We start from the raw sequence: 123,254 nt of genomic DNA on the forward strand, positions 1-123,254 counted from the left end.
GTCTGACTCACACCGCAGGTTTAACAAGGGCTAATTTCAATAGGCCCTTATTTCAGTTTCGGTGTTAAAGAGCAAATTAAATAAACACCTAAGTTTAGAGGATGTCTTTCAAAATTCTGCAACCAAGACTAAATAAACTCCTGTTTGACAGATGATGTCTGGCTTATAACTAAATGACAAGACTAACAGAAGTGTGGAAAATCGAGAGAGAGTTCATTAGAAAGAGTGTCAAATGGAACCTCACCAAGCTGTATGATGAACCCTTACCCATTTAACTATAGAAAGAGTACGAAAAAGACTCGGCTCGTTCATTGTACATGATCGACTTGCCCAAAAGTTCTTGTAATAACTTACTTTTTGTAGAGATGCTTGCAGGTACACAAAAAAGTATGTTCTTCTCCAGCCTTTATGTTAAAGCCATCCAGCAGATGGGGCCATAGAGTTACACAAAATGCAAAAGAGAGTGAAATGAGTTTATCCTAGGAAGAACTCTCATAATCAGTGCAAATACAGCTTTGTTAATTCATGAGATTCTAATGTCAGGCAAATAATTTATTTGGTTATATCCTGTTCTGACTGTATGACTGATTAAGCTGTACTCTTTGCTAGTTAATATGATTCCATATGTTTGATACTGAAATAATTACAACAGTCAACAAAAATTACAGCTGAGGCTTTAATTTTCATTCATGCCGCATTCGTTCCCGAGTATTATAGAGGTCTGAGATACAGTCAGACTTGTGATGAAGTGACACAATGGAAGTCACTGATAGTAACTGTAGCAAGAAAGTCCCACACGCGGAAACGTGTATGTGGCAAGAGGAACGTGTTAGTGATTCCTACATAACATGAAGGACGACTTTATGAATTTAACTTACAGGCACCGTGGTTTTTTTCCCCTGCTTCTCTGAGATCTGCGCATCTGTTCCTGCTAAATCTCTGCAACAGAAAAGAACATACGGGTTTGAGAAAACCTGTATGAATGTTGCAGGAGCAGTGGTCAGTCCCGGTGATTTCACAGCGGTGGATGCTGAAGGTTGAAATGTGTCTGCACATAGTGTGCGGTATGGTGTGGCAGAAGTTGTCACTCTCGCTGCATTTACAGTGTTTTAAAATAAATGAATTGCGTGTAATCAATTTAACAAGCAAATTGCATCACACAGCAGTTTAATCATAGAATGCTTTGGGTTGGAAGCACATTCTGTCTTGATGCATTTGCAAAGCCTGCTTTTCTGTGGTCTCGTACCTGGAGTGAAGGTCTAAACACTTGTATCGTAAAGCTGATCCTTTAAAGTCAGTTCTGCTATAAAAAGGTCTTCAAAATACCCGAAAGGACAAAATTACCATTGGTCTTCTGTGCCACTGAACAGATCCATGGGGGTGAGTGCTGCAAGGCAGGTATTTTTTTCCCCTTTCCGCTGAAGTTAGCGTAGGTTTCCAAGCCGCAAGTGGCAGCAGGCCGGCTGGAGCGCCGGGGTGGGTGCGACCCGGGGGTTTCTGAGCTCTGCCTTTCCAGATGCCAAGTTTCTCGTGGTTTCAGCCATTCAGTCCCATTTAGGAGCTGGCTGAGGGAGCTCCGAGTTTGCCGCGAGCCGGGGGGTGTCCGTCACGCGCTCAGCACCGCCCGAGGAGCGGGAGGAGGAGGACGCGGCCACGCGATCCCGCCTGGAAGCCAGCGGGGTGCTTGGTCCGGCCAGAGGTGCCGGCGCTGCGCGGGGCTGCCGCAGCCCCCGGGCGGGCAGCGCTCCGGCAGGGCCGCACCTCCAGGCGCGACCCCGGCCCGCGGCCGACGGGGGCTGCTCCCGTCGCCGCCTGAGCGCTCGCCCCGCCGCTCGGCGGGGACCTGCAGGTGCCGCGGGGAGACCCTGCCCCGCGGGGGCGGCGCCGCCCGGCCCGGCCCGGCCCGGCCCGCACGTGATCCGCGGCGAGGAGCCGCGACGGCACCTGGAGGCGGCTCCGCCCCGGGCCCAGGAAGGGAGCGACCAGCGGGGCGGGAGGGGAGCGGCCGGATCCGGCGGGACGGGACGGGACGGGACGGGGCTGCCCTGCCCCTCAGAGGCGGCGCGACCCTGCCGGCAGCGGCCATGGCTTTCGGGAAGGCCCCGAAGGACCCGTTCGGTACCGCCGTGGGCAGCCTGGTCGGTGAGTAACGAGGGGGCGCCGCGGCCCGCCCTGCTCCGCGGCCCGCCTGAGGGGAGCCGGGAGGCGCCGTTTCCCGCCCCGCCGCCCGGGCCCTGACGGGCGCGGTGGGACGGTGCCCGCCCGCTCCTCCCGCCCGGGCCGGCGGGGCTCGGGGTCCCCGGGGTGCGCGGGGTCCCCGGCCGGCTGTACGGCGGCTCCCCTTGGCCTTTCAGACCGGGCGACGTTTGGAGCGCTGCAGACGGAGGAGTGGGGACAGTTCATGCACATCTGCGACGTGATCAACGCGACGGAGGAGGGGTGAGCGGCGCAGGGGGCTGCGGGCCCGGGGGGGGGTCCCGGTGTCAGGGGGACCGGCAGTGCCGTGACCTGCCCCCTGCTCCTGTGGGAAGCGAGAACAGCCGGTTTGTCATCGCAGAGGTTGCACCAGCATTGCCTGAGGGCAGGGCAAAATCGAGCAGTCGGTATACGATGTAAAGTTGCCCAAAATGAAGTAGCGGCGGGGAGCAAGTATCTTTAGTTCCTAGGGAAGAGTTGTGCCTGTCTCAGTACCTCCTGCTTAGCCGTCAGGACTTGTAGGGATTAGGCTTGTCCGCTCTTCCCCGTGGACGTGTGTTGGAGAAAGGTGATAAGATAGGTTTCTCACCTGAGTCTGATGGATTTCGTGTAACCTGTGCTGCTTGTCAGGCTGAACGTGTACCCTTGTGCTCTGCAAAACCCAGCCTGGAAAAACACCTTGAGTGTTTGCTTGCCTACAACGCTATTTAAAACTCTGTGCTTTTAACTTAATCGGAGTTCCCCACAATGCAATTTCTCAGCCAACCTACATCACAGCAGGAGAGTGAAGCGCTGGCTGGGTTTCTGTTCAGTGGGATCCATCCTGTTGATGTGTGTACCTGGGGCTCCCGGGACAGAGGTGGCCTCTTGCAACTAATGGCCAGATTCTGGTTTGCTCAGCCACTTGCTGCTTTGTGCTTCCCTGTTCCCACCTGTAAAAGGGGGAGAAGGAAATTTGTTCCCGTGTGAGACCTGCTTCAGCATTGCATTGCAAGAGCTCGCTGCTAGCAGTGCCATATTTTAACACCGAATGGAGAACTTTTCCCAGGGGGATGAGGTATGCCTTAGTTTCTGCACAAGTGTCTTCTTTTATATCAGCTTATTCTTCTTTTCAATTTTTTCGGATCCTACACTCTCACCTATGGCTCTTAGAGCTTGGAAGGTCAGTAATGACTCCCTTCTGGTCATTGCCATAAGCAACAGCACGCTTTGACCCTCAGTGCGTTTGTTTTTCTGTGGAGCTTCTATGCAACAGAGCTTTTTTTTAATAAACTTCTTTCTCTTGTGCACAGCTTATGCTTACAGAGGAACTCCTTATAACTTCCTCCTAGGCAACTACTACTAGTCACAGTCTGTAACAGGATACTAGGAACAGCAGAACTGCTGTATCTAATTAGGTGGATGGTTATTTTAAAGCAATAAAATGCTCCTGACCAGAGCATTTCCAGATGCTTCAGAGGAAGCCAGAAGCAGGAGTGGAATAGTAGTATAGCTTTCTGCAAGGGAAACTTTTCCTCTCCTGTCTGGTACTCCCATCCATCACTTCTGTTTTGACTTGATGCTTTACTGGTATGACTGGTTATGGCAACTGTGTTGCCATAGGATAAGAAAAAATAGAATAATGTTTTCTTTTTTTCTGATGAAATACAACAACATTTCAAACTGAAAAATGTGGTAATGGTAAATACCCATTTAATTTTGTTGACTTTGAAATATTTTCAACAAAGATTTCTTTTTTTCTTATTGAAATCATAGAATCATAGAATGCTTTGGGTTGGAAGGGAGCTTTAGAGGTCATCTAGCCCAGCCCCCCTGCAGTGAGCAGGGACAGCTTTAACCAGATCAGGGTGCTCAGAGCCCCGTCCAGCCTGACCTTGAAGGTTTCTAGGGATGGGGCCTCCACTGCCTCTCTGGGCAACCTGTTCCAGTGCTTGACCACCCTCATTGTAAAAAATTTCTTTCTTATGTCTAGTCTAAATCTATTCTTCTTTAGTTTAAATCTGTTATTCCTTGTCCTGTCACAACAGGCCTTGCTAAAAAGATTTGCCCCCATCCTTCCTATAGGCCCCCTTTAAGTACTAAAAGGCCACAATAAGGTCTCCCTGCAGCCTTCTCTTCTCCAGGCTGAACAACCCCAACTCTCTCAGCCTGTCCTTGTAGGAGAGGTGCTCCAGCCCTCGGATCATTTTGGTGGCCCTCCTCTGGACCTCCTCCAGCAGGTCCATGTCCTTCTTGTGCTGAGGGCTCCAGAGCTGGACGCAGTGCTCCAGGTGAGGTCTCACCAGAGCAGAGCAAAGGGGCAGAATCACCTCTGTCAACCTGCTGGCCACGCTTCTTTTGATGCAGCCCAGGATTTGGTTGGCTTTCTGGGCTGCAAGTGCACATTGCCGGCTCATGCCCAGCTTTTCATCCACCAGTACCCTCAAGCCCTTCTCCGCAGGGCTGCTCTCAATCCCTTCATCCCGCAGCCTGTGCTGATATCGGGGGTTGCCCCAACCCAGGTGCAGGACCTTGCACTTGGCCTTGTTGAACCTCATGAGGTTCACACAGGCCCACCTCTCCAGCTTGCCCAGGTCCCTTTGGATGACATCTCGTGCTCCTGGCGTGTCAGCTGCACCACTCAGCTTGGTGTCGTCTGCAAACTTGCTGAGGGTGCACTCGATTCCCCTGTCTATGTCATTGATGACGATGTTAAACAGCACTGGTCACAGTATGGACCGCTGAGGGACTCCACTTGTCACTGGTCTCCATGTGAACATTGAGCCATTGACCACTACCCTTTGGATGCGACCATCCAGCCAATTCCTTATCCACTGAACAGTCCACCTATCAAATCCATATCTCCTCAATTTAGAGAGAAGGATGTTGTGGGGGACCATGTCGAAGGCTTTACAGAAGTCCAAATAGATGACACGTCATATAGATGAAATGTTCTATTGCCCTATCTTACATTCTAGAGAGATCCTAAAGAGACTTTAGGACATCCTGTTTTTGTTGATCACGAGCATTGAGTGGGCCCTAATAATTGAATACTATAGATAGCCCATATTAACCAGCCACAACTGTTTCCTGTGTGCGATAGGCTAGATACCATCATCTACCCTCCTACATAGATAGTTAAAAGATATGGGGTGTATATATAGAAATCAAAATGTCTAGACTAGAAATGCCACTATCTCTGGGATGGAATGGGTTGTCCATCCCTGCATGGTAATTACTCAGATGAGTTAAAAGCATCCTGCAATTATAAGATTGGAAGTTGACCAAGACACCCCTACTCCTGACAGCACTCCCAGGAGAGTATTTTTTTAATTGCACCATACATGAAAAATAGGTACCAGTCAATTCTTGATACAGCTGGCAATTGTTATTCCCTTCCATAGCAGTAAAAGCTAAATAAGTAAATGTATTGTACAACCGTGAAATAACATAATTTTGGAGGGGACTCTGCAGAGGAGAATAACTTTATTTCTCTGCACAAGTCTCTGGAGTACTGCACAGTCTGCAGTAGCAAACGTGATTGCGCTGCTTGGTTACTCTAGCTCAGTGCTGAAGTGATTTTGATGAAATCAACGGGGTAATTGCTCTAGTTTTATGTGGGTGTAAATACAGGGATGAATTTGGTCCCATATCTCAGGCCGGTATTTTTGGCTCTTGCATGAAGTCACGAACTAGAAAAACAGTCTAACTTCAATGGTAACTTTTTCTACTTAATTTCTTGTCACAGGCCTAAAGATGCAGTTAAAGCGCTAAAGAAAAAGCTTTCAAAAAACTGTAACCATAAGGAAATCAGGCTTACCCTGTCTGTAAGTACAGCTATATTTATATTAATTAGACACTAAGAAGGAAAACATTTTAAACGATAAGATGGCATGCAAATTATCACTGACACAACTCTCTGGGATGTTTTCTGTCTTTGTTGTTTGTGTGTACAGCACTACCACAGTGCAGATCAGATGGTTTACTGGCGTTCCATAGAGTCTTAAATTTATTGTTGCTTTCTTTTTTTTAAACCCGTACTACGTAAAAGTAGTATAGTTCATATTTACTCAAGTGACTGTGCCTCTGTGAGTGCCCCACCTGTTTGTGAAAGATACGGAGGTTGGGATATTACATAAAAGCTAAATTTGACCATTCTATTACTCACTTTGTGGTACTGATCTTAGTTAAACGAAGCATGGTATGCAGTGTGGTGGAATGTGCAACACCTGTTTTGTAAAGGTAAGTGTTACTGTGTATAAATGAGAAACTTGAATGAAAGGGTAACAGTGGTGAGTTAAGCAAGGGAGCAAGATGCAGGGTAAGCCACATAAGGTTCAGATGTTATAAGTAAAGGTTGGAGTGTCTGGGAATATCCTCATTTGAGATAACCTGGCCTCCAGAGTTTGACAGTGTTTCTGAACTATCCCAGAGTTTGGAGAAGTGCTGTGATTTCAGTCAGTTTAAGATTTACTGGAGTATGTTAACATAGTTCTGTTTTCTACTACACTGATAATGTAGGCAGTAGCAGGGAGTTCCTAACACTGTCATAAGTCCAGAGTTCCCCACTTGAACTACTCTTGACTAACAATAGTATAACTGTGAGAAGAATCTCAGAAGAAGTTTGTGTTTTCAGTTGGTCAGTATTTGTGTCTTTCATTATTTGTCTAGAAGTATTTTCTTCACCATTTCCTTTTTTGAGGTTGCAGAGGCCTGTCTGCATTACGCTCTGAGTACTATTACTCATGGGTTTGGTATTTGTTGTGCAAAATCATTATATCAATATGTGCTGAGAAGTCATTAAGGAATATAGGCAATTGATAGTGTTCAATTGTAGGTCACTTAACAATTGCCCAAGTGTCTCCTGACAAGTTAGAGATGCAGATAAGTGTGTTAAACATACCGATGTATACCTTCAGCTCATTCCATTTCCACACTTCTTTCCTGGCTTCCTCCTCCACTGTCTCATGAGTCACCTCTCTGTGTGTGCTGTGTGTTTGCATAACAGAAACACTTGGTTTCCGCTGTAATTGCAATCCCTCTATCAGATCTGCTTTCTTTCTCCTACAGTCTTTGTGCACCTAGGTCCTTTTCTGAGTATCTGACACAGTCAGCTGGAGTTAGGATAACCCACTGCTTAGATTTAGGAGCCTTTCTTTGGATATTTACTCTGCAGATACACCCAAGGTGATGTTATAGTTTATGATTTAAGAACGTGAAAGTGGGAGAAGGATCTTGTTTCAGGCATACCCAAGGAAGAGCTTTATCATGTTGACCTGGAAGCTCATTGTATTTGCTCATAGATGGAGTGTGGACGAGGTTTCAGTTGTGCTTGTAGTTCAGCACATTCTCACAGTCTCTTTTCCATTCGAGGCCCCTTCTCCATGTCTGTTCTCACCGACTCACATGTACACATGTAACTGTGCCTGCCAGGCAATCACATCCTTTTGGCCGAGTTTCTACTTTCTGACTGCAGGTTTCTTCTCCCTGAATTCTTTAATCTTTTTTTTTCTTTTTTTTTTTTTTTTTTTTTTAAAGTGCCAACCTTTCCTCCAGCTCTCTTCCTGCTTTTGTTCTTATGTAAGATCTTCCATCCTTTGCCTCTCCTTTTGCCCCTGGCTCCTTTCCTTTGTCTGGTTTTCTACCAGTACTGCCATCAGTTTAGCATGTGTAAAATCTTAGCAATGACCTCATTGCTGACCATGTATGACTTCTGACTCCTTTGTTCCCAAATCGGTCTTTCTATGTGCTATGTCTTCTGTTTTGGGGTCTTGATTGCCTTAATGAGATTGGAACAGTAAATCATTGCAAATAGAAAAACAGAAATAATTTTCAATTCCTAAAACACAAGCCCCCCCCCCGCAACTCTTACCTCTTAAAAATTGTTTTTCTCCCAGATTTCTACAAAAAATCATCTTTTTTGATGAACTGTAAGTTATTGCCTGTGTTTCCTACAGTAAATGTCATCCTCCAGCTTTTGAGGTTCTACATCAAATTGTCTCTCCTACCTACATTAGATACAACTAAGAAGGTAACAGATCTGAAAATCAGTTTTCTTTTGAAACATACTTTGATCCACTTTTATTTACTCAACCTTGAAATTCTGGAATTTAATCTTTCTAATGAAACTGCTTAGGGAGTGTATTCCTAGAGAATACACGCAGAGCAAAATGTGAAAGTCTTCATCTGAAGTAGCACAACTGAACGTGTTAGCCTCGATTCTGTCATCGAGGTGTGTTAAATCTCAACAGTGCCTTCCTCCTCCTGGCTCACAGATGCTTATTTATTTACTTGGAGGAAGAAGGGTGAGTGCCAGCTGTATCATGTGTTGGCTATGGCTTGACTTCATGTACTCTGATGTACTGAAGTTACCTGGTGCTTGTGAAGTCACGTGGATCGAGGTGTATGTGTGTCAGACCATGAAGTTGCTTCACGCACAGTCTTTGATAAAGCCAAGAGATCCGGCTTGGCAGTGGTGATTTTGCAATCAGGGTGAAGATGATGAGAACTTTTAGGCTGGAATCCAACAAAGCGTGTGTTATTTGACTTCTTATTACTAATAGACTTTGGATACGTAAACTCTGTTTACGTAGTGAATGCTGAGGCACCTGTTCAGTTGTCTCTGTAGATCTCCCTTGCTTTTGTAAAGCATTTGCTGCAGTGTCCCAGTCCTGATGCCTGTAAGGTCTTAGGAACTGAACATCACATGGGGAAGTAGTTTATTGAATGTCTCCCTCTCTGTACCTGCGTCCACACACACACTCTTACATACAAAGCAGTGGGCAGAAATTTAAGGTGGAATTATTGTTTCATTTCTGCATTACATTGTTTGAAAATATTTTAAAGGAAGTCATTGGTTAGATTTAAATTTTGGAGGTTTTTTTTTGCCTTAGGCTTTTTTCTGTTTTTCCTTTTAATATTCTGTAAGTTTTCAGATGTAAAAAAAAAATTAGCATGGCAAATGTGGCCTTCAGATTTCCTTTGTTAACATTTCACAAAGCAGAGGGTCTAAAAAACAAAAACATGAGGGAGCCCTCCAGCTCCTCAATCGAAAAAGTCTTAGTCAATTTTATTACACTTTATATATGGGTAAAGAGGAAAAGAAAAAGGACATTGAGTGGGAGCAAAAGAAATCCATATTTCAATGGTTTTTTTATATATATAAAAAATCTGAAAAATTCAAGACTTCTGAAAAATTAGTACTTTTGAAATGTAGAATCTTGGTAAAGTCTATATAGCCTCTACACTGTAATTGATGAATTGCAGCTGAAAAAGCTGCTCGTACAGGTTTTTTTTAAATCCTGGCATTTGGAAATAGCGTCTTTCTGTTCAAAAACTACTGTCTAGACATCAGTATATGTTTCATAGAGTGTAATCCTGGAGATGGATTAATGACTCTTTCCCTTTGAGTCAGAAACACAAAGCAGCAAACTGTTCATCTGTGTTTTCTTGCATTCACCTTGGGTCTGAGAAGTATCCATCACAAACTACATCCATTCATTACAACTCTATGGCCCATACCTGGCTGCTTTAGATGAGCAGACAGTCCTACTGAATTCCGAGCGAGGTCTCTGTTTATAAAGGAATGTAGTTGACTTTCTGTTATCCCCACCAACTTCTCCCTTTTTACTTTCTGCCCTACAGTTTCTCTTCGCCTCTGTTCAGATGTCTTTTATCATTTTAGTTCTGTGTTGCAGAGAGCTTTGTGCAATTCACCCTCCTTTTTCCTCAGTGCAGATCTCTTCTCAGCTGAATGTCTGGTATCAGCTAGCCTGGAACATAGCAGCTCTGTCAGTTCCAACAGTTCTCAGGTCCTGACGGTCATTTAGAGGAAGTTTAATGGTTTGGTTGAAGTTAATTTGCCCGTTCTGTTATTAAAACATGTTTCTATTGAGATTCCAATGTGCTATGTGGAGCAGTGGTTGACTTGGCCACCTTGGATCTATTCATTCCAAAGGAACTGCTTGGGAAGGTGAAGTCCTATTTGCAAGGATAAATACCATATTGAAGTTCTAATGAAAGGTGTTATTAGCATGAAAGTGGTTTGTTCATGAATGGTCCAGTTAAAAATAATTGAGTCAAACTCTTCTTTTTCTTACACCAGCTTAGTTTCAGTCTAAGTGAGTGGGCTGTATTGGCATAATTGAGTGGAGGGTCTAGCCCATTAGTTCGGTATTTTTATTCAGAGAGTAAATACTCGGTCCCTTAAGTAGGGAATTAATAATAGGGAGTAGCATACTAAATTTCCCATGCACTGGGTTGAAAATGTTTTACACAGACCATCTTTGAAGTACTGCACAGGCAAATGATTTGGCTTATTAGCATAAGTTTCATGTACTCTTTCAAATGAAAAATAATGGTACGAGCCAAGATTTTTTTGTAATTATCTCTCAGTTAGTTTTTCGCACAGCAGTCTGCCAGTGTCTCTTTGTTCTACCCTGTTTTCATTTCAGCAATATATTTTCTTCTGGTTTTAAGCCTCTTCTCCCATAAGTTCCCGATCACACTGGGAGAAAAATCCCCAAGTCCTGAGGCTAGAAAATGAGTTACTAAAATGATTTCAACTTAGTCAAATATAGTCTGTTCTGAATAGGAAAGTATATTTAATCTACTTTTATCAAGCTTACAATAGCATCCTTAAAATCTGTGTATTGTTTTGAGAATATATCTTGTCTGTTGCATGATTTGGGGGAAGTTTTGTCTCAAACCATGAAATTTTGCAAACTTTTGTTAATTGCTGCCCTTTGCATTCCGCTTTCCATCTTCCCTCTTAAATTGGGAGCGAAAGTAAAGATATGGTTGACGAGCAAAAAGCATAAGAGTGACTGTTTTCCTCTACATGGGGTATCGTAGTCCTGTGGTCGATCTCCAGATTTGAGCCAGGCAAGATGATTTCTGTTCCTGATTCTGCACCTGGTCTGACTGACCCCAGTTTCCTATCAAGACTTGTACTGGTCTGATTTCAGGTGACTGGGACGAAGTGACAGCTTTTGATATCTCTTCTGTAAAATGGGAATTGTAATCAGCCACCTCCAGGTGTACAAGGGAAGTACTGTGTCATTATCACACACTGCTATATTTGATAGGGCAGACGTGTTGCTTACAAGGATCTTACTCTGAGCATTGCAAGCAGAGTTTTGGAAGTAGACTTCTTCCGTGAAGATGAATGTGACAATTGGAACAATTCAGCTACTCTGTTTCAAATCAGTGTGACCTTTAAAACATGTGGAGAAATTGTACTCCAAGTTGTTGAATTTGTTCTTTTCTATTTTTTCATTAGTCTCTCACTTACAGGGCAGATTAGAAGAGAGGCGTTTAGTAATCTTATTTTCCTCTTTCGTAGAGCTCTTCAGAATCTGTCAGACCAGGGTACCTATGTGCTAGGCAGTGAATTAATTCTCTTAACTGAATCTGTACAAGTCAGTTTTTAAGCTATGGACAGATTTCATGCTGTTAAGGTACCATACGTTCAGTAACCACTGTGACATGGAAACAAGTGTAACTATACTTCTCTGTTAAAAATAGTATGACTCTGGCTAACACATCTCATTTTGTATTGCGTAGGTATAACAGTGCACACACTGAGCTACTGTTTCCCTGTAGTAACCTCATCAGACATTCTAGTGAGATAGCTGGCAATAATCTGTTCATACTCATTTGTACTCTTCCCCATAACACCTTGGAACAAATTAAACAAAAGGAAACAAAAGCAGTCAAGTTGGGTTTTTTTCCTAGTATCTGTGTAACAGAAGCTTTTTGTGTGTGCAGCTGCTTGACATGTGTATAGAGAACTGTGGCCCAAGGTTCCAGTCTTTAGTTGTGAAGAAAGATTTCTGTAAAGACAAGCTGGTGAAACTACTGAATCCAAGATACAATCTGCCGATTGACATGCAGGAGAAAATCTTGACCTATATCATGGTAAGTCTGGAGTAAACAGTAAGCGTTTGTGTGTCTGCTATATGGTAAACGTTTAATGATGCAGCCCATTTCTGTACTGTAACATACTCATGGGAACCTCTTCCTAAAGCAGACTTTATTCTTGCTGCTCCTGCTTCATGCAGCAGTAGCACAGACTGGAAGACCAAGGGAGAGAACTGGAAAACTGGCAGCCTCCACGTTTTGTATTCCCCTCCCAGTCTGTGTGTGTGCTCCCTCTGTGGTTGCACCTAGCAAGCAGGATGAGAGGTAACTTCGGAGCTTTCGTGGTTCCTGCTGCTTTGATGGAGTTAGCTGGAGTGGGTGGAGGGAATGAACTGCCTTTAGGACCACATGTTTTAGAAGCGCTTGTCTGACCTGCTGACTGTCCATTTTTCTGACTGTTAATGTTCCTGTTATTTCAAAACTAGACGTGGGCCCGAGGTTTCCAAGGAATGGTGGATGTGAGCGAAGTAAAAGAAGTTTATCTAGAATTGCGGAAGAAAGGAGTGGAGTTTCCATCTTCTGACACCAGCAGAGGGGGACCTAAGGTGGGGATACACAAGGATAACTGTTGTGAATCAGAAACAGGATGTGTTAATTGTATGAGCTCTGTGGACAAAGAAGGTGTGTTTGTTTGGGGGTTTATTTATTTAAATGCTCCAGGGGCGAATATGACCAACCTACTTAAGCACTTGAGCAGGAATCAGTTTCAATTATAGCAGCTAAGATAACAACAAAGAAACCTGGCCCATATAATAGTTTATTTTATTTCAAACCACAGAATTTACTTGTAAACCCATTTAAAAGATACCCGAATTCCAAGCCTCATTTCATTACAAAATAGCCATTAGATTTATTCTTGTAAATAGACCTTGCTCAACAAGTTCCCTGGGAGTGTTGATTATGAGAAAGCTAATGCCCAGTTGTCTAGTCTGACAAAGGTGTTTTGTAGCACTCTCATCTAGATTTCTGCTTCAGTTCTTTTGTTAAACCCAAGCTCTGCTCTTTTGTCTTCCCGCAGGCTTCATCTCAGCCTTCTACAAAGTCATTGCCATCTTCTGCTAATCCTGCAAAACGTTCTTTGCTGCCTCTTCCCACAGGCCCAACGTTATTGTTGATTCCTGAGCAGGTGCAGTACTACAGGTTTAGAGGCAGGGCGGGTCCACTTGAAATGTACTGGTAACATGTGATTTCGACAACCTGGGTGCATAGACCACTAGAAAGGACCATCAGTTCCAGTGGCGTAGTTCTATATTCGTGCTTTTTAGGTTCGTTCTCCTGAAGATGTTTTATATGGTGGTGTGCCAAAGCAAAGTAGGCAGAAGTGAGTTCAATAAATGCCAGGCTGTACCTCAGCCAGAAAGTGGAATCATTTTCTCAAGCATGAGAATATCTAACGATCTTTTACGATTCTGTTACGCAAATTGATAAAAGTGGCTTTCTCGCTTACCTTTGAAGTAAAACTTACTTTTGCATAAGGCTTGTGTGAAGAGATATTCTAAAAAGCAGAAAGGAAAGGACAGTTCACTTCTGGTCCTGCTTGGCCTGCAGGTAACTAAAAAGAGTAACAGTAACATTAGTGAGAGGGCTTAACTGTAAGGAGAAGGAGTAGTGCTATCAGACTTGGATCTTAGTTTAATTGCACATATAAAAGCTGAGCTAATTCCGTTCATTTTCATGGCATGTCACCGGAGTAAAATAATGCTAATTAGGCCCATATTATACCTAATGGGGAAGAAAGTACGTCTCAGAGGTAAGAATTATTCTGCTCACTCTGTTCACCTACACAATATTCTGTTCTGTTGAACTCAACAGATTGCAAAACTGTACAGTGAACTGGATATGGCAAAAATGAATGTGCGAGTCATGTCCTCAATATTAAAAGAAAATGTTCCTGGCTCTGAAAATCCGGATGATATGAATCTTTTACAGGTATGCGATAATTCATTGGTAGGGGCTATTGATTTGGTTTGGCCAAAGTTGATTTTTAAAATATGTTGTATCTTTTCTTGTAACATCTGGATTCAGATTGCCAAATGGAATCCAACAACAAGTTTCTGTCTTGGGTTTTGCTCAGCTTTCTCCTCTTGCCTTCACCTCCCCCTGATATCTAGATAGTCAGAAAAGGGGAATACAGCTTGCAATGCAAATTTAAGCTCTAGGGAATTCCAAGGGCAAAGGAATTTCATAATAGAGTGTTCTCTGTTAAGCATGTTCTGTCAAACAGCCCTGAGAACATTCCAGTTGAATGCAGTTGCCTTGTGGGGAAAACAGATGATGACACAGTCTCTCTCTCGTATCCGTCCTGGAGCTTTCAGTGTTCTCTTTATTATTACCAGTACCTTAAAGGCAGACTGAAGGCCAGTGAAGAATATGAAGCATTGGTTTTATGTGCGTGACCTCAAAGATTGGAAGCCTGCTGTGCTATAGGTGAATCCACGTGCTCTTAAAGTGTAGCCTGAAGGAAGTGTATTGCACTAGTCCAGTTTAGATTTGACAGTGAACATGCAGACATTCTTCCTTCTGTGATGTCATTTCTTCTGCTTGCTCGTGCTGTATTTTCTATTTTAGAAATTGTCGTGGTTTAGCCCCAGCCAGCAACTAAGCATCACACAGCCACTCGCTCACTTCCCCTACCCCGATGGGATGGGGGAGAGAATTGGAGGAGTAAGAGTGAGAAACACTCCTGGGTTGAGATAAGAACAGTTTAATAATTGAAATAAGGTAAAATAGTAATGATAATAATAACAATATAATAATGATAATAATAACAATAATAATATACAAAGCAAGTGATGCACAATGCAATTGCTCACCGCCCGCTGACCTATACCCAGACAGTTCCTGAGCAGCGGTTGCTGCTCCCCGGCCAACCCCCCCCAGTTTCTATACTGTTCATGACATCATATGGTATGGAATAGCCCTTTGGGCAGTTTGGATCAACTATTCTGGCTGTGCCCCCTCCCAGTTTCTTGTGCACCTGGCAGAGCATGGGAAGCTGAAAAGTCCTTGACTAGCATAAGCAGTACTCAGCAACAACTAAAACATCAGCGTGTTATCAACATTCTTCTCCTACTAAATCCAAAACACAGCACTGTGCCTGCTACTAGGAAGAAAATTAACTCTATCCCAGCTGAAACCAGGACAGAAATTAAAAATGCAGTATTACTTTAGCATTTCAGTAGTGACCTATGTCAATGGACATTTTTCTGTTTCATATTTCTGCAAGAATTTAAAAAGCTTTTATCTCATCCTTCCATTTCTAAACTGGCCTCTGAACTTCTATGATGAGGAAGCATTTTGGTAATTTGTCAGCATTAAATGTGTTGGAGAACTTACCTAATTTTTGCAAGCCTTTGGTGTGCTTCTCTTGCTCAGTGGAGAATTTTTCCTTTGCAAGGAACCCTTATTGGGTGCTCTTGGTTTGCCTCCAAGGTCGTGCTGTTCAGCTGTGTCCATTTATGGATTGGCTCACAAGTGGAGGTGAGATATGGAGAGACAGCAGCAGTTTGCCAGTGTCTCTCATCTTTAATGACAGGCAGTGCTTGCTGGTCTGGGGGAACCAGATAGGAGACAGATGCAAGCTTTCAGTGGTTTTTGCTCCCCTGGAAATGCCTCGCATCTCCAACACTGATTTTTTTGCAGAGATCTGTGGAGCTCTAAGTCCAAGGAGGAAGGGCCTGTAAAGCAAGGATCTGAGCAGAGTGGACTTTAAACACAGGCAAGGCAAACAGCTGTTGCAATAGATTGCGGAGGGCTTGCTTTGCCTGCACTAAAGGATTGAGCATAGGTTGTTCCAGCAGTGGACGCTACCAGCTAATCTGTGGCTGTTCTATGGACAATGCTTTACTTCTGTAGTGGGACTGCCACCAGGGAGGTTGCCAAGGTGCAGACTGCCTTGATGATTTAACCAACCAGTGAAAGATACCCCAGGTAGGAGAATACACTGGTCTAATCTACTTGGCCATCTCTGTCCAGTCCATGATAAGGTGAGTGTCTTTGGTTGCAAAACAGGAAAAGTATGTCTTTCATTTCCTGTCCCCTACTATGGCCCTTCTGCATGTGAGTGCGCGGATTAGGTTGCCCACAGTAAACCGGTGGATTCTTATTGACGCTCCCAGTAATAAAATTGTTGGCAGAAGTTTGAGGACAGGGTGTGGAGTTCCCATTTGTGGGAGAGTGACTGAAAACTCATTCCTGCTATGTTAATTTTGCTGCTGTTCTTTCTGTTCTTTTTCCCTGTGCACTGAGTGGTATAAAGCATCAAGCATGGCTAGCCTGTTCCTTTAACAATGTTTCATGTTCTCTTTTGTTTGTAGCTCTACCTGGATTGCTTGAATTAGGCTTTTGTTGTCAGAGAACAAAGTCCTTTATTGTAAAGAGCTGCTTGTTTAGGCTTTGAGTGAGTTGGAGACGTTAATTTCAGTCCTTGTGGTTATCTGGCATTCTCAATTAAAACTGTAACAGGGTAAACTTTATCAGTGCAACATATTTTTAGTTCTGTAGCTCCATTAGTGGCTAGGCTACTCCCTTTCTCCACCCTGTTTTGGACAAGGCTTAAGATAGCAGATCTCACTTGAAATACTGTGCTGACCCGTAACAGTAGTTAAAGAATAGCTAAAGCTCAGTGTCAGCCAAGAACAGTAGAAAACTTTTGTACTGCACAGTGAATAGAGATACTTGATGGGCATGCAGGAATTTGGGTCCAGATCATCAGCTGGTAAAAATTAGCACGAATTCATTGGAATTACTGATGACTGTTATACCAGCTGGTAGCCTATCATTGTAAAACTCCAGTTTTCAAAACCTATGAGTGCATGCATCATTGTGGGTGGGAGCATAGCCTAGCAAATCCATGCTTGAAACAAGTGTCTCAGTTTGCTTCTCTATTGAATATTGACGTTTACAAAGGAGCTAGTCTGCCTGTATAACGGAGCCATAAGAAATACACATTTTTTTAAATGCGGATCAGGCAGTAATGTGTGGAGTTGGAGAGGTTTAAATTTAATTACAGATGTGAAATGGAATACGTTTTTGTGTGTTTTATCCTGGGCTATGAAGATACAGTACTGAAAGGTACAGTACTCTGTAATCCTTATGCAGATTTGGCAAACGGGTGCAAAATTTCTTTTTACATAAATAAAATAATTTATTTACATTAGGTATGGGTTTTTTGTGGAAAAATCAGATCACTTTGAAAATAATACCAGAGCGATTTCTGAATAGCAGTGTGCAAATAGAGTAATTTTCCCCCTTTTGATTTTTTTTCCTTAAGCGGAGCCAGCCAGCATTTGCAAATGCACTGTGGGGGAAAAAAAATGTTGGCTGAGTTGAAGTTCCTGTTGCTAAAGAATTTGTGTCTTTGAACATGCAAAATCTGCAGAGGAGAGGAATATAAATAAACTATCTTCCATTTCAACTGGCAATAATGCCAAATTCTGCTCAGTAAACTCTCAGAATTCTCCTGTCAGCTGATTCTGCTAGGTTTGTGTTACTTTCTCAAAAAGGGCATAGATTAATTCATCCAAACTTCCCCACTTAGAGGAATAGTTAGAGCTACAGACTTGCGTCACAGAGCTCTTCTGTCCTTTAGACTACTGTTGTCTTGTCTTCAAGCAGATGTTGAACAGGGTCGCATCCGTTACATTCATGCAAAGCATCCTGCTGAGTTTAATCCGCTTCAAACAGGATCAAATCAAATTTGCTCTGCATCACCCAGAGGGGTCTTCATTATTTTTCAATTTGTAATTTAGACTTGAGACACAGATATATCTTTAGAAATTAAGGTGGGTCAAAAGGTCGGGATTGGGTAGGGGTAGAATTGCTGGCTGTGATGATAGGAGTTGTCAACCTGCCTTGTGGAGATCAAAGATGTGAAAATTACACTATCTGCAATGTTTGGTATGCATGTGGTTTGTATAAATTAAGGAATGTTACGTGTGAGTCTGCAGCACTCAAGTGTCTTATCATTCTTCTCCAGAACTCACAAACTGGGAGACCGCAGTTACGATTTTTTGGGTTTTTTTCTTCCCCTCCCTTGGGCAGAAACTGTATAAGACCTGTCGGATGATGCAGGAGAGGATCATGGAATTGTTGGTGACAGTGGAGAATGAAGATGTGATAGCTGAGTTAATACAAGTAAATGAAGATCTGAATAATGTCCTCCTGGGACATGAAAGGTAAGTACAGGGCCTCTTTCCTCACATTTGGTATCTTAACCGAATAAGCACACTTAATGGATACAGACGGTCCCTACACCTAATGTTGATCCTCCACAAGGAGACAGATTTTAACTGTAAATCCAGAAAAGAAACATGATTTCAAAAAGAGAAAATTATGTATTTGCCTTCCCCTAAACACTTCAGAAGCGGTCCATAAAGGTGGTTAGAAAACCATTAGAATGGGATAAAACAAGTTAACAGTATAGACAGGAAACCAGATGGAGGCACGTAAACAAAAATCACTTTGGAATTTGACATTCCTTTTTGGTACTGCACAGTGAATTTGTCATCAGTCTGCTACAAACCCTTTGGTACTGGTGATGGTCCTTATCTCTGTTAAGTGTATATGCTTCCAGGAAAGAATACTTGTTCTCTTTTCTAAACAACTTTGACAGCTTTACTGCAGAAATTGGCCATGGAATAGCATTCTGCTTCTTTGCATGCTTAAGAGAGTTGCTTGGTTTTCTCAGCTGGATTGAAACACGCTGTTCTACTTGTCTAACAGCAGAAAATATTTATTTCTTTCACACATGGAAGCACCACAGTGCTTGCATTGACATCCTGTGCGTTCATATGTTATGTCATTGGTAGCATGACTAGGTGCTAGCAAAACGGAAATTAATTTTGAACTCAAAATTCCAGTATTATCCCCCAAAATACCACAGTGAGTATACTCATGGAGAGTATTGTGGTTTAACAGGAACTAGCCTTCCATGTTAAGTAGTTTATCTCCTCTGTGGCTAAAAAATGTTCTAGAAATCATTATGCATCAAGTGCAATGGTTCATGATTAGACTTAAAAGATTTAGAGAGTTATCTTTTCTTTTTAAACCTCTTCCGAATGCTGCACTGAAAATATCGCTAATTCTTCTAAGTGTCATGGCACAAACTTTGGGCCTAACCTTGACAACATTTAGTTTTCATTTATCCTTAAATCTTGTGTCTACAGCAGTGTTAGCATATTTTACAGCAACTGCCTTGAAATAATTGCATACTCACATCTTACTTTAGGAAGTTTTTCATTTTAGTAAAGCAAAAATAGAATTCTGTTCAGCTTCTGTAAATCCACTGAAGCCAGATGTGGGCTTACATTTTTGTTATGACTGATGAGTACTGGCAAGGTCAAGAACTTCTTGAACTACAAATAGTAGCTTGTGGGTATAATTCAATAAATTCCTTATGAAAGACTCACCTGGTGATCGAAGGAGCAATTAATTGGCCATTGTGAAACTGGACAGAAAACTACTGTGTTTTAGTACTATCATGTTATGGTTTTTATCTAATGAGTCTTCTGGGGTGCGGATGCATTGCACTTCAGAGTTGATAAGTATTAAAATGTATTTGGTTAATGTTTGTTGCAGAAGATTTGTTTTTTGGAACTCCCTCTGAACAATGAGATGTATAAAGGACAAACTGATCGTAACTAGCTGTGTCCATTTTGTACTACGTGTATTGTTTGAAGACAAGTCACGCTGCATTCTCTGTTTCTGATTATTAACATAGAGTCCAAATTAAATCCGGAGCAATTGCCATTGTGCAATAAACTGGCCTCATGTATGTAATGACAACTCCCTCTAGTGGCTCTAGCAACTTTTCAGTTCTTCCTGTATTTCAGATAAACATTTATATTCTGCAGTTGGAAAGGGTTTTTTTTCTTCTGTTCCTCCCTGCATATGCTCTCTTTGTGGGTCTCACCAGTATGGTAACCCTGAATAGCAAATGCAGTTCTGTAGACAGTCTCATGTCTGTACCACTTAGGGCTTGCTCTTCTGGAACAGGTTGACCTTATGGATGCTGAATATCACTTGACTGGGTCTCCTCTGGACCCAGTGTAGCACTGTTATGCCTCGCAGTACATAAATATTTGTGCAGGTGGATTTTCTGGTTTCCTTTTTTTTTAAAAAAATTATTTCAAATGCCTGAACTAATGAGAGGGCTGTGTTCAAGAATAGGCACGGGGTTTGTCCTGAGACGGCATGAGGGAATGTGCGGGACCTCTGAGGACAGAAGGCTTCCTGGGACTCAGCTGGAAGAGTGTTCTGGTCGGAAGGAGCCACATTTGGCACAGTGCGTGTTCATAGTCACCCACCTGGCATGAACAGAGGCAAACTTTATTGTCGGCTGTGCCTTGGTTTTGTTTTGGAAGAAACAAATGGCTGTCTCCAGAAGTGAGCCCAAGAACAAATTGACTGGTGTTAGTATAGGCGATCAGGACCACAGCCCTGGGGAAGAGCAAGTCAAATTGCTAGTGCAGAGACCAGTGCCCCAGCGAAAAGCCCCTGTAGTGCTTGTGTGGCACTTCTGGAGTCTTTTGATAATCAAACTTGAATTAGAACTGGTTTCATATTCTTGTGGATGACATCACAGAAATGCCAGAATGAACATTTAACTCTGCATCTTCAACAGGTTCTCTCGAAACAGAGTTCGTTTTTTGGAGAATCAGAGAATACAACGTGAACGCACAGAGGTGAGTAATTATAGATGAACTGTAGGACTATAAACATTCCTTTCTCTGTTCATTGTGAAAAATACACTTGATATACGCGGAATTTTCTTCTCTAGTTAAGAGGCACAGGAGACAACAGGCTGATCCTACTCTAATTGATTTTTTTTGAAGTCTCACTTGCAGAATTTCATGCGAATTCATGTAACTAAAGTAGCAAATAATGTCAAATCTAAGATGGAAGCTTGATCAGAAAAAATGAGAGAGATCGATCTATTCAAATGCTGGTTTGTTACCTCTACAGCTAAGCGCTATTATCTGCCATACAAAATGAGGAACCATAGAGTTTCTTTTCATTTGTTCTCTGTTAAGCATTTATAGACTGAAATACTGTTACGCTATCGGAATTCACTATTACTGATGTTTTTTTCTGAATTGTGAATAATGGCTTGTAGCAAATCTTTAACGACTATCCTTTATTGATTGATAATTATGGTTGTTAATTATATTGCCCAAAGCAGTTTTGCACATGTTTCAGCTTCTGCTAAGCCATAATTGTGTAGTCATCTAGGACTCAAAATGAAAATGACTGCATTGTGAATGCAGAAAAACAGCTGACAATTATTAAAAAAAGGTAGAAGACGATCTTGTTTTCCTTGAAAAGCCACTACGTAGGTGGATATTTTTGCTTGATGAATGCACTGTTGGATTAGTTAATAGTCCAAATGGTGCAGTCTGTGCATTTTTATATTATTCAGGAGTCTCCAAGCTTAAATGCATCGTCTTTTTTTTTTTTTTTTTTTTTTAAATCTGGTGTGACCAAACCTGTATGATTCAAGCCTGCGGTTTTATTAAAATCTTTGGCTACATTTTTAATTCTAACACATTCACAGGAGAAACAAAGGGAACCCTTTGTCCTAGGAAACAACATTGTGATTTTGAACTTCGACTTTTTCAGTCCTGTTTTGGACAGGAAATCTTCTAAGTATGTATCAAATCCCAGTAACACAAATAAGTAGCATGAAAATAATTGTGCAGGATCAATCAGAAGATCGATAACAAAACCCGTATCTAAACAAGCTCACGACTTGCTTTTTAGAATTCAGTCCATTCTATTTCCTACTTCAGAATGCTTTTCCTTAATTTTTTGAAATAGCAAGCTTGCTGAAAGTGATCTTATCTGGAAAGCGCTTTTTGTTTCATTAGCTATCTTTCACACACACACACACACACAAAAATCCTGGTCTTCTCTCATACTTGCCAATTTTTAGTATTATTATTTTAAAGGTTTCTATTCTGTGAAAATAGCAAGTTGTTTAAAGCTATACAAGTTCCTTTTTAAAAAACAAAACAAACACCAAAAAAACCCCAAACAACTTTATTCCTTTTCAAATGTTAAGCTGTACAGGAAACAGCCATCTGCTCCCTCAAGTGATCTACTTGACCTGTCCATAGACTCTCCATCTCCTGCGTCAGCAGTGGTGCAAACTGACTCTGCAGTGTCTCCTTCAGACCTCAGTAAGTGATGAATGCACGTTTCCCTTGTGGTCTCATTTCCTAAAGCAAACCAACAAGAGCTTAGTGGAGGAATCAAGAAGTTCCTTGTAAGAAAGAAAACAAAGATACTCCTTAACTTCAAGGATGTTCCTTAAATCTCCTTACAGGAGAATTGTTGTCTACGTAGGGGGAAAAAAAAAAGTAAGATAGTACAAGGTTCCCTGTAATTTGTTTACAGTGGAAGCAATAATCTTTTTTCCCGTTACTTAAGCTTGAACAGTAGAACGTGCTCTGTTTTCTATTACAGTGAGCTGGTAAAATGTTGTGGTAGTTGCCTGTTCTGTAGGCTTGTGAGAAAGAAACAAAGATACACTTTTCTCATACCCTCTTGATTTCCTAAGTTTTTTTCAGGAGGCACTTGGTGTTAGGAACAGTTCACTTTAAGAAAGGTACTCATCTCCTCTAACTTTAGACTTCTTTAATAGACAGAGCAGTGAGTAAAGCTCCTAACTTCGGTACCCTGAATTACTGTTTGCAGAAGCCCCTCCTTTACCCACTCTAGGCGAGTCTGTATACTGAAGTTAAAGGTATGAATGTCTCCCCCCTACAGGAATAAATGCCTGTAATTCCATTTTAATCTTTTAGAAATAGTGAAAGGAGTGTTAAGTGGTGTCTACCACATATAGCACTACTGATGATGTTCTGACATTTTAAGGAGCTAAATATATTGCATCTAAAAACTTCTCAGAGTTATTAAAATTTTGCCTTTCATGTGATAAACACCAATTTGTTTCAGATTCTTTATATGCCTTCCAAACAAAACTTTACCCTTTCAATGTTCATAGTAAAAGTAACTAACATTTGCTTAATAATGTTTAAATGATCATTAATTAATTGCTTTCAATTTCAGATTGCATATCTGCACACCCTGGAGATAAAAACAGGCATCATCCATCAATTTATCCACAGCTGGATTTAGCAACTACTACAAAAGCTCAACAAATTCCGTGAGTAATCACTTGTCAAGAAATGATAACAGATAACAGATCTTCAGAGGTATTAGTACTCTGTAATTCATCTAATGAGTTTATAGAAAGCTCTGAGAACACAGATTTACTGCTTTTACACATTAGTCCAGTAAAACAAGAGAAAACTACCTGTGTGCTAGACATTGCTGAACATGCTTAAAAATACACTACTCCTGCAGCACTCATTAGCCATAGACACAAATTTATCTCAACACTCAAAACATATATATGACTTTCTGCTTGAGTGTTGCCAATGCTGCAGTGAAAGGGAGAAACAGATGAATTGTACAGGTCAGTAAGAAAAGTTTAAGATAGGAGAGGTGTCCTTGTAGTTCCCTGCCTTTTATGTGAACGGGACACTGGCCCACGTGCCCATGCTGCTCTCAGTTGTGACATAAGGTAAAGACAGACCAGCAAAAAATAATGTAGCAATCAGAATATACAGTTTTGATAGTTTCTCAGTTACTTTCAATGTATTACTCTCTCCTAGACTTGCAACTGAAGCACAAAACAATAGCGTAAGCAACCCAGCTGGACATTCATATAGCAATGTGAGTAACGCTCATGTTCAGAATAATCGTTCTTTGCTGGCAACTGTCAAAAAGAGAACTGTTTGGATTTACCCAACTACTGTCCAAATGTGCTACCAAGATCTATTCTGCGGCCCTTCCCCATACATCAGGGAACGCTCTGTATTTGGTGACCAGGCCAACTTCCCTTTCCTCTTTTGATACCACAGATGCTAATATGAAAGCATATTTTCTTGGGTCCAGCACAATGGCAGGGGAGTTTGCAGAAAGCAGTTGCTGTATTATTTGTGTTTAATCTGTTGCTGTGTGAAGCAAGCTCAGATCTCCTGCTGCTGCTGTTATGTTACTCTGGTGTATTTCCTATCTGAAATTAAAAAAAAATAAAAATCAACACCCTCCTCCCTCCCAAAACAACCCACCAAAAAGCCCAAACATTTAAAAATCAAGTAGAGTGTAGGACAAATGTCACATGCTGCAGACAAAACACCCATGACAGAAGGAATGGAAAGAATATAAAGGGGCTGTGAGTTAATGTTATGAATTTGAATGCTATTCTGTGGTAGGCAATATGAAATAAAAACAGATGAGAGCAGCCCCCAAACACACCTGCACATTCCCTGTTGTAAACCTCAAGTAAAAGCAGACACTTGTATTGTGAATACTGTGGTCTTTGAGTCTGTGTAATGTAACAAATTACACAGAAGTAAATTATACTAATGTGCTATAGATAACCCTAAAAGATGTTTCGAACTTTTTGTGGAGAATGGAGATTAATTAGATTGATAACTGTTGACCTTAGAATTTACCTGTTACAGTCTGAGAGTCAAAAGATAAGTCAGCAGTTATGTAAGTTTCTAGGGGGGATGGGGCCTCCACTACCTCTCTCTAAGTCAAACCAGTTCTCATACAACAATCTCTTTATGCGCTGTTTTGCTTGATGTCCGTAGTTGGCGACTATTTTAAGCCCAGTGCCTCTGAATCCAGTAAATCTGCAGACTGGACATACTACATCATTAAATGGACCATCACCAGCAGGTAATAAATACTGCAGACCGCTTAACTATCATGGAGATATATTTTTCTTGTTAGAACTTAAGGGCTTTACATAATGGCTGTTAAAGACTAGGAGCAGCCACAAACATTGACAGAATCTCATATTGCTCATGGCTTCTCTTAGACATGTTTGTCCATTTTAGCATTTAAAGCAACTACGTAAGTAGGAGATAATCTGCTACTTTCAGGAAGATACAAAAAAGTAACGTGCAGTAAGCAAGGTTTTCATTTACATTTAAATCTGGATTTATCTGCCTGTCTTTATTCTTCAGCTGCATCAAAGAATAAGTCACAGTCACCTCATTACTACGAGATAATGGAGTTTGATCCCTTGGCTCCTACTGAGTAAGTAACTTTTAAAATAAAGTTTTCTTAGGTGCCAAAGGCAAGAAGGTTCTGAGATGGCTTTTTCTTCTGAGTGAGAAAACGGACCACACTATTTAGACTGAGTTAGCTGATCAGCTGGATTGCTAATGTAAATGAGAGTGGCTGTGTTTTGTACATTTTCTTCCAATATTTCCAGCATAACCAATTAAGGAATAAACTCCTATAGTGTGTTCATTGAACAGCATCTGTAAAAATGGTGGAGTAATGCTGTGTCAAAAACAGTCTACTAAAATCCTATTCAGTGATATGAAAAGGTGAATAAAACATGCTAAAGGTCCTGGTGGGAGAAGCCGATTGACATTTCAACACAGGTAGTTCTGGAGCAAGGTAACCAAAATAATTCCTGTTTGCAGCAATCATGACTTTTAGGAATGTTGTTCTACTGCATATCAAGAAAATCCTCAATTTAAATATAAGATACAAAAGCAAATGGATGCCGGGGCTCTCCAGAGGGCCAAATAGTCAGAAAACTAATATGAAACTAAATGGATAGCAGAACTCTCCTTTCTACCAGTAAATTGCAAAAAATGTGAGCCATCTACACAAAACTGATTTCTGACGAACCATCGAATTCTGAGGTAGAAAAATCTCAACAAAGCTTTTTTTTTTTTTTTTAATTAGTGCAGTAATTGCATGCCATGTGCTATGCTTGCCATTTGCGTTTTGCAGTCCTGTTCGCAAACTTACTTCATCAAAAGTGACAATGTCCAGAGGTATCTCATTAAATGTATAATCACTGACCCACCACAGGATTGGCTCTTGGTTGCCATGGAAACCTGGGCATCCTGCAACTGATGCTACTCTGTTAGGTAACCACTATAAACTCTTGGCAGTTCATGCTTGGGCAGGATTTCATTGGTGCATTTTGTCAAAATGAAACGACTGTGATGCAGGAGTCACCCTGTTCTTCTTTCAGAGCTGTTTATGAAGAAATTGATGTCATGCTGAAGACAGAAGCTAAAAAGAATACAGAATGCTGAAGGTGGAGGTGAAATCTTTTACTGAACACACATTATTCTCTGATGTTGGTCCTCTGCAGTGCCTCCTATAACATACAAGTGAATAATAGAACAGGTTTTGTATTTTGACACAACAAACAATAAGTATTGGAATACTAAGCTGTGTGGAAGTTGAAGAGTTACTTGGATCTACACCTTGATAATTTGTCCGAAATGTTCAACTGTGTATTCTTCAAGGTGACTTGCATGATCATTTTCAAAGTATTTTTGGGGTCTTTAAAATATGATTTCCAAATTCACCTGCGCATGAAGTTAACGCTTGACACCTGACACGAGTAAACAAAAAGGACTCTTGCAACTATAGAAGAAAGCTTTTCTTCCAAGTTAACTGTTCTTTTGTATTGCTTTACCCCTTTATGCAGCAAACAAAACAGAATGTTATCTTTACAGAAACTGCAGAATCCAGTTTCTATTTTGGCCTCATTGCTGTCTGCGTTAATCTCCCTAGAAATTTGTAAGGGGGTTTTAATATGTAGGACTTTTCTAAAAGTGGGTCTCAATAGATGTCTGAAGACATGCAGTGTCTTCATATTCTTCATATATTCATATTCTGTATACAGATTTTGTTTTCTTCCTAAAAGCCCGCAATATAGTTGGATTTTTGTCTTGATAAGAACCTGAGCTGGGACATGAGGTGCTGTCTTCCATGCTTAACAGAACAGAAAAAACCCTGCTTGTTCCTATGTTGTTGTTGTTGCTTTTATTTACTCAGTAAATATTGGAGGGGGATCAATCGTTTCTTTCAGTGTTCCTGCCCTGCAGAGATTGCTGTTCTGGTGAAGGAAAAAATAATCATCTACAATGCAGATGAGCAATAGTTATCCATTTATTTTAATCGAGTTGTTTAACCCTGTTAATAACAGTTTTATCTTTTAATAATTAAAGTGCCTTACCTATTTTAATGCTGAATGTAAAATGTGCACTTTAACACGTATAGTTCTCTGAATTTATAATTGATATAAAATTTGAGAACTTAGTTCATGTTCATAGCTGATAAGCTAATTTTTTTGTGAAATACTGCATTTTAAGTGTTCATTATGTTAACTGGTTAAATGATAAGATCTTCTCAGTCTGCTATGCAATTTTTGTAGCATAAAATTCCAAATAAAAGCAAACACTGAGAAGTTTAACGCCCACCACTTCTGAGTTTTTACCAGACGACATGCGTATTCCATGAAATACCAAATGCAGATAGTATTGGATGTATTTGAGTGTGAATCCATGGCGTTTCGCTGCATGGGTAGCAATTTTGCTGCTGTAGGGCCATTAGAACACCTTACTTCTATCAAAAGACAACCTTGAAGTTTGGGGGTTTTTGTAAGGGGAGGTGAAAAGCTAAGTTGCTTTCTTATTTTTTTCTTGTATTATTTGCGATGGTCTGGACAGCAGCCTGAGAAAACTGCTGAAAACAGGATTGGAGGTGGATTGATTTTTCCCTACAGCTTAGTTGCATTGTTAAAACCCTAGCACACTGAAGTGTAACAAATTAAATAGGCTATTTCTACATGGTAATCCATAATGGACAATTGCTAACTGAACTTTTCCATATTTAGAGAAACAAAATGGTCACAGATAGATGAAAGCTGTGAAGGCAACTGGCTAATTACTGAGGTTGGAGAGCTTGCTTTATTGGTTGGAATGTGCTCAGCATCTGTGCAAACTTGGGCTTTCAAACTCAGGGGAAAACCCGTATTTTCATGAAACTGGCACTTGGCAGGCTGGTATTTCTTTTTCTTCTGAAGCATGTGGCTGAATAATAAAGCAATGTGTGGAAAACTCTCATAATCAGTTCAACTTTCAAAAAGACAATGGACTAAAGACAACCCAGGTAAGAATTTCGCCCCCCCCCCCCCCCCCCCCCAGCCTGGATTCAAAGATTTATCTTTTTTCTTTTTTTTCCCCTCCCCTGAAGCATAACTGGAATTAGAGATTATAAAGCTTGCTGCTATCTTCATACAGATGTATTTCACTCATGCGGGCTCCACATGTTCTGCTAGATAAAATGCATTAGCGAGATGAAAGAATGAAGAGTTTTAAACCTTTATTAAATACACAGTGAAGACCTGACGTGAACGTCATCCAGAACCTATGTAAACAACGCATATAATTGGCACAATAATGCACTTTAAAGGTAGCATCCATTTATTTTCAAAAAAGCACTTTTTAAATTATGGTATGCAAACGTAATCTTAATACCTTTTTAGAGTCCAAACAAACCAACATTAGTTTCATTTTGTTAGATCTCATCTGCTGAAAGGGGTAGAACTGGCTTAGCAGATGAGATACTGGGCTGCGATTAATTTCCGTCTGAAAATGAGTAGGTCACTTAAACTTGCTCTGCAACTCGCTCCTCATTTGCAAAGCTATCATAAAGTGTTATTATCCCTACCTCACAGATAATGACCAAAAGTTACATAAATACAGGCTTATGTGTTCTGATGGTAAACAGAGTACCTCCTGAACAACTGATACGCTTCTGGGCAGGCTTTGTTGGACTTCATCTCGGAATGACGTTGGTTTCCTTTTGGTTTTTCAGGAGACTCCTACGCTATTAATTTAGCCTGCAGTTTCGAGCAGTTGTTGATGTATTGCCTTTCCCCTCAGAGCATTTCATACATAAGCTGAGCTTGCCTCTGTGTAGAGGTGCCCAGTGTACAGCCCTCTGCGGCATGAAAGAGCAGTCATTAGCAGTACACATACTTAAAATGAGTTGAACACAACATCAAAATTCGAAGATGGTGTTTGGAAACCATACCACAGATTTGATGTGCTTACACTTAAATTACTGTTCCTCATTCAAATGATAACAGTTTGAGAGCAGTCTGCTCTTACCAGATGAACTACTGATTCAGTAAATAATTCGAGAGGGTGCATCAGCTTCTGAATCATATCCTCCTGTGCCATGGGAGCATTACATAGCAATACAGTCTAACTTTGTTGAGTTTTGAGATTTCATGAACTGATTACCTGTGTTTACCTTTTTATAAAGTAACTTACATAGAAGTTATTCTTCAGAGCCAACAATGCAATTTTAGATGCTTAAAAAAACTGATTTGTTCCCTGTATTTAAATGAAGATCTCAATTTACACTTGGGTTTAAAAATATGCCTCGCAGTATTCAGATAACATGTATCATCTTATAAAAAGATGGCTTGAGAAAACCCTCTCTCTTGCAGGGACAGTGTGTTCCCTTCCACTGTCTGATGAAGAAATGCTATCCCGAAGAAATAATATTCCAACTACTTAAGGGTTTGGGTTGTGGGTTTGTTTTTTTTTTTTTTTTTTAAAACAGAAATACATCCTTTCATAACGGCAGCATGTGCCCATGGTGGTTTAATAATGTAATTTCATATTGCACAGTATTCCTACAGTTTCTCCCTCCTTTGAAAAATGGTTTCAAAACTGGTAGTCAGGTAGCAGAAGTCAAATTGTGTAGAGATTGCCCATTACTGATATCCAGGAAGTGGTAACTTCTGTCCTTCCTTTGCTTCAAAAAAGGTGTAGGAGAGGGTGATCAAATCAACTTTAGCCATTTTAGGGTCCTCTACAAATTCTGGATCAATGTAGAAAAAGACGGGCATGTCCACTTCCTCTTGAGGATTTAGCCGCTGTTCTTCGAAACAAAAACACTGCATGGGGGAGGAAAAAACTAATTAGACAATAGCAGCTATGGTAAACTTTACCTCTGCCAACATGAGAGAAAGCTTCATCTTTTAAAATCCATTCTCATTCCTTGTACATCCCTACAGTCCTGGGAAGGATCAACCATATGAGCAACAAGACAGCAATTCTGTTCCTCTTGTGTTACAGGGGAAAAAAAAAAAAAGCTTTTAATGAAGTGTGCAAATGTGCAAATTGGCCAGGTTAGCTCCCATCGTTACCACCTGCCCTCAAAGTCAGTGGTGCTAAATATCATGTATTTGGGAGCCACTCTGACTGGCCATGTACTGCAGCTTGTTATGAAGACAGTAAGGTTAAGAATGAACTCATGCACTGTCATTTGAAAAAATCAAGGTATTTTCTTAAAATGTTGGCATACAAAGATGGTATCCAGGACTAAAATTAGAAAAGTTAATTTATGGATAACGCTTCTCATTCACATAAAGGAAAATGTAATCTTTGCTTTGTTCGCACTTACTTGTATTTTATTGAAATACTGTCCTGCTTCAAAGGGTATTACATTGTAGGTAGAGATTCCAATGACTGGTTTGTCAGTAGGATTTTTCGCTTTATAAAATGCCAGCGCCGTCTCTCCTGGTACAACCTGTATAAAGTAATTGCACGGTGATTTTTAAGCCACTGCAGCCCTCCACCCCTCAAAGAGAGTTTGAGTTAGTTCATTTTCTCGAATTAGTTCCTTAGCTAGAATTAGTTCATTTTCTCTTTTGCTGTTGGTTACTTCACTGCTTTGGAAATATTTTTGCTTATAGACAATTCAATTAAAAGCACTAATAATGTTACATGTGTACATTTTTAATTTCACCCAGTTTGCCAATAAGACTTTAATTATTCTCAGCAGTTTAGCAGCAGACAGAGCTTTTTTACTATGCAGATTTATATATGGTGTGCACTTAATTTTTGAGGTTATAATTCTTCCAGTACTGATTCAGAAACCAATTAAGCAGCATGACTCCTCTTGAGTTTTTATTAACTAATTTTGAACAGTAAAGTTAGATTAAAATATCCTTTTTTTTTTTTAAATATAAAACCAGTCCTAAAAGTATAGGGGCAAGAAGAGGAAGTACGAGGGGGAAAGTCTGGCGAAACCCCACAGGATTAGATATACAGCTACACCATATATATTTTTAATATATATACACACACACATGCTTTATGGTGTATATAAAATTCGTAACTGGAGGCACTGCGGAAGCGCCCTGGCCTATGCGCCCCCGGCTGTGGGTTTTTCCAGATCAGGGCCCGGCTCTGCAGCCCGTGGATCTGCACGGTCAGGGTGCCAGCTGACTGAAGCGTCCGAGGCAAGGCCCGACGCTTTCGCCTCCCGGTGTAAGCGTTCTGCGTGAGGGAAGGCGAAGTCACTCACGTAGATTTCGCTCTGCTGGGGTTTGAAGTTCCACTGGATGCTGGAATGCACGTCCGCGTTGAAGGTGACCCTGATGACCCGGTCCCTCACCGGCTGCATGCTCTCCACCTGCTCCGAGCCGTGGCCTGCGCCCGTCGTTCCGCCCAGGCCCGTGGCCTGACAGAGAGAAAAGGCAGTGAGCGACCCGCGCCGGGCCCCCGCGCCTCCGCCGTCCTTCGCGGGCGGGACGCGGCCGGCAGCGGCGCCGGGCCGCGGGGCCCCCCGGTACCTGGCAGTAGAGGCGGTAGAGCGGCACGGCCGCGTAGGACATGCCCACCATGCCCACGGCGGCGGCGGCGATGTAGGCCAGCGCCGACCGGTTCCGGCGCCGCCATTCCTCCTCCTGCCTGCGGGCGAAGGGGTTGGAGCTCCGCAGCCCGCGGGCCCCCCGCGGGGCCGGCGCCCGCCCGCCCGCCGCCGCCCAGAGGCCGTACCGAGCCTTCCCCTCCGGCCGCGGGGGCGCCCACCCGCCGACACGGCAGGGCCGGGGAAGGGCCCGGGCCAGCGCCAGGGCCCAGAGGGGGCCCGGCCCCCCGGGGAGCCCCAGGGCCCCGCAGCGCGCCCAGCCCCGCCCGCACAGCCCCATGCCGGCCGCGGCTGCCGGCGCCGGGCGGGGCGCAGCTCTTCTCGCGAGACGCAGCTCTTCTCGCGAGAGCGGCGGCGGGGCCAGTCCGCGCTCCCGCCGCCCCGCCCCGCCCCGCCCCGCCCCGCCCCGCCCCGCCCCTCGGCGCTGGGCGGCTGCCGGGCCTCGCCCGCCCCCGCGCCCGTCCGGCGGCCTGAGGGGCGGCCGCCGTGCGCCGCCTGCCCGAGGAGGCGGTGGGGCTTGCGCCGCGGGGCGGGCGGGGCGGGGCGGGGCGGGGCGGGGCGGGCCGCCATCGCGCCGCTGAGGGGAGGGAGCGGCGCCGCTGAGGGGTCGCCCGTGGCTCGCCCCGCTGAGGCGCGGGGGGTTCCCGCCAGACCCCGCCGCTTGTCTCTCCCTCCCCGGCGGCACCGCTCGGGCGGTGGTGTGCGTACCGAGGTAACTGGCGCAGCCCCGAAGGTCGGCGGGTTTTCGCACTCCCGCGCTCTCCCGGGGCCGCGGCCGCCCCCGCAGCGCCGTGCACCCAGCCGGCTTTGTCCGAGCCGTGCCGGCGCCGGTGCCGGACGGCGGCGGGGCCACCGCAAAGCCTGCCAGAGCGCGTTAACCTCGCGGAGCGGGGCGAGAGGGAGCGGCCGTCCTCCCCACGTCCCTCAGCGGGGCGAACGCGGCGGGGGAGCGCGCTGGCGGGCAGCAGGAGGGGCGGTGGAACAGGACCTTTCCGGCCGGTTCCTCGGGGCTGTGCGCGCCCGACCCAGCGCTGCTGAAGGCGCCTTCGTGCCCGCGTTCCTCACCCCGGGCCCTGCGGGCGTGTGGGCAGCAGCGGGCGCTGGGCGCTGCCGGCTGCGAGGGCGCCTTCGGCAGAGGAGGCTTCACCCCTTGGTCTTCCTGCAGCAATCCCTGCTTTGTGGGCACTGGCACCCATTGGTATTTTTTGCTTGGGTTCGTGTTTAGTTTCCTCTCTTTGTGCACGGATTTGTTGTTGTTTAGGCACAAATATTGGCGTGTCGCAAAGCGGTGGAGCGATAACTTCGGGACAGGCAAGGTCAGACAAACTCGCAAATGCGATCTTTCTTCCCACGCACTGTAACAAACTTTACTGTAGCAGCGCTTGAATTTACTGCTTTGGAGAACTGTTGCTCTTTTGTGCTTGCTCCAGTAATGTGAATCATGCAAGGACTTCGGCAGCTCCTGATGCTGCTTCATTTTTGCCTTTAGTTGCACAGAATAAGAGAATGATAAAGTCCAGAGTGAAGCAGTTTTGTGGCCTTTCCTCTGTATTTAGATGGTGTTATTTTTGATCCTTTAGCGAGAGATCTGAACACATTCACTGCAGGAAAATTTGTGATATTCCAGAGTGAACTTAATTTTTTTTTTCGTGCAGAAATAAAAACCTGATGAATTGGTCAGTGTGTTTTTGTGGAGGCTGACACTGTGCACCTAGGGAGCCTACTTTGTTTTAGACCAGATTTGTAGCGTGTCACCGGTACCGCTAATGCCCGTTGCCATCTTTTGCCTGTGCGTTATTCGGAGAGTTCCTTGTACCGTCTTGGGAGTAATATCTTTCCTGGTTCGTGGCCATGTGTGAGAGTTTAGCCGTACAGCTCATGAGGTCAGGAGGATTTGCTACTGATAGAAACGGGTATTTTTGTATTAGGGCTTTTGCAGTAATTTTTCAAATGATTGTAGCTCAATACATTTAGGATTGTATTGTCGACCTGTCGTATGCACTAATAAAAATGTGAATTAATGTTTTTTGCTACATTAGTGGTACGTAACCCCATTTTGCGTGCGTGCGTTTTGGCCTATGTCTTACATACTTCATGTGAGAATTCTATAGGCACTGAATACTAGGCAGTAAGTTAAAAAAATGTGAGAAAACAAGACACACACAAAACACCATATCGTGTTCAAACCAACGTTCCCTCCCTAAGTAACCTTCGCTGGAAAAAAGATGCGATTGTTTTTGCCTTTAGCAGTTACATTACTTTATCCTGGAATTATAATCTCAGTTACTTCATTTTTTAGAAGATTTTAATCACGGGGATTCAGCTTTACCCTGATTCCTACTTCATAAATTAAGAGGAAATTAGGATGTGACATGTTTTGGTACAATATAAAATGAAGTCTGAGTTGTTAACTGATTACTGTTTTCAGCAATGAAGCGTATCTGTTTTATTGTGAAAGTTCTCTTTTCCTACTTGATAAATAAGAGTTGTTGTCAGTGTCTGAAAATAAACATAGCCATGTAAATTTCAAAAAGCGGTTTCTCCTTTTTTACAGCAGTTATTATCTTGGTTACGAGCCAGTGCTTCATGTGTCAGAATTCTTCATTTTGAATTTTTATTAAAATAGTGCACCTAAGAAGATGTCCAGTACAGATGCCCTAACAAATACAAAGTAAGTACTTTTTTTTCCCCACACACAGGAGTACAACAATTACTGGATTGTAATACGAAAATTCTTGGAGTTTCATTAGTAGGATCTTGTTTTGATGAAGTCTTAAAGAAAAATAACTTTGATATTGAAACAGTCTGAAGCAACATCTTAGAAAAGCTTATACCAACACCAGTGAATTTACAGATAAAGGGAAGAAATAGCTCTTAAGCTTTTCATTAAGTTAATCAGCACTTGGTTTGGACTGGTTATGTAGAGATAAAACCCTGCACGGAAGTTCCTTAATGTTTCTGTAGCTATGAAAATGTACTTGTAAGGTATGTAGCAAGTTACAGGGTAACTACAGTACATAAGTCACGGTACGGAGTTTATGTATTATAATGCATTACTTTTTCAGAATACTAGGTCTGCATGTCTTTAATGTTTTATGTGTAGTGCTTTGGAACCATATTATTTTTTACCAATGCCATGGGATATATAATGGTAATTATAGTCATTCTATAAACCATAATGTTATCCACTTAGAAGTTAAAAGTTGGATCAGATTCTAAATGGCAAACTTGGATTCAGTCGTGATTGAAAATTGTAACTCCAGACCCTTCCCAAACTGCTAAGTAACCATGCCAATGCTGTCATCAAAACCATAATTAAAACCAGGCACAGACAGGTCTTGGTGGACTCTCATGTTTGCTGTGCTTGTGCAATAGAATCGAGCACATAGTATTCAGAAGTATCGTCAGACAATTTAGCATAGGTTTTGAATTATGCCACTTCATAAATAACTTGATTTTAAAAAAAAAAAATCCACGAAACATTAAAAAAAATAACTTGCTTTTTGCTGGGATCTGAAGAAGCAAAGACTCTTTGCTTGTCCGATGGAAATACAGGGTATGTAATACAAAGATACATCTTTGGAACAGCTATGGCTTGCTAGATTCACATGGAAGGTATATTGTATGAATAGTTCCTAGGTCACTGTATTCCAAAGGCAATTTTTCACATAGGAGATGAATGTGAAAGGTGCATATATCATAGAATCATAGAATCATTTAGGTTGGAAAAGACCTTTAAGATCATCCAGTCCAACCATTAACCTAATATAACTGCACTTCAGCTACATGATGATGGAAGACTATAATTTTCTATACTTATTTATTTATTTTCTGGGAGACAGTATCAATGCACAACGCTTCAAGAATGTACGTGGTTATATGTTAATTGAGGTTTACCTAAACTTTAAATAATACCTTTCTTCTCTACACGAGGGGTTAGCCTCAAACCATTCATGCTTCTCCACAATTACAATATTGCTGAAGCTTTTTTTTTTTCCATGTTTAACAGTAGCCATATAATGATATATGTTTTCTTTTAATCTTCGTGACCTAATCAGCAAAATGCATTTTGAATAATTAGTGGGTTTGGATAGATCAGAAGCGTTTGTTCATGCTATATGATACAGCGTTCTCTTGGCTGTGGTCCTTAGTGTCATCACAAATTTTTACCTTTTAGTGTTAGTGAACCTGAAAGGCTACAGTTGCATAATTGACCTGTATAGGATTTTTGTAAAAGACCTTTGCTTTATTTATAACAAAAAGATCTTGTGCATCTTGCTTCTGAAGATTCTGCAAATCTTTTTTGTCATCTGCTAAATTATCCTGTAATCCATCTCAGTTGCTAAAGCATTACAAAACTTCCTTTGGGAAAGGTGAGTCATAATTAATAATGTTGCCAGAATAGAATAGTTTACTAGCTGTTTGAAAAAGAATCTGAGTTTGCTGCATAGAATAACAAATGTGTCTCTTGAAAATTTAGTCTTACTTACTGATACTAGGTTTTATGGGGTTTTAAGTTGTTACAGTATTCCTCGATCTTTCTGGAAGTAAAAAGTAATTTGTGTTCCACTGAGTATCTTCTTGAAAGGCAGAGAACTTGCAAAAGAAGCAATAATGCCATTTTTCTATATGAGTCCATAAAGAAAGAGGAAAAGCAGCACAGCAGCAGAATTTTAAGGTAGAGAGGGATAGAAGCCTTGGGGGTGAGTTCAGGAAGTGGAACAGTGCATAGTTTACTTTGAAGAAGGGATGGAAGAGCAATTGTTTGAACAAGTGATGTGTTATTATTAATAACTCTAATGAAAAGAGGTGGGAGCAATAAGAAGCTTAATGCTACTTGATATCTGCTTAAATTGTCAGGAAGTGTGTCATGCCTGGTTTAATAAAAATATTTTTTTGCTTTTTAATAATGGAAATGCATAGCCTCGAGCCATACTTTTAATTGGGGGTGTGTGTGGGGGGGTGTTTCTATTGCAGAAAACATGACACTGGCTACAAGGCATATTGGTGTGAGTGATTTGTTTTGACAAATGTTCCTGATACTGACACCACAAATGCCACCGGTGTTAAGAACATTGACGGTTTTGTTGGAGAAAGGCTTTTGGTATTTTATCTTCTGTAACCTTGCCTGGAGCAAATCTAATTGGTGTGATGCGTAAAATACCAGTGGCTTTTCTTTCCTCGGTCTGTAACGCCAGTAACACCAGCAGAGTTAAACAGATTGAGAAAAGACTACAAAGGGCCCCATTTTCATCGCTGAATGGATGTGAGCAATGCAAACGATGCCAGTGGAGCTCTTCACATTTGGGGAGCTGGGGAGGCTGCTGGGTGTTCCCACTCCATCAGCGATCTGCTCCTTAGTCTGCGGTGGGTCACGCTACCCTCCGGCCCCCTGTGCGTGTAGGTGGCAGGTTCTGTGGACTGACCTCAGTGTATGTGAATGCTACACAGCGTATAAGCAAAAAGACCCTTTCCCCAGAACGACTACGTGCTAATGAAACCACACTCACTACAACTTTAAAAAAAAAAAACCCAAAAAAGGGTGCCTGAGATAAGCATATGCATTCCTCGCATAGCCAGGCTGTCCTGCTGTGCAGCTCTAGACGCTGACAGATGCTGTCTCACCGCAGGGTGACTCCCTGCTTTAGAGAGGATTCACCTTTCTACTTAAACAAAGCCTTCAGTGAACACAGAATATTTAATTTAAAATGAAAGCTAATCTTTTTAAGATCCTTTACAGAGGGGGGGAGTAAATAGGAGTGCATCTTCTGATGCAAGCCTGAAAGAAAAGAGGAGTTAACCAAACTGATGTCAGGTGCTCAGAACTTCTGAAAATACGCGTATCTCTGCAAGACCAAGCCTTGTGTCAGAAGAGAGTCCTACCTCTGGAAACAGTGGTGTATTTTTTACTTTTTCAACTAGATGATTCTCAGTGTTACGATTCACTGTTTTTATTTGCTTTCACAAAAAGCCCAGGTGTGTCAGCTTCCATTTCTAGAGAAAATGTATAACCCAAGTTGTGTGTTAACTTTTGACTGTTGTATATTGAAAGGCTGAAAAACACGTTAAAGCATGACACAAGGCAATACCATGATTGAGAACGCAAAGTAATAGCATAGTGGCATTTGTTGCATTAATGCTTTCAGTCTGTCTGCTTTGTTGGCTTTCCCTTTTGTGTGTGGATGTACATAATCCAGTCTGCTAGGAAGATTGCTTTAGAAAGGTCATGAGTTACTGCTTTGGACCTTGTTTGGAGGGAACATGTAAATAAATTATTGGAAGAACATGAGTAAATAAGTTTATTTTATTTTAATTATTTCATTTGGCTTCTGCTGCTAGATATAGATTGCACAATCACAGTTGTAGTAAATGCAAGTAAATTTTCTCTCCTTTGCGTTTTCAGTCTTTAAAGTTGCTATAAATTGCCATTTCAAACAGAGAAAAAGTAAATGTTACCTCGAGAGGTGAATTAGTCCCTGTGACGCAGAGGGTTTCAGAGAAGATTAAGTAGGCAGAGACACTTGTCTAGAGCTCTGTCTGCGTGGTTTTTTTTTTTTTTTAGTTAGTAGCAGAAATTGTCCTGCACGTAACATTTATCTGGCCAAATTGGAAACCTGCAGTGTGTTTTGGTTGCTTTGTCACTGTCTTTGCTGCTGTACTGAAGAATGTCCTTACTCTCACCAGGAGATGAAGATGAACCAGAGCGTTTTGATGGTCTTTCTCTCTTATACTGGTATGCTTAACCATTAGGTTCTGATGGCATTTTTCTAGTCTGTAGTTGGGAAAAGTACAGTAAAGGTAATTTAAAAGCTGTAGCCATTTTTCAGCTGCTGCTTTTCATGAGCAACCAGAGTTTATCATTTAGATTTTTGTTTAAGCGTCAAGTAATACCTATTTTGTGAGGGAAGGGTATTATTCTTCCATTGGTAAATCTAGATAAATATTTGTTTGTGGACATAAATGACTAATAATTCCTCAGGAATGCAGTTCAGAAGAACATCCGGAGCCATATGTTCTGATAAGTCTCTAGCAGATATAAAACATAAAGCTGTTGAACTTCCGTGCGTATGCTGGTAAAAAGTAATAGAAAAAAGTATGAAAGATTTCATTTTACTTGCCTTTACTACTACATTTGCACAAAATTATACGCACTTAGTCTATTAGCATTCCAGGACTTCAGCTGGGAGTGTTGAGTTTAATAATTTTTCAATAATTCCAGTGTAACAAAGTTCTAGTGTACGTTTTGTAGAGTCTTGCTTGTTTATTTCATGTTGCCTCACATCTTTTCTCCTCCATGTGCTAAAAGCTTGCTTACGAGTATTTCTGCATTACTTCTCAAGGAATGAGCAGCAACATCTGATTATTTAATTTGCACCCTTTTCTACAAAGAACATTGAAATTATTTTTTGTTACTTCTGCCCATTGGTTTAGAAACCTATTTCCTTATTTATACTGTTGAGCATATTTCTAATGGTTTTGGGGAAGCGGTCTAACATTTTATGAATATTAGATAACAATAACATGAAATAAATGTTGGATGGGCACTAAATCCAAGTCTTTATATAGTGAAACTGTGAAAGCCCTGTATATTTGAGTAGAACTAACTTGAGTAGCTTAACTTGAAGATCCATCTCTAAGTTATGTGGGAGAAAAACTGACACCAAAAGCCAGCAAGATGTGATATGCTAAATGAATTTGGGGAATTTGAAGATCCTTGTCTTTGTATGATCCTATGTGATAATTTTAAACTTCATGTATTGGAGGGATTTGGTCTTTAGAGCATAAACACAATTGAATGCCTTGTAAGTGTCTGTTCAAAGCGTTAGTCCTTTCTAACTGTAGATGGCAACATTGTGATAATTTCAGTGGTTTAGAGATACCTTATTCCTCTCCATTGTGAACTATTAGTTTGTATATTGTCTGTATCCTCTTTGTCTGAATCTATTTTATGTTACTTAGAGTCTTTTGAAAGTATTGCCTGCTACTTCTGGAAACGTAAATCCTTTCCTATTAAGTGTTCTGTGCCTAGATTTGATCATATTTCATGATCATTTTATATAGTAGTATATAAATAGGTTCTACCATTTCTGGTGAACTCTGTTTTCCTTTGGTAAACTTTAGACTTACAATCTATGATCTTTTAAGACTTCACGAAAGTAAACTTCTGAGTGAGGTTGTAACAGCATTTCTAGTTGCTTTTTTATTTTAATAAAAAACTGCTATGTGAAAACTGATGAGAACATGGCAGAACAAGAAACAGAGCAGTAGTAGCAAAAGGCAAGGCAGAAAAAAAAGAATAATTGGCTGCTTATTTTAAAGATCAGTGTACCTTGTCTAAGTTTTCAAAGGTGGATACGAATCAGGACAGATCTGTAAAGAACATGACTAGTATGTTGTCTTCCAGCTTCAAAACAATTTAAATTCATGGGGTAATTGAAGTGACAGTACTGGGTAGTAATGCAAAATACTCTGCTGTTGTACTGTAGAAGTAGTTTATCAAAAAAGTTTTGTTAGAAAAATAGCAGAGTTAAGGATTTATTCTTTCTTTCAGGCTGTGATTACGTAAAACTGTTCGGTTCGCTTTTAGCCGTACGAAGTGCGCCTTACGCTCTGTCATGTAGTAGCAAGGTCATGGGCAGTCTTGTCAGTGGCCAAATACACTAACTAGGTTTCCTCATGCCCTTTTAGCCTATGAAACAAATACTGCAAGAAATACTAAAGTGAAAATTACATAATGTTTGAAGCATAGGCTTCTTGGTTTTTTCCAAAGATCAATTATTAGGTCTGTTCTTATGGCCCGCCTTTCTAAAGCAAAGGCTAATTTTGCAGATACTTGGGAATTTGAGGTTGCGGAACCAATTGTTGCTTTTCAGAGCCAGTGCTTATCCCTTCGATTAAAAAAAACTCATCCAGTTTTCTTATACAAAACCAAAAGAACTAGGGATGTTCTTTAGAAGCTGGATCTCTTGCCTGGTGGTAGAATTTAGGAACATTTTGACCTTCTGGATGTCTCTCTTCCCACTGGCACAGCACCTTTTAATCACATGTGCTCCGGCTTTTGCAGAAATACCCAGTTTCAGGCATGAGTTCAGGCTGTGTCCTGGATTTGGTTGCGTGGGAGGATTTGGGTCACTATGTCCTCCGGTTTGATCTTCTTTTCCCCCTGCTAATGAATTCTAGTTGTTCCATTTCACTTTAACATAATGCTCGAGAAAATGCAACTCGCTGTCTAATACAGAGCAATATGTAGGTCAGGGGAGAAAACCCTAAGTGGTGCTTCTGCTTTTTTCTAGAAGGGATCTGGTGAGTCTTCTCCAAAAATGGTACAGTAGGAGGACAAAGGAGCTATGATACAACTTGGATTTTTGTATATAATTCATCTAAATGAAAATAAAATATTGTAAAGGATAATTGGATTTACAGAAATTCTTAACACTTTGCATTCTCAGAGCGGTATGCTGGTCATGTTTCTGATGGAACTGTAAATTTAGGTTTCAAAACTCTGATTTTACTTTGTATTCTTACTTGATTCTTTACTGTTATCAACTGCCTCTGAAATACTCATCTGCCTTTAGACAATTTCAGGTGCCTTCCTGGTATCTTGTCTTGGGGTGGGAGAGTAGACAGGGGAGCAAGCAATAGAGTTTGGAAGGAAGCCTTTTTTAAAACAGAGAAAGAAAACAATGTTGAGTGAAGACATGAGAGACTGTAGGGAAAAATTATGTTCATAAATAACCACAAAGAGATATGTTAGATATCCTAAAGAATATTTTTGTATACACTGTCTTAGCTGTGGTTTTGTTTTAATATTCATTACCTGATCTAAGACATTACGATGCATTTTTCTTGCCTAAATCTAAGCTGGACCAGGTTGTAGGATTTTGTTTCTATTTAATTCTACGTATAGTTTATTTTACCTTACCATCTTATATTTGTTATGAGGAGATTGATTTTTTCATTGGGGGAAGGGGTGGCACAGAGGTATCAAACAATATGAAGTCAGTTATGGAAAACTGGTTTGGATTTGTATTAGAGTTAAAAACATGGTCGCTGTAATTTCTTCTATATTAACATAGCTCTGCATACGTTTCTGTAATTCGGGATGTAATGACTTTTATTTTATTCCTTAGGACTATTATGGGCCCTCATGGAATCAATCGAGCTGTTCACCGCATTTCTTTTTCTGATTGTCAAAATGGATTAGGTAATTAGATTGCACGTTCTGTTGATTCAGAGTAAACCAAATCTAAAAGCACCCGGTGAGCTTTTCCAGTTCACAGTGTCATCAGTAGAAGTTTAATTTATCTGGCTTTTATGGATTTGGCTCTAAGTCTATTTAGCGCAGTAGGTGGAATTATACCAATTTCTTGCTTTTTTCTTTTGCTTGTTCTGCAGGAGTTAAAATTATTGGAGGTTATCGGGCACAAACAGCAGAAGACTACGGGATTTTCGTAAAGAGAATTCTACCCGGAGGGGTTGCTGCTGTAGATAGTATGTAATTTTAATTTTTTCTTACAAACACCCTGCATATAAAAAGCTGTCAAAAGAAGTTGTCTTTAGTTTACTTTATGGGTAAGAATATTTAAAATTGCATGGTTTAGTCAGGATTCATGATGTTGTGGTTTACTTTAAGATAGAGAAAAGAAGCTTGGACCCTTCATGGGAAAAGATTTTAATACTCTCAGTTCTTGAAAATGTGTTCAAATCTAGATGTGGCTGGTGTGAAAGCAACTGGCAATCTTTCAGCGCCGCTAAATAAGCATTGAGGTGCTGAACCTGTTGTAATTTGTAAGGGAATAGAGTGGTGTCTCCTTTACAGAACCAGTATTTTGAATGAGTTGAACTTTTTTTTTTTTTTAAGTGGTGGTTTAGATGCTCAGTGTGGAAAGAACAAATTATACTAGGCAGAGTTTGCAATAATGCGGTTACAGAGCATACTTCTGTCCTAGGTCTGTATATGGGGTTTTTTGAAGATTCCATCTGGTCTTGTGCAGAATGGTCATTTAAAATAATCCAATTCTACTTCAAAAGTGATAGTTCCTAAGCTTGATATTTGCAGAAGGTTCAAAATAGAATTGGTTCTAAAAAATCTTTTAGATGTCTTTATTAATGTATAAAACATTAATGTATGTATACATAACTCATAGGTATGTTAAGAGTAAAATTCAACTGAAAGTTAATTCCACAACTGTGAAATGTAAACTTCAGTCCCACAAATATTTGTTCTATGTGTGAATAATACAAATACCTAAATAACACTTCTTTGCAGTGGCTATTCTGTGGTTAATAAGACTGATTGATAGTTATTAGTCTTATGACAATGGCCTAGTTTAGGTAGGATTAGAACCTAATCTGCTAGAAGTCATAAGGTTGTTTGTTGCATTAGATCACATAAAATTGAAAGAAAAAGCCCTGTTTTACTACTGTGATGTTTATACGTTCACCATTTTCCTGTTGATTCATGCATTACTGTTGATTTCATTACCAGGCCGTTTGCTCACTGGTGACCTAATTTTGGATGTCAATGGAGAAAACTTAATTGGAGTAACGAATGAAAGGTATATTTGTACTGATTACTAAATGTTTATTAGAGCCTGGAATATTATATGGGGGTTTTCTGGACATTACTGACCACTGATTAAAAGAGCACAACTCTACTGGGGTCCTTGGAGTTCAACTGGCAATTACTTTATCCTATAAATCTAATTCAGCGAAACTATTGTGGAAAAGTGACAGGACTTTATATGCTTTTATAATGACAGAATAAGCTAGTTTCTTAATGATGTAGATTATAGATTGTGTGTGAAAATAGCATTAAAACATATTAAGCTGTTAAAATATTTTTATAACCATATGTTGGTTCAATACCAGTGAATGTAAATGATGCAGCTAACAAGTATCATTGTAATGGGACAACGACGGAGAAATTGTTTAGAAAAATTTGTAGAATATGTTGGATGGTTTCTGTAGCTGGATCACCAGAAGTCAATGCAGCTTAGTGTTGAAGACGTAGATTTAAAATTCAAAGAAAAAATACACTATATATTGCTGAGGGAAATCCTCAGCAATGAAGCATGCCTGAGCAGTAGTTTTTCTCTGGTGCAGGCTGTTAATCCTGAAGGACATCCAGGAAGGCAGTAGGATGGACCAAGGAGAGATGGGGACAAAAGGGAACGGAAAGAGGGGGCAATCCCAGTTTATTCCTGTCACTAGGCACAGACTCACCACAGTCTGTCTTCCGCTCAGTTCTCCAATACTTAATTTGGGTTGTGCTGCTGGCAAGCTTTTTTCTCTGTATCTGGCAGTCAAAATGATTAATGACATTAAGAATTTGTTCATTTTCCTGTTCTTCTAGCATTACTTACCATGTGCTTCTTGACAGCACGCTGGTATATTTATTCGGCTGTTTTTCCCCGCTTCTAGGGCTGTTGACATCTTGCGAACAGCATCAGCATCTAATCACATGTCTCTGCTAGTTGCCAGAGATGAAGAAGCAAAGTAAGAGAAAAATAAAACATTGTTTTAATAAAAGGCCAACACTATGTCTAAGGTTGGGTGGGTGGGCTTGCATGTATTTTTCTTTCAGATTAATCACAAAATTGCACCACATGCCACATTTTTCTGTGTAGTATTTGATACCAATTCATTCTGAGACTATTTGCACCAATTAAAGTAGCAAGCTCAGGCCAATTTCAGTTTAGTGAAGAGGATTGAAATGTTATGTTGCCAGCTAATACCGTTAAAAAACCATTTGTTGTGATAATTTTTTTAATACCTCTCACATTTTAAAATAATAAAAAATGATGAATATGTTAGATCAACAGTACCACAGAACTGTATGACTTAAGCTGGTCTTGCCTTCTGAAAAAAAGCAGATTTAGTTACTGTTTCCCCTCAGATGTTTGCTTTTCAATCTTTAATGAGCTTTGAATTAGTTTGGATAAGTAGGTTAAACTGTTCACTGCAGCAGGTAGTCCAAAATACGTCCATTATAGGGACGTTTATGTTAAACATTGCTTTAACCTTGCTGTCTGAAGTGAGGCATATAAACCCGTATTGGCAGAGAATCATCAGCAATGCCTATGATCCAGGTCTGTATCCCCTTTTGACTTAAATCTGTGGAGGAAACGGCTGGTATGTAACTTTATTTGATAATCATGGGAAGAGTATCTGCTGTTATTTGCCGTTCCTGGGATGTTCCACTTAGAGTCATCTCTCCATAAAGGAATCTTCTTTAAATTCCTTTAGCCTTTTGTCCGATTCAAACTTCCTTTTTCTGTTCCTGTATTTTTTGTATTTGACAGACATTTAAATCACTCTGTAGCCCCTGATCTCTCCTCTTTTCAGACCGCCTAGGTATATGTGAGGTCCACTCTTAATCTGCTTTTATCTAAAGCATACTGACCTAGTTCCTCTAAACTCCTTGAATAATTAAAATCCATCAGTCATTTTACTGTTCTGGTGGTATGCCCAATGGCCTGTGCAGAATTTGCCACTACATACAGTCCCTCACTCAGACACCTGTCAATTAATTTCTTGTGACTGTGTGTTCTGTGCTAAAAGATTATTTGATTTATACTCAACTGTGTTTATGTGTGTTCCCTGGGTCTGGCATTAGTTCAGTAAATTTTGTCATTTAAAAAAAGCAATGCATCCAGCAGATTTCAACAACCCTCTGCAGTTACTGGAGTTACTTGGCAATTGCATTCCCCGCAATCAGTTAATTTACGTTGTCTCTCTCTAATTCTGTAATATTAATTTGCTGATGTTTCTGTCTTACATTACTCTAGATTATTTGCATTTTTTTAATCTGTTATCACTGAGGTAATTGTAGCTCTGATTATAAACTTTTTTTAAATTAGGCTGCATTCAGTATTAGATTAATCAAGATTTTTTGTTTTCTCTTTAATGCATATAATACAGGATGTACATCTTTGTCGGGTTTTTTGCCAGTTTGTTACAATATGATTGGTTTCTGCAAAGAACTTCTGCTTTTTTTTTTTTTTTGCTTTTTTTTTTTTTCCCCCCCCCCAACAGTGCGCCTGACCAAGGATTGCCCTTTATTTTATCTGTTTGGGCTTTTTAAAAAAGATACTGTAATGAAAAAGATAAGCAAAGCCCAAGCACATACAATATTTAATATATAATGATATTTATTTAACTCAGATGAAATAGACTGCAAATTTCTGAGAAAGCTAAATAGAAGTTAAGAATCTATGGGGTTTTTTACTCATTCTTGAATAATTAATAAATATTTCTTCTATCCTCAAAAATGAGGTGCCATAGCTTGCTTTGCCAGTCTCTTCTGGGTTCTTGTTCTGTATAGCTGAACTAAAAGCTTTCTTTAAAAATGTGAGTATGCTATTGGTGTATTATCTGATTCCTTCTAATTTAAATAACTTGTTGTGGACCTAAGTAATACCACTGTCGTCTTATCTGTAGTTGACTTGGATTACAAGTTTTTAACGTTTTGGAATCCAGGGTAAAGAGAGGTAATAATTAAGGTCTTCTACCAGTAGTCATAGAATCATAGAATCGTTTAGGTTGGAAAAGACCTTTAAGATCATCCAGTCCAACTATTAACCTAACACTACCAAGTCCACCACTAAACCAGTTAAGGGTAGAGTAGCAATTTTGTGTTTCCTGGCTTGGTGGCTGGATTATTTTTAATGAAAGTAAAAACTAGGAATCATTAAGATTGGAAAGGATCTCTGAGACCATCAGTCCAACCATCAACCCAACACCACCATGTCCCAAAGTGCCACGTCTACCCGTTTTTTGAACACCTCCAGGGATGGTGACTCCACCACCTCTCTGGGCAGCCTGTTCCAGTGCTTGACTACCCTTTCTATGAAGAAATTTTTCCTAATATCCAATCTAAACCTCCCCTGACTCAGCTTGAGCCCATTTCCTCTCGTCCTATCACTAACTACCCCATTTCATGCATAGTCTATTGCTATTCCATCCTTATCCTTCTGTATTACATTGTTTTTTTCTTGCCTCTTCCGAACATTTGACAGGGCTTTCCTCTTTCAGTTGAGGTTGAGCTTCCTTCTCTGAGGAAGGGTAACCATTCAGTAGAAACAGTAGCAGGTTTCAAAAGGTGCATTTAAACTACTGCCAAATCCTGATGGAGAGGATCTTTTTATTGCCACAGGAAAGAATTTCTTGACCTGATGGATAAGTATGGCTCTCACAGTGACACCAGCTCTGCAAGAAGTTCTCCAACACAGCTGTTAGCTGGTGAGAGACTGCTTTCTAGCCTGACATAATGCTGTAGGACAATAGTCATACTTGGGTGGAGTAGAAGCTAGCACTTAAAACTCTTCTCATTTGGGGGGAGGGTATATTGGAGGAAGTGGCTGAAAGTCAGGCAAAACACATTTTTACTTAGACTTTAACATTTAGTTTGTAGTCTAAACATGTAACTTGTGGGGTTTGTGTGTCAGTTTCCCCAACTCTTAAAATAAATATACTGCCACCTACTTTCAGCATTGTTAATTAGTGAATAATGTGAAAAGTATCTGGTCTTTGTAGATTAAATGTACCATAAGATTTCAAAGTACTAATAAAAATTTGAGCTAGAATACCATCAATTCTAATCCTTGTGGAATTGCTGCCTAATTAGGATGCCTTTATATAGCATGAGTGATTACTCAGTTGAGATGATTTTTGCACCCAGTTTGAAAAAAAATCATCACTTGCTATGTTTTAAAGAATTATTCCTGGAACCCTGGGTGGCTCACAATTCTTAATTGTGTAGACTTAAGCTTTCTTTTGGTTATTTGATTGCTTATAATTTGCCTGTTTTCTAACATGAAAATAGTTCCACTGAACTTACTTAAATGAGTTGAAACTTTGTGCTTTTTCCCAAATGTGTGTTTTATTTCTTTTCTTTCATTGTTTCTTTAAGCAAAATCTGTAGAAAGCCCTTCTTCTGGCTCATCCTCAAGGTCACAGAGTCCTCAGTTGAATCCAAAGGATAATACCATGACCAGCAGAAATAATTCTGTCCCAGCACCATCCCCAAAGCTTGCAAAGTAATTTCCGAAACTGACTGTAACTCTCTTGTGTGAGCTGTAGAAAATGGTGTATATGGCTGCTCAGGAAAATTTTGGGTTGAACACTTCAGTGTTCAACTTTTCCTTTTTTTTTAATATCCTGTAAGTTATAATACCATTGATATTGCAAACTTTCAGTTTTAAGAAGGTATTTCTCTCATCTATTTATTGTTTACATGGTAGAAGTAGATTAGTCAGATTGACTTTTGATCTTAGTGTCTCCTAATGAATTAATGCTTCTGGTTTATGTGTACCTAGGTACTCCCATAAGCCTTTGATATATGTAGTAGAGAGGAGCTTTATTTTATTATTTCACAATATATTGGTTCTTTCTGTAATTGCCAGAAGTAACAACTGAAGCTGCTGATTTTGTAGTAAGTAGGCAGTGTAATGTTTGAACATTGAGATTAAATGTCCACTATTTCTATTTGTTGCTGTAATACATATTTGTGAAACCAGTAAGATAAAGATACTATATCACTTGAGTCTTTATTGAGTATCTAGTTCTGTGAAGTAATTATAGTTTTCTTTTTTCCTTTCTCTTTGTAGGGATAGTGCATTTCAGATTATCTCTGTTTGCAAAGGAACAAGCCTGGGTTTGAATATTGTAGGAGGAATTAACAGAAATGAAGGGCCTTTGGTATATATTCAAGAAATTATCCCTGGCGGTGACTGTCATAAGGTAAAGACCCTTTTTCCCTCCCTCCCCCTTCAGTCCACCTCTATTTTTGCCTTCATTTAGTACTTTATATCTAGAGTTATATTTTAAATACAAATTTTGTTTGTGTTTCCTTTAAACAGAATTATCTCATTGCACCATAGCATGGTTACATGGTAACAAAAATTATTCATGAGTTCATTTGAGGTAAATAAGGATCTTATTCCCCAATTTACGTATGAGAAAATAAGAAATCAACTTCTTTAAGAGGTTGCATGATGCAAGGTAAATCAGCACAGATGGGACAGAGCTACAGATTGCATCTCTTTTTTTTTTTTTTTTTTTTCTTGGACATTCAAAAAATCATTTTTCCCTTGGGCTTAATTTAAATGGATCCTTGCAGTTGGAAAGCATTGTGTAGGCAAATTAGAATAAAAAATATTCTGATAGTGCAGACTTATAAAATGTATGAATCGCTACTGATTACTGTTTTTATTTTTGACAAATGCAATATATAAATCAGGAGGGTTTGTCAGTTTTTAAAAAATAAATAACTAACAGAACTGTCTGGTTCAAGTGCACAAAACTGTTATTCAAGAGTCTCCTTTTGCATCCTGAGTTGTTATGGTTATTTTGATGTGTAGATAGCCAGGTTTTGCCTCTTGCCAAATAAGAGGGTACAAGTTAATTTCACGAGCAATGAGTTTTGCCCCAAAACAGTCTATAACTATTTGTGACTGAATTTTTGTAGATTAAGGTTAATTCCAAAATGCCAAGATGGAAGGAAAAAATGCAATGTGTCTCCAGGACTTCTTTTAGTAGATAAATGGTAATCATTCTTCTTTTGTTTTCTCCTATTTTGTTGTGGCTTCCGAAACATTTTTCTCATTGTAAACATATAATTTAAAGCCTATCATATATAATCGATAGACTGAGACTGAGACATTAATTTGCAGTAGGTTCTAATATTCGCAATATTAGAGGCAATTTCCAATCTTGGTTGTCCTGTTTGAGAAACCCAAGTAGGAAGCATATTTTAAATCTCTGCCACACGAGGGCAGCATTGAAATGGGTATCTTTTAATAGGCTGGATGCAAGTGAAATAAATAAAATCAGATCTACAACTTTTTTCTTTAATTAAAACCAAAACACTAAGTGACAAAAAATGTAGTAAAGCGCTATCATAGGTTTGAAATAACACAGCTAAAATTATGGCATGTGGGTATTAAATATATAAAATTATACTGGTCTTGAAAAGGTATTTTACTTATTTCCTATGTATCTTCTTCTGTACATGGTTTGTTTCACATGGTCAGATTGATTCTGTCATTAATTTCTTAAAAGCTGAAGAACACAAACGTGTTGTGTGTAATTTAATGTGTATTACATTACACAAATGTCATAACTAACTCTGTAACCATAGGTGAATTACATGAATTTTCAGTTAAATTGTTGAAGCCTCTATTAAAATGTGAGTAAAGAAAGCTTTATCTTAGTGTGAAATCTAGCCTAGCATGTTTAAAGTCTTGTCTTACAGTCTCTGAGACAGAAATGTGGCATGTTCCTGTGCTGGTAGAAAGTTTGCAATGAATTCAACAGAAGCACAAAGTTGACAATATTATTTCTGTTGTGGTTTTGACTGGTGAATTCCTAATAGACGAATCTGGTTTTCTCATTAAGATAAGATAAGGCTGGTAAGTGCCTGAAGAGTCCCATGTATAGCCAAGAACATTTGGGTTTGGAATACAAATTAATCCAGCTCACAGCTGGATTAATTAGTAAAGAAGCCTCCTGTAGTCAGATGGGTTGATACTCCTTGCTGGAAAAATTACTCTCTGTGGTTTGTTTGTTTGTTTGTTAGTTTTTAACAGAAATATGCATCTGGGTCCAAATTTGTTCTTTACACAATATCTGAGATCTGTTCTGTCTGATGAAGCTTTTATAATGACTGCTATCGTGATTAGGTAATTGTTTGATCTGCTGTTTATTTCTGGAAGATTGTCAGGCAAAATGTATAGCCATTCTTGATACTTCTTGTCCTAACAGATCCAGAGGAATGTGTTAAAGTGCTGCGATGATACAGTTCTTTCTATAGTGTTAGCAATTAATATAAAATTTGTGGGTTTGTTTTTTTCTTTGTTGTGTTAGGATGGACGATTGAAGCCTGGAGATCAACTTGTATCCATAAACAAAGAGTCAATGATTGGTGTCTCCTATGAAGAGGCAAAAAGTATAATCAACAGAACAAAGATGAGGTATCTCTTACTGTCAAACACCTAACCCTCCAAAATGGTTTATGTACAATATTTATGATCAGATTGTGAAATGTCATGTGTACTTAGAGGAAATGCAGGGGATATTAATTTCAATTGCAGTATTATTTCGTAGCAAAAGACTCGAATGCACCTTTTAGACCTGTAAAATTATGATACATTCATTCCTTTCAAAAGAAAAAGAAACCAAAACGCAAACCCACGCTATGTGCCTTTTTTAATGGTGGGGAATAGAACAACCTTTTAGAAAAATAAATAAATAAAATCACACAGTGTTTGGGAAAATGTAATTATGTAATTTTTACAAGAGTAGCATATAATCTTATGAACACTATAGTATACAGTATGTTGAAACTTTTTAAATTTTAATTTTAGGTTTGAAAGCTTTTGGGAGATAGCTTTTATTAGACAAAAAAATACTCCCAGTTATTCAGAGAATCTGCAACGTCCTTCCAGTCTCTTAACATCTTCTCTAGCATATGGAGAGCAACAGACTGCAGTACTTAGTCCTCTTGCATCTCCTAATGGGAAGCTTGTTTCGATGTTCACTCCAAATGCTGTGAGTATAGTTATTACTCCTCTTAATATAAAGTGAGCAAATGGTTGTTTTTTCTAGTTTTATTGGAATTTCAATATAGGGTTATTTTAATTCAGTTTCCATTCTAGTAAGAAAATGACTGGCTCTTTTTCCTGCACAATATTAATTATTTGGAATATCAAGACTTTTCTAGAAGACATGTTGTGTAACAGTAGAGTAAACCACACTGATGAGAGGAATGAGAGTATTAGTTGACTTAATAAGCATTAATTGTGTTCTTAGATACAAAGTTCTCCTTACTGTTTCTCTAGGGTGTAAAGTTTCAGAAACAGATATATATAGTTATATACTTCAGAGATAAAGTACTCTCTGATTACTACATATGTGTGAGTACAGTACAATCTCACAAGTTACACTTCCTCCAGGATGATGAGACTTTTGCTTAAAAATCAGAGTCCTAGAAGAATGTGGCTTTTGCCCCTTTCTTTCAGCTAAGCAACAATTGTTTTAATTCATGCAGCTCACCGTTAGTGTAAAGAAGTGATGTTGACCATAAGAAGATTTTAAAACTACTCTATTATTTCCATTTTTAAAACCATGTTTTTGGTTTATTGCATTTTTAAAACTGAATCGAGTATTGTCTTTGAACAAGGAAGAATAAAATGTTCCATGTCAAACAAAAAGTCGAAACAGGTGATTCTCAATTGTTCTTACGTTTGTACTTAAAATTCTTGCCCCTTTATCTTTCCTGTTAGAGATATAAACATTGAAACAGGTTGCCTAGAGAGGCTGTGCTATCTTAATCTGTGAAGATATTCAAAACCTAACTAAGGTTTTGACAAGGCCCCGATCTAAGTTTTTTGCATGGCATTCCTTCTCAGAAGCACCACCACCACCCATATCTTCCATTTTCTCCTGGGGTTGTTTTGATCTATCCAGCTCTATGTCTCCCCCGGTCTTCCTGCCTCTCCCTCTCCTTTACATTATTGTGTATTTCTAGTTTGGCTTGTGATCTACTTTAGAAATGGTATTTCATTACTTTTGGTTTTCTTTCATAGATGGAAACTGGAGTCAAGATGGGAGAGCAATCTCCAATTAATTCCCTCGACAGCAGTCCTACTGATGTCTCTGCTGCTGGTAAATGCTGATTTAATTCCCTGCCACCTTTTTTTTTCTTCAATAACTGTAATACAGAAAATAGTACACAGTGAGACTTGATAGTCTTTAAAAAAGGAATATTGCACTATTTTTGTAGTGCTAAAAGAGGACTGAGATCAATGGATTGTTTAGTAGCTTCTGTCAAATATAACTTACATTGTTTTTAACAAACAGCTGAAACCAAACAAAAATGAGTGATCACAACATTTGCTGTACAGCAGTAATGATAATAGACTCAGTAGAAACCAGATAATGAAGACTCACATATAGATCAAGATTAGGTTGCCATAGAAACTGTGCTTTCTTGATTTGATGAAATTCTGTGGATGTATACTGCTTGCACTTTTTTTTTTTAAATCATGGCAGCGTATTGGAAGGATAGAATAACACACAGACCTCTTTAACGGTTTTTCAATTAATAACAAATAGAATATATATTTGTATATTTATATTTGAAAGTCATGACATTCAAACAAAGATAATAGTCACTTTGATCATATCTCTAAATGTATATTTTGGAAAGAACGCTAAGGAGAAACAGAGGTTGTAGAATTTGGTCAGAACCAAATCTGAACTGAGCAATTGTAATTCCTTTGAGGAACAAATACGCGTTGTATGTCCAACAGTGAAAATGCAGTAGTCTGACATAATCATGAGAGTCTCGGCTGACACAGTAATATAACTGATTCTGTTCTGTATTTCTATACGAAGACCTGAACTATATTCTTTTTCTTCAGGTGGTAAGTAAGCTTAACCTGCGCTTCTCAACTTTATGTCTAACATACTGAGAAGATAGACAAACATACAGGATCTTACTCATTCTCGATGTCACTCTACTGATTTTATTTAAATTGTACTTGCATATTTTATGGCTCATATTAGATATCCTAATTTTAAATTAAACAGTCTCCATATTGCAAATCTGATCAGTTGGCTTCCTTCCTTGAAGGGTGAGCTGACAGAATATGAACTTTTGGAACTGGAAAGGTTGTAGTATGGAATACACCTGGAGTTTAATGATCACACAGTTTTTTCATACTGATCATGAAAAACACCACAGATAAATCAGAGGAACAAGACAAAAGGCTATTTTTGAATATATTCAGAATATAGGACTCTTGGTTAATATAATGCAATACACAGGAGCTTCATTGTTGCTTAAAGAGACCAAGAAGGCCACAGTTTCTTAACATATCTGAATAACGTAGGTAGTAGAGTGGAAAGCAGAAATACTCGCAGCTCCAGTTTGTACTGTTTCTTGTCATTTTTAATTTTAATCTTACTTAATAGCACATCCTTAGTCAAAGCTGCCACTTCTCCCATGCTGCCCTTTTTCAAGGATAACCTTTCAAAGATAACCTTGAAAAATGAAAGTAGCTCTTTAGATTTTTTTTTTTTTAAATGCTGTAAGAAAAATCGGCATAATTTTGAGAAATTCTTGCACAAACTCATACATATGGCTTTTTCATTCTGAGTTGAAAGGAAGTGTGCCAATTCAGCTGAGGTTCTAGCCCACTGTCTTCAGAATTTAATATAGTATGTGAGAGGTGTTAGTGTCAGAGATTTTCAAGATGTTTTGGTTTATACTTTTGGCATATAAAGAGAATGTAAATTACTTTGAGCTTGGAAACAGATATGCTGTGAAACTAAAAAAAAAAAAAGAAAAATTTCTCTGTGATTCCTTCTGTTCCGTTAGAGAGAATCTCAAGCTGCAAGATCCTTTAGTTTTCAAATGCTGGGTTTGGTTTCAGTACCTCTCTAGTCCATTAATGAAATACTGAATTAAGGTCTAAATTATATTTCTAAATAATGAACGTAAGCAAGTATTCAATTTTCTTCTGCAAAAAACAAGTTTATGAATTTGTTCTATTTACATACCTATAAAATCCAAAGAAATTGATAGTTCAGTGCTCCTTTTGCATCCTGTCTGTGATCAAAGGCTTCCAAAAGTTGCTGCTTCTTGTGTGGTATCCACACGTGTGTCTGAAACATGACAAAGCTGTGACTGCATTTTTTGAGTTCCATTAAAACTAAGCATGCACACCAAAAAAAAAAAAAAAAAAAAAAAAAAGCAACTATTCTGAAATCTTGCATATGGACTGCTTAGTACTGCTAGCTTCTTTTCCTTTCCGCAGCTTAATTGTTTGTGTATGTTGGAAATAAAATACATGCACCGTAAGTTATTAATGCAACTAGCTAAAATTATGCAAACTTATTTTGCATTTTTGCAAAATATTATTTTGCAAAAATTATGCAAAAAGTATTTCTGACTATAAGGACTGGAGAGGAGGGCATGATGGATGATGGCATAATGGATGGTAGTTGTTGGAAAAGAGTTCCTCCCCAGGAAAAAATACTGAGGAGCCTGCTGGAATTCAGTCTAAGCTACCTCCACGCAGTCCTTAGTTGGCAACAGGTCATTCCCTCTCTTTCCACAGTGTTTTCTAGACCACTAGATATGCTTTTGGGAACTCTTGATTATGCTGAGGGTGTGTCTTGAAGGTCTTTCTCGGAATTCACAAGTGTGTTTCCCCTTCTGTTTCCAGAGTAACTGTGTATCTCTGAGAGAAGAGAAAATACCACAAGCATAAGCCATATGCTTGATGAATCACTCAAAGTTATTCCTGTTTTCTTTCTGCTAATTTGCTACTTGTCACTTTTTGATGTGAAAAAATACTTTAAGTGATTGATGCCCATAATTTTTGTTTATTATGTTCTTTAAAAAAAAAAAGGTGAATTGAAATATTAATATGCATTTGATGAGAAGAGCTTCAGAACAAATTTTTTCAAAGCAATAATTAACATTGTATTGTTATTTAATTTTTTTTTTTTCTTAGTTATTGCCCCCAGCCAGAATGATGACTATGAGCTGCAAGGAAGGAACTCTACTATTCGTCTCAAAGCAGAAAAGCTGGAGAGGGTAAATACTTACAATCTTTGGAGCTTTCCTTTCTCCCCCTTCATGATGCATGTAAAACATCTGGAGCATATTTCTAGGTTGACAAACTTTAAGGTATGAATTATACACCAAATATTCTAGGTGGATAGTTCTTTCAGGTTGCAAGCCAAGATTTCATTTTATATATTGGGCAAATTACTGTTTTTGTTAATCTAATTACTGATTAACTCTTCTGGGAATCTGAACATCCCTCGGGATTTTTAAGGCAGTTATTAAGGACAAAGGGTTTTGCTTATTACGCTCATCTGTATTCAAGGTTAAGTAATATCTGAACATCTCTCAATTAGAAGAAAAAGTCACAGAGTGTCTCTGGAATAAAAGTGTTGTCAGTGAGAGTGTACTATAATACAAAGGCTCTTTGAAGTATAGCTCTTTAATTACTCCCCATGTCCCTGCAGTCATTATCCCTAGTCTTTTCTTTTCTTTTTTTTTTTTCCTTCAAAATAAGTTTTCTTCTTCCAGGCATTGAATTACCTCGGGATTCAGCCCACAGATGAACAGCAGCAAGCCCTAAGGCAGCAACTTCAGAAAGATTCTAAAGGAACAGTGTCTTTTGGAGGTAATAATTTGTTAATTACCATGGAAAATAATGAAATGTAGGAATACAGAAATGATAGATAATAACCATTAATATATTTTCTGTCAGTATTGGGTTGCTACTGCAAATAAAATGATACTTTGAGGCAAGAACCTTATTCTACTGTATAAAAATAAGCTTGGAATTCTGAAACTAAGTAATTGGAAAGGAAATCACAAATTTATCTAATTTAAGAGCAGCCTTGAGAAAGTTTTGATTTTGTGCTCACAAATTCCTAAATTTTTTCCTTGACTGTAGGGTACTGTAATTGTTCCAAAAAGTACTTGGGAAAGTATTGATGGTTAAAGAGTCTTCTTGAAGCAACTAAACTGACAGATTATTTAACTTGTTTAGTTTGTGAGAAGCAAGAACATTTCAACTATTGCATATAGAGAGAGATTTGCATGGAGACCATTATGATGATTCTTCTAGCTAAACGTAATTCTGATGGGAATGAGTTACTTCTGTTGGTTATGGCAATTTTGGTAGGTGACACTAACAATTGAAGAATATTTCTCATAAACTGTGAGACATATGATGGTTCTGATGCTAAAACTGATGGAAATTTCACTTTTCCTAGAGTTTATGAAAACCAGCATTGAACAGTAGTATATGCAAAATAATATCCTGTACTTGACTATTGAAAAAGACACTGGATTTTCAAGTCACCTTATCAAGATAGATACTGCATCTTTCATCAGATTTTATGTGGTGTAAACAAACTGACCTTTATATTTCCACTTTTCTGTCATGTTGTAGCAGAATTTTTTTTTATACATTCAAAATGAATGGGTAATCCAAGCTATGTTGATTGAGAATGCTGTAGTGTTTGTATTTAAAACTTTCAGCTTGGTCAACATCAATTTTACCAGCTCTGTCACAGGTTTAAAGGACCTGCAAAGGAAACTATGAGCTGTGAGCTAACAGGAAGTTTTTCCTTTTTCCTGCAGAGACACTGTGTCTCCTCTAGTAAGGTCAATTCATTGGGAAGGGCAGGTGTATAACAGGTGTGCAGATTTCTTTTAATTTTTCACAGGGGTCTGCCAAATGTAGAGCATCTCTAACCAGGTACTTAGAAGGTGAACTTCACGCCCTCTTTTGTTTTCTTTCTTCCTTCACAACTTGATTGAGGGGTATTTCATCCCAAGACCTGTTTTGAACATTTTTATTCTTATTCTTACCAGGTTTACCAAATGTTTCTGTTCAGAGAGATGTGTCCGATTCTCATATTTTCCTTTAGAAAGCTTATGGAGGGCAAACGCTGCATTTATAAAAGAGTAGCCATGTATTGTGATATCAGTAGTTGCGTTGCATCTAGTGATACTGCTACTAAACTGAACTTGTGGACTACAGCAACAAAATCTAAACTGTTTTTTAGATTTCGTTGAAGTTTCAAGGAATCTGTTCTCTACGCAATTGAATGCAACAGATGATGGCCAAAAATCTGTAACATTTGGGGTCAACGAAATTGCCAGTTTACTGGATTCACAGGTAAAATATGTACCTGTGCAGTGTTCAACTGTCGGGAGGAGATTATTGGAGAGCTTATTATATATAAGATTACTCCAAATCTTGGGCAGATGTTTAGCACAGCTCCATATCATGGTGTTCTTCAAGGTAACCTAGTTTCTGTGAAACTTTCTAAAGCAACCTACTTTGCAGAAAGCAATTCACGTAATTATGTTGTGTTTTGTTATAAGAATGGACAACAGTGATTTACTGAGTTTTCTTAATAGAATATATATTGCTACTACCTGTGTGAGTGATAAGCAATTGTTGGGCCCAGTGATTTGAACTACTGCTGCAGTGAAAATCACTTTATTCTAGAGGTGACTTTAATAAGGAGCATTTGCAGCATAGGAATACTAAAATAAAATTATGTATTATTTAAAATATTGAAGAAAACAGGGGCTATTAGTGTTGTATTCTTGGTACTTTAAAAATATTTTTATTAATCCTTTTTAACAGGAAAAATAATTGTTCCTTTGGAAGATAAGTTGGTCAGAATTTTCTTAAATGTTTCTAGTATTTTCAGAGCTTTAAATTATTTTAAAAATAAGATTATCTTCTTGTTTTATTAACAAGACCTTTTAAGATGTTAAAGATTATGGAAGATACAGTTAGCAATACATTCTAACCTTACGTATTTAAATACACAGTTTGTAACCTGTGATTCTTTGGAGGATGACATGGAAAGACTTAAGAAAGAAAGAAATGAAGCTTTAAAAGAAATGAGTAAATTAAAGGTAATACTTAATTTTTATTTGCTTTAAATTATTCAAGAGACTAATTTTGAGTGTATATAGTTGTATATAGTAATTTACTGGTTTTCTTTTTGATTTTATGTGCACTTTTTGATGAATAAATAAAAAGGCAGAGCAAACAGTCCTAATTATGTTTGAAGATTGTATGCTTGCAATATGTTTCTGGAGACAGTTGATTTTATTATTTGTATTTATTATTTGTTATACTGAATACTGATGTATTTTTTTAACCTGATTCACAGAGAAATGAGACTAAGCAGCCATTTCACAAAAGTGCATTTGGAGAAGTGACTGATTTGCATAGCAATTTTATTTAGAAATGTGTGATCCTAGTAACTGCAGTGTCTGAGCATATGCTAATACTTTTGAAAGAAGTCAGAACTGGAGGATAAATTCATCTGTTTTCAAAATTAATACATACTTTCACAGACATTACAAAATACGTAAGACCTAAAGCAACAAATATATTTATTGTTTCTTAATACCCTGGGTTACAACCATGGTCCTATGCTCCTGAATTTCTTCTTTGACAACCCAAAAGATAAAAAATTCTGGTTCTGTATTCAGCATACCTAACTCTTGTTCTTGGACAGGACTGGAAAATTCATCCCAGGATACAGGCAATTCCACAAATTGCCTCCTGGTCCAAAAAAATTCCTTCTTGCTATCAATTACAAAAATGATAGGTTGACATGCCCAAATACCTGTTCTTCGTTCTGTGCACAAAGATTCTTCTTCTCAAAACTTTGTACTGAAATGAAAGAACCCGACTTAACGTTGAACATTGAATTAGTGATCATGAGTCCCTAAACTCTTGATACTGAAAACTGGCAATGATCAGTCTGTAATTGCCTCATTTCTTATACTCCTCCCTTAATAATCTACAGTCAAATACTTGATGCTGAGTGAGAAATACCTTTGGTCTGACTCAGTATGAGAATCTTTATGCTTTTATAGCACTTTTTTTTTCTTTTTTGTTTTTTTTCTTTTAAAAAACTTCATTAGAACTTTTAACCTTCTGAAAGTGGTGTACCTACAGGCTTCTGGTATAAGTAGGTGAGTGAAAGTATGGTCAAACATACAATGTTGAAAATACCTTGATGTGAATATTAGGTTGAACAGCAATCTGTTAAAGCCACAAAAATGTCTTTATTCTGCTGATTTGTTAGATGGCTAGGTAAGAAGAGACTTAAAATGCGTATTTTACTTGCATCACAGAAATGTTCGGTAAATAATCCTCACATGCTCAAGAAACTTAAACAGTATCAATGAACTCTCTGAAAAACTAGCTTTAGAGATTAAAATCTGGTTTTGTCACAGGTTTTATAAAAGCTGTTGATTATTTATTATTCCCACCAGAACTTTTTTAATATGTGTGTTTCTGATTATACAACATTATGAACAGACATACGTTGTGGCCTAGAAACACAGTAGTTGTACAGAAGGCAGTAAGTACATTGATAGAAGTTAAGTATCGCTACCTGTAGTTTTGAAAGAGCTACTTGGGTTTTAGGAATAAAACTCTTTCTCTTTCAGACCTAATTCTTAATTATTTCTTCCCTTTTTTTTAAAAAAAACAGGAAAAATTGTCTGAATCTGTGAATTTACAGAAACAGTTAACAGAGGAGCTACAAATAGTCAAGCAAGTATGTTGAAGTTTCTTTATAATTATTCTCTTTTTTGTATTTTACTGTTTTTGCGGAAGGGAGAAGGGAGCACTTCTTTCTCTCTTGGTGCTCGTATAGACTATACTTTCACACTGATTTCAACACAAAGTGGTGCTTTTGTTAGTACAAAGCTTTTGATTAGAATTGGAGATTATTGATCCTTAAGTTTTCAGAGCAATAATACTTCTCTGCTGTTGAATTGAGGTAGGAACTGTAAGACAAGCTGGATCAGATAAGCTGGATAATAATGTAGTTGTACCTTTCTGGTCTTAAGTGTTCTTGAAGTGATTTTGCTGTTCTTAGCAACAGTGTGCCTAATCTACAGTCCTAATGTTAGCTACTTTATATGTCAACCAGAGTTTTAAGTATGAAAAAATAGACGCACTTGACAATTCTACCTGATACTTACCAGGGAAAAAAAAGGTAGTAAGTGTTTTGTGAGGAACGTCTTGTTTCTGTCTCCATATCTATCTATAACTATGAGAGAAGAAATCAGTTTCTTATGAAATTTAGCTTCCTTTTGTCTCTTAAAGGAAATTTCCAACTATATGTAAGTCTCACGTCATTTATAGCCTGTATTCAAAACTAAGTAACTTTCCTGCTTCTACTGAACATCATCCTATCAGCTCTTTTGTTCTTAGGAGCTGGCCGCCTTTCTTCTCTCCTGTACTGCTATGCATATTCCTTGTAGGTTTCTCACGGCTGGCTGTTCCATCAGATGTCGTATGTAAAAATGCGAGATACAGTTTAAAAATCTTTCCATGTACTGTTATATTAAAATTAGCTTTACATTAGATTTGTTCCGCACCTTCATTATAATCTTTCATTCCTTGAATATAAGAGAACTGCTTGAAAGCTTTTTTGCATTAATATTGTGATGTTGCTGCCTGTGCACTGTGGGACAGCAGGGAAATAAACTGGCTTCTTTTTTGGATAAAATTGAACTGGCAGTGTGCTCCAGTAGTGCACCTCTTGTGTCCATTTGCCACTGGGTGTGCAGTCTGTTGCTCTAGACTAGAGCAGATGCTCAGTCTATCAGTCTAGACTAAAGCTAGGACAAGGTACAAACCCCAACATGCAAACAGTATGGACATCAGGTCCTCAGCAGCGAGTGTTTCCATTCACGTCCCTGCTCTTACGGGGAAGGTGGACTTGGACAGAGATGGTTTAAGATGGGCTGGTTTATGTGGCAACAATGCCCATTTTCTACCACGCGAGGTCCTCGTACTTTTATTTTTCTCTCAAGTACTGTCATGTGATGGTGAAGGTCAGCTTTGCAGTACAAACCTCCGGGGGATAGATACTCTGATTTTCTAGTAAGCGTTTTAAGTAACTGCTGTTGAAAAAGTTCCATATAGTTAAATGAAAGAGAAATAATAAATCATATGCAATTACGGCACCGTGTGACCTATTTTAGGAGATACAGGCAGGCTTTTAATGGAAATTTTAGTTCTGTTTATACTTGGTGCATTTTCAAGAGTTTTATATATATTTCTGTAGTTCAGAACCAATGTTGACGCTGAGATTCATGGTGATACGAAGTTTAAAAAAATAGGCTACTTATAGTAAAAGTTGCCATTTAACTTATGATGATGCATTCCTGCTTGAGCTGAAGTTAGTGAAATGAGTTAATGAGTACATTATTGAGCCCTAATTGGCTGATTAAAAGTAAACCAACCAACTTAAGTATGTGCTTAAGGTCTTCTGAATTCAATACAATTTAAACATCTTTTTTAAATCACTGCTTTCCTGAAAAAACAAGTTTTTAAATGAGGATGTAGGCTACCAGTCATATATTGGAGTATATTTTGTCATATTTCTGTTGTCTACTAATTGTGAATTGCAGAGATTACAGCTTAATTAGGACAGGCATACGAATATTCTGGTTAATGAACTTGTTTTATTAGTACCGATTCATTAAACAGTGCTTGAATCAGTAGCTAACAGGATAAAGAAACTCTTAAGATTAAAAATATTGCTGAATTTGAAATGAGGTAGTAATTGTTTTCTAATATTGGTCTATGATAATTAAAATATATTAATTGATACATTTCTACTTTGAGATTGTGATATAGCACTGTCTTTGGGTCGTCTTTGAAATCATACGGAAGCTGAAATTGGCACAAAATACAGAAAGGCATTTTTGAGTACCTGAAGTCTTGTCAACACCATGAATGTGAAATCTGTAATGATGTGTTCTGTCTTCCTGGATGAGTTTGACTGTATTCTGTGCTGCCTGAAAGTCCAGGGTTGTGGCAACATGAAAGATCCCTTCTTTACTAGAGCTTTTTTTATGCAGTTATTGTCAGCTGAAGCACCTCAGCTAAACATAGTAAATGTGGAGGGTTGTAAAGATAGGATACTGTTTGTGGTATCCCATGCTGCTGGACTTGTGTTTCATAGGGCTAAGATTTGCTATTCTATGCTTACGTTTTCTAAGGGGAAGAGGGGTGCTTTGAAGACTAGGACTTGAATGGCTGCTCTTTTGGAAGCAGTATATAATTTATTTTACCCTGCCTGAAAGAAGTATTGGGTTTATTTTTATTTCATTAGCTTTTTTATTTTAATATATAGTAAAGATACTCCAAGTTCTTTTAAAGTATGTTTTCAGCATACAGTTTTTGTGAAATTAATGAATAAACATAATTGAATTGTAACTACAGTTTTTCAGGTAGTGTAAAAGAATACCTTTGTTCCAGTGTTCGTGGTGGCTGGAATGCTACTTGGATAAAAACTTCTCCTGACACTTGAATTTATCCAAGGAAGAAATACAACCTGGCTTTGGAAGAAACCTGTACCTTGAAATTGATTCTGTAAGGATTCAGTTTCTCTCCTCCAGGCTGCAGTTTCTTATTTGTTGTAGTGGCTTCATACCAGATGAGGACAGATGGTCCCATCAGGCATTTATATAGATGAAATATTTGCAGCTGCAGATTCCATTTCTGCTGCATCTTCTTTCATACCAGCAGTTGAATGGGACAAGAGAAAATGTTACTGAAGCATGCTGTAATCTGTCCGTTCTTCACTGGTGGGGGCCCCTTGCCTGCATAAGTAAGAGAACCCACCATGTCGCCGCAGTGCCAGCTTCCGTAACTGTAGAACAGGGAAACCTGATGGTATTGTTTCCCTTTGTGCCTCCCTGCTCTAGCAAACAGCTCTGGTTTGTCAGAAAATTTTGCTAATTCAGTTGTAGTGTGGCTAATCGTTTCATTGTAATGTAAGAATCCATTGTTCGTTAATTATTCCTTTAGGTCTTTCACTGTTGAAACCTGGTCATACTTAGTCTGCTATTACAGAGAAATTAATATTCAACAGTTGGGTTTCTGAAAAAACCCAATGGAGGAGTAAAGGTGATTCTGGATTATAAAAGATTAAACCTTTATCTCACAGAGGTCTTATTTCAAAATGAAGACCTCCCTCTTCATTATAGCAATTTTCCTGTGACTTCTCAGATGTCAGTTTATTTAAATAATTCCTCTGTGTGCATTTTTAAGATGCCACCCTTTGTCAAGGCCTCTGTGTTCATTTATATTAGTCAAACTTAACTTCAGAGCATCTTCTCACTTTTGTCTCCGAGAGTCTTTTTCCCACCTCCAGCCTATTACTGAAGGATACCTTTGCTGCTGAAGGCTACCAAACCATCCTCTGTATCAGTAGGGCCCAGCTTTTCTTGCTGTTGAGTTGCACTTTCTTACAGTGGCAAGAAAATGCCCTCTACAGAGGCAGTAATTGTGACCTCTGCTTCTGTAGATTCATAACTCCTCGGAAGCCCCTGCGTTCTCTAAATTGTTTCTAGGAAAAAGAACTGCTATGAGCAGCTCGCAGGAGGGGTGGATTGTTCTGGTGGTCGTTCAGTGAGTGCTGTCAGTAATGGCCTCTTGCACTGCTTTTAGTGCTGTGCAAACAGACAACTGTAAAACGAACTAGCTGAATAACAGAAAGACATGCAGCAGTAAGCTTCTGAATAGTCGGTGTTTCCAGGTGGAGATGATCATCACGTAGAATAGGCTTATCTAATGCTTTGTGCTTCCAGAAGGAAAAAAAAAAAAAAATCATTATGCTTGCTGTCAAATTAAAGGTTATTTAAATGTATCTCTTATCACTTGTGTTCCTATAACAGAAGCCTCTAAACTATATAACACCAATGTCATCGGTATTCACTAATGATGTTGCTGTGTGCTACATGTGTGATTACTTCTAATGCTTTATTTTCTAAGAGACCAGAATGTCCCTGGCAGTCATCCAAATTGGTATTATATTGCAAAACCATTGTAAATACGAGGAAGATGATGTCCTATATATATGTCATTGTGATTAGTTTACTTATGGCCTGAAATAAATATATATTGTTTATTAAGGCTAACAGTGTACAGGTTAAAAGTCATCTGAAACTGAGATTGGTAGATCATTTTACAGAAAAAACATTATGACAAAGTATAGGATAAGCCTGACTTGAAGGATATTGACTGCACAGAACAAATGCTTCTAAGTTAGGAAATAATAGAATTAAATCTGCTTTTGTAAGCTTAACTGACCTTTCTAGACATTTATATTATGGCACCTGTTAAATATTATATGACATTTCTTCCACAAAAATAGGAAGATTTGGTCAGAAGAGCCATAGAAGATTATTTCCTACTTATTACAGATTCATTGTGCATTTCGCCTCTGCCCCTACCTTTTTCCCCTCTAGTTCCATTCCCAACCAGGATATAGTTACAATAATAAGTTGTAATAGGTAGACTAGGAATAGGATAGTCACCTAAGTATCCTTAGCTGAGGAATTTGTACAAAGACTTTCTAGCTCTGTGTGTTTGTATATTTAAAGCTTATAACTTTAATGATTCAGAAAATTCATATAAAGTGAGTTTTTCTACAGGTTAATAAAAAGCGACTTTTTCTACAGGTTAATAAAAAGCTAAAGGGAAAGATGGTTTACTGGTTTTGGTGCCAGTAAGCCTGTATGTCTACATTTTTGATGAGCAGTTTGTTTTTTCCTAGTGTAAACTAATCTTTTGTCCAGACCTTTAGTTTGACTTTCTACATTTACAAATCAAAGTTCACTTGAATTAATATTCAGTGGTAAAATGAACTAAGCAATATCTTTCTCGAAATCAGATTTTACAACGTTTAGGGATTACTTTAGCTGAATTAAAAGCTAACAGTTTCTAATTTCCTGTTTTCCATACATTATTTATATATAAATTTTATATAACACTCTTCTGTGATGATGCAGGATAACGATAGAAGACCAGGAACTAGGCAGAAAAAATAAAAACCAGCACTTATTTTGAGAACAGTGTGGACTGAATACTTGCATTAGAAGTCCATCTACATGATGTGTGAACTCTGAATTGAGTGTGAATTCAGGCAATAATAATAAAATGAAATAACACCTCATTAAGGTACTTTTTTAGTACGGAAGTGATGGGGCAGATTCACAGCACCCAGGTGCATTTCTATAACCTTTCATTTAATTAGATTTACAGTAATCATAGAATTTGTGAGTTAATTTATTAGGAAAATTCTCTCTCTCTGTAAATACCTGTTCTTCGTTTGCACATCATACACTTAAAAATTAGCAATTGAACCATCTAACCATAAATATTAAGAGCTAGACCTAATGCCAACTGCAGTACTTCTGAACTAAATCTGTTCTTCTTTGTTAGCTGAAGTTGTAACTTTTCAATTAAATTCTATCATCTATAGGAAGCCAAGGCAGCTGTAGAAGAGACAAGAGCCCTGCGAAGTAGGATTCATCTTGCAGAAGCTGCACAAAGGCAGGCTCGTGGAATGGAGATGGACTACGAAGAAGTAATTCGCCTATTAGAAGCTGAAATTGTAGAGCTGAAGGCTCAGCTCACTGATCATTCTGGCCAAAATAAAGTAAGAAAAGCAGTCGCCTGTCGTAGTTACCATGGTTTCCTTGCTGTTGTCATGTATCTTGTTTTCATTTTCTTTTCATCTGCTTTTCTAAAGTAGGTCACTGTTTGTCTTGTATTATTCAATAACTGGAATGATGCGTAGTGAAGGGGGTAATGTGAAGTGTATGAGTCTTCCTTTATCCAGATATCTTTAGGATGGAAAAATAGGAGCTAGAAGCATATGTGGGTCATAGGTCAAAATGGCACATCTCAAGCATTAAAGCAGGGAATAGTTTCTGGACTGCAGGTATATTGTCTTTAAAGAGTATACGTATATTTGTATGCTTTTGTATTTATGTAAAAATGGCCTTCATATTTATGTTTCTGTTAGGCAAATAATAACAATATAAAGCCCAGTACTGTTCGTAACTAAATTAAGATTTAATCAAGATAATAATTTAAATGCTACTAATGGTAACCTGCCAAAAAAAATTTTTTTTTTTTAATTGAGCCTCATATTTTAAACCCACTTCATATCCAGTGAGGCATTTCAAAACATGCTAAGGAATAAAATATTTGAGTCACTTTTAAATTTTTCCCCATAATTGCAGATCCATTTTCTACATGCATTTTGAACAAGTGCAGGCAGGTTGGCATTTGTGTGTTTACCTTGTTTTTCTCATGAAAAATGGATATGCATATGAATTGGTGAAGAACACCTAGTGAAGTGTTGCCCTGTTTCATCAATATTACAAGGTATTAAAAGGTAAACCCAAGCTTTATGGTATACAAGCTTGCAAAGAAGCAACATAGCAAGTACATGTAGCTCCCAGGGAGGAATTCCTCTCATCTAATTGTCAGTGTGTGTGATGACATGAATCACACACATTTACACTTCTTTCTGAACATCTCGGTGAGATCCCCCATCTTTTATGTCAGGTATTTTTGAAGCACTGTTTGTTTTCTACGACTTGAATAAATACCAAAATTTTAAGAAATTCAGAGCATGTGGGTTGCTTTCTTAGAGATTTGCTTCTGAGATGCTAGCTTGAATTCCTGAAATTCTGAGTGAGCACTCAAATATCTGAGTTGAGATTTGATTCTCTGCATTTCTTATTCAAAAGAAGCAGTATCAAGTAGATACCAACTCTGTAGTGTACTCTTTTTAGTATAAAAGAGTGAGGTCCCTGTGAGGGCTTACCAGCTGCTTCTCTAATAGTGGACAGTGAGATTGCCAAAGAAGGGTGTTTTAATCAACAGATTCTTTGACATTCAGAGCGATCATGATTCTGCTGCTTCATACAGTGTATACAAACAAATGTGTGTACTCATTTGGTTCCAAGTAAAGATAATAAGTGGGGTTTGCTGGTTTTTTTTAATAAGAGTGTGATAGTAGCTAGTGGGCTTTCCAAAAAGATCACCTACAGTGATGCAAAGGTTTATTTTTAATGATAATGATATTTTCTTAATTTTGGAGAGTATTTTGGTCTAGATCTGCTGTTCAGCAGACAGCTTAGCTAAGCACACATGCCCATATACATGTGAAGACTTTACTTGTGGTCCTCTCACATGAACAGTGCCAGGGACTCAAGCTGAAACCTTGAGCCTCCAGAACTTGATCTAATGGGGCTTACATTCTCTGTAGCTGAAGTACAGAGGGATGCAGAACACTGATCAATAGGTTATGCAAGTGCATGTAGAGAAATCCTAGGGGGTAATTTTCTCCAAGATATGCCATAATTACTCTGTTGGCCAAAGGATGTACAGATGCAAACTAGTGGACAAGAGTTTGTTCACATACTGGCTATTTATGCCACCCTGCTGACAGATACTGTCACCATCAGGTCGGTATTTTTGATCCATTCATCAATCATTTCAAACTGTCTTAAGTTTCAGCCCTATCACTGTTGTTAGCTGCCAATTTCAATTTACCTTTTTATCATTTGCCAAAATCTGTTGCAGTTTGGGAGCTGATTTACTAGCAGATCAGGCATATCTGCCTCAGGAGCAGCTAGGTTTTTCAGAAATGTAGAAAAGAGTATGTGTTAAACATTTCAGACATTCATTTCAATTCACACCATGTATCTATGTGAGCCATGGGAGAAAATGATTAGAATAAAAGCTTTAAAATATCTTTCCCAGGATAACATCCAAGACTTGAGAAAGAGAGTTACAGTGCTTGACTGCCAGCTGCGGAAATCAGAATCAGCTAGGAAGACTTTTGAGGTGGCTACTGAAAAATTGCTACAGTTTGTAGAGGTAGCTTTGCCTTTCATTTCTAGCAATATTTTATTTGGAAAAGTTTTGTGTTGATGTTTCGGAGGAATAAACATAGTAAACTGACTATAAACTAGTTTGCAGAGATCCTTTCATTGCTAGAAATAAAGATGGTGTATAAGTGTACAGATCCATGTAGCAATTTACTTAATGTTTTGCTATACACTACACAAATGAAGCTGATCAGATAATTTTTTCCACCTAATTTTTCACAAACTCATAGCAATTTCTGTGAAATTCCCCAGAGAAAAAAAGGCAGAAAAAGTAATACTTGATAATATTTTGAAGCAAAGCAAAAAAAAAGTGATTTTATATTTACTTCATTTAAAGGGGTTATAAAATATTTTGGTTTTTACTTTTACACTTCTAGCTGGGAGAGACTAGACTCTTTAATTACAAATCAAATCCCCCACACCCAATAGAACACCAATTTATAAGGTATTAACTTTTGACTGTGTTGATTTATAAACTGTTAACTTCTTGACTATGGCCAACAGGTTGTGCATGAAATACTTTCAGATAGCTCTACTTCCTCAACAGTTTTAAGGTAATGAAATGGCATCGTTATTAATATTGAAATGACAATATTAATATTGAAAAACTGTACTAGTGTTTCAAAGTCTCCAAAAACTGTCTTTTAGCTATTTTTCCTATATTTTTTGCTGTATGTTTCTGAGTGCCATTTTATTGGAGGAGAGGGAATGGCATGAATTATAAATTAGGCTTTCAGGATACAGCTTCATTAAAAACCTCAGAATGAAATTAAAACAGTTAGTAATTACATAGCTATGGTTGTCTGGATTTTTCCATAAAGTAATTATAATGTGCTAAGGATTAGTTAAAATTGCAAGGAACCTTAACAGTGGGTTATAATTTTTTCTAATTATTTTTTAGATCTGCCCAAGCCATTTTACATGATCATTAAGCCAGTAGCATATCAATAAATTGATAGCACGTATATCCATTTAAGTTTTATTACTTTACTTGTTTAAAAAGCTACCTAGCAATATTCAACAAGATTTAGAACAGCCTTTGGTCTTTCAGAATATCAGCATGATTGTGCCTATATATCCCAGATAGTGTTCCATTAATATTTATGTAACGGTAAAGGTGTTTGGTCTCTGTCCTGCCATCTTTTTCAGTAAAGCTCTCAAGGAAATCAGATGTATTTAAGTGAGGTTACCTGGAACTTTATTTCAAAAAAATCTGCAGGCTCAGATCAACTGTTATATTGTAGATGTCTGTGTTCTCATATGCTAATCCTAATAAATTAAATGTAGTTCCCATTGGCACTGCACAAGAGTGATGTTGCGTGTTTTATAAAGTTTGTAGACTTTATTTTTCGAAATGGCTTGAAGTATAAAACACAAAGCTAAGGTGACAAACTGACTCACTAACAGCGCAGAAGATAAGAACTGGGTCCCCTAAAGCAGTGTCCCTTCTTAAATGCTAATATGAAAATTACTTTTGAGTAAGTTACTTTCCTGACACCCGCTGAGTTCTTGACACTAGATACTGAGACGTGAATGTTGTTTGAATTGAACTTTCCTAGTACCTTTATTGTACAGACAGAACTGCTTTGAGGCAAACTCAGCAATTTGGTAGTATGAATCTCAGTTTTTGTTGATACAATGAGACCAAAACCAATCTAGAAACACAAGTTTACTTTAGTAAAAGTAACAATTTCTTTGATAATCTTACAAATAAGCACTATTTTTTGTTCTCTTAGCGACAGAAGAACAACATTGTCTACTAAAGCACGGTTGGGAAGGATTGGACCTACTGTCACAGCAGCTCTTGCAGCAGAAGCCAGAGACCTTGCCAAGTCTGTCCGTGCCATTTTGGAAGTAGACTGTGAGTGAGCGTGTGCGTGCCTGTGTGCATTTTTGCATGTATACACATGCATAAATACTTCCTTTCTTCCATCAAATGTTGTGTCTTTTACTATTCTTTTACTAGCTTTTAATAAGAATATGGTGGTTTAATGAATGCAGACAATATTTATTCTTCTGAGGTTTAACCTGGGAGTAGGTAGACATTTCTGAAAAGACCTAATAATTCAGAGGTACACAATGCATTTCATCCCATTCTAGGGGGCCTGACTGGACAAGTGGTAAGTTCTATGCAAGCTGAAACGAGTCGCCTCTTACAGAGTGCAGTAAAGCCAATGGGTGGTACTGGAGACTTCAGCGATTTGCTGCCACAGAGCAGGTCATTTAGAGGTCTCTCAGTGGATTCACCTTTCCTTTTTACTTTGGTTCTTCTGTTTCCTGTGCCATTCGCACAGTCTCTTTACTTTCAGGTTCATCAACGGGCTTTTATCTAACAAACACCTCATGAAAGGAAAAATGGAAGTATAATATTAAAAAGTTATTTTGGTTCTGTTAATAGCATTCATCACTCTTGCAAAAACAATATACTGAGGGCTTTCTGTAGTTCAAGATCTTCTTGCTCTAAACATTAGGAGGAAGAAGTCAGAAGTAAGCGTCACATGGGATTCTAGAGACTTGGCTTTCCTTGTCTCAAAAGACATCACTTGAAACTCCTTGGTGGGAATATTTCCGTTGACCTGATGGGCTTTAAACAAAAGTGGTGAATGTAGTCTGAGTCACCAGGATTTTGGACTGTAAGCTTCAGTAACTCAGATATAGATCTTTCTTCCAAGGTGCAAAAGATGCATCAGAGTGAGAAGATTTCTCCAAGTCTTTAGAAAATCAGAGCATTATTGTTAAGGATTTTTAAAAGTGAATTTTGAAGTCAGGAAATGCCCTTGAGGAAACAAGTCCTCCAGAGCTTTTAAATCTGGTATCAGTTCATCAGCAAAGAAGATGGATATTTTTATTTAAAATTGGATGTGAACTGGCAGAATAAATCATTCATAGCACCAGAGGACAGTGCAGGTTCAGTGTCAGTTCAGTATGCACCTTCATCAAACTATAATTAGAATATAAAGTTATTCCAGAGTACATTTTTTCCTGGAAAACTTAAAGCAGAAAATTAATTCCAAAATGAGGAGTATAACGATTTCCAGAATCATGTAAAACTAGCAGAATTTCCTGACTGTAATGCTCTATTTTCATACCGGAATGTTTACAAAATGTTATTCTGCTGAATTTACATGAACATGTATCAAATAGTGTCTTAATGAAGATTTTATTGCTGTAGGGAGTGAATGTAGCCTGCAGTTTCATTTGGAGATATGCGTATATCCCCAGGTCGTTAACAGAAGTGAGTTCCCATTTGTAAAAATGATGCTAGTTCATGACCAGTTACTGTAATAAACTGCATGCAGTTGGAAATCTAAGAAACAGCTGTGGCTTATTATATGATTCGCAGTTCAGATCATCGAAATCATTGTATATTTTGATCATATTTACCTATAGTTGAGCAGACATGTCAGTTCTCATCCAGCTTAGCTTAGCTGGATTGGTTTGTGAAAATAAAACGGAAATGGCCTGACACATTACAGGAGTTTTTGGAAAGCTGGTCAATTATGATTGACAATAATCATTGTATCAAAGATTTTAATACCCTTTTTACGTTGTTTGGGAATTAATTTAGAAAGGGGCTGAACAAATGTATTTGTTGAGGAAATGTTTGAAGATATGAAAAAGGTCTTATTTGACATTATTTATGCAACATTTATTACGTCACTCTATGGAGAAGAAAGCAAAATAAGAAGAAAATTGTTCAGAAGTCTCCAGAATATTAGAATTAGACTGACTGGAAGAGGTGAAAAGAGTACCAGTGGCCAGGAGAGGAGATAATTGGTTTTCCACCAGTGACAATGGTAGAGTTCTGTCACACTGGATTGCTTCTGCCACACTGCACAGGAAATCGTGCAAGGAAAACTTTTAGTTCTAAATGCAACTGAGTTCTAACGTGTGGTTGGGTCAAACATAATAGGTAGCATACGTGTTAGAAAGCTCTGGAGCCATAGCAGGGATCCATTTTATGAACCTGAGAGTTAAAAATAGCACTGCAGAGAAGGATTTAAAGATTGAACGTCATCCTTCTGAGTTCATTCTGATTTGGAGAGTATTACAGATAGATTTGGGCTCTGACGAGCTTGTGTATGAGATTAAAGCTTTAAAGCGCTCTCTTTCTCGCACGCGCTCGCTCGCTCGCTTTCAAAAAGTAGTTAAAGCAGAGTAACTATTTAATAGCATGCTGTCTGCAGTCCTCTATGCCAGATTCTCACAAAAAACGTTTACCACGTGATCTTCAGTTTTCTTGCAGATGGGCTGTCATAAAAAGGGGGGTCTTGTGTATGTAGCATTTCATAAATACCATACATCAAAGAAAAAATTATAATAGACATTACTTTGCAGACTGACAGTTTTCCTTTTTTTCCAGAAAGATGTCCATAACATAATAATTTGTTAATGAATTCTTAGAGAATTGGAGTGAATATTTTTGAGATTGCTAAGTGGATAAAAATTTATAGCTGGGCAACCATCATGATATATTTTGCCTTCTGAATAGATCTTCTCTTTCAGTATTTGCTCCATTTTGTACAACATGAAGTAAAGGAGCCCTAACAAAAATACCTTTTTGGTTCATTTACAATACCTGTGAAACAAAGTCTAGATGCAAAGACAAGGTTGTGGAGTGTTCTTTCAAAAGAAAACTGCTTCCCTTGTTAAAGATCATCCTTGACATCCAGGTCAAAATGACATATTTATAAATTAGCCACACAAACTATCCTCTTCCTGCATAATAGGATGACATTGTGCCTGAGGGAAGAGGTCTCAAGAAGTTCAGTGTATTCCTGAACATCTCCAAGTACATGTTGCCTTGTGACAATGCTGCAGATCAGTTTGCAGCTTTGTAGGTTGAATGACAGCTGTGAAGTCAGTTTGGCAATTCTTCAAGTGACGACTCTGTTTAAAAAAAAAAAAAAAAAAAAACAAAAACCAAACAAACTCATTTTCCAGTGCTTACTACTACAGGATCCTGAAGATCCAGAAATGCAAATAAGAAAGTAATAAACAGAATAATCAAGCTCATCCCTTGAAAGGTTCATCCTTCATCTGCTTGAAAGACTGTAAGCTATTTTTAGAAGCTAAGTCTTGAGAGGCCTTTCTGCTTTGTAGAATACAAGCATCTCATGAAGACATAAAGAAAATTACTTTCATCATACAAAGGATAATAATGCCTCAGTGAAAGAACTGTAGCATTTAAAAGTAGTTGCTGGCTGCACTTATTAGAACATATGGTGCAAATCACGCTAAAAAGAATTGAGAAAGCATTTTCTTCTTTTCTATTACAAAATTAGAAAAGAAATAGACTTGGTGCTGGTAATGGCCAAAATCTGATTAACCCTGGAACGTACTTATCTCTTCAAAATGCCGATTGCCTGCTATTTTATGAAATGTGCAGTAACATAATGCAGCTTTCAAGTATTTTGACTGTTAATTTCCTCGCTCTGCCTCTGAAATTTCTATCCAAAAATACAACCTTGCTCTTGTTGATATAATCCCAGTCATCAGTATCCATTAAGTGCTATGAAGCCTGCTTCTCTGCTCGGCAGGAACTCAAGCGGTGCATCTTGAACTATTTTTTCCCATCATATTCCTTTCATATGTTGTCAGCCTGGGATCTGACACATGGCAATCATGCTGAAGTTCACTAAAATGATCTCCAAATTAACATAGCTTCCAAAAATCCTACTTATCTTACTGATATTGATCTTGCTAGTCGCAGTAGTCACTATACATGTGATTATGAAGATCCAACAGGCAGAAGTTTAGTTGCCCAGTTTCTGTAATCATTTTCCATGTATGCTGACTATCTATAAAAAGAAGGCAATGGAAACTGCTGGTGGTCAGCATCCATTAGTTCTTGTTCTCCTGATAGTTAAGGTGCTTTTGATTTTTGGATGACAGACAAAGTCTTAAATCTCGGGTATTAAAAGCTGAAATATGGAATCTATCCATTTCTTCTGTTTAGGGTTTTTTTTAACTATATTATGGTCAATTGCCAAAACCATTCCATATGCAGCAAAGTGTTAGTTGTCTCTTCCCATTCTTTTGACAGTGTGGGTGGAACAAAGTCATAAGGTAGAGTAGCAAGTCTTCACAAATAACAATTTTGCTATTTTGAGAAGAGCTAATATTGTTAAGTATTCATATTTCTTTTATTTATTTGTTGCAGCCCTGGTGTGTTTGTTTATTACAACAGCATTAATGCCATATACATTATTACTATTTTGTTCTTGAAATTAAAGATACAACAGTGCTATAAGTTTGTACAGATAATTGGCTGTAGTTCATCAGGAGAGTTCTGAAAAAGTTGACATGTAAGCGTGGGCTGTTCCCTCCCCCACTTTTTGGTTTATGCCTGTACATCAAAATCCAGATGTAATTGTAACATGGGTAGGCATACCCTGGCTAACTTGACTTTTGTTAATTGGGCTAGTGATATTAAAGATGCATTTTCAGAGGCTGGATACCAAAATAGGAGTCTTCTCTTGACCCCAAGAATATTGTCTGATTGCTAGTGTTTGCTGAAACTCATGCTGCTAGGTCTTTTTGTATTCTTAGTACCAGAAAGAGAAAATTATTTCCTGCAAGATCATCTTTGTGGGGACAATTCTGCATTGGGAGGATAGCATACCTTTAATATTCTTTCAGCTAATAAACTAGAACTGTACCTTTTCTTCCTTACTGGAAGAGCTGCTTGTCAAGGAGCAACATAATGATAACTAAAGAAATAACTCTGTGTATTCATTGTTCTGGCAAGGCCATAAATATTTCAGTGAATTACTGAAATCAGAAATAGAAGAGACCTATTAAATTGTACAATGTATATCCTGAACACATCTGTACAGCTCCCCTTTTTAATAGTTTTTGACTAGTAAATGAAATAAAACTTAAAAATCAGTGCTGTATGCTTCAAAGATAAAGAGGTTATGTTTGTCAGTTAAATGTTTTCTGAGAAGTACTTCCATTAGAAAATATTAATTTGGTGAAATTGAAAGTTTCAAAGGAATAATACATTTTAACAACAACAAGAAAAGAGGGGAGTTTTCCCAAAAGAGAATTTTCCACTGTTTTATCCAGTGGAAAATTTCACCGTTTTACTAGTCCCTGAAGGTTGAAGAATTTTTCCTCAGAACAAAAATATTTAACGGGAAGGTAATTTCATTTTTGTAGAAGGTAATAATATTAAGTTATTAAATGAACTTTTTACTGTTGAATCTTTTCTGAGTATGCATTTAAAAAAAAAAAAAAGATAAATCCCAGAATGACATTGGTAATTTTGGAATATGACCTGGTCATCAGTGGCTCCTTCTACTTCCAGAACCATGCTGAATTTTGAGCTTATGGGGACTGCTATCTTTTGCCACAGAATACTGGCACTGTATCCTCATGTATCATCATGGCATTACACCAAATGGCATCAACTTCTCAAGAACAGTTCTCCAAAATCCATTTTTCCTTACACAAGAGCAGGAGTAGCATGCCTGTAGCATGTCTTCCTGTCCTCCACTGAATTCTGAAGGCAACAGGAGACATAAAACCCACATAAAACCTCATCCTTACGTAGCAGAAGCATCTCCCAGGCTTGTCTTGAATTCATAATTTAGTTATTTTCTTGTTTGCTCAGTCTCATCTTGTAGAGACAATATAGGGCGAGACAAGATAGAGCAAGACAGGCGCTTCATGCTGCTGCTGAATGCATCACTTGATTTAGTCTGTGTGGGGCAGTGGTTTTCTGGTTTCCAGCTCTGCTCAACGGAAAACTTAGTAGGACCTCGGAGCAGCTGTCTTCCAGTTCAACATGTGCTCTGGATTGTAGGTCCCTACTATCAGCCACACACTATGAGTGAGTGACACTATGCAGAAACAGTGGCTACTACACAAACTGATAGTTTGTCCAAAAATTAAACTTAAGGTAGCAAGAAATTGTAATATTATTTTTTATTAAATTGCAGAGTACCCACATTTCTTTACTGATCTGAAAACTTTGCTAGTACAGCAAAGGAATATACTTTGGGAATTGAAATAAAACTTAGTAATTTTCCTCTTACATCTTCAATGATGTAAACGGAGAATAAACCTTGACTTAATTTTTATTGTTCCAATACAAAACATCAAATACATGAGATGAGAAGTGGATCCCTTTTGCCCTGTAATATAGACATTGTTGAATTTTTGCCTTGTTCTGAAATGAGAAAGTTTCATTAAAAAATTGACAGCTTATCAGCAACTCTTTAGAAACACTGCAAGTCAGATGACAATAAGAAACCCAAAGGTGAACAACTTATGTGCTTCAGAAAAATTAAAATTCAAAGTTGCATAACAATGAAAATTATTTCTGTAATCCTCAGAAAAAAAATCCAGACATATTTAATACAATTTTACAAGGACACAGTCTAGAATTTATAAGCTTATTCTACATAACTGTTTGCTGCAGCAACACTTCGAATTTTCTGCAAATGACTTAACTTTTCAGTTTTGCCTGCATGGTAAATAAGAATGAAGAGTTGTAATTTTGACAGTGTACAAGTACTGTAATTCCAAAAGGAAAATATATGCAAGAATTTTAAAATGTTTCATTGCAACAGAAAGGAAACATTCCACTTGAGAAATGTAATAGTGTACAATTTTAAAAATATTTCCAATTTAGATTACATTGAGCGTGCATGGATATTAAATTAAAAATAGAGCACTAGACCTGGGAGACAAGTCCATTCTTCAGTCTGTAAATCTAATATGATCTGCTTTGTTTCCATCATTTGTACACCTTGATTAAAATTATTATCCCCATTTTAAGGAGGAATTTGAGCTGTGAAGCAGCTGATTCGCTCATTCATGGGGGGGTTTAACAGAAAGTCTCCTGAGTTAAATAAATTTTTTTTTTTTTTTTTTTTTTTTTTTCTGACTAGGTGTCATATCAGTATTTCTTCCTGGAGAGTAACCTACTATTACTAGAATCTATTACAATATAGATAATATTCTCCTGCATTCTTAAATAACTGTCAAGTTTGCTAGTGATTTATAAAAATATTGTTTCTGTTTTACCAGTACGGTATGTTATATTTATGCAGTGCATTTTCATTGAACAAAAACATCAGTTGGTGCGCTGACTGTGGAGCAGTGTCAAGCAGCACCTTTACACCGTCTGACCCTCTTAAAGGCTTCATTAGAAAAGGAGAATGACTAATGATGAAGCATAGACTTAAGAATAGAGACAGCCAGCATAGGATCTGTTAAAATTTTCTGAAAAAGTTTTACTGCTTTTGTTTTCTTGCCTTTTTTTATTGTAATTGCTATATTTTGGTACTATTTGTTGCTGTATTTCAGTGCTGTGTACTTGATCCGAATTAAATTTTTGATGCATGGTTATCCACATATTTCAAAGTAATTTAGAATTATAGTTGTGGTTTCCAACCTGTAGTTTGTCAACAGCCACTGAACCACAAAACTCTTATAGCTGATTTACAGCTTGTCTACAGAAACTTAGCACTTTTACATTCTTTTCAATTACAAGATTCATTATGATAATCTGTGAGAATTTTTGAGGGTGCGTAGTGATGCCTGGCTCAAAACAATTTGAGACCACTGAGCTATAGCATCATCACTGCTGAAATAGCAATATTTAAGTGCATACCTGTACTTAACAGCAGTGCCTATAATGTTACATAAAAAAGGCCAATGAAGCCAAATCGAGGTTCAGTAGTTTATTAGAAAGGTAGTAGACAGCAAACAAACTTTCACAGTTTCACCTTTGGCTGTGGTTTTTTTTGTTGTTTTGGTTTGGTTTTAGTAGTATTATTGGGGTGTGATTTCAGGTGCTATCTGACAAGCCTAAAAACCCCATACTGTAAAGCCTGTTTCTTTGGCCAGGATTGGTTTGGTTTTACAATAAATACTTGGAAGGAGACAAGCGAAGAGTTGTTCAGTACATAATATAATTAAAATATATTACTCCTGTGAACACAAGACATAAAAATGCCTTGCAAATGGGAAGCAGAAGAAATGTATGCATGTAATGTAAATTATACAAAACTTTAGAAAACTAGCACTCAGATAGTACTTTGCCACCAAGGAATCAGAAAAGATTTGGCTGGGAAGGACCTCTAGCAATTAGGTAGTACATCCACCTGCCTCCAGCAACATGAATTACACTTACATTAATCCAAAGAGATATTGTCTAGCATATTCCACAGCTTCTATAGGCTAACTATTCCTATCCTTAATTATCTTTGCCATTAGAAAGCTCTTCCTTTGGCCTAAATCCTCCTCATTGCAGTTTAAGCCCATTACTACTTGTCTTCATCCCTATAGTTATTGAAAATGCCCTACGATTTTCCTCTTTGTGGCAGCTTTTAACATCTTTGAAGACCGTATCGTGTCTCCCCTCCGTTTTCTGTTCCCCAAAATAAACTAAGTGGTACCAGTTTGCTCATTTTTTCCTTACAGAGCATGTCTTCTAGCCGTTTCATCACCCTTGTATTTCTCTGAATTCTCTCCAATTCATCAAAATTGTATTGAATTCTGTAGTTGAGACCTTCCTGTGGGAGACAAAAACGGAATAATAAGTTTGTTTGCTTTAATACATAGCACACCAGCTCTTTCATCCCCAGATAGTGTTCCCTTTCCCTGATAGCTTCATGGCTCTGATTCGTATGAAGTTTTGGGCTTTCCTATACTTCCAGAGCCTTTTCTGCTGAACCAAAGGCTAGCTAGACATACCCCACCTGCTTTTGTGCAGCTGATTATTCACACCTAGGGTAGTACTTTGCTTTTGTCTTTATTGCATTACACCCTATTTATTTCAAACATTTGATCTAGTTAGTCAAGCTCTTACAAAATTCTAATCCTGCTTTTCAGTGACATTTCAAAGAAATGTGCATTTACAAATGGGTTTTAAATCCTGAATTATCCCTGAACGCTCCTTGCTTGGACTAAAACCACATTTTGCTGAATGTGAGCGAGGAATGACATCGTTTTCACCTAACTGGTCTTACTTATGGGTATTGTTGCAGGACCTAGAAATTAGACCCCACTTGTTTAAATTGATGTCTGAGAATCAGAACATTGCAACTTATAATTATGTACAAGCAGAGGAGCTAGATAAAAGGTGACACTAATAAGGATGGAATAATTTTATAGCCTGATCGAATAAAAAAAAATTATTTAAAGTATCAATTATTAACAAGTTGCTAGCTAATTTATTGGTGATTGAGCATGTATGTTATTCCCAATGTTTCACAGCAAGGAAAAAGACAATTCAATGTCTAAAGCCTGTATTTAAGACAGTTCTTTAATGTGACCTAGATTTCAAAACTCTGTTGTTGCTGCTAGAAAAGCAATTTATTCTCTCTCCATTCACTTACTTTTAATGAGAAAAGATGAGTCAGCTTTTGAATAGGCACTGTCTGTACTGACTTTCAAATCAAAACATTTTAATAATGAAAAACAGGTAAGTGATATTATTACACCTTAAAATGCAGATGAGCTAACAAGATTAGTGCAGTCTCGTTAGGTTAATTTCTGGCATCTCTGAAGGAAGACTTCATTAAAGAGCAGACCTTTAAAAGTCTATGCACTTGTTTAGTTCATACTGTGACCCCACTATGAAAAAATTAATTGACTTTGTGCCTCTTCCCATACAAGTGGTACTTGCTCTTGGTAACTATGGAGACGGAAGTCAAAACTCTCCATAAACAACAACTTTGCTGGATGGTAAATACTTCCTAAATTGTCCCTCTATTAATTTCTGTTGAGATAATGTTTAGAATTTTGGTATATTAATCCTTAATTTTAGTGTGATGTTTTGACATAAGAGGAGAGGAAAAAACCTTCCAAATTTTGTAGCATGGAGATGCGAATTGCTCACAGCCACAGGAAATACACAGGTGAGGCAGGACTTGAACGTTGAGGTCTCAATCCCAGATCGGCGTCTCAAACTCAAGGCTGCCCTCCCTCTTCTTCTGATTTGCAAGCAGAGTTCAGACATAGTCAGCCGGGTACCAGGAGAGGTGGGTCACCCCATGCCTCTCGGTGGGTGTGTACGTCTGCACACCGGTCAGGGAGCGACTGTCTTATTATTTCTGGTACCAAAAAATAAAGTAACCGCTGCAGTATGGATCTCGACCAAAGGAGTTGTGCGTACTTTTGTGCAGTTAATGCTGAGTTAATTTTCTGCGGCTACACAACTATGAGCATCCTGGGAGAGTTGGATGAAAGCTGGCGGGGGGAATGATCAGACCTTTGTTTCGAACGTCAATGTATGCTAAAGCTATCAGTGCTCATCTTGACTAAGAGGGTTGGTATGCTTTTCTGTCAGTTCCTTCAGTTGTCACATTTTTTCACTTTTTTTTCAGTAGGTAGGAGTGAGAAGCTGAGGGCTAGCAGAGTTACTTAGACATATATGGTGCACAAGTGTGATAATTTAAATGGAAAGAAGTACAGAGAAAGTTGTTTGCCAAGAATGATATAGGAAGCTTTTTAAAAGTGTATTTTAAGGAGAATTTGCAAGAGGAAAACATAATTGCTTGGTGCTTATGAAGGAGACCTAAATGAGGTACAAAATGTAAATAAGTCTCATACTAGATCTATTACCTCATGCCATGAAGCATATGTATCATTAACTGGGAGTTAAGGAGGGAGATTTTGCCTTGCATTAGTGAATGCTACAGGTACTATGTTTGACTCCTTTACAGTTAAGGTAAAATAATATATGGTAATTGAGGCACACGGTGGACTTTTTTTTTTTTTTTTTTTTCCTTCAGACTTATAACAAAAAGGGGAAGGTATCTATCCTAGTTTCTAAGAACTTTTGACATTATTTTTAAAATATGCTGGCTTTAAAGTCATGTCTTCCTGTAAATAAACCCCTTCTTTTATTTATGTGTAGCTGCAGTGGTATTTGTAGCAGGCTAAAAGGTTGTCTTGTGTTACCGTATTTTTACAATTCTTGCTTCAAAAGGAAAAAGTATTACTTTGGTCTGTACTTACTGTGAAACGAACTCAGCAGAGTAGTTCTGTGTGTCTCAATTGTAGGTGGTTCGTGCCAGCCCCCTGCGCAATTTAATTTCATCATCAGTGCAAAAAAGTAAGATATTACTTAGCAAGAAAGGCATATCATGTAATACTATTGCTTTTTAAATCTCAGACAATTTCTGATCAATTCTAATTTTAGACAGTCATTTTAATTTGTTACCAATGAATGCTTTCTAATTAAACTTATATTTAACAATCACATGCGTCAGAGAGCAATGTGAGATGACAGTGATGGAAGTGGGTGGATAGCACAATAGATGGTGACAAGAGAAGTTGATCCAGTAAGGAAAGGAGGAGACAGATGAATTCCGGAACAGAGAGTAATCAGGGGAGCAAGAGAGCAGGGAAACTGAGGGGAAAAAAAAAAAAATGGTTTAGAGCTGGGCCATACAGTGAAGTATTCCAGGCCATTCCTAATTACTTAGTCCTGGTGGTGAGTGCCCTGTGTGCGGAGGCTGGTATTTCTGGAATAAGAATGTGTTATTCCAGAATGTTTTCAATCAGCTGGAAGTGGATTGTACCAGTTCAGAACAAGAATGTTCTCAAGAGAGTACTTACTTCTATGAATTTAACTTTTTTTAGCCAACATGTCATTTGTGTAGAATTCCCCAGTTATGGGCCATTTCTTTAATTTTATAATAAATACTGTGTTTCCTGTCTTCTCTTCAGCAGTTCAAGATTCGTGGGTATAAACAAAATTAATTGCAAATTAACTTACGCAAATATTCCTAAAAAATTACTTTGTAAATTGTAGTGTATTCAATCAGCAGCGGAAATAATAATGTGTTCTTGACCAGTCACAAACTGACAGCATCATGTTAACAGTCAATACTGGAAGACTGTAGAAAAAAGCCTGCAATTGATTCATAGAAAGGAGTTGTTTGGGGTTTTTTTAAAGCCGGATAAGACTGAAAAAAATGTAATGGGGAAAATGCTTACCATTTTTAAGACCTTATCAGGGAGCACTACTACTTATATGATCCTAGGGTACTGTATTTCTCTTCCTATGTCACTAATTAAGACTCTGTTATTGGAGCTTTTAACATTAAAATAAAACATCTTTGAGTTGGCAGACTAAAGCGGATTGGAGTCACTAGAGGATAAGGAGCGCTGGACAGGTTTGGGTTGTTTTTTTTTTTTTTCCTTCTCCTTGAAAGAGGTAGATTTCTGCATTCTGCAGTTTTTTGATTTTCTGTGTTGCCTCCACCTTATCCACAGACTCTTCAACCACAACAAGCAAAAGAATCTGGGCGAGGGGGTGATCACTGCATTCGTATGTATTTTCACTGGACGGCCAGTACTATTTTAGTAAGAAGCAGCGTAGGTGAAAAATACAAAAATAATTGTCAGATAATCAGTGTGTTAAATGTATTTTTAAAAGCAAATAATATGAGCCAGTAGATTATGCAAAATTCAACCTTTGGTCAGAATGATCTAGTCTTAAACTCCTCTTCTGCTTTCATTATCCCCTACCTTTGAGGGAATACAGTTTCCTGACCTAATGACTAGACAAACTATTACATTCATGACCAAAATAGTTATAATGTTGAAGGACATACTGCTTAATGGTATTCTGGCCTCCTCAAAATCGATTGAACTTCTGACTATCAAATGTGTGGTTATGTGAAAAGGCATTGCAAGCCAAATGTGATACATACTGGTTTAATTATAAACATAATGAAATAACAAGCTTATGTTTTTCAATGTAAGTTGTTCAATAACTTCTTTTTTCTGAAAGGTGATTACATTACAGAAATAATAATGATTAGTAGTACCTTGAATTCCTTTCATGTCAGCATTTCAAGGAATGCGGTTTTTCTTTGGCTTTTTGTATGCTTAAAGATGTTCCCAGTTTCACATCAGTAGTTGGTGTAGATGCTCAGATTCTAGCCTGTGACTGTAAGTAATGGCATGAATCTTCTGGTTTACCTCCGGGCTAAAAGAAGGATTTATCCAAAAGTCGATGGTTATTTTGTTGGTTGCTGGTGGCTTACCTTCCCTGTTCTCACAACAGGCTGTATCTTCTCCAGTGTACCTTAGAAGAACAGCTTCTATTTGGTGAAGCAGACAGCTCAGTGCTTAATTTGCTGTACTCTTTCCGTTCCCTTTAAAAGTCAGAGTGTTTTATAGTAATGTTGTTATAAGTATGTACTGCAAGCTCCGGTGACTTCTGCCATTTCTGTATAATTGGTCATACACATTCAATTGCCATCAACTAAGCAGAAGAAATATTTTATTGCCCTTGTTAAGTGCATTGTGCTTATGTTGTACTTTCAGTACTAACCTCCTGCATGGATAAAAATGAGCATCAGCTAGACTGCTTCCATTTTAATAACAGTCTAAACTGCTTGCATGCTACAGTACCTAAAACTTTTACTTGCAAGGAGAATATTAGCCTTTATCTGAAAAATATGTAGTTTTGGTTTTTTGTCGTATTTCCAACATTCAGCTTCTGAAAAGGTACATTTTTTAAGTAATGTTTCAGGAAGGATAATTCTTTATCCATCTTGAAGACACATAGCAGCAATCTCTTGCTCGGGTGACTGTAGCTCTCACTCATTTCTGAAGAACTTAAGTGCATGTGCTGGGCAGAGTTTGTTCTAAATTTGGATTTCCTTATTTGTGAGGGAGGAGAGCAGTATGTCTACAGAAATGTCTGATCACATGCACTGATTGAGGTCATCCTTATTTCCTTAAATTAGTCAGTTGACTGGTCATTGTTCATATATTACAATTTCTGTTGTAGCCATGCTATTTGTAATTAACTGTACCAAGTTATTCACAGACAAGTATTAGAATAGAAGGAAAACATTTATAACAGTTTGTAATTTCAAAATTACCATAAAGATCTCAAAGTTGATCATATAATCCTTCAGCACGAGAAGCAAATTATTTCATAACTCTCATTCTAAATTGTAACCTGATATGATGTGTTTTAATAATGAGTTTGCCAACATAGATGGGTCAATATCGTATGATTAATAGCAAATGGGAAAACGCAAGGTCATCTTTCACCATGCCCTGAATATCCAAAGTAAGAAAAATACTTTTCCTGATGCATGGTTTCTAGGAACAAGACTGAAGGGAGACAAGCCAATCTGCCAACCATACTCTAAATTAGCATAAATTTCAGTTGCTAGTATTTCCCAGATGTCTCCACTTGAAAACTACTTACTCCATCTTTGTTTTATTAAATTACCAACAACAAAAGAAAAAGAACAATTTCTTTAAAATGGAATCTGATATGTGAAAGAAAGGAATGGAATGTCCCTTTAGCAGAGTATTATTCATAAAATGAAACACATTTGTTTGTGGGAAGAGCACTTGAAATGGTCTAAGGAATAAAGTGGCACACAAGCAAATGCCAGAAGTGCATACTCACTTCTGAAAGCTCTTTTTCTGAACCTGAGTTTTTATACTTAATTCACAAATAAGCAGTAAAAGACAGTATATATTATTGACAGCCTTAAAAAATAAAGGGCCATATTATGCCTGCACCCTGTTGAACACACTCAACAAACAAGGCTGGATATTTCTCCACAGATTTTTGCTTTAGCTGTGTCCAGTTGCATAACTCACAGAGGAGTTCCTCTGCTGGTCTCGCATCATATGATAACCTCTAAGTATCGTATCGGGGATATTCCCATATTCCAGTAGCACTCAGGAGTCCAAGACTGGATAACTTCGAACCAGCAAGTCAGATCATCAGCTTTCCATCCTCTTTGCATTGCATAGATAGCTCAAAGAGAAGAGCCAAAGGCATTTGGGATCTTAGCTAACGATTTTTGCATTATCATTGAGGCCACATGAGGAAGGTTTAAGTGTTGATAAGATCTGAACTGGTGGGTACTGAAGAGAGATCAGAATTCAAATACTCCATCAAGTGATGGAGAAAACTGTTTATAATCTCCTTTAGCAAATCTTTTATATCAGAAATACTTTTCACAGGTAATTCCTATTTCTGGAAAAACTTCCTCATTTTCAGAATCATGATATTAAATATAAATAAATCATTAAGAGGTAAATAAGGCATAGTTCTGAGCTAGATCATGCTCTCTTACTTAAAAAAAACATGTACAACTGCAAAAGTCAAGCGAGATAAAAGGATATTGTCATGGTTTAGCCCCAGCCAGCAGCTAAGCACCACGCAGCCGCTCGCTCACTCCCCCTACCCCGATGGGATGGGGGAGAGAATCGGAGGAGCAAGAGTGAGAAACACTCCTGGGTTGAGATAAGAACAGTTTAATAATTGAAATAAAGTAAAATAGTAATGCTAATAGTAACAGTATAATAATGATAATAATAATAATGATACACGAAGCAAGTGATGCACAATGCAATTGCTCACCACCCACCGACCGATACCCAGACAGTTCCCGAGCAGCGATCGCTGCTCCCCGGCCAACCCCCCCCCAGTTTATATACTGAGCATGACATCATATGGTATGGAATAGCCCTTTGGGCAGTTTGGATCAACTATTCTGGCTGTGCCCCCTCCCAGTTTCTTGTGCGCCTGGCAGAGCATGGGAAGCTGAAAAAGTCCTTGACTGGCATAAGCAGTACTCAGCAACAACTAAAAACATCAGCGTGTTATCAACGTTCTTCTCCTACTAAATCCAAAACACAGCACTATGCCTGCTACTAGGAAGAAAATTAACTCTATCCCAGCCGAAACCAGGACAGATATGTAAAAAAGACATCCTTATTTGTGGTGTTGGTCAAAGAACGCGTTCATTGTGAAACCAAATACTTGTACTTGTACTATGTGGCTTTTGAATTCCAGATAGATATTACATCCCTTAAGCTTGATACTTCATCTTAATTCCAGAAGAGGTGGTTTAATGCTACAGCCGTGAGATTGTTTAGCCCTGACAGAAAACGAGCTGTAGCCAGACAACCTTTTCATGGTAAATGACAAAGCTGTGAACACTCTTGGAAAGAAGTTTATGCTTCGCAGAAGAGTTTTGAGGGTGCGATCACCACCTCTGGTAGGCAGCTATCCCTAAGCAGTCTTTTCAAATTCACCAGTAATGTTTGTGTGACTGCGTATAATGGAAGCAGAGTTTTAAAGTCTGGCCTTAAGGCCAAAATAGAGCACTTAAGGACATACTTATCTTCAAGCATCTAAATAGTCCCGCTTTGGCCAAATCTAGATAAAATCCTAGTTGACAGTAAATTTTTGAACAATTCTTACTACAGTCTCTAAATCTCTCATTTCCTTTGAGTAATTTTGTCAGCAAATAACAAAAAACATTTTGGACTGCAGTATTTTGATGTTAGGGAAATAACTGTCGTTTTGAGTCAACTGAATATTCGTGCTATGGTATCTGATTTTATTAGTTTCATCTACTGATCTCCACCTTCCTTTTTCTTTAATATTTTTAAACTAACTTATTGGGGGGAAAAAGCCCAACTACATTACTGCACAGTTTCTAGGTTTGATAACTGCCCAGTAAAATGAGGCTTTTTCCTAATTTCTGTATTTTCCCACTTCTTCCTTTAGGGACATACTTTGACCGATCATGCTACGCGCAGCTTTTATTGCAGGAAGACTGTACTGAAGCATGAGGACAGTATATGCATTCTGTCTTGGCAACAATGGGCAAAATTGTCAACGTCTGTCGCTTCATACAAGTTTATTAACTTGGGCTGATGTTTATCTTTTTACTTACTGCAACCATCCAAGTATCAATGCTGGTGCATTTTCTTTGTCCTGTTACAAAGATCAATGAGATCCACGCTTTATGAAGTATCAGGGAATTTTTGTTTGCCCTAGGGTTTCAGTCCCTTTCTGCTTTCTGTAGTGTTAACTTTACAAGAGTGGTTATCACAGCAGGCATCGTGCAGCTGAGGAGGCAAGCAGTCAGCAGGGATACCGCCTTGCTGCTCTGTGACCGGCTGCAACACTCCTCGTATACATACACAGCAAGCGGCTTGTTGTTTTTCACATAGAGTTACAGAAATCTCCTTTGCATTAACCCTGATTAAATGCATATACTCGGAACAAAATAATGGTAGGTTATAATATATTTTGGCTAACATGCACTCTCTCAGGAGACTGTTCTATTTGGACAAAGGATGCTTTGGACTATATTCCATTTCTTTTGCACGCATAATTACTTTTGCAGTTTTACCTTTTCTTTACCTTGCAAAAGATAAATAATCACAAATATTTGAATAGCAAGAAGCCCTGTATTTTCTGCTGAAATTAGTTTTAAATATTGTAAATCTGTAATATTTTTAAGATGATATATGCAGACAACTGCAGCCAAGATGTATTATTTATGAAGTTTCATCAAAGACCGTAGCAATTCACAGAAGAAATGATAAATATGTAGGAAACCCTAGACTGCCGGAGTTTATATAGGCTAAATCCTGTACCTTTCAGACTGTGTTTCTGACTGTTTGAGCTCCTTTACCTCCCATTTACTCCAGGTGAGAGCTTAGCAGTCTTTCAAAGCAAGTCCTATGACAGGCAACAAATCTGACCCTGGAGGGTGCGAAAAAATAGAGCACTAGGAAGTAGATCAACTTATGCATGATTCATGGAGAAAGTGAGCTTGAAGGAAGTGAAGATGATGTCTAGGGAAATACGATGCAAAACATGAGAGCCTCCTGGCTACCATGGGAAATACCAAGAAATGTAAGTACAAATGTAACAGTGAAAGAAAGGAGTAGAGGGAACGGCATGAAAAACTAGTGGAGAAAGAGTAAAAATGTGGAAAAGAAAAGCATTAAAAAGCCTACAGATGTGGGTGGAACTTTGAAGCATATAAAGTCAAAAAGGCAAATAAGGCTTTGGAGATATCTCCAGAGTTTCATTTATAGGTGACAAATGTATTCAGTGTTTTTGAAAAGCATAGTCTTCGTGGTTGAGAAAAGAATACAGAGCATCAGTTGTTATTGCTATTGATGTACCAGTCTTCATTTAGAAGAAAAAAAAAGAAAAACCATAATTTTAATCAAATTACTAGTGAAAAAAGTGTAATTGTCACTGATGAAAGAAACAGGTGATGTAGGGGATCCGTGTGAGCAGAGAGCAGATGCTGAGGTTTTACTCATAATTGAGCAAATCTGTTGTCATTTATTTTTGATATGCATGTTCCATGCAGGAGTGAGGAAAGGCCAGGGCAGATGGAAGCAATTGAAGAGTGAATCCTATTGCCATTTAAATCATTAGAAAATATCCATGTTGAATAAAGGTCCCATCTTTTATGGGAGAGGAAGGAAGAACTAGTGATCATGTCTAGCATATTTATAACTTAAAACATCCTTTTCCTCCTTAGAATCATAGAATTGTTTAGGTTGGAAAAGAGCTTTAAGATCACCCAATCCAACCATTAACTCCTTCCTTCATAGGAGTCAAAGCCTGAAAACTGTTATGCAGCAGCTGCCTTGTATTTAAGGGGAAGTAGCTGTGGATTATTCTCTCTCGAAGGTGGTAGGTGGCATGTTTTGAGGAACAGATTGTATAGATCTGTGCTAAATGGAAAATGGAAGCCTGAGATAAGTGACTAATATGGGGTAAAAGTGAAAGCAAAAAAAAAATTAATCCAATGTGCTTTTTGCTTTTCAAGCTGTACTAAACAGTAATGGTGCTGCTCTACAATTACCAGTTCTCAAGTTTCTGAACTCAGGAGTTTTGGTAGAGTGACTTGTTGCTCTTCACTTGGTGCCTACAGGTATAATTACTTCTCAGATGGTTTGTACCTGCTTCGCTGTGCCAAGTCATGATTCAGTAGCTGTAATAAACTCCATTTATCTTTGAGAACTGAAGTTAACCCTTTCCAGATTTTTAAGAAGTAGAGACCACACTAGAGACCAAGATGTGATGATGGAAGAAAAGAAAATGAGCCTTTTAAGAAAGAAATGAAAAAAAAAAGTACGTGTGCACTTAGGGGCATGCCTTGGTACGAAGCAGCTTTCAAAGATCATATGGTGCGTGCAGTCCGGCACATTTTCCAAATAAAAGTTTTAAATCTGAAGCAGGCTCACAGATGGTTCTAATGAGCTGGTCTTTGAGATATACTGTGACTTGAACAAAAATAGTTTAACTCCTAAGACACTATCATTTTGAGATGACTTTCAAGCTAAAGCACTTGCAGAACAATTTTTCATGTATATTTTAGTTTTATATATTTTTCTAGTCTCCAAAAAAGGGAGGGTTTTCAGGACCTTGCACTTTCCTTTATATACATTACAGTACAGTACCACAAAAGCATTCATCAGGACCATTTTTGCGCATTGACTTAGTAATAAGAAAGGTAAAGGTTTCCTATGAAAATTTAGTTTTTAAAGTGATATAGTATAGTACCCTACTAAAGTATTATTTGGCGTTCTCATGGACGGGACTTTCAAACTAAGAACAAAGTCCAAGACTGACTTTTTAAGATTAGCGTGACTGATAATTACAAAAGGGGAAAAGAGAGCACAGTTGCTTAGTGCATGTAAAAATTGCACTCTTTCAGAATTATTTATTTTCATTTATGCTAAACTTTTCAGTATTAAATACTTCAACTCCCAGAAACATTACTGTAAATCACAAAATTAAACAATGCATTTAGTAAATTAACCTTATATGTAGACATAGATAAGCACACATTCAAAAATATCTGTACGTATTTTCTCCAAATCTGTCTCTAAGTGCCTTGGAGTTTGTGTCTAAATTCCCAAAGAATTATGTATAAACACAAAAGTTGGTGATGAACCAAGCAGCAGAAGATTTCATTCTGCCCGGACTTCTACCCCGTATAGTTATGAGCATCTGTATGTAATAGCTGTAAAAACAGACCTCAGCAGACCACAGGCATAGGGGGTTTTTTGGTCACTTCATCTAGGTGTAAATTACAATAAAAAGTTCAAAACGAGTTAAATGCTACACTCTAATTTGACCAGACTGTCAGCTTCTACAAAAGAAATGCTAGTAATAAAAGTATCATCAAATGGTTTATAACTTTGTAGCACAGCAAATATTTATTAAATCGTATTGTTTATATTATTATCTATTGCAAAAATATGAAGAATTCATTTATAATCTTTTTATGACATGGTTTGAAATGACAGCATTCTAACTTACTCCATTTCAAAACTACGTTCTTTGTGTCACCTAAGCTTTGAGAGGCATCTTATTTCTTCATTTCATCTTAGGTCTGCCTTATGGATGGGAAGAAGCTTATACAGCAGATGGGATCAAATACTTTATCAAGTGAGTAGTTCGGGGGGGAAAATGGGTCAGAGGTGAAATAAAAGCATATCAAACTACACACATTTTTAAACCTAGAATTAACAGAAAAATGAGTAAATCATAGAATCATAGAATCATCTAGGTTGGAAAAGACCTTTAAGATCATCCAGTCCAACCATTAACCTACACTACCAAGTCCACTCTAGACTAATCAAGGGTAGACCAGACTAAACCATATCCCGAAGTGCCACATCTACCCGTTTTTTAAACGCCTCCAGGGATGGTGACTCCACCACCTCTCTGGGCAGCCTGTTCCAATGCCTGACCACCCTTTCCGTAAAGAAATTTTTCCTAATTTCCAGTCTAAACCTCCCCTGGCGCAGCTTAAGCCCATTTCCTCTTGTTCTATCGCTAGCTACTTGGGAGCTACTTGGGATAAAATAACAAAAGCTGTCATATGTTTTATATACATCTTTGTTACCAACATCACTTGTTCTTTTCTGGTTTTTGCAACTTCACTGTCCAGGGGGTCCTAGAGGGCTTAGTCACAAATCCAACTGAAATTCGGTGAGAACTGTGCCTCTCAATCTTTCAGATGTCTTGGAAAACCCTAGTCTACAATGTTGAGAACTTCTCCAGTTACGCAGAAGTATAATGGACCCCCCAGGAGATTAAAAAAAAAAAAATCTTATCCCCTAAATAGTTTACAAGGATAAATATCTATTTTTAAAATGCCCTTATATTTTGGGGAAGTGGAAGAATTCTTAGAATTCTTTTAGATTTTTAGAAGGTAATGCTCTGGTTTCACCTCCATCTAAAGTTACTGATGAGGTTTTTTTGATGTCATATCCCGCTCCCTTGTGTGGGAATAAGTTGTTCTGTTGTTGCAAGAGAGTGAAGGAACAGGACTGAAAGCATTTAGTCACAGTTATAAAATGATCAAGAGATTTCCAGCTGCCATACCATTAATTTAGAAAAAAAAGTCATTATACTCTAGACTTTACATTTCAGATGCTAAATGGAGGCTTACTAACTTGAGTATCACAGAATATTGACATTTTACAGTATCACTGGCTGCAGGTTAAGCAACTTTTATTCCATTGATAATGCCACTGAAGCTGCACCAGGTGCAAAAGCCTTCTCTCATACACTGCGTATGTTCTGCATATATACTGGTTTTTGTTCTTGACTTCTATCCTATGAAAATTAAACCTACGGTTTCCATAGGGTTTGCTTTCCACATTTTCAAGGCGTTGCCAAAGACAAAGCCATACTCTTCATAGCTGGCTCACTAGAAATAGTTGTGTGAACCAATAGTGAGTTTCACTGACGGGCGTTCAGGACAGACATTGCAACAGCGAGCAGTTGTTATGCACCCCCACAAAAAATTCCAGAAAAATACATCTGTATCAGGAGTTACCTGTGATTTTTTTATAAGATATTGCAAACAAATTAATTTTTCAAAACTCTCCAGAGACTAGACGACAGGTAACATTGATAAGATGCTACAATAACACAGTGTCTAAAGCATAAGGAAAGCCTCTGCAAAAGCTTTAAAAGCAGTAATCATTTGAAGATGTAATCATCTGTGGGGAAAAAAAAAAACAAAAGCACTAAGTTTTGGCCCTTGTTATTTGCTTTTTGGCTTTCCTTTACTATAAGATTTCCTTAGCGATCATTTTTCTGAAAGACTGGGGGGGGGGGGGGGGGGGGAATCATTATTTACAAAAAATGAAAAAAAACCATTATATTATTTTTTTAACCAAATTCAAAGTATGGTTTATGTCCTGCTAATAGCTTGCAGGTAGAGAATTGAAAGCTTCTTTACAAAGGCCTCCTTGATAAAAGCTGTATCAGAATTTGTTGTATACTGCAGGAAAGATTTTTTTCGGTTGTGTTCTCTGATTCTGGAGGAAAAATGCGTGAAGAAGAAGTAGGTCATGTTGTATGTCCCAGAAGCTTCAGGAGGTGAATTGGACAGTATGCTGTTGCTTTTTTCCAGAATATAGTGAAAATTATTTCATATAATTTTTTTTATTATTCCTCTAAAAGATTGAAACAATTGGTAAAAAATGTAATTCATCCATTCCATATATAAAATGAATCACTGTTTAATTAAGAGCTAGTTATTCTAGCTGCTGAAATTTGCATATTGTTTAATTCTTATAGGTACCAGGAAGACGCTATTTTGCAGGTAGACTTCCACAGTCTCCTAAAAGACAGGAAGGGCAGCAAATAAATCTTTGCAGTGAGATAAAATTACTTTTATCCCAAAGTCTTATAAAAGTCACGTAAATAACATTGAAGTTTATGTATTGGCTAGCCAAGAGCAGCAGGGCCTTTTTTTCTTTTTTTTTTTTTCTTTTTTTCAAACATACTGCTTTGTTGTCCTTGGCTCACCCCGTGGTGCCTCGAGCTAGATGTATTAAAGCAGACATGTTTTTTTCTGCAGAGGTTTCCAAGCACACCATATATGATACTGCATTCCAGCTCTAATCAAAGGGCGGCTTTTATTATCAGATAGGTGCAGGTTACTACATGGGATTTATTAAAAAAAAAAAAAAAAAATTGCAGAAAAATAACAGGAAATGAAAGTGAATTAAAAGCAAATTTCATAGTAATGGAAATAAATACAAGAGCAACTATTAAACTAGAGCACTGTTCCCTTGGGCTCCATCTGTTGATACAGGGAGCCATTATAGGACAGTTGGAAAGTTAAGGTGGATGCTGGATTCTGTTCTGGATCAAACTCTTGCAATTCTCTAGGTTTACACCTGCGTAATAAAAAGCTGAGAAACTGACCTTGAAGATACTATTATCTAGCAATAATAACAAATAAAACTTAGCAGCAGAACAGAAGAAATCTCACATTCTTGAAACATTCCCCCCTGCCCCCCCCTTTTTTTTCTGGTTTTGTTACTGTGCTTCTCATACAAGTACTTATCCTGATGACTCAGCAGAAAGCTAGATGTGCTGAATATGCACAAGAATCTCTTAAGTTCTGCACTTGGATGCTGAACTATTGCAGATGTGACAATGCGATGCATATTAGCAACAGTAGAATCTCAGCTAGGCTCAGTGATGGCAGCCGAATTTGCATAAAGCATCAGATGTTTGGCATGTTATCCCCACTTGCTGGAACTACAGGTTTTAATTGAGTAGTTTAGATGACAACACTTTTTCAAGAATTTTTGCGTATCTGATCTTTGGTTGTTTATGACTCACGAATGTTATTTCCTCCTCTTAATGTGCTCCTAGCACCACAAGTGATGGTGCTCCGGGTTTTCCATTGTTGTTACCTTCTGTACTCTGTCCTATCAAGTTCTGCATGTCAGTCTTTATGTGGCAGGCAAGGAATATCTATCCATTTTAATTGCAGAGAAGTGTATGAAATCACCCTTCATGACCACTGTCTAAAAACTTCTATTCTTCTGAATGGAGCCACCACACTGAAGTGGTGTTAAGAGCTGTTAATGCAGTTCATTAGAATGGAATTAACTGAGCATTGCAGTAAGACATGGTAATTAATATTCCTTTTAACTGTTTCCTTATTTTGCTTTCATCACTGTTTCCAAATGCCTTTCCAGAGCGTAAGCCAGGCTTTTTGCATTCTTGAAAATTCATACCTCTTACTACACTTTGTAATGTATATGAAGTCAGTCTGAAAAAATTAACTATTTAGAGCAAGGAGCGAGGGTTGCCTAAGTCCCTTGTTTCTAACATTGAATGGTAGAGATTTCATGATGAAAATTGTACCCAACATTGAAAATATCCTTTTCTAGGAGGAAGTTAGCTTGAGGTGCATCTTATCAGCTGATCCTTTTCAGTAGGATTTAATCTAATTGTTTAATGGGGATTAGCAGAATAGTTGATACTTTACAGCCCTGGTACTGATACTGTAACCTTGTTCTCTCTGGCTGTGAATTTCAATCTTTTCATTCTTTGGTGTTCAGAACAGCCAAGGCCATGATGGGCTTAAGAGTATTTCAACATTAGCCCACTTCTATGTATACAAACAGATAGAAAAACATGTTATAATTCCTGAAGCGTGGCCACAATTAACCTGATCATATATGTGACTTGTCAGTTTTCTTACTATGCAGTTAGGCTATATAGAAGCTGCAATGGCTCTGTTTAAATCCACAGCAGTTTTACAATACACTAAGGACAATCAAATATTATTTTAATTAGCGGTTGCCTTCAGTTCCAATGTGCTTTATTGGGCCATCAAGTAGCTGTGTCCATAAATCTATATGTTATAAATCTAATGCAGTAAACACCCCAGAATGGAATCTTAATAGCACATAAGCTTGAGACAGCTTGCTGTGAAATTTCCATAAATATCTCTGAAGGGGGGTGTAGCAATACGAAGTGCATGAGAAATCAGAGTTTAAAAGAAGCAAACCAGCTGGCTTGTGTTACACACTAAAGTGAAACCCACTTATGTGAATAACTGACATGAATAAAACATTTACATGGCTATATTCCTAAGGGTCTGAACAGCTCTCTGTACCTAGCAGGGAAAGCTGTATCTTGTCCCTGACTACTCACCTTAAGACAATTTTTAAAATCACCTCTTTTATTCAGGAAATCGTTTCAGTCTCTCAGTAAATTACTTTCAATCAACCAGGTTGCTAAGATCAGTCACAAAGTACTGGCAAGCGTGAGAAAATTACCTTTTAGACTGACATGATTCTGTGCTAGGCATTAAGGTCGTGTATAGGTTTACCATGAAATAGCAAACTAATGTAAACCTCTCTGAGTTACATCTCAGTATGCACTGGAAAAAAAGCAAGTTCAAGTGTCTTACTAATATAATATAAATTAACAGTTATCAGAAGGACAAAAATTACACCAGCAGACTAAAAGGTAGGGATCAGCTTCATTACTAATATAGCTGTGCTTTCCTCCTGCTGGAGAGTAAAGGTTGAATTTGGCTCCAGATACGTTTTAAGATAACCTGGTGTACTTTAAAGTCATGGAGAGGGCGAGCACTATTTTATTTTGCATGTAGCAATACAGTCAGTCATTCATACATAGCACCAGATTCATGCCCCTCAGTTGTCTAATTAATTTGAGATTCTACCCTCATTTGCTCAAGGTGACAATTGAATGTAGCCTAATGGGGTTTTCAGCAGTCCATTGCAATTCCAAAATCATAGAATAAAATCATAGAAAAGTCTAGATTGGAAGGGATGTCTGGAGGTCATCTCATTTAACCTTCTGCTGCAGAGTAAGTTATCCAGAGCCCTGTCAAACAAAGTCTTGAATATTTCCAGTGCGGGAGATTCCGCCACCTATCTGGGCACCCTATTCCAATGTTTAGTTGTTTTCACAGTGAAGACTGTTTTCTTAACATAGTCAGAATTTCCCCTGAAGCAACTTGTGCCCATTGCTTCTTGTCTGTTGCCATACATCTTTGTGAGAAGAGTGCCTCCATTTTCTTTATAACTACCTTTTGGGTACTGGAAAACTTTGATTAGACACCCACACCCCAGCCCCTGAGCTTTCTCTTCTCTAGGCTGAACAAACCCAATTCCTTCAACATTTCTTCGTGTGCCAAGTTCTCCAGCCCTCTAATCATCTTGGTGACCCTCCACTGGATCCTCTCCAATTTTTCCAATGTCTGTCTTGAACTTGGAGGACCAGTGTATTGAAGAAGCCCCACATAAGGTAAAAAAGTTAGATATTAATTAATTTTACTTACTAGATGATTAACGTGGCTGTTCTTCTGTTGTGAGAAATTTAATTACCAACGTTCTAATATAAATTCCTGCTCCAAATAGACATTTTATGTGTAAAACCCAGAAACACAAAGGGGCTAGCGAGCCCTCATGAAGTATCACCTACATCCAGATGTGTATGTATCCCCTTAACAGTCAGCTGGGAGGCATTAGGATGGGAAAAGTTTTTTAAGTAAGAAGGTTCCTCTTGTTCACTTTTAAAGCTAGTCATGTGGCTATTTTTGCCCAGGCTTAGTTCAGGTGTAATATTGAATGAATTTACTGTTGCAACCACTATTAGAACAAAATTTCACTTTTGTTGTATGTTCTGGCATTAAAGTCCTCGTGGCAGTCACAGCACTGCAGCAGTGCAAGCAGAAAATGTATTCTGTCATTGAATGGATTTTGTGAATTAGTAGCTTCTGGGTTTGATTTTTAAATAGGAGAGCGCCTATGCATAACTTTGCTCTCCCAGTGAAGTATCATATATGCTAATTAATTAATGGTTAGACACTGGTGGTTTAGAATCACACAGGAACAGTATAAAAAAGCATAGCTGGGACACTAATTTTTTTCCCAGAAAACCCATTACAGTTAATCTCTTCCATCCTCCCACTATGTTCACCTTTAACATATGGCAGCTCTGTATCATGAGACTGGCACCTAAAATTAGGTAGGGCCTTGCTATTCTCCCTCCCACTCCCACCCACTCCTTGCATATGTATACAGTTTGTAAGGACCAGCTGTGAATTTTGCCCCTGTAAACACTGTTTTTCTAGCTTTTTAATAGGACTAGGTTCCAACTGTTCTACATTAACTGTTATTTTCCTCAAGAACATTTATTTTCAATTAAATTTTCCTGAAAACAAGTAAAAGTTTCCAGATATTTTACTATTTTGGGATCTTTTCCCTTAGATGTATTAGGGTCTGTGATGTTTTCTGTCTTTTACCAAAGGGGAAACATGATGTTTGATTTAGGGTTATCTTTCAGCAATTTATCTAAAAATCAGAAATTTCACATGGAAGCATTGTGTGCTTCAGTGTGACAAAGCAGGCAATGAAAATGCACTGATGGTATACCAGGACAACTGAGAATAGAATTTGGTTCATGTTAAGTAGGAGCCTAAAGTCAATACTTGTAAAATACAGTTAATAAAAACCACACATGTCATGTTCTGGTAGCTTTTGAAATCATACCCAACAAATCAGGCTTCCACTTGGAAAGCCAACACATCATACTTATATTTTATAATATTCTATTTTGTTTGGTTTTGCTTCGGAAGGAGCCATCATTAATTTTACTGAAAGCTGGGCATTCACAGAAACGGTTTATGATTTTATGACTGAACTAAGAATAGCAAAGCATGTGTGATAGATGAAGAACTTCTGTAGTATAAACATTGATGTTTTATAGCACTAGAGCTAAAGGTACCATCATAAAAGGAAAATAAATCACAGCTGATTTTACGTACTGCGTGCTAAATCGAAAAAACAAAGCTGTTCCTTTGATAAGTGTACTCTATACATTTCTACTGCATTATAAAGGAAGGACTCAAACCCCAGCATACTGAGGTGTGTTGGGCTTCTCCTCTGCTGTGCCATTCCAGTACACAGCAGTGCATTACAAGGTACTGGTTATCTGCAGGTTAGCTAAGTAGCGGTTGGCATGGCCCTGCCTAGAAGAAATCAAGTTCAATAAAGTTCAAATCATAGCAGAGCTGATCTGGAAGTAAACTTCTGTATGTTTGTTTCAGTGAGTTCAGAGCAGCAAACGAAGAAAAACCGTGATCTGCCGCACTGAACGTGCAATTAAAATTCCCCCAGATTGAATCCAGTACCTGCTCTGCTCCCAGCATCCTGTATAGCGGTAGGCAAGTTAGTTGCACCAAAATTATCAGTTATCAACATCATCATGGTAGGTGTCCCCATCCTAATAACTTCGATGTTTTGTGAGTAGGAATGGGTATTTTGAGACATGGAGTGCCGTTTTCCTTGAGTTCAAAGAAAGATGCAATTACTTTGCATCTCCTAAAATTGGACCTTTCCTATTTTATATGTTACTCAAAAATACATGTTGCTTTTCAAAATGTTTCCTTTGACCTGTCATCCTCAAGTCTTCCTATCTGAAAATAGAGGAAAGAATAGTTACATAGTCACAAGAAGTTGCAAATATTTAAATAAAACTGGCTCAGCACTAACCAAGTGCTGTTATTGCTACTTCTTAATGTATAACGATCCAAAGCTGTTTGCGTCCACCAGCTCAATATCAGTTCAAACACTTTCAGACGTAACCGTATGAATTTGGGTAATCCTGACATTTTTCTTTTTGATTTTTGGATAACCAACTTGAGACATCTCAGAGAACTTTTATTTTCACACAGTGTTAATGCCTGCCATCTCGAGTACATGATTCTTTGCTGTGTCTCAAGCTGGCCACTAGGAATAAATATAACCAGAAGTAATAGCTCTCTTCGAAAATTGTGTCTCCTGGTTGTTCTTTGTTCACAGTCACTGTTCAGTGAAGAAAGACTTCTTATTAAAAGGCACAGCAATGATGTAGTGTAAGACATTTGACTAACCACAAATTCTTGAAAACTTACAGATAGCCAGGATAAGATGAAAATTCAGAATAATTTCTGAGGTTTAGAAATGTTTTATTGCCAGATACGTGGACTGTAGAGAATTCGGTTTCTCTGATTTTCACTGAAATAATTTTGCATGCCTATAAGGAAAATAACCTCAGATGTAAAACTAGGAAACTTGGCATTGGATTTTATGATAACATGAGCTTGTAACGCAAGAATGTTAAGACCTTAAGCTGCTTTTGGTTGGGCAATTTTTTTTTTTCCTGAGAGGTTGTTTGTTTTTTAATATCAAGAACCAAAATGGAGAAACATTCTTTCAGCTTCCACAGATGCTGCACACTTTGTCCAGGTTCTGCCTATCATATAAGGCAGCTGTTAAAATTTCTTCTACAAGAAAATACATGAAGCTGAAATTATTTTTTGCTCTAGTCCTACAAATCCCACTGACATCTGTGCGCTGATTTTTGTTACCTCTGCTGGGTAATTTTACTCTTACACTGATGTGATCAAAGGTGTAATTCTCACCTATCTCGTTACTTCTATGAGTAGGACTGGAAATATGAAAGTTCAGAACCCTACTAAATTTTCCTGCTAGGGCAGGATTTGGCACTTACGGAATAAGTCATGTACACCGTCAGTTCTGAGATCTCCCTGGGTTTTGGGAGAGCCATCAGAAGCGGAGCAATGCACAGCAAAGTTTTTTCAGTATGCGTTGCATCTGAAGCATGGGCCTAAGCCATCACCTTAGGCTTTAATTCATTTTAGTACTCATGTAGTTTAAACATAAGCCTTGAGCACACTCCGTGCTGGGGTAGAAAAAAACTTATGTGATCTTGGGCTAAGTCTGAACATCTATCTTATCAAGGTATCAGGCCTGTGATGATAAGACAGGACTGATACGAAATAAGAAAATTGATCGCACAATTCTTCACAAAACTAACACTGCTGATCTTTATGTTCTGATGCATTTGCAAAGGAACTGCACCAGAATTTTTATGATGGTCGCTTGGAGACACAGGAGTACGAGTAACTGCACGTACTAAACCAGCACTTTTTGAGCAACAGCAGTTGGCTAATACTGGGGTGAGATACATTTCAGGTAGTGCTTTAAAACTGTGCAAAGTTTGCATATCCTGTCACTCAAACCTTTGGGCTTATTCAGCCTTGGCTCAGATCCTACTGTTATTACTGTTTTTATTTTAGATTGGACCATTTGTTTACTGTTGACAGTTTTTAATGATAGCACACTATTTGGCTATATAAAGCTTCTTCCTAGTGTGATAACTGCCTTCTGAAATTGCTCACAGATTTTTCTTAGTAGACGAGTGTTTAATCGGTTTAATCAAGGAATAAATAGCGAGACTGTCTTCTGGGGTTTCACTTTATATCCCTCAATCTTTAATTAATGTTCATGCAAAATCTGCGATCCCTGAGGGAAATACAAGAAACGTTTATGTCACCTTAGGACACAGTTCCATGAGGTGACAAGTGCTCTCAATCTTACTACAGCCAATAAAAGTTAAGGTCACTGCCGTCTTCCAGGACCTGCCCAGCATCTCCTGGGGTACTATTATATGCTGTACGTTCCTTTTGAAAAGTCTTGAAAGAGGGTCCGGTCTTCAACCAATTTGAACAAAAAGGGGAAAGAAAAAAAGAACATTTAATTTCAAATAATCTGATTTTGATAAATACAATACAAAAACCCTTCCCAAACTGCCTGTTGGTTCCATGTCTGGAAACTCTTCCCTAGATGCTCTCAGGATTGATTGATCATACTTGCGTCAGCGTCGCTCAGTTATTTTATTTTGTTCTAATTGCTTATCAACTAAATTAAAATCCTTTAGCTACAGTTCAGAATAAGTTATTCCTTGCAGATCCTCCCAGCACTTGCTCTTCAAAATAGCAAGAGTTTTCAGTTGCTTGACTTGGTATCCCCTTACAGCATTTAACATCTGCTTTCCAACCACTGGCATTTTCAGAGGGGATACCAAACATGACAGATATCATGACTGGGTCTGCAGGTGTGTGCTACCTCCGAGAGCTTATTTCATGATAAACATTGGCATTGAAGAAACAAAAAATTAGTAACAAATTTAAATTCATAAGGGACAACAGCAAAGTGTTAAAAGCACTGGCTCTTGAAAGCTGAGAAACAGTTCTGCTCCCCAAAATCATGCAATCCTAAATAAAATTAGGAATGCATTCACAAAACGTGTCAGGTGCAGCACCAGAAACTACACATTATATTCAGTCTACATGTGCAGATTGTAAAGCGATTTAGAAATACTATCAGGTAGAGATTGGAGGGCAACAGAATTAGCACACTTCCAGCATTTAGACCATCCTGTGTACCAAATCTTGCTGCATAGTATTTATCTAAACTCCACAGTCATGGGAGGGGGCTGGGCTATAACTAATAGGTCTGCGATGACCATGAGCCTATGGGCTGCCCTCAGGAGTAGCAGCTCCCTGGTACTCCCTTGGATACTCCGTTGCCACCTGCTGGCATGAGGAACGGTACTTCTGTCTCACCCTACCAAGATACGAAGGTCTTGAAGGTGCAAGCTAGGACTACTCCATTTTTGTGCAGTACCTATTTTTGATGGTATTTTTCTTATTATGCAATGTTTCAGAAGGTGCATAAGGAACGTTGACCATGGCCCAAGAGACTTGCATTAGCGAGTTAGAGAAGTGCGAGTAAAATGGAGAAGAAAGAGCCTGGTACCTTCTCAGAGGTGCAAGATTTGGGACAGTGGGTTTCAAAGAGAAAAAGGTATCCTTGCAAAGCAAAAGGCTATTCCAAGCACAAGGGGAACAGAAACAGAAAAGCTGAGCAACAAAAGACAAAGGCAGTAATTAAAACAAATCTTGCAAAGCTGTGTGTAGTCCAGCAAAGAGCTACACAGCGCAAGAGCAAGCAGGGAAGATGATATAATGTCTAGATGAAGGATTAAGTTTCAGGATCTTCATTCAGTGGCACTGTTCTTTATTTTCCTGGTGCTCTGGCCCTCATTAGCCTCCAAAGCACCACTGCGTGGGGGCTGCATACCAGTGTGTAACAGAGGACCGCACAGTCCCCCATGGAGCTAGTCATCTAGCAGATGGCGTATACTCTTTTCACGGTAACTTCAGAACTTCCCACTGGGATATGTGTGTAAGTCTAAAAACACACAATATGGAATATATTTCTGGGTAGGATAGAGCATGGCCCCTTCCAACCCATTGCATCAACATCTAGCAGTGCTATTTGCTACGTTATTTTAATTATTATTTCACTAACAACAGTGAAAGTACTAAAGGTTAAAGCTTTCGGTGTACAGTTTGCTGTGCCTCAGTCTTACAGTTGTCAACAGTACTACACTGCAACAGCGGCTTTGCAGAAATTTTTGATTGTGCACAGATTGGTAAAAACTCCATCAACCATCAATACTTTTTAGCTGAGCATTATTGCATTTTAAAGGGAAATCCAAACGTAAGATAAGAAAGGTTAAAAGTCTAGAAAAATTAATACTATGGATTAAATGGATTAAGTTACTGGGTATGTTCATTTAGGGAGGAAAATAGCTACCTTGGGTTTTGTGTTACTTCACAGGAGCAGAGTTCTGCTTTTGCTTTCATCATCTTCGATACTGCTCAGTTTGGTAGAGCAGCACAGGGTTCATATGAGGCCAGAATTTGTCTTTCCAAGTTCAGATACAACTAAATTTTGTTTGGCCCCTAATGAATAATGGTCATTGTGAGCGTTTGGCTGATTAATTGTGTACGGCTGCATCTCATCTCCTGAACAGATCTCAACCAAATGGGTCTTGCACAAGATTGCTCCCTTTAAAGCTAAGTAATCCTGGTGCACTGGAAAAATTCAGCCAGGTGTTACAGATGTGGTCCCATGTCGAAATAAAAATAGAAACTTGAAAGAATACTGCACGGCTGCTTTGTAGCTCAGCATCCTGCAGAGTGACCTACAGCAGTTGTGTTGTCTGTAAGACCGCATGATGCCCTGTTAGGGTCCAGAGTTTGGCCCTAGTTGGAGAATACAATTTAAGGTGAAAAGCGTGTCTTGATAATGCTCAAAATCTGACAAAGATGCAGACATTTTTTCCTTTGAATCATTATTTTCTTAAAAGATTGCCTTAAGTTCTCATTTTAAAATAAATAATTTTACACGCAAATAAGTAACAGCCATAAGGAGGGTAATTATGATGGTATTTTAAATAATTCACTACCGTTTCTTTGCCAAAAAATTCCCTGTGTTCTCGTGTTTTGTTTTTCCAAGCTCTAAAATTTGTCCTGCAATTTACTAATGTTAAAAAGACAGAATAAGCTACTGACATATTTCCAGATCAAATGTTTCTGTTTTCTAACAATAAATTTGGCTACCCTCTGAGAGCAATGACTTGTTTGAAAACGTAAAAATCTTTAAATATTGTTAATTGCTCTGAAAATGTGAAATGAATCTTTTGGACAAGAGCATTTGCAAATGGAAAACATTTTACATTTAGAATTTCTAATGCTGGCTTTCAAAATATTCCTTTAATATTCAAAACGGTTTCATCAATTAAGCAAAACCTAGAGGTAGGCTTGAATTCCCTCTCACTTTTATTGCTGGCCCTCACACACAAAGCAGAGAGGATGTATTTCTAATACAAGAATGTTCTGCAAACCAGTAAATCTGGGATTATCTCTTTGGACTGATTATGTCAAAGCTCTTTAGCCACAGCACTTTTGGAGAGCTAAAAATAAATAGCGGGGGGGGGGGGGGGGGGGGGTTTATACATTTATTCTGTACCTAAATAATCTGTGCGTATTGTGTGTGTCTGTCTACAATGTGAGACATAGTATCTGGACTTAATGTTTATTTATAAGAGTTCTTTTCCGAGTAAGGATTTTGGCAAAGGGTTTAAACCAAAGTGTCCTACTAGAAGTGTTCACAGGATAAAGTCTAGTGCACGTTTAAAAGAACTGGGTTCAAATCAGAGGCATTTACTGTGGATTGGTATTAGAGCAGAATTTGGCCCCATATATTTTGAAAATGGATGAAAACTAGTGCTCTTCTATCTTACCAGTGATTAAACAATGTTATGTCATTGAATATAGAAAGTTGTAATCCTGATTTCAATGCCACAGTTCTGCACTATTAAAGATCTGGAGAATTTTTGCATTTAATTTGTATGAGAACAAAATCAAGTTCTTACAGCAGTTAGTAGAAAGTTAGGCATGCTATCGTTTGCCTCCTGGTCCTAAAGTATGTAGGAGGAAAATCTTCTGAAGAATAAACACTTAACAAAGAATTTTTTAATAGATTACATCAAAGACCCGTGAATGGTTTTCCACATAACTCTTCTACTCCTGTGCAGTTTCTCCCATTTCACAGAGTTGATACTACATGCTCATGGGAAAATAGAGCTAAGGATTTAGGTACACAGCAGATCAAGGCATGCTACATGAGGAAGGCAAATGAAAAAAAAAAAAAACTTAAAAATAATTTTGTTCTTATTTAAATTCAGTAATGGATTGCTGAGAAATGGCTTGATAAAAGTAGGCAATATAAACATTTGCAATAGTACTGCAGGCCATAAATCTTGCATTGGCAGAGCTGGAATGGATGGAATCCAGTTCATTCAGCTCCCATGATTCCACAGGTATTGGAAGGAGTTGTGTGTCTTGATGAAGATAAATGAAATCACATGCTGGGACTTTAATTTAGAGGGGTATCTTCAGTATTAAGCCATAATGACTGATTTTTTAAATTGAAAATAAAAAAAATTGATGGCATTTCCTGACAGTATAGAAAACATTGCAAAAAAATTCAGCAAAGACATTTTCCATAATATATTTACAAATATAAATATATTCATAATATAAATATGAATACATATATGTCCCTGTCTTGATTAGACAGATTTCCTCTTAAAATGGAATTTATTCACAAATCTCTCATAAAATGTTGTATAAGGACTCTCTTCATATTCTTCATGTTGGCTGTCGTCTGACTTTCTAAAGTTAAACATTGGAAACTTTTGGAAAATTGCTCTTACTCCTACTAGAAGTGGTACATTCACTTAAAATGAAATGATTACTCTACTTGAGAATAGTCAGTATCTGCTGTGTTGTATTTTCTGTAGCTACATGTTGATCTGCTCGGATATATTTCTGTTTTAACTTCTGTGAAATTGGTATCTACAGCTTCATTAAGGTGGTGCACATTTTTGTACTATACTCATGAAGGAATGGAGTCCATCCAGCGCTGCTCTGACCAAAAAAGCACTTATGCATTGCTTTTGCACATAACTGGAGCTTTTGGGTTTGTTGTTTAAGGATAAAAACTAAGGATATGGCCTTTATCTTCCACATTTTGTTTTTCTTGCTTGATCCTTACTCAGGTGTTGTTTCAGTTGAAGTAGTGGCTAAATTCACAGATTACCAGTTCAGAGATAGGTTAATCTTGTTAATGCAGCTCAAGATGTGATTTACGTTAGCATCATATTTACCTCTTGGTGAACAGTATTGTTGTCCTCACCATATCCAACTTATTCTGAGCTCAGTATACTCACATGAAAGGTGTGAATACAAGGTAAGGTCATAGCACGATAGCGTTGACTGGAAAAGTGATCCCCATACCCATAACTCAGTGTAGTGGAACATTGACTTGTTCCTACTTTAACATACCAGCTTCCATAATCAGACATTCAAGAGACTGTTCTTGAAGACAGAAAGACAAAATCTGTTTTCACCTGAAAAGGTGAATCTAAAGTAGTTCCATCATGGTTCTTCATATTTAATTAAACCAGTGCACCTGAAAGGTGAGTATAGGTATGGGCTTTAGGTACACTGTATGTTAGAAGTTGTGAGAAGAGCTGTTTGTCTTTTATGGTGTATATTATATGTACAATATTTTTCATCTAGTTCTTGTAATGAACTTATATTACAAAATTCATCTTTGCACTGACTTGCCTATAAAAACTGTGAATTTATTAGCAAGATTTTTTTAAGTGAAAAGCAGCTATTTCCTTTACCAAGAACACATTATTCCAGAAGGGAGAAGAGGCTGTGCCTTGCCCACACACAGTATGGCTAGCATGCATACCACCAATCATAAGGTGTACAGTGTTCTTACCCGCAAAGAGTAAGCCTATTCTATTTATCTGTCCTTACAGAGCCTTGATCAGGTTCTTTCCATTCATATAGAATCTTACCAAAAACTATAAAGCGGCTTAGACTGCATGCCAAATGTAGGGTTTAAGCCTTAAAAAGTAGTACTGACCCCCTTTTATTGCATGTGTAAAGGCTGTGGAAGCATGCCCAGAATTTGGCCTAGAGGACATGTAAAGAACATCCTTTTTTGGATTTATTCATCAACCTTTTTCTGCAAGAAGAGGAATGGCTTAATGCTGCTAGAATATTAGTTCATGTTCTAACAAACTGAGCGTACTTCTGTGATGTGATTCCCCATTGGGTCAACTTCCTCTTGACTGCTATGCCTCAGCCTTTAACTGGTATGATGGCAACGTTAATGCCTTGCTGGGTTGTTGGAGTTCTGTTAGACTTTGCTAGTCTGGGCTGTACACTGTCGCCAGGTTAATTGTCTACAGCTCTATTAACCGGAAAATGTCACCAGTCTGTATCAGGAGTCTCTTACAAAAGCATTCTCTCTAATGTATTGGGAAATGAGACCTTCAGTCCAGGTTCCAGCACCCAGAAGACTCCACATTTTGTTTGTAACATCTCATAGTTAGCAAGAAAAAGAGGATTCTGTATTTGAAAGTGCTGTAATGATCATTACAACTCCAGGCTCCATCTGGTATTTCTTGTTTTGAGATTAGTAAACCTCTTTTTTTTTTTTTTTTTTTTTCCCCTTCTTTTTAGCCATGTGACACAGACAACATCATGGATCCATCCCGTAACAAGTGCTCTAAGCTTGCTTTGCTCTGAGGATGATGATGATGGAATAAGAGAGCTTCCCGGGTCCAAGAGCTGAGGACGTCTGTTGACAGAAAGTAGTTTGTCTAGTTTCAGTACATTAGTGAGAAGATGCACACTTTTTAATCTACCTACTTTCTAGTCTAAAGTAATAGTACTTGATGACGTTTCTCCCCTTCAAGCCAGAGGAAGTTCTGCCATTTTTTAGGTGGGTTTATTCATGGGTGCTACAAAAGATGCAGGCACTGCAGAAGTCTCCTTCGGTCCTTATTCTGTCCCAGTTCAGTGTGCAGGGACCAGTCTTATCTTAAGGCCTGATCCAGTCTTTTAATGACTTTGCTATTGGCATAACTCCACTGATGTGAAGTGAAAGTGTCACAGCTTTGACCAGCATGAGAGTTAAGACTGAGGCATTGGCTGTAATTTCACATGGTAAATTCCAGGTCGTGGTTGACTGAAAGATGCAAGGTGAGCTTTTTCCTTTTTTTAACCAATTCTAGTGAGTGTAATGTAGATGCCTTTTCTTGAATTACTGAAAATTTTTATTTTTACGGAAGAAATTTGCAAATAAGTTTTGCTCATAGAAATTTAGCAATTTATTACAAGTATTGGAGCCCTGATGACTTTTAAAACAAATACCTATTAAGATTGGTGGTTGGGCTTTAGAAAAATGAGTCTTTGATAAGTTGTCAAGTAAAAAGAAACAGTTTTGGTAGAGGACACCATACTCTGTCAACAATATGAGGCAAGAATGAAAATTATTCTACTTTTGTACACTGCTAAACCGATACATACATGCATCAAATATTTCAGTGGAAGCTGTGAAGTTTCAAGTACAATGAAACCTGTGAAACCACCTCCAGGATCAGCAGAAATCAGTCACCTCCTCAAAGCTGGTCTTTAAGTAGAACAAAATCATTTTGTGCACATTGGTGATGATTTAAACAGAATATAGAAAAATGACAGGGGGTGCTGGTGCAATCTAATGAACAGGTTTCACTGTACCTCTGCCATGGTTGAACCTGGTGGCAGCTAAACACTGCGCAGCCGTTCGCTCACTCCCTGTCCCGGTGGAATGGGGGAGAGAACCGGAAAAAAGGTAAAACTCATGGGTTGAGACAAAGACAGTTTTATAAGTAAAGCAAAAGCCGCACACGCAAGCAAAGCAAAGCAAGGAATTCATTTGCTGCTTCCCACAGCAGGCAGGTGCTCAGCCATCCCCAGGAAAGCAGGGCTCCATCACATGTAACAGTGACTTGGGGAGACAAACGCCATCACTCCGAATGTCCCTGCCTGCCTTCTTCCCCCAGCTTTGTATGCTGAGCATGGTGTCACATGGTGTAGGACATCCCTTGGGTCAGTTGGGGTCAGCTGTCCCAGCTGTGTCTCCCCCCAGCTTCTTGTGCCCCCCAGCCTGCTCGCTGCTGGGGTGGGGTGGGAAGCAGAAGAGGCCTTGACTGTGTAGGCACTGCTCAGCAGTAACCAGAACATCCAAGTGTTATCAACACTGTTTTCAGCACAAATCCATAGCCCCATACTAGGTACTATAAAGAAAATTAACTCTGGTATCCAGCACATTCTCCATCCCTTATTTCATACCATTTATGTCATGCTCCGATCTCACACTATCCAATACATTCTCATTACCCACTACCAGCCTTCCCATCCTTTGATATAATACACAGATATCATTCCTTTAGTCTGTGGACCACCCCTGTGAAATGTCTGTAAAATGTCCATGAATGTCCACAAAATGTCCACTGAGTTCATTTAGTCCCTGGCTTTGGGCTCCATCTGTTGCGGTGGTCACTCAGGACAGGAGAGGTGGTGTGTTGTGTGGAGTTACTGGGCACCAAAGCCGGCTCAGGTCGGGTCACCGCTGCGCTTGCACTGCTTCTTGTAAGGCTCGTCCTCCGCTGGTTCAGGTGGTTCCTGCCATGGTAATTCCCGTAACATGCAACTCCAATCATGGGTTACAACAATTTAAAGGTATGTCCATTACAATCTCCACCCCTGGTCTCTTTGAGCCAGGTTATAGGGTTTAGCACAGAATATTTTAAATCTCATTATTCACAGCACAATGTGTGATGCCAACTTTGTCGAATATATGATTCTATGCTACATTTTTCTGGAGGCTATATGTATGTGTGTATGTATGTGTATAATATATATGGTAGGCGTTGACTAATGAATGAAAGAAGAACCTGCAACTTTGCAGAAGCCCTGATGAATATGCTAAAGGAAAACCCTATCTCTGACCTTCAGTCCAAGGAGGAGAACGGGATTGTAACAGTGTGAGGAAGGCAGAGGCTGCAACCTGCTTTTTTCTGAGCAGCACACTTAAGGACTTCCAAACATCCCTGGAAAGGTTCAGGCACACTTCTGTTGGCTGATACAAAGGAATGAGGCTGTGCAATCACATTTTTTGGAGGTTTGTCTGCATCAGGTATGGCACTGGATTTAAAAATCCTTGCACTCTGAGGAATAGATATAAAGACCAGACTTATTTGCAATTCTGGTGCCTATGCCACACTCTCTGTCCTTAGCATTACAGAGCTGTGCCACACTGTAGCTGTTGATCCTTTTGGATCAAAGATAATATACAGTTTTTTTAAAACCGAAGTCAGATCTCTTCTTTGAATAGCAGTGCAGCAATCGACTGCATTTGGCCTGTGAGCTCTAGAGCACATCACCAAATGTGCTTCCCGGAGGAACAAAGTGCAGCTCACAAAAGAGTTTTTTGCAGGCTTTGCTGGAAGTAGATGTCAGGATATATTGAATAAGCAAATAGGAATATTTGTTTTGTACTTTTAACTAGGTCAGAACCAAATTATCCATGAATCTACACAGGTGGTGTGGATTAGGAAGAAGAGCTTGCTCAGCAGACCCACAGTAACTTGTATTTCTAAGAAAACGTCTCATAGCAATAACATGTAAATGCTTTAGCCATATTTTGCTCCAGTGGCTCCTACGTGCTTCACAGACTCCTTTGCATTCCCAGAGAACACAGTCTGAAGGGACAGAGCGTGTGCTTCAGTTTCGGGGTTGGACACTGTAGAAACATTTTTATTTAAATCCCTTTTCTGAAAATGGCACAGCCCCATGACCTGTAGAGGATATATAATGTTCTGAAGTCCTTGTGATATTTGCTGTAGCCTTTATGACAGGCGCTTTCAGTTCATACTTCCATGCTATTAAGATTGCATATAGATTCCCGTTTTCCAATTCCGTTCAGGAGAGGTTTGAATCTCCACTCGACCCTTGCAGCCTTGATTTATTCTGCTAGTGGCTTTGTGACAGCTAGCTGGGTGTTTCAAATAGGAGAAGCTATTTAGGGACAGAGAGTATGGATCAGGCAGGCTGCACGAGCAGAGACTTTACAGAGAGCAATTTAAAGCTGTCCTTGTGTTAGCTCGGCTGGAGGAGGACAGCTCTGCGCATCCCGCTCGCCCTTCCTGGGGAGCTGGTGATGATCTCTGGCTGGGAGCGTGCAATGCCCAGCCTGCTGTGCACGAGGCGGGGAGAAAGCGAGACAAAATGTTGGCCATCTGCCTGCTCTGCTTACTGTCTCCACCCACAGATGAGAACACTTCAGAAACTTGGAGACTATTTCTCCCTCTCTCTTAGAAATTTGCCTAGAAATTAAAAACGTTAGCAATACATCTCTGCATCTATCTAGCTTCTTCTCTGGTAAGCATTACCTCTTGAGATAATCCGCTAGTTCAAATTCTCCGTTATCGAGACTACATTTTCATACCTACAATTTCCAAATGTTCTAATCTATTTTTGTACGCTGGCATACTTGTTTCCTAGGTTATTTCTCTCTATCTCCCCTTGTCTCTTCCTTTCTGTGAAATAGTTTGTGAAATTATTTGGATTAAGCTGAACTGTGTATATTGAGAAAATGGTTCTAGGATAACAACAAAAAAAAAAATGTGAAGAGCAGTTGTCAAAATATGCAACACTGTAAACAACAACTTCTCATTTTTATTCCAGAATAAAAACATTTAAGTGGAAAGGAAATGAAAGTGCATGTTATATCCTTTAAAATAATGAAACTACAACTTTATAAGGGAATGGCCACGGGGCCATAAATGATTCCTGTACCTCTGTTTATTTTCCATTCTGCAAAATACTGCTCTGGTACACACTGGTGTTAATCTTCACCTGAATACTCGCACCACACTGCCCTTCAAATACGGCAAATATTCCAGTAAATTTAAAATGGCACATTCTCCCATCAAAGCAAATAGCTTAACATAAATACCTACACAGGCATATTAGATACTCAGCTTCATAGGTGCTACATAACTTCCTTGTAACACTGCTCAGTGTCTCAATAAATTAGATGATCCTTTCGTCTACTCGACCAGATAAATATAAGCACACATGCGTATTTGAGCTGGCCATTCCATAAACATCAGTTAAATATTCATAGTGGTCAGGCACACGTGCTGGCCAGCGCACGGCCACGCTGCCGGGTAACGCCTGCACTCTAGTTTTCTGCAGTAAAGTCTGTAGAGAAGATATGGTTATTATGTAAGTAAATCCATAAAGCCTCAATAGATTTTTATGATGAGTCAGGGGGAGAAAAACCAACAGTTGCTTTTTGCACAGCCGTTTACTGCAAAGCAAGGACCACCTCGGACACAACCTTACAGCACTAAATCTGTTCTGACACCACTTTCATTTGGAGCCTTAAGGACTCACGTGGGTTTGCAGTGGTGCCAGACTCCGTACAGATAATTTCACCGTAAATTCTCAAGTACTGTTATTCCCAAAGGATGATCCTACTTGGTGTTTGTCTAGAAAGCTCCCTGTTTAATACCATCCCCTTTAAAACCCTAACTGATGCAGACTACTGTTCCTCTGCACTCAAAAACATTTGTGGTGGTGGAAATCTCTTGTGTACTTCAGAGTACAGATTTTAGTGGCAGAAAGTACTTACTTCTTATGTAATTAAACAGTACAAATCACTTCTTCCTCTGCTTGGGCTGTGCATGTTACTGAGCCAGCTCTTGCTTTCTAGAGCTGTTACAGGCATGGAATGGGGCAAAACCCCAGCGGCTGGCCAAGGAGAGAGAGAGAGAACAAATCCCACTTTTCCTGCTCTAACATAACATTTTTCAGAATTACCAAAATCCATCATTTAAAGGAAGCTAAAAAAGCAAATCAGGCTTGCTACAATTCCTGTGCAGGTCTCTGTGGAGCCTCACATACTTTGCTTATGTTCCCCATGGTTGTAGTCTAAGGAACAGAAGCTAATAGTATCTCAGCAGAAATCAGCTGGAGGCTTTAGCCTCTACTATAAATTAAGCAATAAGAAATTACTTACACTAAAATGAGAAATACAATAAAAGAGGGGCAATTCCTGTAACTTAGCCTTTTAATTTGCTGGTTTACTTCAGAATGCATTTGCTTCACGGACACTGTGTGTTGAGTGGCTTCATCTGCTCCTCAGACCAGGTGGAGTTCGAGTTGCCTCGAGCACCCGCTGCCAGAGAGCGCTGGCTGGGTTTCACCACGCGTGTTTTGCTGTGGAAGGGAAACCTGACAAGCCAGAGTACTGACAGACAGGTTCAGTCAAGGAAAGCGTTTAACGCGGGTTGATCTAGCCCACGTAACGTTCACCATCTACTTAAATGCTTCTCGTGACAGGCTGCTTTACGAACCTGAAACAAATGACTTGGTAGACTTCTTTAAGCCTGTTTCTGGCAGACAGGAGGGTGTCTATTGGCATTAAGTTAAGGAAAATACTTGAAGAAAAATGTTTGTGATTGTGGAACAGGCCAGGCTGCGCAGGACTGACAGGTGGGAAAGGCTCTCCTGAAGCTCAGCAAAGGCTGTTACGACCTGGCCTGTGAAATCTTGACTTCTCTGCGAACTGATGGGATTCTTAACACTCAGCTCAAGAAACTCACCGAGTCAGAACCCTTCATGCTGCTTCCAAACCAAGCACCAACATTCCGTGGCCTTTTTGCAAGCACTGCTCTTTTGCATGGCTCTGGCTTAAGTCGGTAACAAACCTTCGAGTCGGCTCGGGAGCCTTTGGTCACTCCTGCGCTCCCGGGCCTCGTGTCGTCCCCGCCGCGCTGCTCCAGGGAGCATCAGCTTGAGCCTCAGCTGCGGCGAACGAGCCCAGCCACAGCGGTTCAGAGGCACCTGTCAGCTCGGGCCCGGGGACCAGCTCTGCAAAGATGTTGAGCAGCTTAAAGATGTTGATGGAGTTAATGGGAATTAGGCACCTAACCTACTTAGATGCTGCTATAAATGCTGCTAGGCATGTTTAGGTACCTAAATACCTTAGTAAATCTTTCTCCTTACTGCTTGCAATGATAGCGTACCAAAAATCAAATACTAATGAATAAAGCCTAACCTTTGGCCTCTGTAACCAGCTTTGCCTTTCCCTGGGGATTGTTTTCATGTAATACTAAAAATACCAGCCATCTCACAGGTTGTACCATCAGAGTCTGTTCGTATTTTTGGTGGCTTGATTATTTATTGCTCATTCTAGATTTTTTTTCCCCAGACAGTGGCTGATTTAATGGATTTAACAGGTTGATATTTTCGTAACACTCTTTTAAGGTAAGTTATTTTATTACAAGACAATAGTATTGAATTCTCTTCCCACAAAGATGCAACAAGTTTTGTATGATTCATCATTAAGTCATATGGTTGAAAAAAACGGAATGGGCCAAAATCTGTTACAAATAGAGCCTCATGTTTCCCAATACTAGGATGGGAAGTTGAAATCTAATAACTAATGCTGATTTTTTTTGTCACCATGGTACAGTACCTGAGCCAAATCCAAACTAGTTAAAGCTGTTCATTTAAAAAAAAAAAAAAAAATCTTTCTCTTTCCTACTCCCAGTTATGTTTTGGGAGGTTAATGTGTCCCCTGCAAATCCTGTCCCTGAAGCCATAAGGCCATGTTTGATCTGATATATATGATAATGATCTTCATTTACAACTTCCAGGATTAGCTGAGCTTAAATATGTATAGGGTTAACTACAGTCTAAGGATATTTTCTTGCATTAGAGCATATATGTCATGCAGGTTCAGCTATTCTCAGCATAACAGAAAGGACGATGATCTGTTTAGTAGTTACAGTGGCACTCGAGACGCACAGAATTTAGTCCAGCATCTTTTCCACAACATACATAAGCTAAGTTCTTCCTGCAAGTTACGCAGGATATTGATGAATAGAGATATTGAACTGCAATTATATGATACCGTATTATTCACTGGGGGCTGCAGACGAGGGAGTTTGCTGAAATGATCACTCGTCTTGACGAGAAAGAATCCAGCTTCTCAAGGCAGTCATTATGGGGAATATCGGTTTGATTGTGAGGCTTCTTGGCTAAAAGCAAACCATGAAAATCAGTAGTTTTGCCGCCGCTTTGGATACGTCACGATTTCAGCCTGACCCCCAAAAGCCACACATGAATCAGAAATGTCTTAATCTCTTTTTAAGTACCCTGCTCTTTAGCTATTAAGCAGTCAATATTTCCCTATGGTCCAGTTATTATTATCATCAAGAACAATCCTTGCTCTTGTATGTGAAAAGAACTCATTAAAACATATGATTAAAATGGAAAAAGAAATAAAATTATGTTTGTGGCCTAAAATAAAAATGTAACAATAATAGCACTGATATGGGAAAGAGAAAAGATCTTAGGAAAGGCAAAGCACTGGGGTTCCTTCTGTTTTCATTTTCACTCCAAAGGCTGGTAACACATCACCGTTCCTTTCCAACCCCAACAGCCTGAGAAAACCAAGAGCACTGAGCTCTCCAGGGAGAGTGAAGCTTTCAGTCCCCAAGCAGCCACTGAACTGCATTTATTAATCTCCAGTCTGTGCCATTGGGGACCCTAACGTTAGGTACTGTAATTAGTCACCATGGGGGTTACACGTTCCAAGTCAAAGGCAACTGTATATAATTGATGTCATGGCATGAGCAGGAGCAGACAAGCCCATTAAGAAAGCTGCCTGTCACTCTCAGATCATATCATTCCTTCAAATTAAATACAGAAGTGTTGTAAATAATGAAGAGGAACAGGAAATAGGACGCCAACAGTGTTAAGGTACGACTGTCTTGTTATTTGGCTATTTGAAAGATGCAACCAGTAGTGATTTTATCGTTAAAGGAAAATGTGTAAATGCAATTAATCTCATCTTATTCATTTCTCCATGTGCTCATCTTTGGGAATGTAGCCTGGTCACCTGGGCCTGAGCTCTCTGTGTATGTGCTTAACCCACTCTGATTTTAGATGCTGAAGTAGCATGGTAATATAGACTCTGGTGTTCCAATAACCATTTGAAGTCCCGCAGTGAACGATATAAAAAAACCAAAACTCAAATCAATAGTAAACGTACTCTAACAGGAAAGTCCTGTGGCTGGCTGAGGGTAACTGAAAAGTCTGGTTTACTGCTGTGCTCAGAGGTTGTTTGGCACAAAACTGGGAGTCTGTTTCAGTCCAGGTTTGTTATCATTGCTTGGCCTGACTGTTATGTATACACAAATTAACCTACTTCCAAGCGAATACGGTTTCCGGAAAGTGCAGGAAAAGGCCTTAGTAACTTCACCGCCTTCATAAAAATATAGATTCCCTCTTACAAGAAAACTTGTTAGCCATTGGGAATGCAGTTTTGCTACGGCACAAGAGCGTGCTACAAGAGGACTCCTCCGGGCAAGGGATAGCTGTCGCCCAGAGAGGTGAGCAGCACGGCAGGGTAATTACCAATTTGGCTTCTGATGTGGCTGAGAGAAATTGCCGCTCTCCAAGCAAGGAGAAGTACTGGTTTCCTTTTCTGCTACAGCCAGGTGGGAAAGGCAAGCCAAGGGACTCTGCACCTGGTAGTGAAGACAGCGGCTCGCAGTCAGGTGCATCATCACGCCCTTGAATCCGCAGCGCGTGAGCGCTGGCTCCTGAGAAAGGATCATTATGAGGTTAAGCTCTTCCTTGTTCTAACAACTTTTAGCTTATTGTAGTGGAAAGTCCTCAATGGAAAAAAAAAAAAAAAAAGCTTGCTCTGTAAAGGTACTGACCATTCTAGCTCCGTGCAGGAAGCTTAAATGAGCGAGCTATCCACAGAAGTGTCTGTAATTCCTTGTTCAAGCCAAGGCAACAGCACGGCCGCCCGTCACTTCTAGCACTGACTGCATTTAGCAGCTGCTCGCAGCACTGATGCCAGCTCAACATCCACCTATAGCTCTCCTCTTGCCCTACCCAGTTCTGACCTCCCTTAGAGTGAAGCAGTTCTCAGCTGCTTTTTTCCCTGTCATGTACCATGTCTCCAAGGGAAGGGCTGCAGCTCTGCAGCTCCCAAGCAGGTAAATTGAGTTTGCAGCAATCCCAAATACCTGAAGTGAGAAGCACAGCTCTGCCATGGAGGCTGAAGGTTTTGAGAGCAGGGAAGGACAGGGAGTCAGATGGACGTACGTGCCTTATGTCGTGTCTCCCTGCCAGGGCTGGAGCCTAATTGGATTTCACAAATGCGACTTCTGCGTCTCTTGATCACAAAACCAAATTAAACCTCAAGAAGTTTCGAACAGTACCTGAAAGTTTGCCTTAAAAAGAAAATGATGATAGATTGTCTCATTTCAGCTTCTCCTCTGCCTCAGAAGGGGAGTAAAATGAAAACTTCAAAACTACTGCTTTAAACCAAATAAGAAGAGAAGCAAAGTAGAACCAGCAGATCTGCTGAATTCCTGGGTGCACTGAATAAAATCAGTCATGTGATAATGATGGGATTTTCTAGAACACCTTTTAGGCATGCAATTTCTGTATTAAATCTATTCAGACGTCCCTAGAACATCTGTTTCTTCTATAAAATGGGAATAACAGCCACTTTTTACAATGCATTCACAGCTACAGATAAAAGCATGCTAACTGCTAGTAGAGACTACTGCTGCCCTGGTTTCGGCTGGGATAGAGTTAATTTTCTTCCTAGTAGCAGGCACAGTGCTGTGTTTTGGATTTAGTAGGAGAAGAACGTTGATAACACCCTGATGTTTTAGTTGTTGCTGAGTACTGCTTATGCCAGTCAAGGACTTTTCAGCTTCCCATGCTCTGCCAGGTGCACAAGAAGCTGGGAGGGGGCACAGCCAGGACAGTTGATCCAAACTGCCCCAAGGGCTGTTCCATACCATATGGCGTCAAGCTCAGTATAGAAACTGGGGGGGGCTGGCCGGGGGGCAGCGATCGCTGCTCGGGAACTGGCTGGGTATCGGTCGGCCAGTGGTGAGCAATTGCATTGGGCATCACTTGCTTTGGATATTGTTATTGTTATTATCATTATTGTATTGTTGTTATTATTATCATTACTATTTTACCTTATTTTTTATTATTAAATATTAAATTATTAAACTGTTCTTATCTCAACCCAGGAGTGTTTCTCACTCTTACTCCCCCGATTCTCTCCCCCATCCCATCGGGGCAGGGGGAGTGAGCGAGCGGCTGCGTGGTGCTGAGCTGCTGGCTGGGGCTAAACCGCGACAACTGCCTAACAAGAGATTTTCTTCAGAGTTAGCCTGTCAAGATTTTTAAGACTATCGCACATCTACATGCAGATTCTAGATAAGAGCCTCAGCCATGATAGTCCTGTGCTGGTTCACACAATTCTGGGAGGTGAGGTGCATAAAATTATAGACAACAGTGGGATTCAAATCTCTCCTGAAGCCAGATCACAAGCGGGCTGATGTCTGGAGTCAAGGTAGGATACAGAGCAGAGCTCTCCCTCTGAGGCTGCCTGTTCCTCTGATTTGCTGTTAATGTGACCTAAAATCAGTCAGAGCTGCTTTAGCACATTGGTGCAATGGGCTGCTCTGCCTCCTTCAGGGAGACACTGAAGCACCTGCTAAAATACTGGCTAGCCCAGAAAGAGAGGAGCCAATTATAGCTAATGCCTGGGAAGATCCACAGCTCTACAGCAACATGGGTCCTAGCTGCTTTTCATCTAGCTCCCTCTTTGTCCATGTTTATTCATGAGTCGGGGTGCAGAGAAGATGAAAAGGCTGCTAGCAGACTTCTCCCTGGAGCCACCACTTGAAATGGTACCACGTTTCCAGGGAAGCCTCGCCTGCGTTCGTAACAAGGCTGATACTCATGGGAACGCCGTAGTTCCTCTGTAGTTCTCAAGGCAAGCAAATGTTATCCTTATTGTCCAAACACTGAGGCACAAGGAGAAGTCGCTAAACCTAACCTACTTTGGTAAGATCCAAAGCTAGAGTGAAATTTTACCTCTCTTGAAAAACCCAAGGGCAAAATTGCGATGGATTTGCTTGGTGCCAGGCTGTTCTGGTCTTTACAGCGGCCACATGAACAGCTATAAAATAGTACCTAAAAACCAAGGGACAGGGAAACATGGACTACTTCCACACAGGGCTCTAGCAGAGCAAAATTCTGCTGCAGGAAACTTGGCTGGCATCTTTTTTTGCAACAGGGAATGGCAGCTATTGGAGCAGAAGAAAAACCATGCCTGAATGAAAGCAAAGAGACTTTGGGGAGGCAGCAGCTCGGAATAGCTGCCGCCGTCCTTCGTTACACCCTCGCTCAGTGAGTGGGGATGTCAGGGTGCTCGGTTCTCTGTATGCAACATCCGCTTGCTAAGGAATAGAAGTTACTCCCCTGGAGCACCTGCAACCTGGAAAAAAGCTAAATCAGGCTGATTTTTTTAATTTTGAGGGCAACTGTTATAAATATTGAAAGGAAATCACATCTCCAGTTATCTATCTAACTGGAAAGCTTAAAATTAATTTTTTTTTCTCAGTTGATTTGCAAACTCTCATTAGTGCTGTCTGTGCTGATGCCTTATTATAAGGGTGCCTGAGTGCTGAAATGTATATTCTCTAAATGAACCCAAAGCGCAGTATTTTGCGCCTGTAACTGCAATGTGTGTTAGAACTACAAAATCCTCTCCCATGAACTCATGCATATTTTACTTTTTGTTAAAATTTACAAGCACGTTCAGATGACAGTAAATCTTACATATATAATAAAGCCAGTGTTACCTTTTCAGAAAAGACAGTGGCATGGACCACAATGGACCCTTTTCTGACCCTCATGCCAGAAATGCAATGTTTCCACAGATTTCTTTGATTTTAAAAACCAGTCTATGTGGCAGTGAGATACAGCACCTGCAAAATTTCAACAGCCTAGTGAGAGCGAATTGTTTTAGTAGAGATTACTCATGAGCTACTAATCTTAGCATAATAAAGCCTTTGACTGACTTCCAAAGGACCTCAGTGCAACTCATAAGTAAAGTAGTCTTGCCTGCTAGCAACCCAGAGTAAGCAAGGCGTTTTCTTGCAGGACAGTACCTTGCACAGGTTCCCTGTCCAAGCCAGGCCGGACCTGCAGCACGCAGAGCGCCTTCACCTCCCCTGAAGTGCTGAGGATGGCCAGGCTTTCAACAAGCGTTCAGCACCCGGCAGGATCAAAACCTCAGAATCTAACTGGGAAAGGCAGTTCAGATTTCTTATGAAGAGCAATTATTACACTCTTTGTCTGTGCTAGCAAAGTGCAGAAATCTGCAACAACCGAGATCAATACTGACTCTGTTACTAAGCAGATGCCATCTCCCAACCTCTGAGCAGCTCATTAACAGGGACTGAGAGAGCAACAAGAGGATATTACTGCAAGGTTCAGAGCAATATAATGTACTGCTACAGGGCTTATTACTGGAAACAAGTACCTGGCTGTCATGTACAAGAGACTTGCAATCTGTCAGTGTCATAATAGACCTCATTACCTTATTTATATATGAAATCACACAGCTAAGTCCTACAAATATTCACCTGGCATACAGATGTTACTCTCTTAAGATCTTCCTGCCTGCTCCTACAGGAAACAGAGACAAACGACGAGAGAGACAACACGGGCAGAAACTGAGAGACTTGTCGAAGGTCACAGAGCAAGTGGTGGCAGAGGCCAGAGGGATGAGCACTAGTCACCAGATTGGTGCTTTATCCCCTGTACTGAACTGTCTTGGTAAGTGAAGACTGCAGATCAGGTGTAAAGTTTTAAATTAGAAGAAAATTTTATTCTTCAAACAGAGTATTAAAAAAATGGTTCTGAACTTTTCCATCTGATAATGCATAGAAGACCATTTCTGGTGATGAAAACTCCTGGACCACATGTGTGATAAATATCAGATTCAGTTCTGCACCTTTCAGTGTTGTTGCACGGCCCTTCCCACCCAGCTGGGGCCTGAGTCGTGAGGTGCTCTGTAGCTTAAACCCCAAATGCAACGGATTGTAAACAGACTGAGAGTGAATACATCTCTCAAACCTACGACCAGGAGTACAGCTGTGAGAGCCCAGCACTCCAGTATCTCAGGGGTGCTTGGGTCTAATACCTACTGCTCCAAGACATTCAAATAATGAGACAATATGGCCCTGCTCGCAAAAGGGACAGCTTTTCCAAGGAAGAACTCACATAATCATAGAATCCTTTAGGTTGGAAAAGACCTTTAAGATCATCAAGTCCAACCGTAAACCTAGCACTGCCAAGTCCACCACTAAACCATGTCCCTGAGCGCCACATCTACACATCTTTTAAATACCTCCAGGGATGGGGAGTCAACCACTTCCCTGGGCAGCCTGTTCCAGTGCTTGGCAACCCTTTTGGTGAAGAAACTTTTCCTAATATCCAATCTAAACCTCTAACAGTTGACAAGTCAGTTAGATAACATCCACAATAAAATAACGGTGCTGAATGTCTGAGCAAAGCATCAGAGAAGTGTTCTAAAAAGCTTGTCTGAAAGTCTACAGCAGTTGAAGATTTGTTTCTGATGAAAGCTTCTTGGCCATAGAGGCATTTCAGTACCCATTGGCTCCAGTTCTGGACAGGACAGAGAGGAAGGAGTGTCCCGAGGAGCAAAACAATCACTTGGTTGGACAAGTGCAAGTGCAAAATATTGTGAAAAGCTGATTGTACTTAATGGAGGTAGAGGATAAAATGCTGTATCCATGGTATCTAAGAAGGTGACTCATGTCACCACTATAAATACTAACTTGCTCGCAAAGAATATATTCTAGTAAAATCTGCATTTGTGCTGCATTTGCACAACAAGCTTGTACTGAGGTTCCACTTCTTCCAATGTTAGTAGTGCATCTCTCAGGATGAGATACTGGTGTAAAATAGCTGAGGCCAAAAGAGAAGCCGAGCTCCACATGCTCTGCCTCTCCTTTTCCCAGCTGACAGCACTAAGGACTGAACAGCAGGCAGCCCTCCCCAGCTGAGCATATGCTGTGAGCATTGTTATGAGTCCATCAAATCGGTGAGGAAACATCTCCATGTACATCAAGAGCTTAATGCAGTAACCATAATTCAAAATGTTTGCTTCACACGGAAACAAGTCACTGACTCCTCTCTGACGTTGTTAGTGCTTTCAGCCATTAAGAATATAGTGATGCCACCTGGAAGGAAATGTAGCTGCAAATGGGATAACCATTAAATAGCTGCATGCCAGCTTATTTGAATCTTTCCTGGGAAGCAAGAACATTGCAGTAGAGCATCTGAAAGTTCCTAGAAGAAACAACAGACCTCATAAGGTAAAGGCATCAGGCAGAGTTCCACTGGCAATCTGGATTTTGCATCAGCAAATACCTTTGGATGTTTGCACTTGGAGAGAAGACTGTAACTTGCCTTCCTAGGAAAAAGAAAAAAAAAAAAAGAGAAGGAAAAAAAGGCAGCCTCTCCAAATTGCCAGAAGTGCTATTCACTTCTGAGCTCAGGAGCTTAGTGCCCCTGAAGAGCTTGGTGCCCCTGAAGCAAATGCAAAGATGCTTATGGATTTCAGAACATGCTGCTCCCCCAGCTAATGTAATGAGTGTGGAGACATCTTTTCTGGCTAAATGTTGAGGGAGGTGAGTAAATCAGTGGGGAAGAGAGAACTGTGTTCATGGCTGCTCTGTGGTCAGAGTCCTATAAATAGGACTTTTAAAAAAAAAATATAGTGAATTCTTAATGATTTTTAGGAGATACAAGTAACTTTCTCATTACAAGAGCCTTCTTTGCTCCCCTTGTTTAAATATTCCCTAGCTTAGTGAAGGTGGAAAAAAAGTCAGAAAGCCGAGTTGGTTCAATGCTACAAGGCCTTGAAAAAAATAGTGATTGACAAGCACTTCTCTTCCATCCAGGGTCACAAAATAGATGATATCTAGCCACTTTGGTAGTTTCTTTGCATGCATTATTGCACGTCTTGAGATTCTGATAAAATGAAAAGAGAATCAAATTGGAATCCCATTACTGTGTACCTTTCATAAGATTAGTAATTTCACAGTATATTAATTTTTTCCTAGACTAGTTTAAATGTGTAACAGCACTTGGTTTAACAGAGAAGCATGGGTAGACAGTATTCCAACAGTGCTGTGAACATCTGTTCTGAGTTACCAAAATTCCTGCTGAAAAACAAATATTTCCACTATAAATCAACCAAAACATTATCCTGAGTGTTGTAACAGATGCAAAATGATACTGGCTCCCTCGGCCCTGTGGTTTGGCTCTTTCCTTAAAATTGCTGTGAATATATTTATTTACACACTTCAAGAAACACACATTTTAAATGGCTACTTAAGCTTACTTAGAATATGACTGATATTAGTTCAACACTAATGGTCAGTTGACAGACTATCTTATTAACTACAGATGCTACCAATTAGCATAAACTCTGGTTACAGCTCTCCAGATAAACCTGGTCTAGAGCAACACTTAAAATCCTGCTCAAGTGTTCTGATCTCTTCAACCCAATACTACTAGAAATGATGACTTGGAGTTTGTGCAAGGGGGAGTATTTGTTTTGGGTTTCCTATTCATTCTGTTCTGGTATGCTTTGGTGGGTTTTTTTACCCCCATTGTTACTGCTGCTATTCATCTTTAGTTTCATGAGCTAAATGAATCAGAAGAGATACTGATTTAGCTGGAATTTAAAAAAAAAAAAATGAGATTTGTTTACTAAACATGAAATTTGGGAAAAGGCTTTGCAAGAGACCTCCTTGTTAATGGTCGCAGTATGTGAATAAAATGGTTTGTTGAGGCAGAAGCTGCAATTCTGTACTTTGAGGTGTTTAATTGCATTAAGCTATATCCGAGCAACTCTGATTAAAGATGCTTTCCTTTTTTGAAATATTTCATATGTAACAGATAAGCCAGACAAGGAAAGAACTGAACTACAGTAATGTAAATAACAACAAAATCTTGCAGGTGGGAAAGAGAAAAGTCCTTTTGGTTTATCCCTCTTTGCAGAAAATATACTTTGGGGTAAGAAACAACGCTGTGTTTTGAGGATGACGTTTTGTAGTTGTTAATCATTTTCTGTCTTAAATGCCTGGAGAAAAACAGTGTGTGTAGCCTAAATATAACCATGTCTTTTGTGATGGTTGGGAAATGGGAGCTGCAGGCTAGTTATCCAGCCCACAAACAATAGGAACACATGGTCCACCCAAAGACGTGATGATGGCAAATGGAGCACTTAGGGGAAGTAAAAAGGCCCAGCTCACGCTGTTACTGCGATAGCGGCACGTGTCGGACTGGGGTTTGCAGGAGTCTGTGTCAAAGCAAACGGAAATTGTACAGGGGATTCAGCCATAAGCACCTGTATTTTTCCCCTTCAGAGATGTCAAAGTTGTTATAAAAGTCTGGGACCACATTGTCTAAAGGCAATTTGTTAATTAAGGCATAACAGTAAAAAAAAAAAAAAAAAAAGCTGCATATATTTAAAACAGCATAAGAACGTGTATTTTGTTCAATATTTCTATTTGTAAGGAGATTGAAACACATTCTATATGCAGTAGGCTGCATCCCTTTTATGGCATTATACATTTGCTTTATAAGTTGTTAATTAGAACTAATTTAGGCCTCAAAAAGAC

The 123,254-nt window shown here is 38.9% G+C and overlaps 3 protein-coding genes across 3 annotated transcripts; 2 read left to right on the forward strand and 1 right to left on the reverse strand.

The window, feature by feature from the left end:
- Nucleotides 1–2,084: 2,084 nt before the first annotated feature.
- On the forward strand, nucleotides 2,085–26,231 carry TOM1L1 (target of myb1 like 1 membrane trafficking protein). Its single transcript, XM_075719977.1, has 15 exons — nucleotides 2,085–2,142; nucleotides 2,355–2,439; nucleotides 5,924–6,002; nucleotides 11,944–12,093; nucleotides 12,522–12,641; nucleotides 13,115–13,222; nucleotides 13,909–14,025; nucleotides 18,139–18,272; nucleotides 20,720–20,780; nucleotides 22,157–22,274; nucleotides 23,164–23,260; nucleotides 23,772–23,832; nucleotides 24,759–24,846; nucleotides 25,137–25,209; nucleotides 26,168–26,231. Exons 1-15 carry the CDS (start codon nucleotides 2,085–2,087, stop codon nucleotides 26,229–26,231), a joined length of 1,413 nt encoding a protein of 470 aa, XP_075576092.1.
- Nucleotides 26,232–29,546: 3,315 nt separating this feature from the next.
- COX11 (cytochrome c oxidase copper chaperone COX11) lies at nucleotides 29,547–31,939 on the reverse strand. The gene is made up of 4 exons (XM_075719928.1): nucleotides 31,583–31,939; nucleotides 31,315–31,470; nucleotides 30,409–30,534; nucleotides 29,547–29,899 (listed from the first exon to the last, which is right to left on the reverse strand). The coding sequence occupies exons 1-4, from the start codon at nucleotides 31,937–31,939 to the stop codon at nucleotides 29,717–29,719; spliced, it is 822 nt and encodes a 273-aa protein (XP_075576043.1). The 3' UTR covers nucleotides 29,547–29,716.
- A 6,385-nt stretch (nucleotides 31,940–38,324) lies between these two features.
- STXBP4 (syntaxin binding protein 4) lies at nucleotides 38,325–106,438 on the forward strand. Its single transcript, XM_009478526.1, has 22 exons — nucleotides 38,325–38,392; nucleotides 41,790–41,863; nucleotides 42,055–42,150; nucleotides 43,148–43,217; nucleotides 44,083–44,157; nucleotides 46,817–46,902; nucleotides 47,573–47,699; nucleotides 48,270–48,402; nucleotides 50,527–50,633; nucleotides 51,027–51,210; nucleotides 52,248–52,326; nucleotides 55,185–55,267; nucleotides 55,769–55,865; nucleotides 57,262–57,374; nucleotides 58,043–58,129; nucleotides 59,728–59,793; nucleotides 65,524–65,700; nucleotides 67,821–67,937; nucleotides 68,453–68,502; nucleotides 69,685–69,809; nucleotides 90,119–90,176; nucleotides 106,327–106,438. Exons 1-22 carry the CDS (start codon nucleotides 38,325–38,327, stop codon nucleotides 106,436–106,438), a joined length of 2,184 nt encoding a protein of 727 aa, XP_009476801.1.
- Nucleotides 106,439–123,254: the final 16,816 nt, after the last annotated feature.

The sequence above is a fragment of the Pelecanus crispus genome, chromosome 12 (assembly GCF_030463565.1).
Source record: "Pelecanus crispus isolate bPelCri1 chromosome 12, bPelCri1.pri, whole genome shotgun sequence".
Classification (NCBI taxonomy): Eukaryota; Metazoa; Chordata; class Aves; order Pelecaniformes; family Pelecanidae; genus Pelecanus; species Pelecanus crispus.

What these genes read in the sequence shown, in the direction of transcription:
- STXBP4 (XM_009478526.1), top strand. Translation starts at nt 38,325, where the DNA reads ATGTCCTTACTCTCACCAGGAGATGAAGATGAACCAGAGCGTTTTGAT. An exon ending in ATTGGAGTAACGAATGAAAG is followed by an intron (nt 43,218 to 44,082) that starts GTATATTTGTAC and finishes CCCCGCTTCTAG; the next exon opens with GGCTGTTGACATCTTGCGAA. An exon ending in AAGAAATGAGTAAATTAAAG is followed by an intron (nt 58,130 to 59,727) that starts GTAATACTTAAT and finishes TAAAAAAAACAG; the next exon opens with GAAAAATTGTCTGAATCTGT.
- COX11 (XM_075719928.1), bottom strand. Translation starts at nt 31,939, where the DNA reads ATGGGGCTGTGCGGGCGGGGCTGGGCGCGCTGCGGGGCCCTGGGGCTC. An exon ending in TCTACCGCCTCTACTGCCAG is followed by an intron (nt 31,471 to 31,582) that starts GTACCGGGGGGC and finishes TCTCTCTGTCAG; the next exon opens with GCCACGGGCCTGGGCGGAAC. An exon ending in CCCAGCAGAGCGAAATCTAC is followed by an intron (nt 30,535 to 31,314) that starts GTGAGTGACTTC and finishes TACTTTATACAG; the next exon opens with GTTGTACCAGGAGAGACGGC.
- TOM1L1 (XM_075719977.1), top strand. Translation starts at nt 2,085, where the DNA reads ATGGCTTTCGGGAAGGCCCCGAAGGACCCGTTCGGTACCGCCGTGGGC. An exon ending in ATCAACGCGACGGAGGAGGG is followed by an intron (nt 2,440 to 5,923) that starts GTGAGCGGCGCA and finishes TTCTTGTCACAG; the next exon opens with GCCTAAAGATGCAGTTAAAG. An exon ending in AAATCAGGCTTACCCTGTCT is followed by an intron (nt 6,003 to 11,943) that starts GTAAGTACAGCT and finishes TTGTGTGTGCAG; the next exon opens with CTGCTTGACATGTGTATAGA.